The sequence below is a fragment of the Bos mutus genome, chromosome 17, assembly GCF_027580195.1.
Source record: "Bos mutus isolate GX-2022 chromosome 17, NWIPB_WYAK_1.1, whole genome shotgun sequence".
Lineage (NCBI taxonomy): Eukaryota > Metazoa > Chordata > Mammalia > Artiodactyla > Bovidae > Bos > Bos mutus.
In genome coordinates, this window is record NC_091633.1 from 42,737,934 (window position 1) to 42,852,257 (window position 114,324).

Here is a 114,324-nt window from a genome sequence, read left to right on the forward strand (position 1 = left end):
AGAGGTAGCAGGAGACTAGCAGAAACATTATGCAAAATATATGTGCTTGACTGCACTGTACTCCCCTTCACCAAAATCACATATATATACTAAGCTTCCCCTCCTGCCTCTGTAGCAATTTTCTCAGAGCTATCTGAAATGCTGTCTCCCCGCCTATTAACCTCATTTTGCCTCAAGTAAAACTTTACTCGTAACTCATACCTTTTGCATTTAAGTCAACATACATTATCACACGTGTGTAAGATCTCTCAAACATGAGTTATTACACAAATAGCATTGTAATTAAAAGAAATTTACCAAAACAAATAAAGGAGTCCATGTTCTTAAAAGTACCGCGTCCACTCATTTCAGTTATGAAACACCGGAGTAAGCATTGAGCTATAAAGGACTGCTTAAGTTAATGAGTTTTAAGAGTCGGAAAAGACTGAACAACAAGCTGTTCCGTCAACTTTAAGTATTTGGAATTTAAAAATTGTTTTAAATTCTTTACGGAATTGGAAGCAGGACCTTTTCCCACCCTGAAGTAAGTAAATGTCCATATTCCAAGTTACCCTTTCTATCCTTCTGGAGCTGGTCTCCCAAAAGCCGAACTGCCAACACTTCCGGCCAAGACTGCAGGACTCCGAAACACTTCCGGTCCTCGTGCGGGGGCGGGAGGGCTAAGGCGCCTACCACGCATGCGCGGCCCGGCTCAACCTCTTCGGAGCGACCCGCCTCTTTACGTCACCTCCAACCTCTAAGGACAGCCACCGGCGGGAGTTTTTCAAAATGGGAGCGCGGAGGCGCCGCCCAGGCGTCAGAAGGTGCCCGGTAGACCTTTCTGTGGCTGTGCTGTCGTCGCAAAGAGCGGCGGCCTAGAGAGCCGAGCCTGATGGGCGCCAAGACCTGCTGGCTGCTTGGAGTGCTGCCTCGAAGGAACTGCGTGAAGGGAGCTGATCCGGGGAGCACGGGCCGCGGCCTGGAAATATGGCGACCTGCATCGGAGACAAGATCGAGGTGAAAAGACTCGGCAGTCCCCAGTAGGGCGGGCGGGAGTCGGAGTGCCGGGTCTCGAGACCCTGGCAGGAAGGGGATAAGACGAAACTAACTGCTGCTGGGCGGGCTCCGAAGTGCCTGGGGAGGGTCCCAACCACCCGGGCCCGGCTGTTTGGGGGCGGAGCGGCCCGCCCCTCGGAGATGCGGCGGCGGTGGGACAGGTGAGTCCCTTGCGGCCCCGCCCTTCTGTCCGTAGATACCGCGCCCCCTGGTCAGTGATCCCGCCGGAGCTGCCGCGCTAGAGCTGGGCTAGGGTGTCTCCCCCTTCTCCAAGGGGATGGCGGTTACCTCCGGCGGGACCTGCGGCGGGATTCCGTTCCAGCCCTTAGCTCTCAGGGGTTGGCTGGAGGTGGGAGGAGGGAAGAGGTTGCTGAGGCTAAGGAACCAGATCATTAGGGTGCTGTATCTAGAAACCAGCCTGGAAGCTCACAGACACACAAGCCGTCAACATGCTGTCTACCCCAGACACCAGCTGTATTGAGGTGTAATACCTGCTTGAATTTTAAATGCAAATTCTCCTTTCGATCCTTTTTATCCTCTTTCCAGTTCCTTCCTATTTCTCTTCCTTTCTACTTCTGGGAGTCATCACACATATTCTTTAATTTTAACTTTTAAGGATTTTAGAGTTGGAAATCTGCTTGGTAAAGGATCATTTGCTGGTGTTTATAGAGCTGAGTCCATTCACACTGGTTTGGAAGTTGCAATCAAAATGGTAAGAATATATTAATCAGTTTCTCACTTCTACTTTGCAAATAACTAGAGAGGTTTGCTACTTGAGATGTTAGAAACTCCTTACCTGCCAGCCTTTTCTTTATGGTGTAAAAAACGCATTGCTTAAGCAAAAGACGGTAATTCCAACAGGTGAATTTAAGGATATCTTAAATAAATGCCTTATCTTTACTAATGTTCATTAGATCTAGTATCTGTTCTAATTATGCATACTTGGAGTAATAGGTAGAAATCAAAGAACAAATAATAATTTGTTTATAAGAAGAAGAATACCCTTGTGCATAATTCTGTTTTGCACTGTAACAAGCTAAAATACTATTCTTGATTGTTAGGAGTCAGTCTAACTGGAGTAATATAAGCAGATTAATAAACACCTAAACCAGTAGGTGTTTTCTTTTAAAAGGGAAGTTTTCTTTTAAAACTTTGCTAAATTTGTGTTGTTGTTGTTATCATAGATACTATAGTTGAGCTATAAATTCTTTAAGTTGATAGAGTATATTGGAATGTATTGGAGAAACTTATTGAATGTTCATTCTGCCAAGCACTCTGCTGAGTGCATGGGGAAAACAGACAACAGAATAAATTGATCTAAAAAGTAGATAAAAGGACTAAATAATATTTCAAAGTATATTTTCTTTTTTCAAAGTTAACATGACAAATTCACATTTGAAAGTTTATCGTGAATGTTTGAAACTCTCATGTTATTTTAGATAGATAAGAAAGCCATGTACAAAGCTGGAATGGTACAGAGAGTCCAAAATGAGGTGAAAATACATTGCCAGTTGAAACATCCTTCTATCTTGGAGGTAAGATACACATTTTATAAAAGTGGCCAAGGACATTGAATTTTTCTCTATTATAATTTATTACACCCTTTTACATTTCAGCTGTATAACTATTTTGAAGATAACAATTATGTGTACCTAGTATTAGAAATGTGCCATAACGGAGAAATGAACAGGTATTTAAAAAACAGAAGAAAACCATTCTCAGAAAATGAAGGTAAGCCATACTTCTTTTTTTTCCTTTAAAAAAATTTTTTGGTAGATATGAGTTTTACTTTTTGTAGTTTTGACGAATGTACTATTTTGTAATATTTAGTAAAACTGTTTCAATTATTACTTTAGGCTACAAAAGGAGACTGTTCCCCCCCACCAAACTTTAAACAGCTGTTAATTCATGTGAATAATTTAGATGTTACAGAAATAAAGTAGAAGGAGAAATTTACTATCCTTTATTTTAAATCATTGGTCACAGTTTAATGTGTATCCTTTGACATCTAGAAAATTATAAAGTAGTTTCTGAAACCATTTGCTGTAGAAAATGTCAAACATTTAAACTGAGAGAGTAATATGAGCCCCTATGAACTTACCAATCATCTTTCAGAACTATCAACTCATGGTCAAATAGTTTCATCTTACTCTTCTTATTCCCCCAGTGCCCCAGAGTGTTTTGAAGCAAATCATAGACATCTTTTTATCTCTAAATGAGACAGACTTAAAAAAAAAAAAAAAAAGTAAGCACAAAGTCACTATCACACCTAATAATTCTTTACTATCAAACACATTGTCAGTTTCAGCTTCCACAGTTTCTTAGAAGTAACATTTTTATATTTCAGATCAGGATCAAGTAAGGTCCATGTATCATCATACAAATGATTGTTTTCTATCTGTCTATTTATTTATTTAGGCTGTGCTGCGTCTTAGTTGCAGCTCCCAGAATCTTCATTGAGGCTTGCAGACTCAGTTGTGGCATGCATGCAGGATCTAGTTGCCCAAGCAGGGATTGAACCCCGGGCCCCCTGATTTGGGAGTTTGGAGTCTTACCCACTGGACCACCAAGGAAGTTCCAGAAATGATGGTTTTCAAATTATCTTACCCTGCTAACTGAGATTGCAGGCTAGATTGAAATCTAAGAAAGATGGTTGTTGACAGGCTTTTTTGTCCATTTGATTCTATATTTAACCCATTTAGAAAACAATTTGGTCACACATATTAAGAGTCATGGAAACGTTTATATCCTTAGACTGAAAGTAAGTACATTATAGAAATTGAAAAATTCATATACATATTGATGATGAATACTGTATATTTTCATAATACTGTAGGGTCTTCTTATATAGTAGGGTCTTCTTATATAAGACATAACTTACAAAAAGTAGGAAGGAAATGAATTACCAATTTAATTAAAACCAAGAATGTATATCACAAAAGATACTGTCAACAAATTTCCTGGTAGCTCAGACGGTAAAGCATCTGCCTACAATGCAGGAGACCTGGGTTCGATCCCTGGGTCGGAAAGATCCCCTGGAGAAGGAAATGGCAACCCACTCCAGTATTCTTGCCTGGGAAATCCCATGGACCAAGGAGCCTGGTAGGCTACAGTCCATGGGGTAGCAAAGAGTTGGACACGACTGAGCAACTTCAACAAATTTCAAAGTTAAAGATAGGAAGAAAATATTTATAAAATAAATGGCTGGCCAATTAACATTTAAAATATAAGGCATGCCTGGACTTCCCTGGTGGTACAGTGGTTAAGAGTCCCCCTGCCAATGCAGGGGACATAGGTTCAATCCCTGACCCAGGAGATTCTACACGCCACAGAGAGACTAAGCTCTTGCTGTAGAACCAGCCATCGAAACCTGAGCCATGTGCCATAACTACGAGCCTATGCTCTGCACACACAGTGAGAAGCCCATGCACCATGCAATGAAGAGTAGCCCCTGCTCGCTGCAACTAGAGAAAGCCCGCACACAGCAGCAAAGACCCAGCGCAATCAAAAAAGAAAAATAAGGCATGCCTAAAAAGAAAAAGACAAATGAATAGGAAAATGGATGAGGGATATAAGGACACTGTTCACAGAAGAGAAAGTATAGCTGGCCAATTCCCAGGTGGTGAAGTGGTAAAGAATCCACTTGCTAATCCAGGAGATGTAGCTGATGCGGGTTCAATCCCTGGGTCAGGAAGATCTCCTGGAGAAGGAAGTGGCAACCAAATCCCATGGACAGAGAGCCTGATGGGCTACAGTTCATGAGGTCGCAAAGAGTCAGACACGACTGAGTATGCGTGCAGAACATAGGGACATCAAAGGAACTTTAGGTTGCTTTCCTCTTTTTTAAAATTTGAGCATGTTTATGAATTTTTTGTTTAATTATAAATATTTTCTCTTAATTTCTATGGACTTCTGGTTACCCTAGTTAACTCTAGTCATTCTCAATTCTTAATAAAAGTAAGTATCCCTTAACTGTATTAGAAAACTCATCAGTTGTAAAAGACAAAGATTACAAGGAGTGCCTCGATGTCTTAAAGGGAAATATTAAAGAATATTATAAAATTATCAGAGTGGTATTTTGGTTGGTGAAACTAAGCCACAAACCAGTTCATTAATTGTAATATTAGCTTATGTGCTTGGGTTTCGTAATGTATTCTAAATACTGAATCTTCAGATTTTATAAGTTGTAACTTTTGTTTTTTGCATTCTAACAGCTCGACACTTCATGCACCAAATCATCACAGGAATGTTATATCTCCATTCGCATGGTATATTACACCGGGACCTCACACTTTCTAACCTCTTACTTACACGTAATATGAACATCAAGATTGCTGATTTTGGGCTGGCAGCTCAGTTGAAAATGCCACATGAAAAGCACTATACGTTATGTGGAACTCCTAATTACATTTCTCCAGAAATTGCAACTCGAAGTGCACATGGACTTGAATCTGATATTTGGTCCTTGGGCTGTATGTTTTATACGTTACTTATTGGGAGACCGCCTTTTGACACTGACACAGTCAAGAACACATTAAATAAAGTAGTATTGGCAGATTATGAAATGCCAACTTTTTTGTCAAGAGAAGCCAAGGACCTTATTCACCAGTTACTTCGTAGAAATCCAGCAGATCGTTTAAGTCTGTCTTCAGTATTAGATCATCCTTTTATGTCCCGAAATTCTTCAAAAAAAAGCAAGGATTTAGGAACTGTAGAAGACTCGATTGATAGTGGACATGCCACAATTTCTACAGCAATTACAGCTTCTTCCAGTACCAGTATAAGTGGTAGTTTATTTGACAGAAGACGACTTTTGATTGAACAGCCACTCCCAAATAAAATGACTATATTTCCAAAGAATAAAAATCCAAGTGATTTTTCTTCTTCAGGAGATGGAAGCAGCTTTTATACTTCATGGGGCAATCAAGAACAAGAAACCAGTAATAGTGGAAGGGGAAGAGTAATCCAAGAGGCAGAAGAAAGACCACATTCTCGATACCTTCGTAGAGCCCATTCGTCTGATAGATCTGAGACTTCTCATGGTCAGTCTAGAGTGAAAACATACACAATGGAACGATGTTACTCAGCAGAAATGCTTTCAAAATCCAAACGATCAGGAGTGGAGGAAAATGAAAGATACTCACCCACAAACAACGATGCTAATATTTTTCACTTCTTTAAGGAAAAAACATCCAATAGTTCTGGATCTTTTGAAGGACCTGATAACAATCAAGCACTGTAAGAATAATTCTATCAAAAGCATTTTACTTTTAGATAAGCATTGTATTATCACAAACATGAAGCTGCTTATAACTTAGGTTGGGGGTACCTTTTTTCTAACCCTATCAGATATTCCTGGGGCACTTCTTAACTATGATTTCTATTTTTTAATAGGGAGAAAGTCAGAATGATAATTTTGAATTGTAGTTAAGAATTAAAATGAGTATATGTGCTCATGGATGTATCTGTAGTATGTGTTTAATACTTTGGAATTTTTAGTGTCATGTTTAATTTTATATGAAGCAGGTCTCAAGTGCAGTATATCATATTTTAAACATGTGTGATCCCTAAAGTACTCTTAACAGTAACCATACATAAACACACACACAGAGTAGCTGAGCTTAAGTGACGAGTAATCATACTGTTACCTGCTTCTCATGTGAAGACTAGGTTTTTAGTGACTAGTGTTTGGGTTTTTTTTTTCCCTCTAATTTTTATTCTTAAATTACAAGAGGATTGTAGCCATATAGAAATAGTGTCACAGTGCTTTGGGCATTTTGGCATGGGAATTTAGCTTTGTAGAGACAATTTAGTTATGTAAATATTGAGTTCTACTATTAATCTAAGTTTTTAGGTGTTCGTATTAAAAGAAATCTCTTTTAAAAGTATTTTTATCTTACAAAGTTATTATCAGATAATTTTTTATTAGTTTATGGAAAAATTTTTTTTCTTTCTTTAGCTCCAATCATCTTTGTCCAGGAAAAACTCCCTTTCCATTTCCTGACCAGACACCTCAGACTGAAATGGTGCAACAATGGTTTGGGAATCTGCAAATAAATGGTCAGTTTTTAATGGACTATTTAATAAAATATTAATAATTTGGCCACTTAGCAAGCATTGCAGTTTTCTCTTTGGATTTTCTTAAGGAAATAATGGCATTTTGAATAAACCTAGTTATAATAATAGTAATAACAATACATTTTGAGTATTTATCAACCACTGTCTTTAATGCTTAACATATATTATTAACTTTTTAAATTCTCACAAAAACTATAGGAGGAAGACACTATTATTATCCTGTCTTACAAATGAGGAAGTTACAGTGCACAAAGCTTAATTTGCCAAGCCACACTGTCCATAAATAGAAGAGACATGAGTCTAACACACACTCTGGCTCAGAGACTTCAGTCTCTAAACCCCTCTGCTCTCACAGTCTCTCTGTAATTAGTACCTGTATCAGTGCCTATAAAATAATCAAAAGATGGTTGATTTTATTTTTAACTATAAGGGGGTATGGATATCATAGTATACCAATGGGACCTCGCATACACTACACAGCTACTAAAACCTAAACACTGTTAAACAGCTGTCATTAAGTCATTATTTCATTTATAGACCCAGAGTTTGAAAGTTAAACATTTCTCCTTCATGAACATGCTAGATTCACAGAAGTGGGTTGGAAAATAATTATGGGCAAAAGTGAGAATAAAAAAGAAACATATGGAAGAAACATATGGAGAGGAGAGGATAATTTTTTACTAAGTATCATATTACTTCAGACAAAGTACATAATATATGGGTGTAATTTAAGTAGAGTTGTTTTGTCACCACAAATCTATTTTTTTGTATGTGTATTATTTTCAAGAGCCCAAAAGATAATTAATCTTCTCGTATGTACTTGTTAAAGCTGATAATTCAACCTTATGTGTTTTAAACTATAAAACTGCCCTGTGCTTAAATCTTGTACTTAACCTTCTACTGTGTTTATAGATACTTCTTGTTTGGTAACATGGACATGTCTGGGGTAACCTTGTTTATAATACTCTAGTAGTGCTGCTGCAATTTTAAAGTATATTACTTGATATAAGATATTTCCTATTATAATGGTGGTGAGGAGGGGAAGCATGTAAAAGTCACTTAAGGGGAAAACCGAGATACAGATTTTTAGATTTAGCATTAGAAAAATTGCCTTAAGAAGTTTTATATACTCTAATCATTTTAAGGGCTTTTAAAAAAATAATGTCTGTCTCCATGTGAACTCTAGAACTGTTGATATATAAAATTTAAATAGGTAAAGTTCAACAAGAGCTTTTTTAGCAATGTAGCTACAAATAACATTTGTAATATTAAGTATTAATCATATTAAAGCTATTAGTATATTTCAGTGTGTTTTAGCTTTAGTTGCATATTTTGTAAGTAAAAATGAAATAGTCCTTAGCTTACATGCTATGTAGAATGATTATTTGGGAACTCCTCTCAAATCTGTATTTATTGCAGCATTGGCAGTTGCTTGTTTAGCATTAGTAGGTGACCCATTTAGTAGGTGACTAGTTTTTGCTTTGATTGAAAAATTAATTTCATATTGGTATCTTTTCTTTCTTAGTCTTAGATTTAAAGGTATTCCTTTGCAGGCTAGCTTAAAATATCCTTTTAAAGTCACTATCTTTTTTTAAAGTCACTATTATGCCATATCTTTTTTTCTCTTTTTGTGGCCGCACTGCATGGCTTGTGGGATCTTAGTTCCCGGACCAGGGATTGAGCCTGGGCCCTTGGCTGTGAAAGCTCCAATTCCTAATGGCTGGACTGCCAGGAAGTCCCTTATGCCATATCTTAAACTGAAAAATTATGTTTTTTTTTTTTAAACTAGATTTCTTTTGTTCTTCATAAAAAATTATGTTGTTGTAACCAGCATGACATTGTTTTGTGTAGATTGACTTTAATTATTCACTAAGTTGCTTTATTTTATATATACTGTAGCTCATTTAAGAGAAGCTACTGAGCACCACAGTATTAGCCCAAACAGATTTCCAGGGCCATCCAGATTTGCAGGACACATCAGGAAATGCCTAGACTGATACAAGAGCCAAAAGAAGCCGCAATGCTTCTGACAATGCATGTTCTGTAAAACATTTGAATACCGTGAAATATATGACTGCATATCACACTAAACCTGAAATAATTCAACAAGAATCTGTTTTTGGCTTAGATCCTTCTTGTGAACAAAGCAAGACTAGGGGTGTGGAGCCACCGTTGGTCTATCAGAAGCGTACATTACGAAGCATTACATCTCCTTTGACTGCTCATAGGTTAAAACCAATCCGACAGAAAACCAAAAAGGCCGTGGTATGTCTGTTATTTTTCTAAATCACTGTATGATTTCCTTGAGTATATGGTTTCTGGTATCAAGCATGGTATCTTTTCGGTTCCCTATAATGTCCCTGCATTTTTTATATGTACTTGATAAACTCACGTAAGAGAAAAGAGATTGCATGTTTATGGAAAAATAGCTATTGTTTTCTTCTGGATACTTTAAGAATGGTGAACTGATATGAACTTTAAATTGTTGATAATGAAAAACATTTAGAAGTAATATTGGCCAAATGCTGTGTTAAATATTATTCACAATCCTAATCACTAAATTAATATTAGTATTTTATCTTTTGTTTTCATTTCTATATTTAATCCAGTCTCAAAAAGATAAACTAGAAAATATAACTTTTTAACATCTCGAACTATTGATGTTTTAACAGGAATATGAAAAATAAGTAGAGGATTTTTTTTTTTTAATGTTGTGTGTATTGGGAATAGTGATATTTACTTTTTAATTCCCTATTCATCCTGTTTGTCCCTTGTTTTCCATTTCACCCAGTCTTGCCTTTAATTGGAGGGCTATTCTTTCCAAAGCCCTTAAATTCTCCACCCTGCCTTCTGCTTCCTTTCTGCTCACTGGTTATTTCACGCCTCATTATACCATCTCACCTTTACTCCTTATGTTTCACAGTTGTGCTCACATACACCTGTGATCTAGACTATTGCAGTGAAGCAGCTATTTTATTTTTATGTTAATTTTTGGTTTTGCCATGGTTAAGTACTTTGCTTTTCACTAATATATATGTCAGAATGTTCTGATAAATAATTGTTACTGATTTTAGTTTTTGTTTTTTTTCGTAGGTGAGCATACTTGATTCAGAGGAGGTATGTGTGGAGCTTCTGAAGGATTATGCATCTCAAGAATATGTGAAAGAAGTTCTTCAGATATCTAGTGACGGGAGTATGGTAATGTAGATTCACTTTTATTATCTTGCAGCTTCATCACCTAAGTATTTACCATTCCATTCATTCTATTACAAAACAATTTTTTAAATTACTTTTCCTGATATGATAGTATATATAGAATTCAAAAACTAAAATAGCATACTAAAATAGTGTGGTTTAAAAATAATTATAACTAGTAACAAAATCTAAACTTTAGGCTTAAGTTTAAACAGTGAAAAAATTACTTTTAGAGTATTTAGTGTTTTCAATAAAAATAAAATTTAATATTCATGTGAGCTCTTTTTATAATTTTAGTGACAAAATATAGTTCTTTAACTTAATGGCATATAATTAGAATTCTTAAAATTTTTTGACAGATCACTATTTATTATCCAAATGATGGAAGAGGTTTTCTTCTTGCTGATAGACCACCCTCACCTACTGATAACATCAGTAGGTACAGTTTTGATAATTTACCAGGTATGTAAATTTACCAGGGAATAAATTTAGATAATGGATTTATATAAATCCATAGACATAAACTCTATACATGTGGATATCATAAATTGTAGGTATTTTGCCTTCATTTGGGCTGCAAGTTATGTTGTTATAACTTTGTATCTGGTGAGATGTGCTGTACCTTACTAATTCAGTGTTCAGGCATGTTCTGTGTTAAAATGGAATTTTACTTTATTTAAGGAAAAACTAACTCTGGAATATTAGTCATGTGTCCACAAATATACTTTGTACACTTGTTTAGTTACAATTTGTCTAGAATAGTGTTAAAAATTCAACGTGAAGTATCTGGTTTTTTACTTTTGAAATCTTTCTGTGCTACATAATGATGCCTTGTAATTGTGGTTAATCAAATTTGACTCCCAGTTCAGTTTCTGGATATTATGAATTAGAAAATTAAGTACTGAGCAGTAAGACTTCCCTAAGGTGACTTAAAAGAAAATGAGAGAACCTATCTAACCTAACCTTATTAGAATTAAAGCAGGTAGGCAAGACTATTAAATATTATAAATGACCACTGCTGCTTCTGCTGCTTAGTCACTTCAGTCATGTCCAACTCTGTGTGACCCCATGGACTACAGCCCGGTAGGCTTCTCTGTCCATGGGGATTCTCCAGGCAAGAGCCACTGGAGTGGGTTGCCATGCCCTCCTCCAGGGGATCTTCCTGATCCAGAAATTGAACCCAGGTCCTCCACATTGCAGGCAGATTCTTTACCATCTGAGCCACCAGCTGCTGCTGCTAAGTCGCTTTAGTCGTGTCTGACTCTGTGCGACCCCATAGATGGCAGCCCACAGGCTCCCCCGTCCCTGGGATTCTCCAGGCAAGAACACTGGAGTGGGTTGCCATTTCCTTCTCCAGTGCATAAAAGTGAAAAGTGAAAGTGAAGTCACTCAGTCGTGTCCGACTCTTAGCGACCCCATGGACTGCAGCCTACCAGGCTCCTCCGTCCATGGGATTTTCCAAGCAAGAGTACTGGAGTGGGGTACCATAGCCTTCTCCGTGAGCCACCAGGGAAACCCATAAATGACCACGGTTATAGGGAACTACAAAAATTTAGCATGCTGTACTTTACTAATATAAAAAGTGCTACATTTCTTTTTCTCAAAGTCATTTGGTTCTGATATCTTAGATAGAACTCTTTTCATTTATTAAAACTTCCCTAGAGTCATTATCTTACTTTTAATAAGGAGTCAGTGATTCAAAGAGAGATTTTTTTTTTAATAGTCATGATACTAATCCATCAGATTTTGTTACATACATCTTGGGAATTTTATTATACTGTCTGTAGTTTTCATTAAAATAGTAGACTTCCATCTCTAAAATATTTTATTTTTAATAGGATTATTAACCATGGGTAATGGAATTATTAACTTTTGACTTAAATTTTTGAGAAAGAGTAGAAATAAATATTAAGACCATTACTGAATTTATGTCAACATTTTCATTCCCTAAGATTAGGTAACTTCTTTCTTTTGTCTGCCTAGAAAAGTACTGGCGAAAATATCAATATGCTTCCAGATTTGTACAGCTTGTAAGATCTAAATCTCCTAAAATTACTTATTTTACAAGATATGCTAAATGTGTTTTGATGGAGAATTCCCCTGGTGCTGATTTTGAGGTTTGGTTTTATGATGGTAAGTGCCATTTAGAAATGGTTATTTTTTTCCCCTTTAGCTTGTAACTTTGTAATTGTGGGTTTGTTTTTTTAATTCAGCACAGTTTGGTTCTTTTTTTGCCCACACCATGTGCTTGTGGGATCTCAGTTCCCAGACCAGGGACTAAAACCCAGGCCACAGGAAGGAAAGCTCAAAATCCTAACCACTAGAGAACCAGGGAATTCCCTAGCACAGCATGCGTGCGTGCGTGCGTGCGTGTGTGTTTAACAACATTGATTGATATGCTACTTCTTATTAGAACTTAAATGGACATATAACAAATGTTTAGAATAATAAATATTGCAAAAGGATAAGGTTGAACCAGAGAATCTTATTTTCTAAATCTATAAAGATGTTTACTTTTTAATCTGTAAAGTTTCCTCCTTTATGTGTCCTAAGGGACACAGAATATATACTCACACAGTACACATAATTATAGCTGTCCTTCACTTACGTATTTGTATGAGTAGTGGTTTTTGAAAAATATAAAAGTATCAAATTTAAGCCAGATGTATGCAGAAAAGAAAAATGGCATATATTTATTGGAATACTACTTTGAGAGCCTCATTTTATTAATGGCCAGTGAGTAAATGTAAATGATACCTTGATCTAGGAGCTATTGTATACTGGAGTATGATAATGAATATAATATCATATATATTCACATATATATTTATATACATATAATGAATATTTATAGAAATGATAAAACATTTTCTGCTTAATTTTTAAGGAGCAAAGATACACAAAACAGAAGATTTAATTCAGGTGATCGAAAAGACTGGCAGATCTTACACCTTAAAAGGTGAAAGTGAAGTTAATAGCTTAAAAGAGGAGGTAAAAATGTATATGAACCATGCTAATGAGGTATGTACCTACTTTTAGTAGGTGTTTTCTTAACCAGTTAATAACATTACAAATGACATAGGTGAAGTAATGACAGAAAGCACTCTTTTGAAACAGGGCCACCGTATTTGTTTAGCACTGGAATCCATAATTTCAGAAGAGGAAAAGAAAAGTGGAAGTGCTCCCTTTTTCCCCATAATCGTAGGAAGGTAAATGTTTGAAATGTATTAAATATGACTAAAATGTGTAAATTTTTTAAGTTTAGTGTTTACATTATGAGCATCTTCTGTTTTCTGTAAATTGAAAGCTTTAAGGGAATGTATTTGACATGTCTTTCTCCTTCAGAAGACCTAGTAGTACTAGTTCACCTAAGGCCTTAACACCTCCTCCTCCTGTGGATCCAAACTACCCAATGAGAGAGACACCATCTCTGAATAGAATGATCATAAATAGTGCTGCTTCTCCAAAACAGGCACCAGTACTTAATCCTCCTGTAAGTAAATATATGTCACTTCTGTACTTTTAAACTCTTTGATGATTGCCTAATGTCCTTGATATAAAATTAAAACCACCTGTGGTCTTACCATCACCTAGCTACTTTTCCAGCCTCATCCTGAACTACTTTACCCCAGCACTGTCTGTGCTTAATTATGTCAAACTCTCAGGGCCTTTTCACATGTTGTTCACTTGACCTGCTTTTCTTTTCCTGAACCCTTTAATGGCTTGCTTTTTCCTCCTCCAGCTCTCAGTTTAAGCATTACCTCAGCAAGGCCTAACCTGACTCCTCAGGGAAAACACCAAATATACTAATGTATATATAGTTTTATTTTTGCTAGTAAAATATCATTAACTTCCTTAATATCCATGATAGGGTCATGGTTAAATAAACTTATATTTTTACCAAATGAACTATCATGCCAATGAAGATGATATAGCAATATAGTAAAATACAAGATTAAAGAAATAGATCTGTGTGTGTGTGTGTGTGTTCACAAACATTTATAATTGTAGCTATGAAAAATTATATCTTTGGGGAAATGAATAAAAGAAGTCTACCAAAATGAAAATGTTTTTTTCCTGTCCTGTGCATTTATTTTCTATAACGTGATAATATTTTTTTACCTTTTTTTTTTTTATAAATTAAGATAATGAAAATCTGGTCATTATCTACTTTTGCTAAGGTTCATTTACTGGAATGCTTAGAAATGATATCTTCCTTTCTTTTACTGTTTGTAGGTGGTTACAAATGAAGGACTTGGCCTTACGGGTGCAGCTTCTGAAACAAACAGCTCTCCTAGAAGTCTTAAAGATTGTCTCCCTAAATCAGCACAACTTTTGAAGTCTGTTTTTGTGAAAAATGTTGGTTGGGCTACACAGGTGAGAAGCTTTTAAGCAAGTGAATTTTAATTTTCTAAGTATGTAGTAATTTGGTTTCCACAGTGATTGGCAGTGACCAAAAAATATAAATTAAAGATTTCTCTTTGCAAGAAAGTTTTTACACCTTTTTTGCATTGGGTGTGTCATTAATAATTTTCAAAATTTTTTATTTGTATACACTTGGAAAACTCTAGATAACTAGTTGATACCAAGTAGAGGTCATAATAATGGCTAAACATTAGGACTTGAGAACGTCCAGGCATTTTAAGTTTTAGAAAGTATTTGTAATCTATATTAGAGTAACTTTGATTTGGCTGAAAAGATTTTTTGAATTTTAAAGTTGGGTCTACACTGAATTGCAAACTTAAAGAATTTTATGTAGGTGTAAACCTATATGTGTATGTTATCTGAAAACTTGAATTTTGGAGACTTTTGAGTATAGCACATGGAATTTTTACTTACCAGTGAAGTAAAATACAGCTTAGTCCTTTATGGAGGTAGGAAATGAAGGGAACGCAGCATTTGTGAGTACCTCCTATGTAGTACCATGTTTTTCACATACATTGTCACATTATTTCCCAAAATAAAACCTAGTAAAGTTGATGCCATCTCCTTTCAGATAGTAAAATTATGGCTTATGATGGATAGGTTGACTTGCACATTGCTACTAGTTAGTTGACAGAATCTGGATGTAAACCCCAGTGTTGGATTCCTGTACAGTTTGGAGTGGCAGGCACTTGTAAGTATTAGTGACTAAAGGAACAAGTTTCAAAAGCACAGATGTAACGTTCTCAGGCAGAACAAAAATTCTTGTGGCCTAAGAACAAAGAATGGATGAAAATTGTAATCTAATGAAGTGTTGATTGGTAATTTTCTAAATCTGTTCTTAGCTAGAAACACTATGGGAAAGGAAAAACACTTGTTCAGACATCCTAGTAGAAATTAATGGAAAACAGGATTTACGTAGAATAAATTTAATTTCTGATGTCCTATCTATTAAAGGAATCACCTGAAAAAAATACGGGTATTCTCAAATGTTGCTGCCATCACAGCCCCAAATTTGTAGTTACCTAAAGGGTTGTTTTTTTGTTATTTTTTAACTATGTGAAAAACCTGTTAAACACAAGTGCCTTTTAAAAATGTATGCTCTGCTATATAGTAATTTTGTATGCTTACTATTTTTCTAGTTAACTAGTGGAGCTGTGTGGGTTCAGTTTAATGATGGGTCCCAGTTGGTCGTGCAGGCAGGAGTGTCTTCTATTAGTTATACATCACCAGATGGTCAAACAACTAGGTAAGTTTTAAAATACTGGTTGAGATTCAGCCCTTTGCTATAATTTTTTTTCTCTATATGTTGAAATAAATGACATAAGTTACTCTTTTCATGTTGACAAAGTTCATCTTATTATTTAAACTGTTACATATTCAAAGCAGCTTATGGTCTTTTGAAATCCATATTTTATGATTATCTACAGGAGTGCAAGGTAGCTGGTATGTATTATCCACACCAGTTGGTTAGATTGCTTTAGCCTTACTGTTCCTTTAGTCTAACTAAGTTGACTCTTTTCAGAAGTAATGGACTTCTGAGTTCTAAGTAATGTATTAATAATTTATATAAAAGAACACAGAAACAAAGAATCTTTATCTTAATAGATAACCAGACTATTTTTCCCAAATGAAAGGCTGTACCCCCTGATCTAATGTAAAGGGATTAATGATTAAAAGAAGTTTTTGAATGTATATATTCATTCTGAATGAGGGTATATGCCAGGCTAATACAATACGTATGCTAACAAAGAAAAATCTGTCAACAACAACAAAAGCAGTGGTTTGGTTTCCACATTTCAAACCATAACTTCCTAAAAAGAGGGAGGGTGCCAATGATGCCAATACAAACATGCTACTTTATGAAAAGTGCTTATTGTGGAGGAAATACTTGGGATACACATAGTTTGTGGGTGTCTACCAACTGCTTTTGTGTGTATATATGCAGTACCATCATTTAAAGAACTCACAGGTTGAGGGGTCTTGTTAAAACAACATCTTCCAAATGTTCTAGAAAGTGGAAAGATACAGGTATAAAATGTTCAAGATAAAAGTTCAGATTTTTACTTGATATGGTAGTTTGGAAAATCTTGATATTTAATGGAAATGTTATTATAATGTGTTTAGCTTGTATTTTCTTTAGGGTCTTCAACTTAATGAGGAATCTAGATTTTCAGCTTGTATAAAATCTGTTCAAGTTTTTTGATCTATTTTATTATTTAAATACATTTAGAAATTGATCTATTTTAAAAGGATACAAATGAGTATGATTTAGTGTCTTAATAATTTTGTATAATCTTTCTGCACTGCCTTTTGCCATTGAAAAATTACTGTGCCTTTTGGTATTCGTACAAACCAAGTGATTAAGTTATGATTTTATCTTTTTCTTTTCTGCTTCACTTAGGTATGGAGAAAATGAAAAATTACCAGAATACATCAAACAGAAATTACAGTGTCTTTCTTCCATCCTTTTGATGTTTTCTAATCCAACTCCTAGTTTTCATTGATTAAAGCTCCTTTTAGATATATGTTTAATAAATAACTTCTTTGTTGGCTTTCAAGTGACATTTTTATTTTAAAAAACTTCTTCAGAAAGCCTTTCTGTAAAAGAGAATTTTAATCTGTACCATAAAGGATGTCTGTCTTCCAATGAGAGAACAAAGCAGAATGGAACTTCAGTCACAAAATGTAGTGGTCATAGACTAAAATAGAACACCTAACTTTGCTCTTAGAACATATACCCTTGAAATTACTGTGTTTATATGTTTGTATTGAACAGTCTTTTGAAGCCAAAATATAGATGGTGTGTGGTATATTTGTGCTTTTTTATTGTTATCCCTACTTTAGACATGTTAAGAATCATGGACAAAACATGCTGGAGTTTCTGAATTTTAAACATGTAAATAATGTATATGTTATAAGTAACATATGTAAACATGTATATTTGTTTTATATTTATTTTTGTAGCACTAGTTTGTGATGAAACATTTCTGCAAATGCATTTTTATTAAAAAAATAAATAGTGATAAGTTACTTTATTGATTTATTTACTTAATTTAAAATAACTTAGTAAACTTATTGCCTATTTAAGAGGAGGCAAATGAATTTTAAAAATTAACTTTTTAAATGGTAAGTACATTGTTTCTCTACCTTTATCTGAAAATATCTATATATTAATGATAAACATTTTAACAATGAAGAATTCAACAGTGCAGTTAACATGAGGAATGGTGGCTCGGACAGTAGAGAATCCACCTGTAATCTGCGAGACCTGGGTTCGATCCCTAGGTTGGGAAGATCCCCTGGAGAAGGGCATGGCAACCCACTGTAGTATTCTCCCCTGGAGAGTCCCCATGGACAGAGGAGTCTGGCAGGCTACTGTCCATGGAGTCACAGAGATATGACTGAGCGACATAAGGAAAAAGAATATTCGATGGTGAGACAGCCATTCTTAATGAAATACTCAAGGTAAAGTAGGAATAAAATGAAACTACTTAAATATAATAAACTGTTACACAGTGTTTTTTTTCCTGCTGATTTTTATAATCAGAGAATATTGGAGCCATTCCATTGAATACCTGTTGTCACAGTTATTCAACACTGATTTGGAGGTTGCGGTCTAAAGCAATGAGAAGATAATAGTTTGTGGCATAAATTGCACAGTTAATAAGAAAGACAACCCAATTTTAAAAAAAAGGACAAAAGATATGAACAGATAATTCACAAAGGAGAAAATCCATAAATGAGTCAGAACATACCACATCTGAAGTTGGAGAAATATAAGACTAAAAAATAATTTCCTTTTATCAAAGAGATTGGTTAAAAAAAAAAGTCCTAGTGCTACCATGAGGAGGGCGTTCTCAGGTGTTGTTGATTAGAGTATAAATGAAAAAGCAATCTGACAATATTAGAATTAACATATTTTAATACACTGGCAATCCAACTTTGGGGAAGAAAATTATATAAACCATTCTCTTAGGGAGAAAAATATGATTAAATGTAAGAATTTCCTCTTAAAAATAGAAATAAAGGAGTTCTTAGCTTAATTTTGAAGCTAAAGACTCAAATATATTTTGCTTTGACTGAATTTAAGTATTTTTTTAAATTATCTCTTTCAGTCTTAACGTGTCTTTATGTTTCAGGCATTTCTCTTATATATACTATATAGCTAAATTTTTTCAATCCAATGTAATATGCTCTGTAGTCTACTTTGTTTACATTTATTATCATTTCTGATTTCACTGTCATTACAGTTCTGTTGTATTTATTTTCCAACTTTTTAAAAAATTTTATTTTCCAGCTTATTCTGTGTTTTCTACTTGTTTGCTTTTCTTTTCCTTTACTCCCTTCTTTCAGGTTGAATTTCCTTTTCGTATGCATATTATCTCTAGTATTTTAATTTTCCTCCATCTTTAATTTCCATTATAAAATTATCTGTGGCATCTTATTACTCTTGTGTTCCTTCTAATTTGTTCATGTCTGAAATTATTTTTTTAAGTTTCTTATTTCCTGAGCTCTGCCAGCAATATTTTCATACCTTATTATCTTATTTTCCTAGTTCATTGGGAAATATTCCCATTTCTCAGTTTTTCAAAATACAGTTTTGTCATTTTTTTTTGTCTTTCGTTCACAGTTTCTTTCAGCTCATTTTATAATACATTCTGTTTTTATCTGTTTATGGGCATATCTATCTGGCATGCTGTTGTTATCTATCAGAACATTTGGTCAACTGCACACTTTCCCTGTTTCTCCTCAGTAATTCCGGTAAATGGCATCTGCATCACTAGTTTTTCATTTCAAATCCTGGCACTCATTCTTAACACCTTATTTTACCTTTAATCTAGTCACAAATTAATCCTGCTAACTCTACCTCTAAACTGCATTCAACATGCTTTTAATTCCCAGTTCCACTGTCAGTTCCGTAACTGAAGTCACCAGCATCACACATCTTTACTATGACAATAGCTTCCTTCACATCTTCAAACATCTACTCTGGCCTCCTATATCAGCCAGGGGTTTTAGTTACAAACTAAAACACAATCTAACCTAAGGAGAAAGTATTTATTAGAGGATATTAGCTCAGACCCTCTAGGAGGGACAGAGATTCAGGCTCTGCAGCTAGGAACAACGGCTGTTATCACAATGCATGAGCTGTCCCAGAAGACACCCTGCCACCCATGCTCAGCACAGACCCCACACCCACCCTGATGAAGCTAGGGGACTAGGTTCTGGGAACCCTGACACTACTTGCTCCAAAACTGAGCCACTGACCTCACTCCCTCCAGTGAGGTAATTTCTCCAATTACCTCAACAATATCATCTTACATTTGACTTAAAACAAGATCCAAAATGAGATCTACATAATGCTCTATAGCCGGCGTGCCACAACTACTGAAGCCTGTGCACCTAGAGCCTGTGCTCCACGAGAGAAACCACTGCAGTGAGAAGACCGCACCACAGTGAAGGGGAACTCCCGCTCACAACTAGTGAAAGCCTGTTCACAGCAGTGGACACCAAGGGCAGCCTAAATAATTTTTAAAATCCACAGTGAAATATATCCTCTTGTTAAAAATGGCTATCATCAAAAAGATAAATATAAAAACTAAGTGTGTACAGAAAGGGAACATTCATGTACTGCTGATGGGAATGTAAATTGGTATAGCCTCTGCAAGAGTGTGGAAATTCCTCAAAAAATTAAGAACTACCATGTGATCTAACAATTCCACCAGGTATATATCCAAAGAAGATGAAGGCAGGATATCAGGAGACATGTGCCTTCTCATGTTACTACAGCATTATTTACAACAGCAATGAGATGATAGACAACCTAGGTGTCCATCAGCAGACGAATGGATAAGGAACCAGTGAGCCAGTAAAGTTGCTCAGTTGTGCCCAACTCTGTGATCCCATGGACTGTAGCCTACTAGTCTCATCCATTCATGGAATTTTCCAGGCAAGAATACTGGAGTGGGTTGCCATTTCCTTTTCCAGGGGATCTTCCCGATACAGGGATGGAACCCAGGTCTCCCACATTATAGGCAGATGCCTTACCGTCTGAGCCACCAGGGAGGTTTTCAGTTAAGTGTGTGTGTGTGTGTGTGAATATTACTCAGCCATAAGAAAGGAGATTCTGCCATTTGTGACAACATGGATGGAACCTGAGGGCATTATGCTAAGTGAATAATGATAGAGAGGGACAAATACTGTATGACACCATTTGTATGTGGAATCTAAAAGAGCCAGACTATTAGAGGCAGAGTGGAATGATAACTGCCAGGGGCAAGGGAGTGAAGGGAATGGGGAGATGTTGGTCTAAGAGTACAAACTTCCTGGTGATTATAGTTAGTAACACTACTGTATACTTAAAAATTGCTAAGAGTTGATTTTAAGGTTCTCACCATAAAAAAAGAAACTAATTATGTGATATGATGGAGGTGATAGCTAATGCTATTGTAATCATTTTGCATTATTCAAGGATCAAATCAACATGTTGTATACCTTAAACGTTATATGTCCATTATATCTCAATAAAGCCAGAAAAAACAAAAAGACACAGGAAAAAGATAACCCTCTACATACCAAGATGGCTTCCCAGGTAGCTCAGTGGTAAAGAATCCACTTGCCAATGCAGGAGACACAGGACATGTGGTTCCAATCCCTCAGTCAGGAAGATCCCCCTGGAGGAGGAAATGGCAACCCACTCCAGTATTGCCTGGGAAATTCCATGGACAGAGGAGCCTGGCAAGCTACAATGATGGGGGTCGCAAAGAGTCAGACATGACAGAGTATGCACGCACTACTTACCAAGGAGAAAAGCCTCAGAAGAAACCAACCCTGCTAGCACTTTGATCTTAGACTTCTAGACCAGAACTGTGAGAAATAAATTTGTTATTCAAGCCACCCCACCACTACCACCAAAGAAAGGACAGCAAACAATATAAAGTGCAGATTATAATGTTTACTCTCGGTTTTGAAAATTTTTATAACAGTAGGAAACATTTGGGAAAGTATTTAGAAACATTTTTGCATTTTGGGGTAATACAGATCATCCATCTATATAGCTCTGTACTAGTCCCGTTTAGCAGCATTCAGATTCGTGTGAGGTAGTGATGTGTACATAGTGTAATTTAGCCAACTTCTAGTAAACTCGGTAAACTGTTAAAGGCATTTTACCTAGATATTCATTAAATAACTATATTGGGGCTACCATAGCCTATCCAAATTTTAAATCCTGTGGTTCTGAGTAGCTATGCAGACAAGATTGAAAACTGCTGGGTCTTCCCTACCACTACTGAGACAAGAGAAAAAGTAAATAAAATAATAGTTTTTCTCTAGAACTTAAGGGAGTTGGAAAATGCCAATAATTTTAACATTTTGGTGTTCAGTATATGTATATAATAACACATTATCTGGCTTATGTTTCTAAAGTTGATTTAATTATTAGGCCTTGAAAGAAAAAAGTAGTCATCCCTACTACAGGTAGTGAAATCCATTTTGATCTATTGATGATCTTTCTTTATTGCTCAAATATGAGCATTATTCATACACATTTATTAACTTAGGGGTTACTTAGTAAGAACCAAAACTAAAGTAAGATGCAAAGTATAGTATTAAAAATCATGACTTATAGAAGCTAAGGCAGGATGACAGGCATGGTAAGTGGAAATTTTAAGTCATGATTTTATTTTATAAGGAAAACTTGATAATAACAAAATATATTTTTTAGTAAATAAAAAGGAGCTGTCTTTCAATAAAAATCCCCCTATTTAGGTAAATAATTTCTGTGATTTCATTCTATCACAGGTAATTCATACAGAACTCTCCCTATGATTTCACTGCATAGATCTTCTCATTATTTTAATGACACTTCTGCAGTTTGACTTAAGGATATAACTTCACATTTATAGAGCACCATCTATTCATTCATGACTTCATGCCATCCCCCAAAAAAGGTCTTATGGAAACTGTTTCTTTTTTTGAGATAAGGAAAACTATAATCTAGAATTTTCATATTACCTTGCTAGTCACAATTACACATAGAATTCCCTATTTTATTCAATATACGTTCTTGTTTTGTAGGTAATACACTATTACCTACAACCTGACTTTAGGAAACTGACTCGTAGCAGTTGTCAAGAAGAGTCTTAAAAAAGAGAAAGTTCCACACAAGTGTACTTTCCACACAGTCTTAGCTAGGTTACTCTTGAATCCTTCCATGCCTTACAGAAAAAGCAATGAGTCTTCTGTAAACCACACCCAGGAGTGTGATGGTGAGCACCACCATCCCACACACTAGGCTGAAAGCCCACCGTGGACCCCAGGCAGTGTACACTTGGCTGATGAACACAGGTCCAAGAATCCGTGCTGCACTTCCAGACGCTGTTAACCAGCCCATGTACACACCCTGTGGAGGGAGAAGCACACTCGTAATCAGGTGTAGTCATTTTCTCTATCTGTTGTTTTTAAATTAATTACAAAGTGCCTCTCTATAAATACCACAAATAATGAATGATAAACTTATTTGATATACTATTTAGGAAAAATAAAAGTGTATAAAAGAACAAATACTGTCTACTGAAATGATTTATAAACTTACCTTTTAAGGCTAACATTTGTTTTGTACTTGCTATTTTCCAGACACTACATTAGGTGCTTTACATATATTATTTCCAATGTTGACAAATTTCTATGATTGGTATTATCCCAAATTAGCAAGCAAGGAAGCTAAAGCTCAGAAAATTCAAGTAACTTATCCAAGAGATTCGAAGCCCTATTTGGCTGACTCCACTGTATTAATTTCCATGTCACCACAATGTCACTGCTCCAACTACAATGTCCAAAATGCAGCATTACTTTTAATATCCCCCCAATTGTAAATAACCTGTCAAATGTGGATTAAGTAAATAATTTATGGCACATTTAATAAATGGAATGCTACACAGTTGCTTAAAAGGCCATCCATATACAGAATAAGATCTTATAATGAGAATAACATCTATTCACATTGACATAGAAAGTCATGGTATATTAAAGGGAAAAAAATCCAAAATGTAGAAAAAACTTTATATACTTGAGATATAATTCATATTTTTTTAAAAGGCATGAGGGTGGATATACTTGAAAAGGCATAACAAAAGTCATGAAGGGTACAAATGAAGTACACTATGAAGTGGTTAACTAAAGTATGATGGGCTAAGGGGATCCTTCCTTTTCTGCTATATACATTTCAAATTATTTGACTTTTCCTGCAACTACCATGTATTGTTTTTGTAACTAATATGCATTTATTCCTGATTTTGAAAATGTGAAAATATAACTTTATAGATTAAAAAATCCAGAAATTACTAAAATGTTTATGATTTTAGTTTAAAAACAGTGATAATGAACTTTTTTTAATCTTTGCTTTATTTAAAGAAAAACACTAATTTCTACCTTGAAAATGTAAAACCATCAGTTTAATTTTTATAAAAAGGAAGATACTGTTTTTCATTTTGTTGCCATTTAAATAACTGCTTCCCAGGTGGTGCTTGTGGTAAAAAACCTGCCTGCCAATGCAGGAGACATAAGAGATGCAGGTTTGGTCCCTGGACCAGAAAGATCCCCTGGAGGAGGACTTGGCAACCCACTCCAGTATTCTTGCCTGGAGAATCCTATGGACAGAGGAGACTGACGGGCTACACTCTACACAATCGCAGTCAGACTTACTGAAGCGACTTAAGCATGCATGAAGGAAAGTCAGAAGTAAAATCTGAAATAACCTAAATGTACAATAACAGGAAAATGACTGAGTAAATGATGATACATACATAAGATGGAATATGTCTCCATTAAAAAATAATTCCTTAATATAAAATGTTATGGGAGAATATTTGCAGCATAATTTAAAAAAACAGTTTAAAAAATAGTATCAAAGATATAGTCCTATTTTTGTGTTAGGCCCACACACCCATGCACACACACACGGATAAAGACTCTAAGTGGAAGTATATTTCACCAAACTGTAGTACTTGTCTCTTTGATACTTTTCTCCATTTTGCTTCTATACTTTTTCTAAGTTTTAAATAATGAATATGGAAATTCTTATAAGAACAAATTTAAAATAACAAAACTGCTGCATACTTTTCCAACTACTGTGTTTTCATCTCTTAATAACTGTCCCTAGGACCACATGAAATTAAGTCTAGATCCAAATCTGGCTATCAATTTTGGTTGGCTAACTGTTGCCTAGTTTAACAATGAGTTTCTGAAAAGTATGCTTCAGATAATTTTTTCTATGAAAATAACTTAGAGCTCATAATCTGAGTTCAAAACATCCTTAGTTCTAACTTAAAGTACTTTCTGTTAAATTTCAGCTTACAATCTTGTAAGTACTTTATGAAAGTGGTGGGGTTTTAAATTTAAAATGCTGAGTATGATAAAAATCCCCTAAATCAGCTTATGTAAAAATGGAGAATGGATGGAAAAAAAAAATGTGAGTGCTTACAAGTATACATATACCCCACATAACTGCAACGTCAGAATAACGGACTCACCTGAGGGTTTGGTCCCAGAATTTTCGAATATAATGTATAGGACATAACATTGCAGGATGGATAGCCTATTCCAATTAGCACAGCTGATATGAGGAACTGGGCCAGATGGATCATGGGGGTATACAGGCACCACGCTTGTTCAACTGGGCAACCAGTTGGTTCTTCACTGTGATCTTCTCTTGGAGACTTCCAAAGAGTAATAATTATTTCTCCAAATGTGGTATTAGGGATTGAGTTATTATGTAAATCTATGAAAACAAAATTAGTACAGTGTGTTACTTGTTAATTTTAGATGAATAACAGGGGCTAACATTATAGAATTATGAATGGCTATACCTTCCCACTGTATTTTGGGAAACTGATTTCCCCAAGGTAACAAGACAAAGAAGCCAACCCATATAATGATGAGTCCTCCCAGTAGAAGAGCACGCTCACCAATCCTGTTAAAGAACAGAAACTCTGTAATTTAAACATGAAACAGTATATTATAACATATAGTTCTATTACCTTTATAATTTTTAAAACTATAAACAAATAATATCTTGATACTTAAAGTGATATATTAATTAAAACAAATACAAACTATAATTTCCCACTAAGAGGAACTAGGACTCCTCTGAACACTGGCTGATTTCAAGTCTGGGACAAGAAGCATTAAGATGAGCCTTGACATCTTACCATACCAGAAACAATAGAAATTATCAGTGACTACTGGTCATAAAAGAATTCCCTGGCTGTCCAGTGGGTAGAGCTCTGCCTTTCTACCACAGGGGCACAGGTTTGAACCCTGGCTGGGGAACTACAATCCCATATGCTGTGCAGTGCAGCCAAAAATAAGTGCTCAGAGTCAGTTTGAGGAAGCTGGCCAAAAACACGACGTGAATACCAAAGAGAATAGTAGTGACAATGACTTGAAACACATAAAAATGTTATAATCTATAAATACATACTATATTAAAATAAAATATTCTTGGTAACTTAAGAGGATGTTACAGAATCCACTAGTTATTTTAAAAATCAGTTAATAAAAGGAAAGAATCTCTATCTCTCTTCTAAAAGCTATACTAAGAGATTTAAGAAACACAAGGGCCTGAGTCAAGTGAGTAAGCTATAAAATAATGTAAGACAAAACGAATTTTAAAAAAAATTAAGAGTGTAGAAAATCTGAATACACACTGGATATTTGATGATATTTAGAAATCACTGTTAATTTTTTTAGATGTGATAATGTTGTCATCTTCAACTTTTAGAGATACATACTGAAATATTTATGGAAGACATGAAATGATGTCTAACATTAGCTTCAAAATCATCCAGGTGTAGAGGATAGGGAGTGGTATAGATGAATCAAGATTATCCAAGGTTATAACTGTTGAAGCTGGATAATAGATGTTAGACATTCAGGACATGATTCTCTCTACACCTTTGCATATGTTAGAAATTTTCCATAATAAAATGTGAAATACACAAACAAGATCAAAGGTTCCTAAAACAAAAGAAACCCAACACTTCCCATCACCTTCAGAATGCCTACAAGGTTTCATATCTTTCCAACCTGATCTCCTCTCATTTGCCATTTCTCTCATTCTGCTCTAGCAAAAATGGCCTTCCTGCTTGTTCCTTAATCATATGAAGGTCAGTCTTCTGAGGCAAGAGTTCCAGGCCCCTGAAATGGCTATTCTGATTTCACTGAAGTCTCAACCCAGATATAACTTCAAACTGAGCTGCTTTCCTTGAGAAGCCAATCAGAACACTACCCATGCCACTTTTCATTCTCTTCCTGTGCTCTATTCTTTATACTACTTATTATGACCTGATTCCATACTTGTGTTTACTGGCTTTCCATAGAATACAAGCTCTTGGAAGGTATGAAATTGGATAACCTGTAAGAATATCAGCAGGACACTCTATCTTTGTAGCAAGATGTAATACATCTACTATTACTTTAACTGAATATGAATCGATGTCTATGTCCATATCTGTATATTGGCCTTTTTCAGTTCAGTCACTCAGTCGTGTCCAACTCTTTGCGAACCCATGGACTGCAGCACGCCAGGCCTCCCTGTCCATCACCAACTCCCGGAGTTTACTCAGACTTATGTGCACTGAGTCAGTGATGCCATCCAACCATCTCATCCTCTGTCATCCCCTTCTTCTCCTGCCCTCAATCTTTCCCAGCATCAGGGTCTTTTCAAATGAGTCAGCTCTTCACATCAGGCGGCCAAAGTACTGGAGTTTCAGCTTCAGCATCAGTCCTTCCAATGAACACTCAGGACTGAGCTCCTTTAGGATGGACTGGTTGGATCTCCTTGCAGTCCAAGGGACTCTCAAGAGTCTTCTCCAACACCACAGTTTAAAAGTATCAATTCTTTGGCTCTCAGCTTTCTTTATAGGCCAACTCTCACATCCACACATGACTACTGGAAAAACCATAGCCTTGACTAGACGGACTTTTGTTGGCAAAGTAATATCTCTGCTTTTTAATATGCTGTCATAACTTTTCTTCCAAGGAGTCAGCATCTTTTAATTTCATGGCTGCAGCCACCATTCTATCAGATCTAGTCCCTTAAATCTATTTCTCACTTCCACTGTATAATTTGGCCTCTTTCTTGGCTCTATAAAGACATGAATCTTCGTAGTATTCCCCATAGCACCCAACCCTATGCACTGACTCAGTATTTGTCAAATGATCTTAGAACTTTATTAAAGTTACATTGTTAAAGTATTCAGGAATAATTAAATTGTTAAAGCTGAATTCATCAACTAACATGCCACCACAGACTATATGAATGAACTAAATTTTATACAAGAATTTCCTTACAGTTTACTTTTGCAAAATGCTTCTTTAAAAAAGTGTTCTATGATCCACAGAGAACAGACTTATGGACATAGTGGGGGAAGGAGAGGGTGGAATGGCGAATTGAGAGAGTGGCAGGGAAACATATACATTACTATATGTAAAACAGATAGCTAATGGGCAGTTGCTTTATAACACAGAGAGTTCAACCTGGTGCTCTGTGACAACCTAGAGAGGTGGGATGGGGTGGGAGGTGAGAGGGAGGTTCAAGAGGGAGGAGACATACGTAAACCTGTGCCTATTATTTTCTGTTGATATATGGCAGAAACCAACACAACACTGTGACACAATTATCCTTCAATTAAAAATAAATTTTAAAAATAAAAAAACTAAAAAAGTGTTCTATGATCAAAGTTGCAATTAACTTTGAGAAATGCTACATTCTCTATTTGTCATGATGATATAGTATATATACTGAAGATTTAGAAGTTTTAGAGTAAAGGAGTTTGATTATTTTAACCAGAATTTTCCAGACTTAACTATTAATCTTTCTTGTTGTATAACATATATTACCACATAGAAGAACAATATTTTATGAAATACACTTACAGAGATACTTTAAATAAAATATACAAAAGATACATTAGAAGACAATTATTCACTTTGTAAGATATTCTTGCTTTACCAAAAAATCTTCTACATGGTATAGAAATATGCTCCTTTAATAAATTTTAAATGTTTGCAAACGTTCAAGGACTAAAACTCATACAATAATAAGAAAAAAGATTCACATTATTTTACTAATACATTCACTTACATCATTAGCTCTGTTTCATGCCTTATTTTAAAAAAAAACAGGTGTGAAATAAAAACAAAGACACATAACTTACTTTTTGGAAAGTAATTTTATCCCCATGAAAATAATAACTGCCTCAACTCCAAGAGCAGCAAGTATTATTCCATCATATAATACAGCTTGTTCTCTGGTCCAGGCATACATATCCATTGTTAATGGAGTCACAATGCTAATAGAAACAAAAAATAAATAATTCTCATTTTATTTAAACCTTAGTCATTGTTAAAGTTGAAACAGTAAGCTTCATTAGATACCAACACATTTAAGAATTTGTATCCCTTTTATCAATGACATCAGATCTACATAAACAAAAATAGAAACACATTTTAAGGACATTTTATTGTAACATAATATCACAGTAACACAGGCTACTAAGTTTGGCTGTTTGCATTTTTATTTTTTAATAGTTATTATAATTATATAAGTAACATACCACACTGCAAAAAGTTTGAAAAACAGGAAAAGAAAACAAACCATAATTCCTACCATTCTATTATAAGAAGTCATGGTTGCATTTTGGTTTAAATTGGTCTCTTTTCAATGAAATAATATTACTATGATTAAGTTATGAGAAACTTATGGGATTGCTTTTTCTCTTCCTCAATTTCTTTTATAACTTTGAATGCACATATTTTTCTCCCTATATCTAAGGCTACTCTTTCTTTATATGACTATCTGTCTCCTTCCTTGACAATCTTCTTTTCTGACTTTCTATCTCCTTCTGTTAATTGCTACAAAAAGAATTTAAAAATATTTAAAATAGTCATTCTTTAAAAAAAAAAAAAGTCACTTTTTTTTTTTCAAAAAAAGAAAGTTTATTTGAGAACAAGAGTGAAAGCTTCTGCAGACATCTGACAAGGTAGACGTGTCTTGATAATAGCAGCCATCCATATTTCAGCCTACCAAAATTACCACAAATGGGACATATTTTTTCTAACAAAGATATGGATGTACATAAAGGGCTATGGCTAAACAGAGTCAAAGGAAAGTTGAGGCCCCATAGCTTATCCCTTAGACTGATAGGTGATGTAGGACTTAAATCAAACAATCCAGTCTCCTAATGCAGTGGCTCTCAACTTGGCTTCTTATCAGAATGCCAGGGACTTTGGAAAGAATATCTCCACTATTAGACTATACCCAAGTAAGAGTCTGGGTGGGGTGGGTAGGACCCAGGCATTGGTGTTTATTTAAGCATCCCAGGTGATTCCAATATGCAGCCAAGGTGAGTGGCCACTGCTCCAGAGGGAAGTAATGACCATCAGCAGATTCCTCAGCCCATCCACTCCGTTAGGAAGGGGCATCTGTTGGTGTCGTGGCCTCTCGGTGAACCTTTATTTACTCTGCTCTAGAACTCCAGGCGTTACCTGTTTTGGGCAGATTTAGAGCATTTCCATTTGCCTTAGTGATTTTTACAGCAACATTTAACCAGGCAAATAACATCAAAGAGAGAAAAGTTGGAAAAAGAGAAATTTCCATAAGGCATGATATGAATAAATAAGTGGAAAAAAAATCTCAGAAAAAAATCACTTTTTTTGGCCACATGGTATGTGGGATTTTAGTTCCCTGACCAGGGTTTGAACCAGCACCCTCTGCATTGGAAGCATTGCATCTTAATCACTGGACCACCAGTCAAGTGCCAGAACATCACCATTTTTTTAACATCATTTTTTATTTTAAAATCAGATGAGCTGCTTTAGAAAACAGTTCAGTGGTTTTTCAATAAGCTAAACACAAAATTATCATATTATCTAGCCTTTCCACTTCTGGGTATATACCCAAAAGAACTGAAAGCAGGGACTCAGATACTTATATACTAATGTTCATAGTAGCATTATCTACAATAGGCAAAAGGTGGAAATGACCCAAATTTCCACTGACAGATGAATGGATAAACAAAACTGGTATATACATACAATGGAATAATTCAGTTATTAAAAGCATAAAATTCTGGCACATGGTACAACATGGAAGGACCTTGAAAACATCATGCCAAGTGAAACATGCAAGACACAAAACGATAAAGATTGCATGATTTCACTTATATGAAGTATCTGGAATAGGCAAATTCATAGAGAAACAAAGTAGAATAGAGGCAACCAGGGGCTGGGTGAGAAGGAATGGGGACTTACTGATTAATGGGTGTAGTCATGCTTCTGTCTGGGATGATAAAAAGGTTCCAGGGATGGGTGGTGGTGATGGTTGCACAACACTGTGAATGTATTTAATGTCACTGAATTGTACAATTAAAGATAATTAAAACAGGGACACGCCTGGTGGTAAAGAATTCACCTGCCAATGCAGGGTTTGGGTTTGACTGCCCTGGTTCAGAAAGATTCCACATGCTGTGTGGCAACTAAGCCTGGGCACCATAGCTACTGAAGGGCTGGCACCTTAGAGCCTGTGCTCCACAACAAGACAAGTCACCACAATGAGAAGCCTACGAACCACAACCAGGGAGTGGCTCTTGCTCACTGTGACTAGAGACAGCCAGCACAGGGACAAAGACCCATTGCAGCCAAAACAAAAAGTAAAGTGGTATACCTTAATCAACAAGTACATTATTATATACAAATTTGATCTCAATTAAAAAAAAAAAAGAAAATATGGCAGAAAAGTTCTAAGAATCATAGCAGACTAAAAGTTTAATACATGTCCAGTAACACGTGGCTTCCCTGGTAGCTCAGTGGTAAAGAATCTGCCTGCCAGTGCAGGAGATGCAAGTTCAATCCCTGGGTTGGGAAAATCCCCCAGAGAAGGAAATGGCAACCCATTTCAATATTCATACCTGGGAAATCCCATGGACAGAGGAGCCTGGAGGGCTACAGTACATAGGGATGCAAGAGAGTTGAACATAACCAAGCGACCAAACAACCACCACCACCATTAACATGGCTCAACATGGATTAATGGGAAATAAATATACAAGAGAATAAATTAAATTCTTAAAATTGAAAAAAAAAGTTTTACTGATACTTTCAAACTGTGGTACTGGAGAAGACTCTTGAGAGTCCCTTGGACAGCAAGTAGATCAAACCAGTCAATCCTAAAGGAAATCAACCCGGAATATGCATTGGAAGGACTGATGTTGAAGCTGAAGCTCTAATACTTTGGCCACCTGATGCAAAAAGCCGACTCACTGGAAAAGACCCTGATGCTGGGAAAGATTGAGGGCAGGAGAAGAGAGAAACAGTATGAAATGGTTGGATGGCATCACTGACTCAATGGACATGAGTCTGAGCAAACTCCGAGAGATAGTGAAGGACAGGGAAGCCTGGCGTGCCATAGTCCATGCAGCCACAGAGAGATGACTGAGTGACTGAACAACAATATTCACCATAATAAAATAAATGCCCACAAAAGGAGATGAGGTAAAACTTTCATATATCTCAATAATTTTTTAAAAATTAAGTAGATCTGGCATAAAATATACCAGCATAAAAATGTTACAATATATTGGTAAGTGAATACACCAAGCCGTCAAATGATACTATCACATATTCTATGTTGGCTTAATGGACACACACATACACACAAACCTCAATACTTACAGCTGTATAGAAAAAATTGTTAGGAAAATAAAACACACACTGATGTATTAGCAGTGGCTACCTCCAGGGAAAGTAGTGGATATGGAAATACAGTTGCAGTGTTTGGAATATTTTTAACAAGAATATATTATTTTAATAATATAATGGAAAAGTATTTTAAAAATAAAGCCATATGATAACTTTTATAGGTCAATAAAGCCTACACAAGGCAGACATACTAGTTTTTTTCAGGATTAGGGCTGAAATAGAGTTAAAATTTCTAGACTGAATCCAATATACATAAGTCGGGAACTACATAGCTTAAAGTAAATTAATACACAGTTTTATAACTATATTTATCATAAAACTCAAAAGGAAAGGAAGAATAGTGAAACAGACTCATGATAAGGCAGTAAGTTTATCGACAGAGAATTAACTACATTCAAGTTAAAAGGCAAATAATTTATACTTGCCTTTTTACATCATAAGAAAAATATGCCTCACATAAGGTTTTTGAGAATATCTATAAGCCTGATTAATATTGCATAAAGAAATACAGATTATTTATACAATCTGATTTAGATGAAAACAGAAAAAAACTTACGTTTCAAAAAGGGCAAAGATAAATAGAATCACAAAAAACAGAATATTGGTGGCCACAACAGCAACTTGATCAATATTTTCTTGGGGGACTTGAACTTCATCTGTACTTGCTACAGTAAACAAAAGAAAAATTATATTATTTACATATTTAATTTTCTCATGACACTAAAATAATGTAAAAATTATACGTAGAAAATTCAATGACTAAACATTTAAAATGGTTTTTAGGCTTCAAAATAGTTTAAAAGTAACAGAATTTACATGATAGAAATAATTTTTAAATGGCATTGAAAATTAAAGTGAATTTTCTTTCCAAGACATACATTTCAATTCTGTTATCTATAGGAAATACTCAGATTTTCTATTTGGCATCTCTCAAAAAGAGAACTGTATGTCCATAGAATTCTATAAAATCATCTCATGCGAGTACATTTCAGTTGCAATTTTTTTTCTACCTTACTGAAATTTTAAATTTACAAGGATTTCATGAAGACCTCGAATAGTTTACTAAATCAGTTCTCAGTTCTATGATTCACTTCAATGGATACATATTCTAAATTTCAGTGAATTAGTATTACTAAATATTGTTGCATTTTTTACCAGAATTTTTGAAAGTCCTCACATTACCATTTATATTTTTTGCAAAGAACTACCAAGATTTGATGGCAGTTTCGTAAATTAGGAAGGCAAATGAGTTCAGATATTCACTGATCTTGAACTATGAAGTTAAGCAACAAACTCAATATAAGCTGTATCTGATGTAATTGAGAAATATGAAGTTACATACATGTATTTATATACATTCATCATGTTTTTTAAATAATTTACCTACTTACTCAGAGTAAACGAGGTAAATAATACAAGAATATATTTACTTATGCTATCTTTAAGTGTATGCACAGCCGAAGTAGGAGCAGGGGGTAACTTTCCTAAGATGTAGCAAATTTCTATATTTTTTTTCATAGTAGTGCCTGCCTTTATATCTCAAGATTCCTGAGAATGAGTTTCTTTTCCAATATCAGTCTGTTATACTTGTGGGCAATTAGGCACCTTGAACACTCAACACAGGGTTATAACCTCCCTTTTACACAAAGAAAACCAGTCATCTTTGCCCAGTTCCTTTTCTGGGGTAGATTCTGGTCCCTGTGGGCCTTAAATTATTTGGATAGACCTCCCTGATTCTCAATTACCACCTAAGCCAGTCTTTAATCCTTTGAATCAAATACCAACATTGCCCCAAATTAGACTATAGTTTATAAATGGGTGGTTAGTTTTCCACAGCCTCCAACCAGCGCTAGCTTTAGTGGGGAGACTCAGAAATGATGCATCCTAAACTGCGGGAATTAACTAGGTATCATAAGAATTTTAAGAAAACACTACATTAACGTATTGATTGAAAAACTGTGTAACTGGAAATCAAACCTGATCCCATGATAACACCTTTAATAAGAGGAACAAACCTGATATATTTCATCTAAACATTTACTGAAATTTAAAAATCATCTGTTTTATAAAAATTATTTTGAAGGTCCTAGAAATCTTATGAAACATAATAGATTACTCCTTTTAAAACTCTCATTTGTGTTTCAGAGCAGTGCTGTCCAACAGAACCCTGACATGATGGAAATGTCCTTTCTCTGTGCTGTCCAATACAGTCGGCCACTAGTCACATATACCCATCAACTGAGCACTTGAAATGTGCTAGTGTGGGATTTCCCTGGCAGGCCAGTGGTCAGTACTCAGTGCTTTCATGGTTGTGGCCTGGGTTCAACCCCTGGTTTACTATCCTGCAAGCCACAGAGAACTGCAAGCAAATACACACAAACAAAACAAAACAAAAATCCGAAATGTAGCTAGTGAGATGGTGAAAATAAGGAATTTCTTTTTCTTTAAGATTACTCTTCATTATTTTGGCCTCACTGTGCAGCTTGAGGAATCTTAGTTCCCTGACAAGAAGGACCCTGGCAGTGACAGTGTCAAGTCCCAACCACCGGAATGCCAGGGAATTTCCAGGAATTTCTTAAATGTAACTAAGTTTAAGCAGTCAAATTTGACCAGTGACTACCACGCTGGACAGTGTAGCTGTAGGTCTTTGCTACTCAAAGTGTGGTTCAAAGATCAGCAGCATCAGCTCACATGGTAGCTTATTATGAATGTAGATTCTCCCTACTTAGACCTCACCCTAGGCCTACTGAAACAGTCTGCGTTTTCACACGGTTCCCAGGTGCTTTCTAAGGATCTATATATGGTTATCTCCTTCAACTTGTGAAAGATTTTGCTTCTTGTGTATCTTCCCTTTCTTGGCCCCCAACTACATCCTCTTTAACTTGCTCCTTCTCTTTATCTGATAGGTCCTTTAAGTTAGCATCCAATTTTACACCTGTTCCCAAAAGTAGCTTATTTCCACTGTCGGTACTCCTTCACCATGCATTCTTTCTTTTGAAAAATTCCAAACATATTCTTATCCATCTATGCCCTACATTCAACAATATTTTGCCACACTTGATCCATCTATCCCTTCCTTTCCTCCTTTCTCTTTTTTTGCTACAGTGTTTTTCATTGGATGTCTCCCAAATTTCTATCTCTAGGTTTGGTTTCTACCATCAAAATTACAAATGCCTCTGGAATTTTTTAGTTGTTCCTAGAGTAGCATTGTATTTGGCTTGATCTAAACTGAAATCGTTTTGTCTTTTCAGCCAATATCCCTTCTTAAATTCTTTTTCTCTCATTCTTTCAACTATCTGGAATCAAACCCTAGCAGACATCTTCAACAACCTCCTCCATTGTTTAGCATTACCTATCCAGCCTGTCAAGAATCTTGATTTTCTTTTTTCTTTGAGAGCTCATATCTATCATTTCTCCATTCTCAGTTACTGCTGTAGTTCAGGTCTTCACGTACCTGGATTAGCCTCACTTGGAATGTGACTAACATCATACTTTCCTTTGTTCAAAATTTGCTATAGCTTCTCATCACTCTGCTTTCCTCCGAACTACTTTTAACTTTACCTTCCAGTAGTTTGCTGTGAAAATTAAATAAAATGCCTATCAAAGAACTCAGCAAAATAATACTGTTTTTTCCAAAGCTTTATAAACTCCTTGAGGGCAAGGACTAAACTGCATTCTTTTTCACGAAGGGACACTCCCCAAAGAGGGTATAACTAGAAGTACTTAAATAATGGTTTATTTAGTAAACTATACATACTTACCAGACTGGGAACCTATTTATGGGCCAGAGAAAGAGCTATAGGATGAAAATGTGCATTTGTGGAGTATACCGAAAGAATAAAAATGCAAAAGAGAAACCATACTTATACTGATGATTAAGTGAACAAAGAAATACTTGAATCAGAAAGATACATTTGATAGCAAAACTACTGAATTCACTTCAAAGATCTCAAGGATTTTAGGATATTGCTCTTGGAAAACAAGATGAAGTAATTTTTAGCAATGGTTTTACCCTGCCAGCTGTGCACACCAAATCACTGATACAGGTATGCCTTTGTAAAAATAATAAATTAGGTAAATTTCAACTCTGGAGACCTTCCCCAATTACCCATTGTGTTGTCCTCAGAAATAAGATTCAAGTAAATATCAAACAGATAGAATCATTAGAAATACTCTGTAATATTATAGTAATTTAATCAAACAGGTTAATAGTACCTTCTTCAAAATTAATATTTTTACACTGTCGTCCTGAGTCATCCACACGATGTTCTCTTAAAAGAAAAACATAAATATTGTATCCATGAAAGGTTTAGTATAATAGATGAATGGTTTAAATTTATTATTAGCTTTCTATTTTTTCACATTCTGATAGTTTCTTTTACTGCCTTCTGAGTAATGAAATTATTATGATATAACCAATAAAATTAAAATGATATGTTACAACTATTACTGTATTACTTTATCATATAAAATGGAAAAAATAATTAATCTAAGAGCACACATGAGCTACCTTAATCAGTATTTGAAGTTTTCCAATGGTTTTCAACATGAGTTATAAACATCTGTGGACTCTTGGATAAAACACTCCAAAGTAATATATAGTAACAAAACTTCTGTAGTTTTATAAAATTTCTTCTGATATATAAAAGATAAGAAATACATATTATGAGGAATTTTTGTATCTAAGGTTGATACTAATCATTAATCTACTTAAAATGTTGCTTTCATGCTATTACCTTACTTAGAAACCTATAATTAGTAAATCAAGACCAAACTTTGAATCTTCAAAGAATTTATAATCTGTTCTTACTCATCATCCACTATTTTAGTTAAGAGTACCACATGCATTTGCTTATTAAAAAATATAAGTACAAGAGACATCAAAAACCAAATAAAGACATCACAGAAATAATTCTTCAATAGTGATAATGCTTATTTATTTTCACAATTTACAAGAGTAGTTTTATCATTTCTATCTAATTACCTTAATATAGTAAGGATCAGAATAATATTTAAAATTCCCAGGAAGGCGCCCAGTAAAACTGGTGCTGTGTACATGTTTATCTGCAGCTTAATGACATCCCACGTCACGCCCTTTTCTCCAATGAGTGCAAAACAAGTCTGAAAAACTTATTAAAACAAAATATGTATATGTGAATTATTACATGGGAGGTACAGGATAAAACAAATATGAAAAACATTTACCACAAAATTGGAAATACTGTATGGAATCTCAACACGGATTTCAAGAAGCAAGAAAATTGGTTCTTGGGGGGGAAGAGACAAAAAATTTACTTTTTCTGTACAAAACACAGATATAACAGTACAAAAAATATATGTGATACAGATGTGTGATATTATAATTTCATTGGATGGAATAATTAGGAGAAAAAAGTCTAAAAAGCCTCCTTTGGGAGACAATGATGTAAAAAATGGGTGAGAAGCACTGATGTACAGACATTCACAAAGGATTACTCCTCACATAACATGTATCTTCTTTTTTAAAAAAAAGATCTCTGTGATGGACAGGGAAGCCTGGAGTGGTGCAGTCCAAGGGGTTGCAAAGAGTAGGGCACGACTGAGCTACTGAACTGAGAATATTTAAGTTATACAATTTATTCCATAAAAAATTATTAAACTTTAACCAATCTCCTTATAAGAAAATGCCACATTTTAACTTAATATTATTAAATATTACCGTGGATAAAGTATTTAAACTATATATTTAATATCATTTTCGACTTGGATCTGTGGCAAAAATTGGATTGGAAAAGTATCTAATCTCCCGATTTAGATTCTGCATCTGGTTCTGCCATTACTTTACGCATAGCCTTAGAATGAAAATTAAGTAAAATATTGCACCTAAAGCACTTGGAACAATATCTAGCACATAGTAAGCAGTCAATGGGCTTCCCTGATGGCTCAGTAGTAAAGAATCTGTCTGCTAATGTCTAAAGAGTCGGACATGACTGAGCAACTGAACTGAACTAAACTGAATGTGCAAAAGAATCGGACATGACTTAGCAACTAAACAGCAACAACCACAAGCAGTGAATAAATGTTTGTACTTAGTGGTGTGGTTATTACTGGAAAAGTCGTCTCATCTTTTTAGGCTTACAGCTGCTCATCTTTAATACAAAATTTTTTACTGAATAATCTTTAAAATGCTTTTTAGATGGTCAAAATATTTACTGAGAGCCTGAGCCTATATACCAGGTACTATGCTAGACACTGAGGGGAAATGGCAAATTTAAAAAGACCCAGACTACGCCCTCTTGTATTTTATAATATATTTTAAAATAAGATCTCTTCTTATATTTTATTTCAGAACACCAAACTGAAATATTAGATTTTGGTGAATGATGAATTAGATTCTCTATTGTTAAAGAGAAGAAATGATGGAAACCAGAGCGGCCTGGGGTGATGATGAAGTAAACTGAGTTACATTCAAATTTATGCCATTTATAACTGCAATATTAAAAGCATGGGCAAATTATATGTCTTTTCAATGTTGTTATAGGCATAAAAATTAATTTCTCTACTCATTTAGCAGAAAATTAACTGGTCTTACAGAAATATTAAATCTTATTAACATACTTTTATATTCAGCTAAAGTATGAATGCTTGGAAAGAACAGACTAGTAAATTTTCTTTAAAGGTAAGGACAAAAGGCAAAAGGGTAAAGAACTTGCTATAACTTTCCTCAAATCCTTCAGTTAAAAGAACTCTGTTTCTCATAAACAGGGAAAAAAAAAAAAAAGGAAACTCTTGCTGAGATACCAAGCTAAATGATAACCTGACAAAACATACACTTTGGATTCAAAGAGTTAGGACTGAATTTCACGCCTCCCATTTATCCAGAGTGACCCTGGATAATTTACTTATATTCTCTATGCCTTGGTGTTCTAATCTGTACAATGGGGACTAATAACACTTAATCTAGTGGAACATGAGTTAACACATACAAAGAGCTTAGCCTCACAGCTGGATTAAAAAATATCATTTCCCTTCCTTTTCCATCTGCTATGGGGTTTTATGGGCTTCCCTGGCAGCTCAGATGGTCAAGAATCTGCCTACAACCTGGGTTTGATCCCTGGCTCGGGAAGATCCCCTAGAGAAGGGAATGGCTATCCACTCCAGCATTCTTGCCTGGAGAATCCCATGGAGAGAGGACCCTGGTGGGCTACAGTCCATGGGGTTGCAAAGAGTCGGACACAACTGAGTGACTAACACACACACACACAGGGGTTTTATTCTTGGATTTCACCTAACATTTGAACTTCAAAAGTTTACCCAATTCAAATCTAAGTAATGACAACTGAAGAACACCTACCTGGACCTAGAATAAAGCCTAATGCTTGACATGCACTTGTGTTTGCCATGGAACTTGTTCTTTCCTGAAGAGAGGTAGCACCAGCAATATATGACCTAATAACAGCTACATTTCCTAAGAAAAGACACAACAATCCAAAAGAAAGTAAAGTAAAAATAAAGAAAATATTTTATAGTTTATAAAATTCAATTTAATTTGGCTCTATACGGAAGAAATATTAATCTGCAGCATAGTCACTGCTTCTTCTTTATGATATACAAAGCATTTAGAGTCAATAAATCCATCAGTTAATAGAAACCATTACTTTTACTAATATGAAAAAACGGTTAAAGATTTGAATGAATTAAAAAAAAAAAACAGCATTACAGGAAACTTAAAATTTTTTTCATCATTAAATACTGAGAAAGAATTGAGTGAGTGGAGTACTACTAATTGCTACACACTCGGCATACTTATACTATGACATAAGAAACAGAAAAAGAAATCCTAACAATTTAACTCAAAAAAACTTGTTGAGCACTTATGTTGAAGAGACACTGCTAGGGGCTACAGAGTATTTTTAAGAGTGGTCATTTGTCTCTAGTTACACCAAGTTTACTATCTAGTTGGTGATAAAGGATGAAAACAGTACAAAAAGGTACATAAGCAAATGCCAGAGACATGTTAAAGGGAAAGATCTGTTAAGGTGTAGGGTAGCCTAAGAAAGCTTCACGGAAGATGCAGAACTTGAACTGAATCTTGAAGGATGAAGAACCATGGAACAGAAAAGAGAAAATATAAGTAACGGCAACATCATTAGAAAAGGCAAAATGATAGCAAAGATATTTGTAATGAGACATCTGTATGATGAATGAGGTATAGGAGACTGAAAAGAGGTGACCCTAGATGAGAAAAGGCCATGAATGTGAGGATGAATGTAAGTTCAAAACAATCAAAAATATATATGCATACATATTACCTGCCCCAAATCCTACCAATCCACGAGCAGCCAACATGTAGTATTTATTATGAGAAGCTGGAACGTGGACATACGCATAGAGGCAGTTGGCTGCCACCGAAATAAAAATGGAAACAATAAGAGGTTCTTTTCTTGGTCTGTAATTAGACCACAAACCAAATATAGGTGAAGCTACCATCTGGCCAAGGCTATATGAAGCAATAACCCAGCCCAAAAAACTTGCATCAGCAGTCTGATCAATCTGTAGAAAAAAGAAATATGCTTTAAGAATTGTTAACCAAGAAAAGTAAAGTTAAAAAGCTGCATACATTTTTTCTGACCATTTAACATTTCTTATTAAAACAAATAAAATCAATAATTCTAACGCATAAGTCTTATAACACTACTACTTATAATAAGGAATTCAAGCTTCTGACATTAACTATATTAACAATTCAGTACACAAGGAAAAGTGCTTAAGAAGCTTCATTTTTTAGAATAACTATAAAAATTCTACATCATAAAACTTGTTAAAAAAATATTCACATTATATACCTAACAATAGCATCATAAAATTTATATGCCATTCTTTAATTCTTATAAATACAATTATTTACCCTTATGCAACTCAATAAGCTACAGTTTATTAGCTTTTTTATTATTATTTGTTGGGACTAACTGCACACAATAATCAAATTCCAAATAAAATTTATCTCATTAAACCTACTACTAATTCTTCCTTTCAGCATCGACAATCCAGAGTTCTACCAAAGAGGATTATATATCATGAATGTTGAGGGAAGAACTAAATGATTAAAACTCAGAAAATACTTTCAGAAAACAGAGAATTCTAGCTTACAAAGGGACTATGGAATAAATCAGAAGATTGTTTTTATATACAGTAGATTATATAATAATTTAGAAAAGTAAGAACCATTATGTATTGGGACATAAGGTTAAACCTATGCAGGTTAAATGGTAGAATAATTTAACAAGAAAAACCATGGGCTTTTTTTTCCAAAGGTATTTTTAAATAGCTGAAAATGACTATATTTAGGTATATTTTTTGTTTGTACAGATGAGAAATAAGAGTGAACAAGTATAACAACTTCATGTCCTACATGTAACAATTTAAAAAGCAATGAAAACTAAACTTTAATATTAGATGTCCAGTAATTTGAAAGCAAAGGATAAAAGTGTCTTCTCGGGATATTAATTGATCATAGTCAAGTGTCCATTGCATGGACAGAAGTGAACTGATTCTTGAAGGTGCCTGTAACACTTTGAACAGTATCTGCTATTTTAGTTGGATACTATTTACAATGACTGGGAAACTGCAATCTGTTAGAATTCTGCTAGAATTGTAACAGGAAAGTAAAATGGTTTGGAAGATACAGGTTCTATACTACAACAGAAAGTTCAATTTAGTAACTGAACTGTTAGCTGTGCTCCTGTGTGCTTCTCCCTCATTGTAATAACAGCATCCTGTTTCCGGCCCTCTGGCCACCTCTAATGATCCCCCTCATATTGTTTTCAGGATAAAACCTAAACTCTTTCTTAAGAAAAACTAGCTCACTAGCTGGCCACTGTCTCTCCTCTCCAACCTCATCTCTCTGCATGCTTCCTCCCCAGCTACTAACTTCCAGCCACACAGAACTTTTTAAAGTTTCCAAAATGAGTCAAGCTCTTTGCTTCCAGGCTTTTGCACAGGTTTCTCTACTGCACCTTCCATCAGGAATGCCTTTCTAACCTCCTACTTCCTGGCCCTGATCATTCCTTCAGGTGGTCAATTTCTGGAGGGCCTTCCCAATTCAATTCTGATATAACTGATTTTGGAAAATCTTCCAGGATCTCTTTGGTCTAGATTAGCAACATCTCCTAACCCCCATGTCTGTCTGTCTGTGTATGTCTATCACCCCTCCTGCTCACTCCTTCTCTCTCTCTGCCTGCCTCTCTCCCCATCTCTAGTTCTCTCTGCCCTGTGCATGAGCACACAAAGGCATGCATGCACACACACTTTTTATCTGTAAACTTGTTTGATTTTGCACACTTCAGCGAAAGTCAGATCTGTTAGCTTCCCTTTAAAACAAAAGACAAAGCATATATTGAATTTCAAAATATTCTTCTCTAAACATGTTAATAATAATGACAAAGTTCTAGAAATCTTAAAGCTTTGCCATGGGAGCTGAGATGTGTTCCAAGCCTTCTCAACTATTTGCTGGGCTGCGCTGTGTGTGCTTAGTTGTGTCGGACTCTTTGCGACCCCATTGACTGTAGCACACCGGGCTCCTCTGTCCATGGAACTGTCCAGAAGAATACTGGAGTGGGTTACTATTTCCTACAGGGGATCTTCCCGCCTCAGGGAGCAAACCTGCACCTCTTATGTCTCCTGCATTCGCGGGTGGATTCTTTACCACTATGCCACCTAGAAGCCCCCTCAATTATTTACTTATAGATTATTGCTTATTCATCCAATTACAGCTATTAAGGCCTTCACTGTGACAAAACCTGTGTGAGGCAATACGAATACAAATTGAGTAAACAGTTCCCTGCCACCAAGCAGATTCCAAATCAAGTTCTACTCATCTGATTTAGAAAAATCCTGCATTTTTGACCGAGGGGAAAAAACCAGCATGCTTAACTCTTTTTCTGTCAAATAAGGATAACTTCACAGAGCTGTTATGAGAATTATTCAAGGCAATACATGTAGAGTACTTAGAGCCATATCTGCATATAGTATGCACTAAATGAATGTCACCTATGCAATAAAAACATTAATATTTCTTAGCATTTTATTTTTACTGATGTCAGCTTTATTATTATATTTTATTGTAATTCATGCATGGGTATCCCCACTATGTTCCTGGACCTATAGATAACCCATTATCCCAATTCAAAATCTAGGTTTAAGAATATGATTCTTCCTGGAAATTAAGCACAACTCTGGGCAACACTGGAGAAGGCAATAGCACCCCCACTCCAGTACTCTTGCCTGGAAAATCCCATGGACAGAGGAGCTTGGTAGGCTGCAGTCCATGGGGCCGCTGAGTCGGACACGACTGAGTGTCTTCACTTTCACTTTTCACTCTCATGCATTGGAGAAGGAAATGGCAACCCACTCCAGTGTTCTTGCCTGGAGAATCCCAGGGACGGGGGAGCCTGGTGGGCTGCCGTCTATGGGCTCGCACAGAGTCGGACACGACTGAAGCGACTTAGCAGCAGCAGTAGCAGCTGGGCAATACAGCCTAAGGAACCACCCAGCTGATAGCGGTCTATCAACCATGGCCAGAAGCACAAGCCAGAGATTCACAGTAGTAGCAAATTTCTTTCAGACAGATAATTTACTGTTTGGGTTTTCTGGGTTTTTTTCTGGCAGGGGGGAGAGGGGTGGCCCAGCTTTTTAGCTTTCTCAGAGATGACTTTTAAGCTAAGCAATATGTGGTAACATATTATCATAAGAGAGATAGTAACCTCAAATTAATAATGAAAATTTTGATAAACAATAAGAAATTGCTATATAGCACAGGGAACTATATTCAATAGTTTATAATAATCTATAATTAAAAAATATATATGTAGATATGTATGTCTGTGTGTGTAACTGAATTACTTTACTGAACATCTGAAACACTATAAATCAACTACACTTCAATAAATAAAATTAGAAAGAGAAAGAATGAAAAATTTTAAGGCAGTAGGTAACATAGTACTGTAGAGTCAGATTTTGGTTTCAGATAGGCTTGATTCTGCCATTTTCTAGCTGTGATCTTGGGCAAGCTACATAACTTCTCTGAGTTTCTTTATCTGTTAAACAGGAGTGATAATAACCACCTCACAGAGTTGTTAAGAAAATCAAAAGATAATTTACATGTTTGTGCCTGGCACACAGTAAGTTATTAATAATTATAATTATTATAATAATATTAATACTATTATGAAATAACTTGACAAAATTATTTCACAAGATTTTGAATGAAAATGTTATATTTGTATTGCTAAAGAACTAGTGATATGTTCATGTGACCTCAATAATTTTTCTTTTGAAGAGATTTCAAGTATTTGCTGAAAGCAGTGAATTTCAAAATTCAATGTATTATGCTGAGTAGACCTAATTGTGCAAATACCTTTTTTTTTGAAAATTTTGAGGTTAGACACAGAGACCACTGAAATCAAGAGTTTTGATATATGGAAATATATATTTTAGCACAGAAGATGTTGCTTCAGAATTGTGACATATACTACTCTAATAACTCTGTCGGTATGGAAAGAGTTTTTAAGTTCATGAGTAATGATTTCATGTAAAATAAAGCTTTAATTAGTTTAAATTAATTTTCAAAATGACAATGACACTGGGGCACTAAATCACTAAAAAGTAAAATTAGTATTTTCTTCCTATATTTCTTTTAAAGATAGCGTAAGAAGTAGAATTTTAAGTTAATAAAATCTAAAATGAATATAAGATGTCAATAAATTCCTTATATGTGTTTTTGCATGCTCAGTCACATCCGACTCTTTTCGACCCCATGTACTGTAGCCCGCCAGACTCCTTCCTGTCTATGGGATTTTCCCAGCAAGAATACTGGAATAGGTTGCCATTTCCTCCTCTAGGGGATCTTCTCAACCCAGGGATCAAACCCATGTCTCCTGCATCGCAGGTGCATTCTTTACCACTGAATAAGTATAATTTCTAAACCTTAAACATTCATCACATTATGTTTAGTATTTTTGTTGAAGCCATCCGGCCATTCTAACAACCTAGTAGAGAAGTTTGGTACATTCTCTGTAACACACAGTTACAACACTCAATGGTAAGTGTTAATGATAAAGGGATATCGAAGTACAAGGGAAAACCTTCTAATCCAAAGTGAGGTGAGGGACAGTAAGAAAAGGCTTTTCAGAAGGGACATTGGAGCAAAGGCCTGAAAATAGTGGAGAAGAAGGGAGGAAGGGAATGGCAGAAGAAAGGAGAGATGCAGGAGAAAAAATCATTCCAAAAAAAAAAAAGGAGGAAAATGTGCAAAGATCTGAAGCATCTTAGGCTCATCTAAGTACATGTATCTAATAAATTTTGCAAGTGAGCATGCAAAAAAACCAGGCATAAAAAATTTATTGACATCTTATATTTCATTTTGGATTTTTTAGTACAGTATAATTTTTAAACTCTAAACAGTCATCAAATATATCTAGTATTTTTGTTGAAGCCCTCCAGCCACTCTAACAACCTACCAGGGAAGTTAGGTAAACTCTCTGTAACACACAGTTACAACACTCAATGATAAGTGTTAACGGGAAAGGGACATAGAAGCACATAGGAAAACATTCTAACCCAAAGCGAGGTGAGGGACAGTAGTTTTTATGATTATTAACTTAAAATGTTATTTTCTTATGCTATTTTTAAAGGAAATATAGAAGGAAAATACTAATTTTACTTTTAGTGATTTAGTACCACATTTTCATTGCCATTTTGAAAATTAACTATAACTGATTAAAACATTATTTTACATGAAATCAATACTCATGAAACTAAAACTTATTATAGATATAATGTGGGCGAAGGCTCAGGATTTAGGCTGAAACACTCATACACATTGCTGGAGAAAACCAAAATACAAGGAGCAAGTTGATAAAGAACAATACACAAAATAATTTAAGAATAAAGAGTTAGGGTAATGGCATGGAAGCTAAAAGAAGGTTTCAAGAAGCAGAGAAAGGACAACAATGTCAAGCACTACCCAAATGTCACCTCAAGTAAGGACTGAAAAGTATCTAGTATTTATTCGGTGAGTAAGTCTTTGAAGAACTCATCAAGAGCAGTTTCAGGGTAGCAGAGGAGTTAATCACATTGTAGCAAGTTAAGGAGTGAACAGGAATTAGGAATTAAAGAATTCCTTCAGAAACCTTGACTGAAATATTATTATAGATTCATTATGCTTCCAACTTAAATACTGATTTTTTTAAATAAATTCATTACTGGAATTTTAAGATAAAACTGACAGTTACATGTCAAATATATTTTTGTAACAGGTAGACTTGACAGGACTTGATGATCAATTGATGTCAGGGTACCCACCAAATTTTCATCTTCTTTTCACTCTCTCCTTCCCATCTAGGACTCGCGTTAGGCATTACTGACAGTAACCACAGCATCAAAATATGTATATTGTCAATTCATTCCACAATGTCACCTGACAACCCAAATTAATTCTATCGGAAAGTATGAAATGTGTACATTTTAGGAATTCAGACTATGTCTAACCTAGTTTCCTTTTTATCAGGGAAGGGGTATGAAGAGGATGGGAAAATGGCTAATAAGGATGTGACCATATATCTAAGGGCTTCCCAGGTGGCTCAGGGGTAAAGAATCTGCCTGCAATTCAGGAGATGCAGGTGACAGGATTCAATCCCTGGGTCAGAAAGATCTCCCAGAGGAGGGCATGGCAACCCACTCCAGTATTATTGCCTGGAGAATCCCAAGGACAGAGAAGCCTGGTTGGCTATAGTTCATGGGGTTGCAAAAAGAGTTGGACATGACTGAAGTGACTGAACACAAGCACACACATACCATATATCTGTGTTTGCCTAGGACTGCTGGATATAATCCTATATTCTGCTATAATACTCTTCTCACTTCAAAAGTGTTCTGGTTTGCACAATAAAGCATATGGTCACCTTACTTATAACCCTCTTTAGAGGAATTATGCTCATGTTATTCTAGTAAAGATTAAATCAGAATACTACAGAAACCCCCTAGATAACTACATAACAGTTACTACTACAGCTACTTAAGAGAAGAATGAAGTGTACAAACCTTTTGGAGATATGGCCATATTGACATTATCACAATAGAAAATCCTGTGAAGAGGCGAATTCTGTTATTTATATTTACAATTTCATCACTACAGATACAATTTTTTGAACATGAATTTTAAAACATCATTCTGAATTTACAAATTTATTACCACAAATGTTTAATTTATCAAGCAATGGGATTTTATTTATCAGAAGAAAAATAAATACTTAAGACTTGAAAATATATATATAATTATAGTCCCTCACTATAATTATCATAATAAAAGCAGAGGACCTATATTTCTCCTTATTCACATGTCTTTATTGTAGCTGAAAATTACTGAAAGCTTTGTTAAGCATTTACAGCAAAAATAAATGGAGGAAAGGCCACTCTGTTATAGAGGAATGCTAAATTTGTAATATTTTATTTGAGAGAAATAATTGACTGTAGGGAGGACTAAGAAGGAAAATGACCTTTACAGGGGACAGTGGCTAAAAAGAACCAGGATTCCTCAAGATGGGCATACCGTAACAGAAAATTGTCTCTGCTAGCTTTTATTGCTTGATAACTGCGATGATTATCATTGGACTTCCCAGATGGTGCTACTGGTAAAGAACCTGCCTGTCAATGCAGGAGACATAAGAGACCCGGGTTTGATCCCTGTGTCAGGAAGATCCCCTGGAGGAGGGCATGGAAACCCACTCCAGTATTCTTGCCTGGAGAAGTCCATGGACAGAGGAGCCTGAAGGGCTACAATCCATGGGGTGGCAAAGAGTCGGACATGACTGAAAAGACTTAACACACACACAACTGTAATGATTAACTCCAATACTGTTTGTCAATTTTAAATATTAGGCATATCCAATCAAAATCATATCAAAGCTATTTTTTAAAAAGTTGTATTAAGATAGAATTCACATAGAATTCACCCATTTAAAGTGTATGATTCAATGAATTTTAGTATTCCAAATATATGCAACCATCACTGTAGTCAATTTTGGAATACCACAGTCATTTCAAAAAGAAACCCTGGACCCTTAGTTATCCTCTGTTACCCTCCATCCTCTCCCCTACAGCCATAAGCAACCCAGAAATCTACTTTCTGTCTCTATAGGTTTTCCTTTCCTGGATTTTCATATGAACAGAATCATACAGTATGTGTTTTTCTTGTCTGGCTTCTTTCTTTGATAATACTTTCAAGGTTCATCAATGTTGTAGCAGTGTCAATACTTCGTTCCTTTTTTAAAAGCCTGGTTTATTTTTTATTATTAATTGGAGGATAATTTCTTTACAATATTGCACTGGTTTCTGCCATATATCACTATGAATCAGCCATAGATATACATACGTCTCGTTCCTTGTGAACCTCCCTCCCACCTCCCATCTCATTCCCACCCCTCTAGGTTGTCACAGAGCACCAGATTTGAGAAAAGTCTGACTTAAAAAATAATTTAATTATTAGTTTCATTTTAGTGTATTTTGAATTAACACAATGACTTCGATGAAAACAGGGTTCAAAGAGTCAACAAATATTTGAAAACAAGACTACTATTGCACAATCAAGAAACTTGTAAACAGGTAAAATGTTTAACCAATTAAACCAATTAAAATCTGAAGTTAAATTTTTTTTTGCTGTTCAATTTGAAATTATTACTTATGTTTTAGATAATTGAGTACTAAAAAATTAGAAGTGTTTTAAATGAAAAACAATTGTTGCAGAGCTTGCTACCTAAACAACATTCATTTGCACCCCCACTTCCTGATAGAATCCTGGTTGTATTCAAGTATTTATCCTCGTTCACAAAGTCACATACTTTGGAGGACACTGTGTCCACCCCAAATTCCAGAGGGTCAATCCTTAGGTCCCAACATTCTAGCTGATGATGGGTTTAGAAGTTAACAGGTAACCCTGTTCTGATCATTGCGAAACGAGGGGAGGTCTACTTTGGGACCTCCAGGAAAGAACTCCTCATCTCTTTGGAGGTTTAAAAAATAAGCCCCTTTCAGTCAGTAAAAATTTCTGTGAAAGGACTGACACCTGGAAGTGCTGCTGCATCCTTGCCATAGCCTAAGGATGAAGGCCATACACAGAAGAGAGCGAAACCAAAATACTTATTGAGAAGCAGAGCCAGGGAGGGTCACCTGGAGTTGTTCCCCTGTGGACATCTTATAAGAAAACATCACTGTTCAAGACAATTTTTTGTTTGTTTGCTTTTCTTAAGGATTTTATTGACAGAAAAAATAAAGAAAAAATTACCAATATAAATTAAAGTGATCAGTTTTGATGTCCTACATTTACTGGTCATCATTGTCAGGTTGTTAACATACTTGTTCAAACCGATTTGAATCAACATTTTTTTTCCTGATATTTGTAGAGATCATAATAATATACAATCCAATAAAATATTAAAAATATCCTTTATTTTGTACTTTTCTTTAGTTTTAGCTTTATATAAAATCTGTTTTTATTCAATGCTGAATCATAAGGAAGATTGGCAAGTGACAGAAAACAAGAGAACGACCCAGGATTAATAGAAAGAATATGGAAAAAAATTTAGTCAAATGACCACTAAATCCATCTCAGGAAGAAAGCAGTTGCAAAATTAGTGCCTATTGACTTAGAGGATCCAAGCTTGGAAAAAAAAAATTAATCCCCTAAAACATTCCTTTAAAAACTATCACAGTATTAAGAAATACTATATATATAGTATTTGAGAAAAAATATGTATATTCCTTAGCATTCGAACACAATTACAGTTCTTAATTTTTTTTCCTGATAAAGATTAACTTTTTAGTAAATATATTTTCAAAAATAATGTTAATAGGTTAAAATGCATCAAGCTTTATAAATTAAGATTTTTGCACTTCACTCAGGCTTCCATTGTGGCTCAGCCAGTAAAGAATCCACCTGCAATGTAGAAGACCTGGGTTCATTCCCTGGATTGGGAAGATCCCCTGGAGAAGAGAAAGGCTACCCACTCCAGTATTCTGGTCTGGAGAATTCCATGGACTGTATAGTGCATGGGGTCGCAGAGCTGGACATGACTGAGCACTTTACTATTTGTATGTATCAATATAAAAGTTAAATGAGGTTCACAGGCAACAAAAGAAAAAAATAGATTTGCTGAACTACACCAAAATTTAAAACTTTTGTGAACAAAGGGCACAATCATCAGAGTGAAAGAAAAAAAAGTCCTGGAATGGTAGAAAATATTTGCAAATATATTCAGAATATACAAAGAACTCTGCTGCTGCTGCTGCTGCTGCTAAGTTGCTTCAGTCATGTCCGATTCTGTGCGACCCCATAGATGGCAGCCCACCAGGCTCCGCTCAAAAACAAAACAACAAAAACATTATTTTTTTTTTAAATGGGGAAAGGACTTAAACGACATTTCTTCAAAGATCATATATAGATGGCCAATACGCACGTGAAAAGATGCCCAGTGTAAATAATCATCAAGGAAATGCAAATCAAAATCACAATGAACTACCATCTCATGCCCATTAGAATGACTTGTTGCTATTTAGTTGTTAAGTTGTGCAGATTCTTTTGCGACTGCATGGACTGTAGTCCAGCAGGCTCCTCTGTCCACTGGATTTCCCAGGCAAGAATACTGGAGTGGGTTGCCGTTTCCTTTCCCAGGGGATCCTCCCTATCCAAAGATTGAACCTGAGTCTCCTACATTGGCAGGTGGGTTCTTTACCATTGAGCCACCTGGGAAGCCCCATTAGAATGACTACTATTAAATAAACATAAGAGTTGGTGAAGATGCAGAAAAATTTGGACCATGACTGTCAATGGTAATGTAAAATGCAGCAGCAGCTATGGGAAAAAGTATAGCAGTTCCTCAAAAAATTAAAAATAGAATTATCATATGATATAGCAATTTCACTTCTTATATACCCAAAAAAACTGAAAGCAGGATGTTAATGAGATATTTGCACACTCATGTTCACAGCAGCTATTTCTAAGAAACAAGACATTGAATTAACTCAAATGTTCATCAACAAATAAATGGATAAACAAGATGTGGTGTACACTGAAGGGGATCAAAACATGTTATTTCAAAATATGCTGCTTTGGCATATTGATTATTTTGAGCTGAAGGTAACTAACAGGAGACACAGTAGGGCTCTCTGCCCTCCCTATTTCTGCCCAAAAATAGGGCATAAATTTCCCCTGAGAAATGTACTCTTCCAGTACCAGGAAGAAGAAAACATTCTTATCACTGGAGATGAAGCACAGGTGCTGAGATAAGCCTGTTACAAACAAACCTTACAAAACCACCTGCATCCTCCATTAGCGTTGCCCATGTATTTCCAAGTCACTTTCCCACAGTTACCATCCCCAGAAGCCCAACCCCTTTCCTTTGTCTAGTCAGTTCTCCACAATCACAGCCCTTTATTAAAATAGTAAGTATATAACATCATGAATGTTTCTTTGGGGTTTTCACTTCTTTTCTATGAAGCCCCCTGTGAAACATAAAAAATATTAACATCAACTAAATTTTTATGATCTTCTCCTGTTGACCTGCCTTTTGTCAGTTTAATTCACAGGCCCCAGCTGTAAATACTAAGAAAATAGAGGAAAAATTATCCCTCTCTACAATTTACACAACAGACTATTAGCCTTAAAAAAGAAGGAAATACTGGCACATGCTATAACACGAATGAAACTTAAGGACGTAATACTAAATGAAATAAATCAAGTCACAAAATAAAAAATACTGTATGATTCCATTATGTGAATATCTAGAGTAGTCAAATTCATAGAAACAGAAAGCAAAATGATGATTAACAGGGGTTGATGAGGAAGGGGAAATGAGTCATTGTTTAATTGGTATAGAGTTTCCGTTTTTACAAGACACAAATGTTACTACCATTTGTGGAGACTGGTTACTACCATCTAGATACATTTAACATTCTGAACTTAGAAATGGTTAAGATGGTGCATTTGATGTTATATGGATTTTACCACAATAAAAATTTTTTTTAATTAAATGACATTCAAATATGTCAAATATGTCAAATTTTACCTAAATTTTTTAAATTACTTATAATTTAATACTTACCTACACTGCTAAGAAACATAGTAAGATACAGAATCCTAATAGATCTCCATCGGCTCTTATAATGCTCCTCAGTTTCTATAATATCCCATTCTCTAAGTGTAAAGAAGAAAAAAAGTAGTATCAAGTTAGCTCATTATATGCAAATCTTTCTGTGGCACAATTTTATTTTCTCTCTCCTAAAGTCATTAAAATTATATGACAGAGGTCTAATTTACCAATAATGGTTTCTACTGTATTAATTCATCTATAAATAAGTATTATATCTTTTAATTTCCATGGATTGTATTTATGCATCATTGTGCATAGAAACTAGGGAGACATGAGGTAGCTGAACAGGCAAAATATTTTGTGAACCAATTATTTTGCTATTGTTGGCATGCTACAAAACTTATAAACAAAAGTATTGAAATTTGCTAAACTGACAAAATGAATAAAGTATATAAAAATAAATAAAATAAACTAGTTACTTCAATCTCCTACAGGTAGGACAAATAACTAGTAACTATTAAAAGATAATAACAGGGGTTTCCTGGTGGCTCAGTGGTAAAGAATTCAGCTGCCAATGTAGGAGATATGGTTTCATTCCCTGGTTCCAGAAGATCCCACATTCTGTGGCGCAACTAAGCCCATGCTCCCTCCAGAGCTCGGGAGCAACAACCCTTGAGCCCAGGTGCCCCAACTACTGAAGCCTGCACACTCTACAGCCGGTAGAAGAGAAGTCACTAAAATGAGAAGCCGGTGCAGGGCAATTAGAGAGTAGATCTCACTCGCTGCAACTAGAGAAAAGCTCAAGCAGCAACAATGACCTAGTACAGCCAAAAACAAATTTTTAATTAAAAAAAAAAAAGATAATAACTGTCACCATGATGACATGCTCTACTTGATGACATCAAATTAACTTTGCTGTAGGAAACTACTTTGGCTGGATACTTGAAGCAAAATTAATATAAGTGACACCAAGAAGGTTTGATGTGACTTAAGACATTCCTAGCCCTGAGACTTCCTGAAACACTTGCCTTTGCTCCAACATGAGTTACCAGACAAGTTCTGTTAGTGGACCAAAGAGAGACCAAGCCCCTCCAGGCTGGGCTAAGTTTTCATATAAGCCTGTGACCTGGATTAAGGGTACGTATATTAATCATATAGACTACCTTTGTCAGGTGATACATTAGTGTGTGTACTCCTTACATTTTCACATATACATACAAAAAGAGCAAATTTACCTTAATATGAGCATTATGTTTTCAAAGAATTAAGACAAACATAACAGAAAATGACTTTTTACATTCCATATATCAGCAAAATATACACCATTCAATCCTCACACGGAATTCTGGCTTATATTTAAAGTACTGAGTTACTACTATAATTTTAATGAACTCATTTTTATTTTCTGAAGAACAAAAATCTAATTGATAACCATAAAGTATCACTAAAATAAGCCTAAACATTTTCAAATAATCAATTTTATCAGATCCTATCTAAGTCATAGAAACAACCAAGAGAAGAAAACTATTTGATTCTGAAAAAAATGTAATAAAATTTTTTGAGTAACTTTGACTTGGAAAGTCAGTCAAAAGTCTTTCTCTTTCAATGACAGCTATCAAATATTAAAAGGAGGATAGAAAATCACTATTACTCTCCATATAACGATGGATAAAAGCAAAGAGCATCAGGGATCCAAAAATAACTGGTTGGAAAGTCACATGACCTCCAAGTATCACTTGTCAGGTGACTTACTAGTCAGAAAATGGAAAATGAGCCTTTATAATTGAGAGATATACCAGTAACCCTCTTAACCAAGTAGTCAAGCTTGGCATTCCCAACAGTGGGATAGCCTGGCATCCACTGCACCCTGACATACTGGGATGTTCTCAACATAAGCCATGGGATGTTCTTGCCAGAAATGTTTGACCAGGATCTACTCAGAAATAGTCCACAAATCCAGAATGTGAGATGTTCCAAAGAAAACAGAAAACTAACCTAGACTTGCCAGAGGACTCAACGTTGGGAAGAACAGAAACAGAAAGTCAGGGGACAGTTTTAGGATGGTAGAGTCTAAAAAGACCTAAAGGATCAAAGTTTGAACACTACTTAGATATGATTTAAAAAATAATAGCTATAAAGTATATTTTTGGAACAAGTGGAAAAATATAAGTACAGTGTATATATTTTGAATTAATAGTGTATTTTAGCTGTGGTAACAGTGATAAACTGCCATGTAAAAGAATGAATATGTTTTGGGGAGATGTAGGCTGAAGAATACAATATTTCGGATAAAGTGACATAATGTTTGCAACCTACTTTGAGTTTGGCAAGAGGTGTGTGTGTGTGTGTGTGTGTGTAGAAAGAGAGATTTGAACAGTGTGGAAAAGGCTAACAGTGACAGGGTAATTTGATGTTTATTATACTGTATTGTCCATTTTTCTGAATTTAAAATGTTTCAAAACAAATATTTTACTTTTCCTTCTTTTCAATTCAAAAAATAAAACTTTGGTGAAGAAATGGATCTTTTTTCCTTGTTGGAAATAGTAGGAATATAGGAGAATATAACTGTCCTTCAATCAAGTTATCATTTTTACTACATTTTCTTAACCTTGATGATTCAACCAACCCTGTCACATGACTGAGAGTAATTTCCCGAAGGCTTCGTTCTTGTATCATTAATGGAAAAGAAAATATTCTGCACTGCCAAGGTGACTTAACATTTTGGTTCCTTTCTATTATCATTGCTGTATTCTGGTATTAGTTCTCCACTTGAGACTCTCCTTCAAGTAAAATTGCAGTGCTAAGGGTTTTACCATGTCTAATATTTTCATTTCAAACTATACCTCAAACAGCAGCATGCTTATCAAAGTTGTGACTTAAACAATGAGGAATATACAACCTATTGGAGTAAATGGATAACCAAACTTAGCTAGATAAAATTCAACAGGAATAAGTAAAAGGTACCATATTTAGGCTCAATAGATCAAGATCTAACAGAAGGATTCTTGGGTAAGCAGCCATACTTTACTTGCCAAAAAAAAGACTGGATTTCCTGAGGGAAAAAATAAAATCGTACCTTTACCAGAGAGCATCTGTTAACTCCTGAAGAGCAAAAAAGAACCCATACTGACAGAGGATAAGAGAAAGGAGTCTGTGGTCACTGGTAGAATAGTGTAATGATGTAAAGTTAGAGAAATTAAAAGACAGAAATAAACTGAGAGTGTTTCATAAAGGATCTTCTATACAACCATGAGTGCTAGTAATATCTGTTTTACAGAGATTAGGCTGAAGTTGCAAAGAAAAATTTTAAGCACCTGTAAGACTTTAGGATATTCAACTACTGTCTATATAAGCCAATCTGTCCTACCACCTGTTTCTGTGTGGTCTGTGACCTAAGAATAGTTTTTACAGATGAATACTTGTGATTAATTCCATGACAGAAAACATTAACTCTGAACTCCAATTAAACAAAATGCCACCCTCACAAGAATTCTATTCGTCTATTAGACCTGTATTATAAAAAACTGTACTTTTACTGTTAAATTTTAAATTTCATTACTGCAAAAATTTTATGGAAGCTTACTTTCTTACTTGTATACATTATACAAGTAATGTATAAGTATTATATACATACTTAGATGTATTATATACATCTAAGTATGTATATAATAACTTTGATTTTGCCTCCTGGCCTGCAAAGCCTAAAATATTTACCATACAGGCCTTTACAAGAAAAGTTTACCAACCCCTGTGCTCTTAAACTCTATGGATAGGGTCAGTGGGGATCACTAAGGACTCACCACATCAGTAAATCAGAATCAGCCTTCTTAGTGATGAACGGTTGGTGGTGAAATAGATTCATGTTTTTGCAATTTATTCAAAGAGAACAGGGCTTACTAATTAGTGTTACATCTGTTCCTTTTACTAGGGAAACTATGTTTTTAAAGACAGTAAACTTACTGAATTATTTTCAAAATACTCCCTTTTTATTCATAAAAATGCTAAATCTAAATTCAGATGGATAGAACATCTGAGTTTAAATGGAACCTAATGAGCATCAGACTGGTTGAAAATAGGGAAAAGAGTACGTCAAGGCTGTATTTTGTCACCCTGCTTATTTAACTTACATGCAGAATACATCTTGTGAAATGCCGGGCTGGATGAAACACAAGCTGGAATCAAGATTGCCAGGAGAAATATCAATAACCTCAGATATGAGGATGACACCACCCTTATGGCAGAAAGTGAAGAGGAACTAAAGAGTCTCTTGATGAAGGTTAAAGAGGAGAGTGAAAAAGCTGGCTTACAATTCAACATTCAAAAAACGAAGATCATGGCATAGAGTCCCACCACTTCATGGCAAACAGATGGGGTGACAATGGAAACAATGACAGAGACTTTTATTTTCTTGGGCTCCCAAATCACTGCAGATGGTGACTGCAGCCATGAAATTAAAAGACACTTGCTTCTTGGAAGAAAAGCTATGACCAACCTAGACACTTCATTTAAAAGAGAGACATTACTTTGCCAAAAAGGTCCATCTAGTCAAAGCTAACGTCTTACCAATAGTCATGTACAGATGTGAGAGTTGTACCATAAAAGCTGAGCACCAAAGAATTGATGCTTTCAAACTGTGGTGCTGGAGAAGACTCTTCAGAATCCCTTGGACTGCAAGTAGATCAAACCAATTAATCCTGAAGAAAACCAATCCTGAACATTCATTGAAAGGACTGATGCTGAAGCTGAAACTCCAATACTTGGCCACGTGAAGCGAAGAGCCAACTCATTGGAAAAGACATTGATGCTAGGAAAGACTGAAGGCAGGAGGAGAAAGGGACAACAGAGGATGAGATGGTTGGATGGCATCACTGACTTAACAGACATGAGTTTGAATAAGCGTCAGGAGATGGTGAAGGACAGGAAAGCCTCGAACACTGCAGTCCACTGTGTCGCAGAGACAGACATGACTGAGCGATGCAACAACCATAACAACATTATCATTTACTTGGACAAAATTGAAGCTAAGAATTAAGTGGAAAAAAAATTCCCTTCCTAAAGTAGATTTATTTGGTGGCTCAGACGGTAAGGAATCTGCCTGCAAGGCAGGAGACCCAGGTTTGATCCGTGGGTCAGGAAGATTCCCCTGGAGAAGGGAATGGCGACCCAATCCAGTATTCTTGCCTGGAGAATTCCATGGACAGAGGAGTCTGACTGGCTACAGTCCATGTGGTCACAAAGAGTCGGACACGACTGAGTAACCCTTATTTGGACAAAGTGACAGAATGTACCCTAAGACTACATCTAACCATAATTCAAGGATCCTTGAATCTACGTGGAAAACTCCCAAGGACTAGGAAGAAGCAAAACAATACTAAGAAATTTAAAAGTCCCATAGTCCATGCACTCAAGTTCATACACTTAACTAGTAGGAGAGATCTTTAGCTTTCATTCAGAGCTTCTGTGTTCTAACTACCCACAATTCTATTAAACTTACATATATGATTTTCAAAGCCACAGCAAATTAGAAATCCCCAAGTAAAGCTGGGGGAAGAGAGGTTTGCTGACACCAACAAAAGCAGAGGTTGCCAACAGGTAACAAAAATACGAGGAGAAATAGTTTGCTAGAAACAGAATAGGCAGGGAAAAAAAAAAAAAAAAACCGACGTGAAAAGTATGGCACTGTAGAACAAATCAGTATAGAAGCGCATAGTCACAAATGCTTCATTAAGCCCAGAGGACGTCACTCTATTACACTATACTTCCGAAGTAATATTCATTTTAATAATCTCAAAAAAAACTAAATAAAATTACATTTCATATATTCTGTTTAGTGGATCGGGGATTCGACGAACACATTTTCCACAGGCTTTCAGAAGAAGTGATTTTTAAAAAAGGTTTGGTACTTAAGAGGGACAAAAGAGCTAAAATTAACATGTTTGTAGACAGCTGAAGCTTACCTGTGAACTTATTGGTTAACTTACTGTGATAATGATGTATGTATAACATAAAATGATACTTAACTTCGTATTCCTAAATGTGAAAATACGTATTTGATTGCGTAGTAAGAAACAAACAATTCTGAATCACAGTCCATAAACTAGGGTCAAAATACACCTCATCACCTAAATGCTTAAAAATTAGTTATTACTTATGCATTTGGCATAGGACAAAGATGAGTTCATCTTAGGTTTACTTGCAAAAAAGTATCATTATCAGGCAATCAGTTAAGTGACTATTAAGGCCAAGTACCGATTAAAACAGCGTGAAACGTATACAGTGGTCGGTTATGTAACAGGCCAACTGGTTGCTGCATCACCAACGGAGTGAAAGTACAAGAAGCAGTTTGCATTTCTCTAACACCTTCACCAGAACCCGCCGGCTCAAAGGTGCTCCGCGACTCGATGCCCTTTGTAGACAGTGGCAGCGCATCTTGCAATCTCGCGCTACTTGCCGCCGGCTGCAGCCGCTCTGGCACCCCTTATTTTGCCCACTAAGCCTGACGCAGGGAAAGGCGCCAGTTCCAACCGCGCAGGAGAGTGAGGGGAGCCTTCCCCCAACATCCGCTCACCTGCTTCCGGGTGTCCTGTCCCCTAAGAGCGGCTCCTGCTCAGAATCGACCCCTAAACTCGCCATAGTTACAGCTCCCACAAGGCTTGGGGCCAACTCTCGCGACAACTCCTGCTCCCTCCCTTTCAGGACGTCCTGAAGCTGTCAAAACAGGCCGGCAAGTGCGCGGGCTCGCAAGGCGACCAGAAAGGGCGGAGCGCCCCCGGGTCAGAGGCGGGGTCACGCAGGCGGCGGGGCGGTGCCGAGCGGATGATGGGGGTTAAGGGCGGAGCTTTAAGTCCTCATCCTCCTCTCAAGTCCGATCCTCTCCGCCTCCAGGGAGGGTTGGGGGCGTGTCCAAACAGCCACTCTGCCCAGAGTTCATCCTCCTCCCTGCACGGCTCTGTCGTCTACCTCTCGCTTCTCAGTTTCTGGGGAGACTGTTGTCACTGCGTTTGGGGCTCAGAAGGACGGCGAGTCCCAGGAGCCTAGGGAGCCGTGGCGCTGGGAGTCTCGGCCAGCTGGACAGCAGGCGTCCGCCAAGCGGCCACTGAGTGAGTAGCTGTTCCAGGCCGCGCTTCCCAAGCCTCTTGCAGCGCTTGCCTACGTGCCAGGAGGCAAGTACCGAGAGCGCAAGGCTTGGCGGGAGACTCGGGGGGTCCCAGCCGGAGTGAGGTGGGCTGGCGGGCTGTCCCTCCTCTTGTGGAAGGTGGAAGTGTCTACGCGCCGTGGTTTTCTTTGCTCGGCTAACTTCAAAGGCACCTTATCCGTACTGCCTTATTAGGACCTGGAATGGAGATGAGGTCCAGCTGCTCCTCAGATTCGAACCCTTTGCAGCCTGCGTGGACTGGGGGCTTCAGCCTTGCAAGAGGTCACTCAGCAGAGTCTGCTGCTGTAACCTCGGGGTTAGAAAAGACACAGCACCAGTTTGACAATGACCAGCTCTTTTCATCACAAGGAATATGACAATTTTAAGAAGTATGTTATGGGTTGTTTTTGTTTGTTTCAGTAGATCATGGTGCTGTTTCTTTCCTGGCGCTTACATGTTAACATCTTACCCCTACAAGCAGGCCAGTAAGCTAATTGGTAGCAGCAGTCATGTGTGTCACAATTACCTTGTTATTAGCACTAGATACATTCTTATGTGATTTCATCTGATCACAACAGTCCTATGAGATAGGTAAAGCAGACACATTTCTACTTTACAGAGAACTAAGGCCTAGAGAAGTTAATAACTTACCCAGAATCACTCACTGAAAGTGGCAGAGTTGGGACCCAGATTCAATTCTTTTGATCAATATTTATGAGCACTTATCCTGTGCCAGGCCCTGTACTAGTTAATGTGTTGTATGGTAATATACCATCACTTCTGATCTTTGTCTTGTTTGTGACCTTGTGTGTATCCTGTTAGACACATTCCACTGGTAAACAACTAAACTTGAAATGTGTTTATTAGTTCAGGATTATCTTCTGAATCCAGACCTGACACTGTGTACTGGATTCAGTCTTGCAGATTTGTTTGTAACAATTTACAAAAACATACCGGATTTCTATGACTGGTTCCAAGAAAGTACATGGGTAAAATTAGTATTTTTTGTCATGATGTTGCTTTAATATATCTTTGACTTCTTTTTAAATCTCTGGAGTCTAGCACAGTGTATGGCATATATACATACATATATATATTTGACAAAGGAATTTTTAGCCAATATTGCACCTAGCAGAATGGTTACTAAATAATATATGTTGAATGAATACTTACTGAATTGCTTCATTTCATCCCTTCAACGATCCTCAAAAGTGGAATTGTCTCGAGCATACAAGGAAATTGAAAATATGGAGATTAAGTAATATGTGTAAGTAATTAGCAATAGAACTAGAATCTCATAAACACAGGACTCTTGACTATAAAGCCTGTGCTTTTCAGCACCAGTTTTCCTATGAAAAAAATGTAAAGAAGAATCTTTTCCCATATTTCTCAAAATATTTCAAAATAGATTATCAATTTTTATATAAATGAAATAATTTGCTATTATGTATTAGGCCAGCTGTTATTCCCCTTTTATAGTTTAAGGTGGCTTACTCAAGGTCACACTGCTAGTGGAGGAACCCAGGTCTTCTGACACGGCTGTTTTCCATTGTTGCCTCCAAGTGATGACTTTAGATGGCAGAAGTACATGGAATGAAACAACTGATGAAATGTAAATAAGCTCTGTGAATTGTACCAATTAAAAAAGAAGAAAAAGAACAAATCATTTCTTAGGAAACATACACAGTCAAAGTAAACATTTTTAAAAAATGTTTAAAAACCTAAATATTTCTTTTAAAGCCCGTGGAAAAGTAGAACTAAATTTGAAATTTGATTATTTGCTGAATGTTTCACATAAGCATATGAGACAGTCTGCCTGTTGAATTTCCGTAGGTGACTGCTTAGAATAGAATACATAGCAGATAGACAGCTAGACTAGATACCCCTCCAAACAAATAAATAAAGTTGTTTTTTTACTCTTCTCCAGTCGGAGGAGCCTGTTGGGCTGCCGTCTGTGGGGTCGCACAGAGTCGGACACGACTGACGTGACTTAGCAGCAGCAGCAGCAGCAGTGTAAGGTTAAAAGGAATTAAATTTGTCAAGGTAGGGTAGTAAATTTTAATAGAGGATATCAGGTGTATCTTAACTCCAGTATAAACTGCTACTTAAATTTGTGTTGAAAATAAGTTTTTTAAAAATGTAAAAATTAAGTCTAGATTTTTGTGGATTAAAGTTCTTATACATGGTGTTATAATTTCATGTATGCCTTTGAGGTATGTGTGTATCACATATCTCCATTATCAACCATTTGAGGATAAATGTCCAGAAACAATTAGGGTTGCATTTAAATGCTTACGTACAGAGTGATAAGAGATGAAAGTACTAGATGGCATAATAGATGTTGAGTGTGATTTAGCAATGGAGCACATTTCTAGGAAAGACTTTTCATTCTTTGGCACTGTGCTAGAACTTCTATTTTTGTTTCACTTTGTTTTTCTTTTTTGCTTTGGCTATGTAAAAGTATAGATGACAATTGTGTCAGTCTGGCTTGATACAAACTTTGAAAGTGGGTCCGGTTTCTGCAGAAGCTCACTAATGTCAGTCGAGGGCTTTAAAAAGTATCTGATGTGGCTCCAGATGGTACCTTCTCATGGCAAATGGGAGTTATCTTTACCCTGGGTTTGGATTAAAATCTGTTTATGGTGGCACTGGATAGCAGTTAGCCCTGCTTGGAAAAACCTACAAGTTTAGAGCATCCCAGAAAACTTGGTCTTTTATATTGTTCTTAGTGATGAAATGGGGTTTAAGATCTTGAAGAAGGAAATGGCAAATCACTCTATTTTTGCCAGAGAACTTTGCTGGCAGGCTACAGCCCACAGGGTTGCAAAGAGTCCGACACCACTTAACAACTGAGCTTTTAGTGTAACCCCAGAGTCCCAGAGGGCTTCTGGGAAGAACCCGCCTGCCTAATGCAGGCGATATAAGAGACGAGGGTTCGATCCCTGGGTCAAGAAGATCCTCTGGAGGAGGAAATGGCAACCCACTCCAATATTCTTGCCTGGAGAATTCCATGGACAGAGGAATCTGGCGGGCTACAGTCCATGGGATTGCAAAAGAGTTGGACACTTTGAACTTAGCTATTAAACGGCAACAACAATAAATATAGTACTTTACAAAATATTTGAAGAGTTCACTTTTCTCAGGTTCATTTCCATTCTTTGGGGGTCTCCCTGGTGGCTCAGATGGTAAAGAATCTGCCTGCAATGACAGAGACCCGAGTTAAATCTCTGGGTAGGGAAGATCCCCTGGAGAAGGGAGTGTCTACCCACTCCAGTGTTCTTACCTGAAGTGGATAAAGGAATCTGGCAGCCTATAGTCCATGGGGTCGCAAAGAGTTGGACACCACTGAGTGACTAACACTTTCACTTTCACTTTTTCCTGTTCTTTGGCAACTTTCTACCTTTTCTTTTTTTTTTTGGCCATGCTGTGTGGCATGCATTATCCTGATTCCCTGACCAGGGGTGGAACCCATGTCCCCTGCATTGGAATCACGGAATCTTAACCACTGGACCATCAGGGAAGTCCCTGCAACTTTCTACTTTTGTGTGTTTGTTTTAGTTTGTTTATCTGTTACCAACTCAGAAGAATATGATGTAGAAAAATGGGTTGTCTCACATACTTTTGTTACTGTAAAACACAAGTGTTGGGATTTTGTTCTTTTTTACACTAACTTGGAATATGCATATTGCTGTTGATGGTATGGATGTAACAGGAAGATAATGGACCATCCTCCCCCATTTTTTTCCTGCCACTGTAAAGAAAGTAAGTAGTCTAAAATACTTGCAGAAAATTATGAAGTCCTGTGTTGTAATGACATGCCATTGTTCTCCTACAGTGTGATAAATGTACACAAAAATGTATCAATACTATTTTTTTAACAATTCCAGAAAGATGAAAGAATAAAATAATTAAAATTATCATTTATCACTCAGTATTGTCTTTTCTTTATGCTAGAGTTGTATATCTTAATATACAGAGTTGGTCTCTTAAGCAACCCCATGGACTGTACAATCCATGGAATTCTCCAGGCCAGAATACTGGAGTGGGTAGCCTTTCCCTTCCCCAAGGGATCTTCCCAACCCAGGGATCGAACCCAGTTCTTTGCATTGCAGGTGAATTCTTTACCAGCTTAGCTACAAGGGAAGCCCTTATTTGAAATATGGAACACTAACTCAGAATTTTGCTATTTGGTTAAAGAATAAACTGTTCCATTTGCTTGACCAGCTTTTTTTTTTTTTTTTTTTTTTTACAGGGTAAATGTCAATATGTGTAGTCTTTGATCCCAGTTCCTGGGGTGGAGCTCCTAAAACTCTTGGAATTCCCTGAATGATAGGAGTGTCTTTATGCTAATGAGGTGACTCAAGGTGGGGCCCTAGATAGAGTCAGGATAATTTCTGCCTGGACACCAGAAAGACCAACTATTTGATTAGAGGGCTGACTTCGGGCCAGCCTGACCTCCAAGAGAAGTAAGGAGCCAGAGATGCACTGAATCACATTGCTAAGGATCCAATCAATCATGAAGACCCCGATGATGACTCTACAGACACTGAGGCATGGCAGAGCTTCTTGGTTAATGAACCTGTGTTGGAGAATGATGCACGCTGACTCTGGAATAAAAGAAAATGGAAACTTCACACTCCCTCTTATGACTTGCCTCAATTGTCTCTTCATGGGGCTATTGCTAAGTTGTATCCCTTATTAAGAAGCTAGAAGAAGAATAGTATAGTGGTTTAAGTAGTTCTTTTGAGTTGTTCCGGCAAATTATTAGCCCAAGTGGTCACAGGAACTCCCTATAGCCAAGTCAGTTAAAAATGTGGTTGGCATTGGAAGCAATGGCATCTGGAGGACTGAACCTTTAACTGGTGGGAACTGCACTAACTCCTGTGGTGTTAATCTGTGGGTGATTAATATCAGAGTTGAGCTGAGTATACCCAGCTGGGGTAGACCAAATAGTTGGTCTTTCTGGTGTCCAGGCAGAAATTATCCTGACTCTATCTAGGGCCTCACCTTGAGTCACCTCATTAGCATAAAGACACTCCTATCATTCAGGGAATTCTAAAAGTTTTAGGAGCTCCACCCCAGGAACTGGGATCAAAGACTACACATATTGACATTTACCCTGTAAAGAAAAAAAAAAAAAAAGCTGATCAAGCAATTTAAACATAAACTTTATATACTTACTTGATTTTAATAATTGCACTAAATTAGAAAATATATATGATGAGGACAACATTTTAGAAGCCAGTTTACCTTTTATAATTTGTTTAGTGAGTAAAAAACAAAATGTTATAAAAAGAAAATACTAAGATGCAATGGTCTTTATTTTGCTTTGAGGGATTTTGTTTGTTTCTCTGGGCAGGTGTTCTTGAGTGAATGGAAATATATAAATGTGATTTAGAAAAACTTTCAAGAGCTTACTTGCTTATAGACAGATGTTTATTCAGATCTATGCAATTTGTGTGTTTTCCTGTTGGTGGTACAGTGAGAAGATGGTGATTGTCACCTCTGGCATTGAGAGCCATAAGGGTGTCAGCCCAGTCGTTTTACTCAAAGCCTGAGATGTACAATTGGTTTCTCCCCGTGTGACCGTCTCTAAGGTAGCCCTCCTGTTTACTTCTTTGGGTAGTCCCCTCCCTTTGAGTGGGCAGGACTGTATAAGACTTTATCTTGTCAGCACACTCACTCTCACTGTCCTGTTGGCCTTAAAGAAGTAGACTTTTGTGAACTTGCTATGAAGAGAGCCATGTGGTAGGGAGCTGTGAGTAGTCCGTAGCAGCTGAGGCTGGCCTCTAGCTGAGCAAAATAATGAAGCTGAAATGAATTTTGTTAACAACCTGAGTGAACTTAAAACCGGTTCTTCTCCATTCAAGCTTCCAAATGAGAATGCAGCTCAGCCAACAACCTTCATAAGAGTTACATGATACCCTGAAGCAGAAACCCAAGTAGCCTGTGTTCTTGGAACTAATCCTCAAGACAGGGGAAGTGAGAAGACAGAGGGTGGGGGCAGAGGGAGGGGAGGGACCAACTTGATTCAGAAGATTTGTTTCTCAGATTCTTTTATTTAAAGGTCTTAGTGAAGTCTTCAAATATTTAAATTACACAGTAGTGTTTTTTAAAGAGAATAGTAAGAGCCTTGAGTTCTGTTCTAGGGTCAATAGAATTACTTACAAATGAATTATTTCTGCTTACTGAGAAAGTTGTTAAGAGGGAAATTGTCAGTTTACTTCCTCTGAAAAATTTTGAAGAGAAACTATCAAATCAAATCAACTCCAACTTCTAAAATGGTTTCATATTTTTATGGTAAAATACACATTACATAAAATTCACCTACATAGCCATTTTAATTGTATGCTTCAGTGGTATTAGGTGCAACTGTCACCACCATCCATCTGTAGAATTCTCAGTGTGCAAAACTGAAACTGTACACCCATCACCCTCCTCCATTTCCCCTTCCCCTCAGCCCTTGATAACCACCACTCTGCTTTCCATGTATGAATCTGGCTGCTCTAGGTATCTCATAAATGTAGCATCATATAGTGTAACATTTGTTAGAATTTTACTCCTTTTTTAAGGCTGAATAATACGTCATTGTGTGTATATTTCCGGCTTCCCTGGTAGCTCAGCTGACAGAGAATTTGCCTGCAACGCAGGACGCCCCCATTCGATTCCTGGGTCAGGAAGATCCCCTAGAGAAGGGATAGGCTACCCACTCCAGTATTTTGGGGCTTCCCTGCTGGCTCCATGATAAGGAATCTGCCTGCAATGTGGGAAACCTGAGTTCAATCCTTGGGTTGGGAAGATCCCCTGGAGGAGGGCATGGCAACCCTCTCCAGTATTCTTGACTGGAGAATCCCCGTGGAGAGAGGAGCCTGGCGAGCTACAGTCCATGGGGTCGCAAAGAGGTGGACACAACTAAGCAAGTAAGCACAGCACATGTATATATACATACAATGTATACATGACATTTTGCCTTGCTTCCACTTTTTACAGCTACCAAATTCTAAATTTTAAGACAGAATATGGCTAATTGAAATTATTTTAGATAGAATACAAATTTTAGGTCTACCTTCTGACATAATGCCTGGCAGCTCAGTAAAGAATCTGCCTGCAATGTGGGAGACCTGGGTTTGATCCCAGAGTCAGGAATATCCCTTGGAGTAGGGAATAGCTACCCACTCCAGTATACTTGCCTGGAGAATTCCATGGACAGAGGAGCCTGACAGGCTACAGTCCATGGGGTTGCTACAGTCCATACAACTGAGCAACTAACACTTTCAATTTTCTGACATAATGAATTCTCTTAAAATCAATATCTGTATTTTATTTATGCAATTTTAGTTCATCTTTGCATTTTTGACAGTGTTGTGATATTCATGACATACCTATGATTTATTTGATTTTCTAGCTCAAGAGTAAGCAAATTATGGCCTCTGGGCCAACCTGCCAGTTTTTGTATGGTCTACAAGCTAAGAATAATTTTTACAGATGTGTTAGTACTCAGTTTGATGATGGGGTACCAACTATGAACCCCCATTAAGCAAAATCCCAAGTGACTTCTGATAAGAAAAAGGAATTTAACATTAAAAAAATTGAATTTTATATTTACTGCAGTGTTTTAGGGAGTTCTTTTGGATATGGTGCAATGGGTTGGTTTGATTATATAAACATTTAAGAAAACATGTGGAATGCATAAAAAACTAATTTTTAAAATTAGTGGAATGGTGAAAGCTTTTTGCTATGAATCTGATAGGTAAAGACTTCAAATCCAATCTCTATAGAAAATTATTATGAATCTTTAAAGTCAACAATCAGTCTCCACTAGATAAATGTTAATAATAGCATGACGTATTTCCTGCTCATTTGAGATGCTATTCTTTGGACCCTCAGTGTTATTTCAGCAAGTCACACTTTTTCTCACATCTTCCCTTTTGTGTTGGCATATCTTCTATCTGCCTGACTAATCTCCCTGAAGACTCAGTTAAAACATTGATTTTTCTTTATAACCTTTCCTTCTTTTTTGTAACTGCTTTTAACTATAAGCATCTATATAAAATATAGGTTGTTCATTTTATGAAAATAAATCAATTATACTTAGGATTTCTACTTTTATACTTCAGTTTATTTAAAAAGTTACAGAAACAGCAACAACAAATTGAGTGAACTCCTAACTACTTGGGAAAGTCTCCAAGCTTTGCCTTTCTACACCATCTCTGCAGCCTCTGCGAATGTTCAAATGACGTTGCCTTTCATCACAGCTCTTTGCTAGTACATCACATCTGGTTATTCATACTTCATAGGACGATTCTTATCGTATGCAGACTTTGACTTCACTAGGTGACAGCAAAAGATTTTTCAGCAAACTATGTATTAATGTCAGAATACCACGTAGTTGTAAAACATGTAAAACATGTTCTACTTGTAAAACATGTAGAAATGGGTAATTGAGGAAAGCTTGAAAATAGTATATAATTTCGTTCAGTTCAGTTCAGTCGCTCAGTTGTGTCCGACTCTTTGCCACCCAGTGAATCGCAGCACGCCCAGGCCTCCCTGTCCGTCACCAACTCCCGGATCCACCCAAACTCATGTCCATCGAGTCAGTGATGCCATCAAGCCATCTCATCCTCTGTCGTCCCCTTCTCCTCATGCCCCCAATCCCTGCCAGCATCAGGGTCTTTTCCAATGAGTCAACTCTTCTCATAAGGTGGCTAAAGTATTGGAGTTTCAGCTTCACCATCAGTCCTTCCAATCAACACCCAGGACTGATCTCTTTAGGATGGACTGGTTGGATCTCCTTGCAGTCCAAGGGACTCTCAAGAGTCTTCTCCAACACCACAGTTTAAAAGCATCAATTCTTCGGCTCTCAGCTTTCTTCACAGTCCAACTCTCACATCCATCCGTGACCACTAGACAGACCTTTGTTGGCAAAGTAATGTCTCTGCTTTTGAATATGCTATCTAGGTTGGTCATAACTTTCCTTCCAAGGAGTAAGCGTCTTTTAATTTCATGGCTACAGTCACCATTTGTAGTGATTTTGGAGCCTCAAAAAATAAAGTCTGACGCTGTTTCCACTGTTTCCCCATCTATTTCCCATGAAGTGATGGGGCCAGATGCCATGATCTTCGTTTTCTGAATGTTGAGCTTTAAGCCAGCTTTTTCACTCTCCTCTTTCACTTTCATCAAGAGGCTTTTGAGTTCCTCTTCACTTTCTGCCATAAGGGTGGTGTCATCTGCATATCTGAGGTTATTGATATTTCTCCCGGCAATCTTGATTCCAGCTTGTGCTTCTTCCAGCCCAGCATTTCTCATGATATACTCTGCATATAAGTTAAATAAGCAGGGTAACAGTACACAGCCTTGACAGACTCCTTTTCCTACTTGGAACCAGTCTGTTGTTCCATGTCCAGTTCTAAAAATCTTTCAGTCAGAAAATGTTATTTAAGAAAAAAAAAAAGAGAGAAAATGTTATTTAAGAGGTTGGTGCATTAAGGTAAGGAAATTCTTAGGTTTTTTTGTCCCACAAGATTCAGCTGAAACTAAAGTTGTTAAGTTTAAGTAATAACACACAAAGGCTTTAGCCACTGCCACAAAAACTAGTAACAGGAGTTCCCCTCTCTGATTAACAATGCAAACCAGTTGAGTAGAAAATTATTAACAGATAATGTCAACATTATTGACATTTCTCCCTTGTTAACATTAAATTTTGACTGTATTTAAAATATTGACTATACTTTTGTAAAGTAGTAAAAGAAAGCCGAAAATGTATTTTATCATCATCTGTAGGTATTCTAGGAAGCTGATGTCATTCAGTTCTGGATTAACTTTTAAAGTGACTATTGAAAATTCTTAGAATGTTTTAGGAAATGTTTAAAAAAATCTTTTTCAGAGGAAGTGGCAAATAAATGAGTACATAAGGATTCTTCAAATTGATTTTTGCTTTCATCCTCTTCTTTAAATGGAATTGATCTTCCTCCTATAAACTATCATAAATTATAGAAGTCCTATACGATTAGTATTTGATAGATTTGCTCCTTCAATACATTGATATACTAACATGGCCACAATAATATGATAATATCTTAATACAATAATGGTGATAGAAGTTTTGAATGGAATTCTAGTGAAATTTCTTCACAATAATAAACGTTTTTGCTGGTCCAGTCATAAAAATAATAAAGTGCTAGTGCAGTTGATGGTGGATTAGATTGTACACTTAATGCAAAGAAGAGCACTAAAATGAACTTGTTTGTTAGAAATCAAAGAGTAAAAATATAAGATGTAAATGGTGGTTCCCCCAACATTCAGAGTAATAATAGGTAAGTACTTATGAAACCTCACTGATTGAACTTTTAGTTTCCATTATCCATTTTTCTAAGTAGAATAAACCCTGAACCTGAATCAGGTTTTGCCTGCAAATCAAAACTGCACCATTCGATTTGAAAAGACTGAGGCAGATATTTTTTTAAAAGCTTCAGAACTATTTGGGAAAGACAGGTAAGTGGTACAGAAGAGGTCACACTGATTAATTATGACTTTTCATGCACTGTAGTACAGAAGAGTAGTTAGATCTTTAGTCATGCGTTAGTCAGGTCTGTCTCCCACTTGTTGCGTGACCTTAATCACCTATCCTCTCCTTGTCTTGGGGTACTATATCTTTCTTCATAAAAATGTTGGAAGGTTTAAACAAGAACTTGTGTGTGTGTGTGTGTGTGTGTGTAGTTTTTAAATGGTGACTGGCAGATAAAACAGTATTACATATTAGCCACTCCTATTGTTATCAACAGATATTGAGTATTTGCTGTCAGTCACTGTGCTGAGAATGGGAAGGTGCTGCCTTAGAGAATTCAGTTTACTGATGCTCAGAGCTCTACTTCATCTTCTCTACTTTCGTCCTAGTTCTTTTTTCCTGTATCTTGTATCTTATTCCCAAGAGAATAAATTCAAGGTTCTAGTTTAATCTTATTATTTCATTGTCCCCCAGTCTTATTGGTATATAATGTTATATTTAAGTATACAACACAATGAGTTGATATATGTATATATTGTGATGCATTTACCACAAGTTTAGATAACATCCATCAGTCTGTAACCAGAGTAACAATTTTTTTTTTCCTATAAGATAAGTCACAGGGATGTAATGTACAGCATAGTAACTATTGTTAACAATACTGTGTTGTATATTGGAAAGTTGCTAAGAGTAGATCAATCTTTACTTTGTACCTAATATGTAAAGAGAGAGTTAGAAAATTGACCTGCTGAGTAAAATAAAATATTTCAAGGTCGTTTAAATGTTTGTTTTGTAGATGTTTGTTTGCTACTGATGGGTGTGAGCAAGTTAGATATTCTATACCGGAGACTACTCCTTACAAAACTTTTTATCAGAGGATGGGGAAGGCCAGAGGATCTCAAAAGGTAAGCAGTTTCTCTGCATGCCTGCTCCAAGTTCGTTGTTTTAGTAAACATTTAAAATTTCATTTCAGTTTTTAAAAAAGCCTTTTTCTGTAAATATAAAGTGATTGGTAAGTTAAGCATTAACTATTAAATAAAATAATTATTTTCTCTCTTGTCTAATTATTGCTGTTAAGTTTTAACTCACATAATCATAAATTGAACTATTTTTAAAGTAATTCAGACTTAAAGAGCTCTCAGACATAGATTTTTAACTTTGGTAATTATTGCTTACTTTTCATACTGTTCATGGGGTTCTCAAGGCAAGAATACTGAAGTGGTTTGCCATTCCCTTCTCCACTGGACCACATTCTGTCAGATCTCTCCACCATGACCCGCCCGTCTTGGGTTGCCCCACGGGCATGGCATAGTTTCATTGAGTTAGACAAGGCTGTGGTCCTAGTGTGATTAGACTGACTAGTTTTCTGTGAGTATGGTTTCAGTGTGTTTGCCCTCTGATGCCCTCTTGCAACACCTACCGTCTTACTTGGGTTTCTCTTACCTTGGGTGTTGGGTATCACTTCATGGCTATTCCAGCAAAGGGCAGCCATTGCTCCTTACTTTGGACGAGGGGTATCTCCTCACCGCCGCCCTTCCTGACCTTCAACGTAGGATAGCTCCTCTAGGCCCTCCTGCGCCCGCAAAGATATTAGAAGACTTCACCAAATTGCAACTGGTTTAGTTTTCCTGCGCACCCCGTCACCCTGTTTATTTAACTTATATGCAGAGTCCATCATGAGAAAAGCTGGACTGGAAGAAACACAAGCTGGAACCAAGATTGCCGGGAGAAATATCAATAACCTCAGATATGCAGATGACACCACCCTTATGGCAGAAAGTGAAGAGGAACTCAAAAGCCTCTTGATGAAAGTGAAAGAGGAGAGTGAAAAAGTTGGCTTAAAGCTAAACATTCAGAAAATGAAGATCATGGCATCCGGTCCCATCACTTCATGGGAACTAGATGGGGAAACAGTGGAAACAGTGTCAGACTTTATTTTTCTGGGCTCCAAAATCACTACAGATGGTGACTGCAGCCATGAAATTAAAAGACGCTTACTCCTTGGAAGGAAAGTTATGACCAATCTAGATAGCATATTCAAAAGCAGAGACATTACTTTGCCAATAAAGGTTCGTCTAGTCAAGGCTATGGTTTTTCCTGTGGTCATGTATGGATGTGAGAGTTGGACTGTGAAGACGGCTGAGCGCTGAAGAATTGATGCTTTTGAACTGTGGTGTTGGAGAAGACTCTTGAGAGTCCCTTGGACTGCAAGGAGATCCAACCAATCCATTCTGAAGGAGATCAGCCCTGGGATTTCTTTGGAAGGAATGATGCTAAAGCTGAAACTCCAGTACTTTGGCCACCTCATGCGAAGAGTTGACTCATTGGAAAAGACTCTGATGCTGGGAGGGATTGGGGGCAGGAGGAGAAGGGGACAACAGAGGATGAAATGGCTGGATGGCATCACTGACTCGATGGACGTGAGTCTCAGTGAACTCCGGGAGTTGGTGATGGACAGGGAGGCCTGGCGTGCCGCGATTCATGGGGTCACAAAGAGTCGGACGCGACTGATCTGATCTGATCTGAATTATTGCTTAGAGTTTTCAAGGACTGAACTTTCTTGAATAACTTGAATTTGTGATGACTATAAAACTGTGATATACTATATAGCTCATGGAAACATTTGGATTTCTGAAAATTCAGAATTTGCAACTTTAATTTTGAGGCTTGCATATGTTAATTACTTTCAGAACAATGATATTTCTCATGTTTTTTCTGAAACAAAATTTCAGTCTTGAAAAAAACCAAAGCCTAATTTTTTGTTAATTATTAAAATTAAATTTTAATACAGTTTGTAAACTGGACTTGCTAATTTTTAGTTACTTTTCAACAGTCTCAATATAATGGGAATAATGAATTTTTCCCTTTTCCTCCCTTCCCATAATAGACTCTTTGAATTCAGAAAGATTATTGGAAATCGAGAAAGATGTCAGAATCTGGTTTCAAGTGATTATCCAGTGTACATCGATAAGGTATTCAAATGAAAGAAATGCAATTATAGAAATTCAGGTTTTATATAACTGTGGCAAGAGTGGGCTGAATGTTGGAGTATAATAACAGTGAATTCTAAAACAATGAGTACAGTATAGATTTTTTTCATTTAATATTTTTTTAAATGTTATTATTGTATATATTCTAACTGAATGCTTACAATAACTATCTGCATGTTTATATATAGGAGCATATTTTTAACACTTAGATAAATACAAGAAAATATTTAGGGCTGGATCTTTTTGAACCTCATCTTTTATCTTTAGGCTCAAGAAAGTTAAAGTAAATTATTCAACATTTCAGAAGAATTACAAATAATACAGGGAAGTACTCTAGTTAGAATCAGCACATGAGAAGTTGTTAGCCAAACAATTGTTATATAACATCAGGGAATTCTTATGGGATACAGTTAATTGTTGAGAGAAGGGTAGAAAGAAAAATGCTATAAAATTAGAGAATATGAGAACATGTTTTTGAAATAGTTTTGTTTTTAAGCAGCCATGTTTTTTTGTAAAATATTTCTAGGTTTATGTAATTGGATATTTAGTGTTGTTGGGGAGGAGCTGCAAATGGTTAAACTTCATATCCCTCACTGCCATCAACCAAAATAACTCCACTTTCATCTCTTTTGTATATTGGATAAAAGACTTTCACTGCTAAACACAGAATCTTGTAAATTGGAAATCCCTCCTCTATACCATATAGCAGTTCCTTATATCTTCTGGATTTAGAACATTTCTCCCTCAAACGTGGCTAAATATTTCCATTTTCTCTATTTTCTTCTGCTAAAGACTCATGCTGCTGCTACTGCTAAGTCGCTTCAGTCGTATCCGACTCTGTGCGACCCCAGAGACGGCAGCCCACCAGGTTCCCCTGTCCCTGGGATTCTCCAGGCAAGAACACTGGAGTGGGTTGCCATTTCCTTCTCCAATGAGAAGAAAGACTCATAGGCTTAAACAAATTTAAAACATACCACATAAAGATCAGAACTCTAACTCCGGGCACTTTTTACTCCCTATTTCCATTTTCCTCCCTGGGAGGAATTACTGTTAGGATTTTAGAATGCTTTCTTGGAGATATCCTTCTTCTCCCCCAACCTTATCTCACTCTCACTCTCAGTGTTCAAACATTGAGAAATAATTCAAATACAGAAAAATCACCCTTTTAAAACGTACAATTCAGTGTAGTTTTTTATTATATTCCAAAATGTGCAGCTATCCCTGTCTAATTCCAGAACAGATAAATAGAACTTTTAAATAGAAAAATATCTATGATAGACTGAGATATCTTCATCCTTGTGTATACAACTTGGTTTTGCTTTTTCTTAGATTGAAGAGCAATCAGATTGTAAGATCCTAGATGGACACTTTGTTTCCCCCATGGCCCATTATGTGCCTGATATCATGCCAATTGAATCTGTTATTGCTAGGTAAGAATTTTTATTTAGAAAGTTACGGTAGTAGGTTGTTTATGTTGATGTATGCAATTAATATCAATGTCATTATTTCAAATTACTTTTTAATTACAATAATTATTCAGTATTTTTCCATTAAAATATGGAGAGAGAGTAAAAGTTTAAAGTTTAGTATACATTTGAACTTAAACTGTTACCAGCATAATCTTCAATATATCAAGAAGCAGTAGAGTGCTGGGAATACTAAAAGAAGCAGTCATTGTGCTTAGTCACTTAGTCATGTCCAACTCTTTTCAAACCCATGGAGGAGCCCACCAGGGGATGTCCTCCTCCAGGGGATCTTCCTAACCCAGGGATCAAACCCAGATCTCCCATACTGAAGGCAGACTCTTTACCAACTGAGCCACCAGGGAAGCCCAAAATGAAGCAGAACTGTTAACATTGGTAGTTTTGACTATGAGATAGAAAATTAAGAGTTAGTTTGCATGAGCATAGAATAGAAATAATCATTAAACCATCCTAAATTTACTTGTCTATATTCTATTTAACAATTTATTTACAGTAGGTGGGACTTCCCTGATCACTCAGCAGTTAAAGAATCTGCCTGGAGTACAAGAGACACAAGAGGCTCGGGTTTGATCCCTAGGTCAGGAAGATCACCTGGAGAAGGAAATGGCAACCCACTCCAGTATTCTTGCTTGAAAAATCCTGTGGACAGAGGACACAGTCCAAAGGGTTGCATAGAGTCAGACATGACTGAGTGACTAAGCACGTACAAGTAGTGGTGTTTTCCCTTGCCCAGGCAAAGTAAGCTCAGAATTCAGGTTTATATTGCCCAAGACTGCAGCCATCTGAGGTCAAACCTTGACTGACAGAATGCAGAATTCTACTATGATAATTATTCCAGAATGTCAACTGCTAAGAAAACTGAAGAGAAAAATAAATCAGTTTGGGAAGATAAAATTCTGAAAATGGATAGTGGTAGGGGTTGCTCAACAATGTAAATGTATTTAATGTCACTGAACTGTACAATTAAAAATGGTAAATTTTATCTGTATATATCTTACTACAATGGCTAAAGTCATATAGGAAAAAACATTATAGAGGAGACCAAATACTATAATAAGAAGACGACAAATAAATATTTTCTGCGGGGGCGTGGTTTGCTTTTACCGTCAAACATAAAAGTTTTAATAAATCCTGTCATACACTCCAAATTGAAAAAAAGATAACCATGAACTATTTTGTTGATACATCAACAGCTTGTACAGCCAAGCATTATTCCTGCAAGGAGAAAAAGTAGACCTGTCTAAAGAATTGTTTTTCTAGGACTTAATTATGTTTGTTGACGTCTTTACAAAATAAGAAAATTTCATTTTGCATATATAAAGTTGTGGTATTGAATAAGGTGAAAATGACTATGCTAAATTCTGTGCTTATAATTAAATATTTTAACACTGTAATACAAAGCAAATTTACAATATCTTTGTTGCCATTGGGCAAACAGTAGTTTAATCAGTCACTTAAAATATAAATGTCAAAATTCTAAATGATTTTTTCTCCCAAAAAATTTAATTATGGAACTTTAAAGAATTCAAAGTATGTATTTAAAACCTTTTAGTTTCACTGATGTGCCATCTTATTTTAAATAGGTTCCAATTTATTGTGCCTAAAGAGTGGAACAGCAAATACAGACCTGTATGCATTCATCTTGCTGGAACAGGAGATCATGTAAGACTTTATTATGACACCCACCTACTCTCCTTAATAGATGTGTTTATTATATTTTAAAATTTGATTTATTTATTTTATATTTGAATATAGTTTATTTACAATGTTGTCTTAGTTTCAGGTGTACAGCAAAGTCATTCAGTTATACATGTACATATATCCATTCTTTTTCAGATTCTTTTCCCTTATAGGTTATTACAAAATATTTAGTAGAGTTCCCTGTGCTACTTCTCCTTCTTAATTTTCTATTTTTATATGTAGTTGTATATGTTAATCTCAAACTTCTAATTTACTTACTGTATTCTTAAGTAAGTCATCTTTTCTTTCCTTAGCATTACTGGAGACGACGAACACTAATGGCTCGTCCTATGATTAAAGAAGCCCGAATGGCCTCTTTGCTGTTAGAAAACCCTTATTATATCCTTTTATAATACCTTGAAATCTTTTATTTATTTATTTATAGATTTAGTTATCAAAAGGCATGATAGATACTATCCAGCTTTTCTACGGCAGTGAAATTTGTCACTTCAGAAAATGCTTAAGAAGTAAGAAGCAAGAATGAAAAGAAGTGAAAAATTGTTTCATATCTTTTTTTTTGTTTGTTTCATACCTTTTTAAAAGGCAATTTATAGATTTTATTTCTATTGTATAATAAAGATAAATTGCCCTTCTGGTTCCTTTGAGTTTTATATGGGAAGTAAGTGTTTGACTTACTAAGGAAGCTCATATTTTATTTTATTTATTTATTTTTTTTTTTTTGGAAGCTCATATTTTAAATGCATTTACATTTAAATATCAGTTGAGGTTTAGAAATAGTTCTTAACTTAAATTTCAAGATGACATCAGACTATTCCCAGAAGAAGGAAGGAAACTGATGCACAGATATAAAGAAATGTTCAGCGTTGGTGGTAATAACAGAAATGTAAAGTTAAAGCAGCAATTACAAAAAATTTTTAAAAATAAAACACAGTAGCCATGAGGCTGTTGTGAAATGGGCACTTTCATTACTAATGACTGTTCAACCTTTTGAAAGCATTTTTACCATATGCATTGTGAGCCTTTAAAAATCTCACATCCCTTGACAGAGTCATATTAATTCTGGGACGTTTACTCTAAAGATAAAACCACTGGAAATAAATTAAATGTCTAATAGTAGAAAATGGTTAATTAAATTGTGGTTTATAACATTGGAATGTTGTATGATTGGTTATTTTATGTTTGTTACTTTTTGCCATTTACTACCTGTATAACCTTGAACCTTTTAGTGCCTCAACTTTTCCTTCATAAATGGGAATAATCTCTTAGGTTATTTAAAGTATTAAATGATTATTCCTTTCTAGAACAGTGCCTGGCAAATAACAGTCATTCAGTAGATTTTAGCAAGTTATTATTAAAAGTTTACAATAATGAATGAAAAGTATTTTTAATGCAAAAATAATGTATAAAACTATGATATGACATAGGTATAAAAAAACCTAGAACAGTAAGTTCATTTAAAAAACTGTGCAAAAAAAAAAAAAACTGTGCAGAAGTGAAAATGTTGGAAAGAAGTATACCAAAATATTATTATGGTTTTCTGTAGATAAAATAGTTTTTCTTCAAACATGCTTTTCTGTATTTTCAAGATTTTCTATAAAAATGTATACATGAAGAAAGAAACCAATAAACTTCATTTTTAAATCAAGTTGACAATTACACAACCTTGTTGAATATACTAAAAACATTGAGTTGTACACTTTAATGAGTGAATTGTCTGGTTGTGACTATATTTCAATTAAGCTTTTTTAAAAAAGAAAATTAAGTTGAAAAACTTGAGAACTTATAAACAGCTTATATGAGATAACTGAAAAATAGTTAATTTCAGCATTAAATTGTCTTCAAATTTAACTGTTTTGCTTAAGTTCATGTGTTTTGAGACACAGTACATTTAATTATTGTCAAACTTTCTCTTTGACCCACATCCTTAAATGGCTGCAGGAAACCCAAGGACCAAATGTAAGTATGTGTTACCTTCATTTTCCATTCTTTATACTAAATTTTCAGCAATTCTGAAATTTTTGATAGGCTAAACATTTTTAAGTTTAATATCCAAGTGTTATTGGGGAAGATTTTCTGTTATAAAACTGAAAATTTAATGCATATTATCTTAAATTGTTGTTTTAAGCTTTTTGCAATGTCTAATAAAAAGATAAATAAGAAATTTTAATAGGCTGACTAAAGATACATTGTATTTGTAAAACTGTAACCAAAGAAATTAAAAGACTTTCCCTTTTTAAGGTACATTTAGTTTGTGAAATGAAACACTACTCTTTTTATTCTTGCAATGTGTAGTATAGGTAATCTGAAGATAAGCTTTTTTTATTTTCTTGTCTTTTAAAATGATAAACTTTTAAATCAGTTTTCTTGTGTTTCCATAATTTATTAATATATTGTGTTTGATTTTGGTTCATTCAATAGATATTTGACCCTAACCACTGGTAAGATAGCAACAAAACGACAAGGTTCTTACCTTCATAGAGTTTATATTCTAGTATGGGAGCTAGATAAAAATAAAAGATAATTTTAGGTGCTTATCAATGCCATGAAGAAAATGAAGCAGATAAATGGGAGAAAGAATTATAGGGGGTGAGTGCATGGTTGAAGCAGTATTAGATATGAGGACATGATATAATGAAAAGGAACTTCCGGGGGACAGGGAAGCCTGGCGTGCTGCAGTGCATGAGGTCACAAAGAGTCGGACATGACATAAACAACAACCGTGCTTTGAATTTTACTGTATGTGCATTGGGAAACCTCTGGAGAATTTCAAGCAAAGGAGTGATCTGATCTATGTTTTTAAAGGCCTATCTGGCTTACTGGGGCAAGAGTAGCAATAAAGTAGCTTCACATAGGAGACTATTACAATTCAGTTCAGTTCAGTCGCTCAGTCGTATCCGACTCTTTGTGACCCCATGAACCGCAGCACACCAGGCCTCCCTGTCCATCACCAACTCCCAGAGTCCACCCAAATCCATGTCCATTGAGTCGGTGATGCCATCCAACCTTGTCATCCTTTGCCGTCCCCTTCTCCTCCTACCTTCAATCTTTCCCAGCATCAGGGTCTTTTCCAGTGAGACAGCTCTTTGCATCAGGTGGCCAAAGTACTGGAGTTACAGCTTCAACATCAGTCCTTCCAATGAACACCCAGGACTGATCTCCTTTAGAATGGACTGGTTGGATCTCCTTGCAGTCCAGGGAACTCTCAAGAGTCTTTTCCAACACCACAGTTCAAAAGCATCAATTCTTCTGTGCTTAGCTTTCTTTATAGTCCAACTTTCACATCCATACATGACCACTGGGATAACCATAGCCTTGATTAGACAGACCTTTGTTGGCAAAGTAATCTCTCTGCTTTTGAATATGCTGTCTAGGTTGGTCATAACTTTCCTTCCAAGGAGTAAGCATCTTTTAATTTCATGGCTGCAATCACCATCTGCAGTGATTTTGAAGCCCAGAAAAATAAAGTCTGACAGTTTCCACTGTTTCCCCATCTATTTCCCATGAAGTGATGGGACCAGATGCCATGATCTTAGTTTTCTGAATGTTGAGCTTAAGCCAACTTTTTCACTCTCCACTTTCACTTTCATCAAGAGGCTTTTGAGTTCCTCTTCACTTTCTGCCATAAGGGTGGTGTCATCTGCATATCTGAGGTTATTGATATTTCTCCCGGCAATCTTGATTCCAGCTTGTGCTTCTTCCAGCCCAGCGTTTCTCATGATGTACTCTGCATATAAGTTAATTTCAATAATGCAGGGGAAAATTTGACTAAAGTCAAGTGGTAGCAGAGGAAATGAAGTACTAATGTACTTTAGGTAAAATTTACAAGTTGAAATAAGACGACTTGTTAAAAAATTGAATATTGTAGGTAAGAGATCAAAAGTTCTTCCTTGGACATGTTAAACTTGTAATGACTGTTAGACCTTCAAGTGAAGAAGTAGGAAGATGGAAAGTGCTGGGGATAGAGAAGTCACGTGTTCAAAGTGGTCGTAACAGGCTTCCCAGGTGTCTCAGTGGTAAAGAATCCTCCTACCAAGCAGGAGACCTGGGTTCGATCCCTGGGCTGGGACAATCCCCTGGAGATGGAAATGGCAATCAACTCCAGTGTTCTTGCTTGAGAAGTCCTATGGAAGAAGAGCCTGGCAGACTACAGTACATGGGGTCACAAAGAGATGGACACAATTTAGCAAGTAAACCACCACCATAGGTCTTTATAAAGTGGTGAGAACGTGAAAGAGGTACAGACAAAAGCACAGTGCAGTGGAGGCAAACCTATATTCTGTGAAGGGTAGTTTAGAATCTCCTTTCAAAACCTTGTGAAAAGTTAAAATGCAAAACTAAATAGTCCAAGAATTCTTACTCAGGAGCCATGCCATAAATTCAGAACTAGGTGTGTCATATAAGTGGTTAAAAAGTACAAGAGGTTATTGAGTTCTAAGAATCAGCGTAAGTTTAATAGGAAGACTGTGACTTTGGAGTCATAAATATACTTTGGAATCATAACTTACCATTTGCTAATTGTATGGCCTTGGTCTCTCCAAGTATCAGTTAACTCATTTATGAAGTGGGAATACTAAATAATTTCTTCCATGAAGGATTGTTGAGAATTATGTTTATAAGTTATCCTATCAGATATTATATACCCAAGAAATATAATACTTTATTTTGTTTTTCTTGAACAATTCATCCTAAGTAAGAAATTGCCTATAATTTAAATTATAATAAACAGTTCTCTCTCACTTTCATCTCTCTCTCTTTCTCTCTCTCAAAGCCATCTATGCCTGCTTTCATCAAAAATGGTTAAACCATTTGAGACTCAGTCCATTGTTACAAAGAACCATTGTCCTAGAACCTACATTAGTAACTTCTATGTAAAAGAACCAACTGAAGTGGAACTAAGATTTCAAACTTCCATACCAGGCTAAAATAAGTAATCAGGAGAACTATGATCATAAATAGAAAATTGGAACAAGGATAGAAATCCAATGTAACGATAAATAGGCCTTTTTATGATGATGAATATAATTTATTTTGGCAAAAGATAGCATAGTTTCTATAAAGAGAAAGCTGCTTTGTGGACTTAACTCTAAGAGGATATGGTAGGACAGTGGAGATAAGGTCTTCTGGGAGCCAGAGTTCTGTTTTTCAAAGCTTTGCATTCCTATGGCACTTGGTTCTTTGCACATAATTATTCTACATAGGCACATAATATGTCTACATAATTATTCTACATATAATAACCATTGACAAAGTGAATTTTTATACATTCTGGCAATGTTTCCTATAGGAGTATGTCTTTATGTGAATTAAATTTGAAAAATAGATTATAACTTGGTCACTTTAGTAATAAAGTCATATTTTTTATCATTATATAAGAATGGTTCTGGATTCTAAAAATATGGCGTAAAATAATTCTTACAAGTAAATACTTGTATGTACAATCAATTTCTAAAACAAAGTTTCAGTTGAATTGGTATGTTTAAATTCATTAAAACATGTATTTTTATAAAAATCATTTTTCTAATAGTCGAGATTTCAGTAATCCAGGAGACTAGTATTAGGTTGAATTCTTTTACATTGCTATTTATTTTCCTTTTGTTATTGTTGCCTTGTTCCTTTTTTAATATTTTAATTTTATTGGAGTATAGTTGATTTACAGTGTTGTGTTAGTTTTAGGTGTACCAAAGTGATTCAGTTATACATCTAGTCATTCTTTTTTTGATTCTTCTCTTATATAGGTTATCACAGAATATTGAGTAGTGTTCCCCGTGCTATACAGTATGTCTTTGTTGGTTATCTATCTTATATATTGTACTGTGGGCATGTTTATTCCAAACTCCTGATTTATCCCTTCCCTTCACATTTCCCCTTTGGCAGCCATACGTTTATTTTCAATATCTGTAAGTCTGTTTCTGCTTTGTAAATAAGTTCGTTTGTATCCTTTTAAAACTAGATTCCTCATATGAGTGATAGCCTATGATATTTGTCTTTCTTTGTCTGACTTAGTACGGTAATCTTGAGATCCACCCATGTTGCTGCAAATGGCATTATTTCATTCTTTTTTATGGTTGAGTAATAGTCCATTGTATATATGTACCACATCTTTATCATTCTTCTGTCAGTGGGCATTTAGGTTGCTTCCATGTCTTGGAGAAGGAAATGGCAACCCACTCTAGTACTCTTACCTGGAAAATCCCATGGACGGAGAAGCCTGGTAGGCTACTGTCCATGGGGTCTCAAAGAGTCGGACACGACTGAGCGACTTCACTCACTCGTGTCTTGGCTATTGTAAATAGTGCTGCAGCAAACACTGGGATGAGTGTATCCTTTTGGATTTTGGTTTTCACCAGATATATACTCAGGAGTGGGATTGATGGATAATATGGTAGTTATTTATTTATTTTTTTATGGAACTTCCATACTGTTCTCCTTAGTGATTATACCAATTTACATTCCAACCAACAGTGTAGGAGGGTTTCCTATTCTCCTTACCCTCTCCAGCATTTACTGTTTGTGGACTTTTTTTTTTTTTTTTTTTGGTGGACTTTTTGTTAATGGCCATTCTGACTGTATGAGGTGTTACTTCATTGTGGTTTTGATTTGCATCTGATAATTAGTGATATTGAGTATCTTTTCGTGTGCTTTTTGGTCATCTGCCTGTCTTCTTTGGAGAAATGTCTTTTTAGATCTTCTGCCCATTTTTTGAGTGTGTGTTTTGTTTTTTTTTTTTACGTAGAGCTGCATGGGCTGTATGTCAGTCGCTTTGTTTACACATATTTTCTCCCAGCCTGTGGGTTGTCTTTTTGTTTTGTTTATGGTTTCCTTTGCTGTGCAAAAGGTTTTGAGTTTAGTTAGGCCTCATTTGTTTATTTTCATTACTCTGGGAGATAGATCAAAAATGATACTGCTGGACTTCCTGGCAGTCCATTGGTTAAGACTCTGTGTTTCCAATGCTTGGGGCACAGGTTCAATCCCTGGTCATGGAACTAAGATTCCACATGCTGTGTGGTACAGCCAAAAAAAAAAGATATTGCTGTGATTTATGTCAAAGAGTGTTCTGCCTGTGTTTTCCTCTAAGAGGTTTTTGTGTTTTTTAATCTTATGGCCACACCACGCAGCATGTAGGACCTTATTTTCCTGACCAGGGATCAAACTTGTACCCCCTGCCTTGGAAGTGCAGATTTTCAACAACTAGACTTCCAGGAAAGCCCACTAAGACTTCTTAGTTTCTGGTCTTACATTTAGGTCTTTAATCCATTTTGAGTTTATTTTTGTGTATGGTGTTAGCGAGTTTTTGAATTTCATTCTTTTACATGTATCTGTCCAGTTTTACCAACACCACTTATTGAAGAGACTGTCTTTTCTCCATGGTATATTCTTGCCTCTCTTGTCATAAATTAAATGACCATAGGTGCATGAGTTTATTTCTGGGCTTTCTATCCTATTCCATTGATCTAGATTTCTGTTTTTGTGCCATTACCATATTGTCTTGATTACTGTAGCTTTGTAGTACAGTCTGAAATCAGAGAGTCTGACTCCTCCAGACTCCATTTTTCTTTCTTGAGATTGCCTTAGCTTTTCGGGTCTTTTGTGTTTCCATACAAATTTAAGAGTTTTTTGCTCTGGTTCTATGAAAATTATTATTAGGTTTCAATTAAACCTAAACAAAATTACTATTAGGTTTCAATTCTTTTATATATATATATTTTTTTTTTTAATGTGAGCTTTAAGCTCTATTGTAATTTTTTTTCCTAAGAAGGGACAACTGTAAATTTGTTTTTCCTTTTATTGATGTGGTAATTTAACTAAAAATTGACAATATAGAAATATTATTTTCCCATACATATTTTAACACTTTTAAGTTCTGTCAAATAAATAATATGTTCTCCTCTGGATTTCGAAATAGCTCAGTAGTTGAAATTCAATGAAGGTTGTATGTTGTAGAGCAGATACAACTTTTTAAATTTTAGGTGATTAATATGTAGAACAATGTTAGCAGCAATTTAATTTTAATCAATTTATACCATTGTTTTATTAATACTTAGCTATCTGGTCCTTTAAAAGAAAAACATGCATTTTGGCTGCCTATTGTAAATTTGTGTGTATAAAAATGTAAAAACATAAATAATTTTCTCTTTTGTTTTGCGAGGCTAGAAGGTCCAGCTTAAAAAACGTGTCCGACCTTTTTGTGATGGGAGGAGCTCTCGTTTTAGAATCTGCAGCTCTCTTGCACTGGCTAGAGAGGGAGGGTTATGGACCTCTAGGAATGACCGGAATATCCATGGGAGGACACGTAAGCATTTTCATTTCAACTTATATTTAATTGTGGTTATGTTTATAAGATCTATGGAATCAAGCATGGTAATGGATTTATGGCTTGTCCTCTGTGGGCATCTAACAGTAGACCCATGCCAGAGAAAACTGCAGCTTCAAACTATTGCCCTGTCTCCTTACCTGTGGGCTATGAGCACTGAAGAGGGTTGTGAAGTGGGTGGAAGGTCTAGAGAATCTAATTATTTACAAATTCACTTTAGGGACTTCCCTGGAGGTCCTGTGGTTAAGACTCCATGCTTCCAGTGCAGGGGTGTGGGTTTGATCCCTGGTCAGGGAACTAATGCTGCATGGTATGGCCAAAAGAAAAGAAATCACTTTAGGTATAGAATTAATTTTACTTTTGGTGAAAGCAGAAACCAATTTTTTTTAATATTTCTTCTTATTTTTTTTACTTAGCTTCTCCAGGTCTTAATTGCAGCACACAGCATCTTGTAGTTGCAGCATATGGAATCTAGTTCCCTGAACAGGGATCCAACCCGGGCTCCTGCATTGAGAGTGCAGAGTCCCAGTCACTGGACCACCAGGGAAATCCTGCAGGAACAGATTCTAAACTTTTATTCCAATTATTAAATAATGATTTTTTTGTGATTTATGGAGATACTGATTTTACTACTTACTTCACAGCTATATTTCAGGTATTAGATTTAATATTTTATTAAAAGTTGATAATAAAAATTAGCTTTTCAAATCTCAACTATAAATGCCTTATTTTGCTATTAAATTCCTGAAGATAGCTGATTTGCAAAACACTTTTCAATTATCTCTTCCCTCCATCCCCTACCATCAACCTATTTTATCTTTGCTTTCTAGAGTGTACAGTCTCCTCATTGGTTTCTCCATTTAGTCTTTTCTCTCCTCAATCTTTTTCTTAAGAGCTTTTTCCCACACTATAACTAGTGTGGTCTTCCTAAATCTGTTCTCTGCTCTCTCCTGCTTAAAACCTGCCAAAGGTTTTACTATGGAACTGGCACTAGCTGTGCATCCCTCTAGTGCCCCCTCACTCCTTATCACCTAGCCAGGTAGCAGCTTGCCCTTCCGCTTCAAGGTTAGAGCTGGAAGAAGCTCTTCCTGATTCCCAGACCACACTTCATTTTTCAGTAACATGTACTTATTTCTTTGCACTGTGGCTGTTTGTCTAGCAGTCCATTTTCTCTGTAAAGCAGTTGATTCAGTGAGGGCCAGGAACATGACCCTCTGGCTCATTTCTTGGACATAACAAGCATTCAGTACATTTATATCTATATCTATAGATACATATTTTTTATAATTCATTTGAGTTATAAGATTAAGTTTAAAAACTTACTCAAATTCAAAGCAATTACCAAAGGCTGAAACTGATAAAATTAGCTTCAAAAACTCAAATTTGAAACAACTAAAGACACTGAAACTGAAAGGTGGCAAAAGATTTATTTTCCTATCTAGTACTGTTTCCATTTTTATGACCTAAGTCAGAGTGTTGTAACTTATAAGCTGGACTGCTACCTATTAACTGGTTTCCCTACCTCAAATCTCACCCTCTCTAATCAATCTTATAAAATACTTTTTAGCTTCATTGAATCAATTCTTTGACAATAACGCTACTTTGTTCCAGTTTCTTTATTAATTCCCCATTATCTATGGAACAAAGGAACCTCTGATCTGATCCTGATCAAGCTTTCTGGCCCTACCTGTCTCCCTACTCCTCTGGATACATGTGCCCTATTGACCAGCCTAACTGAAGTATATTGGCTGTTTCCCCACCAGACCCTGTATTTCTCACCATCTGCCTTTGATCATACCGTCTTCTTTATATAGAAGACAAGATCCCGTCTATCTTTTCCCCTAAAAGATCGCTATTTCATGAAGCCTTCTGTAATTCCTCTAGCCAAAAGTAACATTTCACTTCTCTAAACATACTGCATCATTTTATATCAGCTATATAATCTGCTTTGTAGTTCACCAAATTCTTGACACCTTTCAGTCAACCTCAAAAGTCTGAGATTTTTAGTTACAATCTTGCTCAGCCTGAGCAGGTCACTTAAGTAATGAGTGTGCTTAGCCTACTGCCCAGGATCTACATCCCAGCATGTTTGCTCTATATTTACCCAGTAGAAGGTAGGTTTCTGTGAAGGGTCTTAAAATTTAAAGATACTTAAAATTTCCTAATATACTTTATTGGTTTTTTAGGAGGCAATTATATGTCATTGTTGAGTTTATGATCTGGGGAATTTGGAGAGGTTGCTAGACATTCTCATGAGTGTTTAAGAGACTTTGTGTTCATGTTTTATTTCACCAACTACTATACAAAAATTTTTTTTAACTGGAAGATAATTACTTTACAATATTGTGATTGCTTCCACCATACATCTAACATGAATAAGCCATAGGTATATATTTGTCCCCTCTCTCTTAAACCTCCCTCCTACCTCCCTCCCCATCCCAGTCCCAAAGTGCTTCTTAATATTAAATATTTTTCATTTAATGACTGTGAACTTTAAACTGAATCTCTCTGTGTTATCTTACAGATGGCTTCCTTAGCAGTATCCAACTGGCCTAAGCCCATGCCATTGATTCCATGTCTGTCGTGGTCCACAGCATCTGGGGTCTTCACTACGGTAATTTAATTGCAGTTAATATTTAGATAGCTATATATAATTAAACATAATAATTTTCAGGGTTCCCAAAATCACCCCCAGGTTTGGTGATTCACTGGAAGGAATCACAGGACTCCATATATAGTCATATTCACAACTAAAACATATTGCAGCAAAAGGATTCACTATAAAATCAGCCAAGGAAAAAGGCACACAGGGTACAGTCCAGAAGAAACCAAGCATAAGCTTCCAAAGGAGTCTTTCAGAATGTGTTTAATTTCTTCAGCAGTGAGTTATGACAATAGGTGCAAATTGTTGTCCCTCAATGAAACTCACCTGAGCCTTGAAGTCCGGGGTTTATATCAGAGGTCAGAGTTCTTAGGTATTCTCAGCCTCACATACTAAAATTCCAGAAGGAAATCCAATGTTTAGTAGAAACAGCATTGTTTGTATCAGCAGTTTAGGCTTAGAGACCCACATCATTTTGGAAGTTTTATATCAGGGTAAAGAATTATTGTTTACTAGTTAAATAGGTCCAACCTTATAAGTAGGCTTGTCCAGAGATAGGAAATCTCAAGCCTGCTTTGTTAATTTTTTTTCTGCACAGTAAGAATAATCAAACTATTGGACAACATGCTTTACAGATGTGATCTGATCTTAATTTAGTTTGTTATTTCAGGGCGTGCTAAGTAAATCAATTAATTGGAGGGAACTAGAAAAGCAGTATTACACACAGACAGTTTATGAAGAAGAAATTATTCACATGCTTGAATACTGTGGAGTAAGTATTTTTAACTTTTGCATAACATGGGGGGGTGGATTTTGACCATGGTTAATGATTCAGATTTTTTAAAAGAATTGCAGATTTTTAAAAAATATATATATATTTGTTCTTTCTTTTTTTTTTTTGACCATGCTGCATGACTTGTGAGACTTTGGTTCCCTGATCAGGGATTGAACCCAGGCCCTCGGCAGTGAGAGCACAGAGTCCTAACCACAATCATGCAAAGCTAATGTATAGCTTACTACGTTTATTAAATAGCTAATGCATTTGTAATAGGTCAAGAATAGAACTTGACCACCCAGCTCAGCACTTTAGCACCCAAACCAAAAACGTCTTTCATGTGTCCTAATCAAAAGGCCCTCCTCCCTCTACTGTTTAGTTATCATCATCCTGATTTTTATAGTAATTACTTCCTTCTGTCTTTAAGATAATTTTATTGTCCAGATATGCATTCCTAGATACACATCTTTTATTTGATGTGTCTTTTAAGTATCTTTAATCTATAAATTCTTCTTCATTCCTTTCTTTTCATTATAATTTATCTGTTGAAGAACATAGGCTATTTACTTGTAGAGTTTCTCACAGTGGAGATTTTTGTTTGTATTCTCATGTATATTCCTCCATGTTCTTTGTCGAGAGTATAGGGAGCAGGTAATGTCTGGCTGCTCTTTCCTGTGGTGTAAGCAGCCATTGATGCTTAATGCCTATGTCTATTACATTGAGAGTTGCAAAATGCTGATACTCTAATTCTGTCCTTTTTTTTTTTCATTTATTAATTTAAATACTTTTATTTTAAAAAGTCACTTCCTTTGCTAATTATTTGGTTGTCTCATAGTTCAATTCATATTGTTGTTATTTAGTCACCAAGTCTCATCTGACTCTTTTGCAACCCCTGCCAGGCTCCTCTGTCCATGAGCTTTCCCAAGCAAGAATACTGGAGTGGGTTGCCATTTCCTTCTCTAAGGGATTTTCCTGACCCTGGGATGGAACCCAAGTCTCCTGCATTGGCACACAGATTCTTTGCCCCTGAGCCTCAGTTCATATAGGAAAGGGTTAATTCTTTCCCTTAATTTACCAATTTACCAATTCAGGGAAATGAATTGCTTCCTGATTACTCTCCTAAAGTAACCATTCTTTTCATAAATTTTAAAGTTTTGCACATTCAGTTTGAAAGTTACTGATAATCTGGGTGAGTTGGGAGTCGGGGAGGCTGGTGGCACCCACTGCACAGGTTTTGCCCCAGTGTTAGCTGAGGCAGCCATGGTACTTTGCAAGGAGTGGCGGGAACCACCCCTGATTCTCACACACCCCCACCATGTGAGCCCCAGGCGGAGGGAGGGTCAGCTGAGTGTGGCCCCAGGGGCCGGATGCAGGTGGGATGGCGGTGGGGGCTGAGGAGGGGGTTGGTGAGGAAGGGTGAGTGAGTGAAGGGGAAACACCAGTATGAAGGAAAAGTGCAGATGGTTTCAGGTGCCATGCTGGTCCGGTCTGGAGATCAAACCCAGTTTCAGTCCCTTTTGGATGGAAGAATATTCCTTAAAGAAATAATATTTATTCCTCCAAGCATGAGCTTGGAATCTGTAATTGAGGTACATGAGAACATAACAGAATTTAAGCCTTATCTCAGAAGTGTATGGTAGAGCTAAAGGAGACAACCAACCAAGGGTCACCTGAAAATGTGACTGGCTAATAATCCCAGGACAAAATCAGAGACTACTCAAGTTTCCCTCCTGGCCCAGACAGTAAAGAACATGCCTGAAATGTGGGAGACCCAGGTTCGATCCCTGGGTGGGAACAGTCCCTTGGAGAAGGAAGTGGCAACCCACTCCAATATTCTTGCCCAGAGAATTCCATGGACAGAGGACCCTGGTGGGCTACTGTGCATGGGGTTGCAAAGAATCAGACACAATTGAGCAACTAACATTTTCACTTTCACTCAAGCATAAGGCCTCTGCAAAGATGTTTGATGTACAGGCCTGGGCTGAGTATGTTGTGGTATAGGCTTGCAAAAGATCCACATGGCTTCCTTACAACAGTTATTTTAGTCCTTACTCCATTGTTTCTGGCAAGTGCTGCACTGGTTTAGAAATTGGCAAGGCTGATTGAGGCCAAGGAAAAATGTCAAGAAAACATTTCGAAAGTTAAAGGACTGAAAAAGGATTGATGGATAGAAAGGGAGTTTGGGGAAGAATGGATACATATACATATATAGTTGAGTCCCTTCACTGTTCACCTTGAAGCTATTACAACATTGTTAATAGGCTATACGGCAACCCACTCCAGTGTTCTTGGCTGGAGAATCCCAGGGACGGGGAAGCCTGGTGGGCTGCTGCCTATGGGGTCGCACAGAGTCGGACACGACTGAAGTGACTTAGCAGCAGCAGTGCAAAATAAAAAATTTAGAAAAACGAAAAAGGAGTGAAGGGATGAACAGGCTCTGTAATCAAAGGAAAATTGTTTGGAAAATTATGCAGCTTTAGGAAGACCCATTAAAGTTTATTTTCAGATCTTATGACAGTATTATTTAGTAAACAAAGTCTGAGAACATGGAAGAATCATGTTCTCACCTGTACTGTATCAACTTTTAGGCTTCATGTAGAAGTTTGTTGACAGTTAATGTAAATTTATATTTATTATGCTATGGATTCTTTTTAACTGACTTAGTCATTTGCCATTTTGCAGCTTCTGTATTAAAATGAATACATCCTATGGAGAAAAATGGCTTTAGATTATGAACTCTGTTCCAATAATGGCTTAAAATGGGGTCCTGTTCTAGACAAAGGAGATTAAGAATGTCAAAATCAGAATTGTCCTGAGGTGAAATGCATGCTAAGGCTTAAAAGAGATATAGTGTATTAATTACATCTTTTATCATTATTACTTATTTCTTGGAAGGGAATCTTTTCTGGCTCCCTCAAAGCAAAATAATATTTATTCAATGAGTACTTACTTTCTGTATTTTTCTCATTTTAGCTTTTGAGATACTTGTAATTACCAGACATTCTGCATTCTTAAAATTTTTCAGGATGGGGAACACATCTACACCCACGGCTGATTCATGTCAATGTATGGCAAAAACCACTACAATATTGTAAAGGCAGTTAGCTCTTTGTCATATAAGTTGCAAATATATTTTTCCCAGGCTGTTGTTCTTTTCTTTGACTGCTTTTAGTATCTGACAAACTTTATTTTTACTTAAATTGTAAGTTCTTAAACTTAGTGTGTGTTATACTTTGGGAATTTTAATAATTAATATTTTTTCTTGATAATTTTTAATTTGTCTTAGTTCAGCCTAAGAAAAGAATTTGGGGTGACTAAAGTATTACTGCTAGGATGCACTCCTAAGAATTTTAGAAGTTCTAAGGTTAAAACAAATCATGGATTTCAAAACTGTGACAATAAAAACATGACACAAGCAAGATTTCCCTGGCTGTCCGGTGGTTAGGACTCTGCACTTGCACTGCTGGGGGCCCAGACTCAATCCTAGTCTGGGAACCTAAGGTCCTGCGAGCCTAGTGGTGCAGCCAAAACAAACAAAACAAAATGTGTCACAGCCTAAATGATAATCTTTATCATTTAGTAGGAAACATTTAGCAATAAAATACAATTTGTCTTAGTCCTCAGTTAAATTTGGATGCCTTTTTTTCTGTTTTTTTTTTTATTATGGTAAAATATATATCACATAAAATTTACCATTTAAACCATTTTTAAATGTACAGTTCATTAGTATTAACCATTTTAACCATTTTTAAGTGTACAGTTCAGTAGTAGTAAGTACATTTACAATGTTGTATAACCATCACCTCCATCCATCACCACCATTCATCTCCAGAACTTTTTCCTCTTCCAGGAGTTGGTGATGGACAGGGAGGCCTGGCGTGCTGCAATTCATGGGGTCGCAAAGAGTCGGACATGACTGAGCGACTGATCTGATCTGATCTGAAACTGAAACTCTGTACCCATTACACTAAACTCTGTTCATCCCTCTTCCTAGCCCCAGGCAGCCACCATTCTACTTTCTGTCTCTATGAATTTGACTGCTCTAGATTCCTCATAAAACTGGAATCATACAATATGGTCCTTTTGTGTGTGGCTTATTCATTTAGCAGAATGTCTTCAGAGTTCATCTATGGCGTAGCCTGTGTCCGAATTTCATTCCCTTTTAAGATTGAGTAATAATCTATTATATGTATATATTATATTTCATTTGTCCATTTATTCCTTGATGGATATATGTGTTTTCTCTTTGTTTTGACAGGGTTGTTACATAAAACCCTATTTTATATTAAATGACATTTTCTTCTCTTTCATATGTTCAGACAGATTCTTTCAAAATGGGACAAGAGTTCGTGAAACGCTTCCCTAGCAGTGCAGACAAGCTAACTAACCTTAATCTGGTTTCTAGAACTTTAAATTTAGATACGACGGACCAAGTTGTGTCCCAAAAACCTGTTGAGTGCCATAAATCTAGTAAAACATCTATCAGTGCCACATCAGGACTCTTGTTACAAGATACCTCTAAGATGGACTGCTTCAATCACACACTTTCAACCAACAAAAGTAGTTATACAAGTTGCAGTCCTCAGTCATGCCACCTACTCAGTAAAGAACAAAGAAGAAACAATCTTCAGAAAGAATCTTTAATATTTATGAAAGGAGTTATGGACGAATGTACTCACGTAGCAAATTTCTCAGGTATTAATTTTCATATGAAATTGAGAATATATGCTGATGATAGGTAAAATGTGTGAAATATTTTTAAAGTATGCTATAAGATAATTTCATTTATCGTTGGCTCCACAATGTGTTTTCTAAGATAAGTGAGTTATTTAAATGTATATTTAAATTTTATCCATGAAAATCCAAGACCATTTTATTCGTTAAAAACATTGGGGTTTGTATCTTCTTTAGAATACTCATCTTACTGTATTAGAGATGAATATTATAATGTTATGGTTTAGTATGGTTGATTTTTTTAAAACTTATTTTGTTTATTTATTTTTCACTCTGTTGGGTCTTCATTGCTATGTGGGCTTTTCTCTAGCCACAGGTAGTGGGGGCTACTCTCCTGGTTGCATGGGCTTCTCATTGCGGTGGCTTCTCATGCTCAGCTCTGGGGTGCTCGGGCTTCAGTCGTTGCGGCTCCTGGGCTCTAGCGCACAGGCTCAGTAGTTGTGGCACACAGGCTTAGTTTGCTCCACAGCATGTGGGATCTTCTCGGACCAGGGATAGAACCCATGTCTCCTGCATTGGCAGGTGGATTCTTTACCACTGAGCCACCAGGAAAATCCAGTATAGTTGATTTTTAATTTAATGATCAAAAGTTTTAGTTTGGCAAGTATTTTTTGCATACTTACTGCATTGTATGGCGTATTTTACTTTTCAATATGGTTACCAGTATTTATATATAAAATTCTTAGAGCTTCTTCAAAGTATATATGTTGCATCTTAAAAAATCCTGTGCCTAGTTCCAGTTGACCCAAGCCTCATCATAGTGGTTCAAGCCAAAGAAGATGCCTATATTCCACGAACAGGAGTTCGAAGTCTGCAAGAAATTTGGCCTGGTTGTGAAATCCGATATCTAGAAGGGGGTCATATTAGTGCTTATCTTTTTAAACAAGGACTCTTCAGGTAAGATGATTGGTCTAACTGGTGTATGGTGTCTGTTACTTGTTTTGGGGATTGTTTTTTTCTCAATAAATATGAAAAAATTGATATTTGTCTTATAGATTTTAGTCCTCTTATTTCCTTCCTGCTTGTCTCAATTCTCACATTGTGATGCTCTTTCCTATCTTGTCTTATTTTCTTTTCCTTCTAGAGAACTAGGAAATAGCATGTGATAGGCGTGTTTTATTGTGTGGTTTTACCCTCCTCAAATATTAATAACCAGGTATTTTAGAGTGTAGGGAGGAACACTAGGGTTTGTAAAACTTGCTTTGACTCATGATGAATTTTTCACTCCACTCTGATGTTCTGTCAGAATGACCTGAGCATCCCATGGAATAATCTAGCAGTGTGTTCCAGCAGCCAGTAAATATTGAACCTTAAATGAGAAGTGAAATACTGATTTTATTGTTAATAATCTTGTATGACTCCATATTTGTTAGAACTTATAAATAAAAGCTTTCCTGCAATGCGGGAGACCTGGGTTCAATCCCTAGGTTGGGAAGATCCCCTGGAGAAGGGAAAGGCTACCCGCTTCAGTATTCTGGCTTGGAGAATTCCATGGACTGTATAGTCCATGGGGTCGCAAAGAGTTGGACACGACTGAGCAACTTTCACTCACTCACTTATAAAAACTTTTATGCTATTATTCTAGTTTTTTGATATGCCAGTTTTTTTCTACTTCTGTTCGTTTGATTGTAACAGTTATTATTAGAATATTTATCATTAATCAGTTCACATCAAGAGGTTAGACCAGTGCCCTGTGCAGTGTTCCAAAAATGCCAACTGGACAGTCATATCATAGAAGAATTGTGTGTGTGGTATGTTTGACATGTTTTTAGCTCTTTTTTAATCTAAGAAATAATTATCTGTATGTTGTTGCTTATGTAGTTCAGTGTAGAGATGTCACCTTCTTGAGGTACAGATTAATTCTTCAAGTCTGTAATGTCCTCAAGAATGTAAGACTTTCTTTTTATATAGTATGATCTTTAAAAAAAAAATACTCATTTGTAAAGCAGTGAGTTAGTCAGTGAGCAGACTATTTACCCAACACTCAAGTGACCCTCTGGCACAGCAAAACTAAAACAAAAGCAAACAAAAATTGTGCGTAGGGAGGGTTGCTAGGGTTGCCCAAGAAGAGTCTAAAGTTCTGTTACATGTGAATGCAGAGAACCCACATGCTTGCTTTAGTAAATTGTTATCAAATTTATTTTATTACTCTTTTATGTATAAATGTGGGAGTATGGCTGAGAGGCATTAAGAAGAATAGATGTAATCAAAGTCAGCTATAAAAACTCCTCAGTGCTCACTTGAAGGCTTCATTTGAGAAAGAAATAAATGTTAGCTATCAGTATGTGCCAGGTACTAGAGCGATTTCTTCTGGTGTTACTTTTAATATCCCCTTTTATACAGAAACACAGAGAACAAAAAAGATTAAATAACTTGCTCAGGAGGAATAAATACTAAGCTATTTGACTTATACTCCCCACTAGTCACTTTAAAACCTAACGAAGTTTAGATGACATTGGAATAGCAGAACTTTACAAATTCATCCTTATCACTCATCAGATTTAAAAGTAAAACAAGCCAATCCTTTGTGTGCTCTAAGAATTTGGGTTAAGCTGTTTGGATTGATAGTACAAGTGAGTAAGAGACTATTCAAGTGATTTAAAATGCATATGTATACCTTTACTAACCCTTCTCATACCATGTACAGTAGCCCAGATTGCAACCTTGGGTCTCATTTTATATATTTTTGAGCCACACAAGAATGATACAAAACTTTTTCTTTCCAACAAATTGGAAATCACAGTACATAGCAGGTGCCAGTTTTAAAGTTAATCTTAGTATCTTTTTAAGGATGTAGGGAAATGCTTAGTCAAACAAGTACAATATAGGATTAATATTAATATGATCTCAATTATTATTTATTTATTAAAATTTTTATTTATTTATTTGGCTATGCCAGGTCTTAGTTGTGGCATGTGGAATCTAGTTCCCTGACCAGGGATCAGACCCTGTCCCACTTCATTGGGAGCGTGGACACTTAACCACCGGATCACCAGGGAAGTTCCTCAGTTATTATTTAAACTGAGGAAAAAATACAGACATGAGCATTAAAAAAAAAAAAAAGCCTGTAGGAAAAGATTAAACATACATACCTTAGAGTGATGGGATTATGACTTTTTTCTCTTTTTCTGAATTTTATACAATGAAAATGTATTTGACAATAGGAAAAAAAGCCAAAATAAGCCTGACAAATAATATCTTATGAACTTGGGCCAGGTCAATTTGACTATTTCTTTCCAATTAAAATATTAAAATACCTAGAGAAGTTAATGTAGGAAACTAAGGCTTTTGAGTTCATTTGCTATATCATAATCTATGAAACAGATTGAATATGACATTTGAAAAGTTATATAACCAGTTAATTTTCAACAAGTAGAAAGAATAGAAAGAACCAGTTCCTTTTCATTTTATCGTATTTTAAAATAACATAAATTTCAAGGCACAAAAAAAGTGCTTCTCAGGAAAAGATGGCTTTTATCAACCTTGAGTTTATAAACCATCAGTTTCTGAACCATAAGTTGGAAGCACATTTGAAGTTTTCCAATAGTGGTGAATTACATGGATCCAGACACCCTCACGTACCTGTCCGTTTGGAGACAAGGCCAGGTTGCAAGCCACAGGGTATTTGGAAATAACTTATAGTAAAAGCATTGTCTGTCCCCCTTTTTTGCCAAATACTTGAAGTTTTTCTTTCATGTTTAATTTTAGGCGAGCCATCTATGATGCATTTGAACGCTTCCTCCGTAAATACGCCAACTAATGGGATCACTCTGTGCAGCCAGTGGAGCCATCATGTTTCTCACAAAAGGAGCTCCACCCTTTGATGATGTGAAGAACAAGCGCAGACAGCACTATATACTCTACCTGCTGTCAGTTGAGCCTGGAATTTATATTACAAATCAGTCAACTGTTATCTTTAAATACATTTGAATAATTCTAAACCAACATTTGGTGAAATAATGTTAAATATTTTGTTAGTTTGTGGGAGTCCCATAAAAATCAATTATCTAGTCTCTTGTTATTTATGAAAACTTTACATTTTTATTATGAATAATTTATTGATTTAAAATAAAGGCATTCATAGAAACCCTTTTGGTTTTTAAAGAACTGCTAAATCAAACTTGGTTTGTAATATGTCAGCCTGCTGTTGTACATATTCCCTTACATGGTATTTCTATTATTGACTTGATTTGAGAAACATGTTTCTTCTATGGATCCATAGTGAATTTATAATCCTATTTTCAATACTAATTTTCTGCCATGGATAATTCTGTGTAAAATCAGTGTTAATGTTAACTTTGAATTCTAAGAAATCCTGATTGCTTTGTATTTAAGTGCTTTTAATAATTGAATGTGAGAATGAAGATAAGATGCATAAGACTTTAAAACTTTGCCAAATATTAGGTTAGAAAAAAAAAATGCCAAACATATTTCCCCTACTTGAAAAGTTTCAATTCATGAAAAATGAAAATGGACACAGACGTATTGCATTACTTGAAAACAATTTCTTAACATTTTCTTGTATACATACTTAGAGTTTGCTAAACATCTAACTTTAAGCCAGATACTTAAACAGCTTTGACTTTTTAATTTCAGAAATTAATGGCCACTTATAAAATTGATTTGTCCCATATACACTTCACTTTATAGAAAAGATATAATAACTAGTAACTTTTAAACCTTTTTAAAAAGAAGTATTATATGGTTACACTTGGTGCTTTCTTTTTATGTTAAACTTCTGAAGCCAAGAGCTAAAATGTTTTTTAAAAGTAGAAGATATTTTGGTAGGAATAAATGTATTTGAGTTGCATTTGTTTGAAGTATGTGTTGTCTGTGGGTTACTTTATTATAAGTAGTCGTACTCTAGTAAGGATATTTGAATTATAAGGTGCTTTTGCAGCCTTTTTTTAAGGAGATTTTATTTGTCCTTATAATGCCTCCATCACCTTAATTTTTAAAAACTATTTTTAAATGATTAACGTGAAGTCACCAATGGCATACAATGTTGTAAATTCTGTAAAACTGCTTTGACATAATGAACAAACATGGTTTGAGCTGTAAAATTTTACTTGTTTAGATTAGAACCTTTATACTGACAGTATGAAATTACTAAAGTTCTCCAACAAAATACTCTTTAAAGATAAACTTGTTGGTTAACTGAAATACAAGTATTTTCTTATGTATTTAGTGAGGTGATTGAATGCTTTCTGAGCAATGGCTTGAGCAAACCCAGTACTTTATTTTTCACATAAATATTTCCTATAAGCAATAATGTACATAATAATGTATGTAACTTTCTATTTGTAAAAGAATAAAATTCATTTAATTTTAATAAACTCTTAGGCATAACTAATTTCTCCTAAATAAATGTGAAAAAAGGTATTTTTAAAAATTTCTTCTCTTAGTCAGATGTTTTAAGAACATATCCACACAACTACCTAAAGAAATGTTCTCATTTTTAAGATTGGGTACGTAACTTGCTAGAAATTCATTTAGCCCAGAGCTGCAAACTGACAGTCAATTCAGGCCAGCTTGGCCCACAATTGTTTTATTCAGTGTGCATAACTCCAAAACTTCTGAATTCAGAAAGTCTTTGTATTGGGTATGCAGTCCCCCGTTTGCCATAGCTCACCAGACTCCAGGCTCTTACATGAGACTACTTCACTGCTTTGTGTTTCCCACTTGGCCCTGAAGACATCTGAGCTTGAGACCTCAGTTTAGATCTGTGGTTTAAAAAAATTCCAAGATAAAACTGTAAGTACTGTTGAATCATTTTAGCATATGCATTTTTAGATTGTGTCTTATGAATGTAAATTTTAATGTGGTGCTTTCTTTTGTAAAGATCATTGAATTATTAACTCTGTAACTGAAATTTTAAAATCATTTCCAGATATTTTATATTCACAATAAAAGTCTATTTAAAAAAATACTTGTTATGTTCAAGAGGTTTTATTCTAAATACAGAACACCCATGTCACATTTGATTAACATGGCCTAATTTGGGACTTCCTGGCCGTCCAGTGGTTTAAGACTCTGCACTTCCACTGCAGGAGTCATAGGTCCCATCCCTGCCTGGGGAACTAAGATCCCACAAGCTGTGGGGCACAGCCAAAAAAAAAAAAATCTTTAAAGAACATTCACAATGTAAAATTAAAAGGGACAAGAATTGACACACACCCCCATAATTATTTTAGTTAAAAAACAGTATAAAAATAAAACTAGCTTAACTGCTGCTCTAAGGAAATGGCAATCTACTCCAGTATTCTTGCCTGGAGAACCCCCATGTACAGAGGAGCCTGTCAAGCTGCAGTCCATGGGGTCACAAAGAGTTGGACACAACTGAGTGACTAAGCATAGAAGAACTGATCAAAGAGTTAAGTCTGTTTAACGGAATCTGCTCCTAAAAATATTTTAGAAGTGTTATGACTAGATCATGCATTGTCCTGTAGATTAGGTTAAGGATTTTGGTATTCATGCAAAGCTACAGAAAGCCATGAAGGGTTTTCTTCAGGTGGGGATGAAGTGGGGGAGACATGAAGTTGGTGGAGATTAAATATATGATTTCATGTGTTTTAAGAAATTAACTCTGGCTTCAATGAAAAGAACAAGTTGTAGGGGGCCGGCAGTCCTTGCAGAGATAAGCTAGAAGGCTATTAAAGTGGCCCAGGTGAAGAATGATTATAGCTAAGATTATGATAGCAGTGGGTGGATACAGAGAGAGCTGGATGGATTTCAGATGATGGATTGGTGATGAGTTGGAATGAGGTATAAGCAAGTGGTATAAGGTATAAGCCTTTCGAAGAGAACCCTGGAAGAAGACCAGTGTGAGGGAAAGCATCTAGAACCCAGTCTGGCATATACAGATTTTTGATGTCTAAAAAATAGACAGTAGGATATGTAAATCAGAGACTCAGAGCAGAGAACTGGACAGAAGGGGGAAAAAAAAAGACTTGGAACCACCAGTGTTTATAGGGTGACTGATATTATAGGTATGGTTAAGATTTTGAGGCATCTAGGGAAGAAAAAGGACAACGGTTCTCTTTTTGATCTTAGGAACCCTTTATACATTTAACACGTGAAGGCCCTAGGGAGCTTTCAGTTATGTGGATTACATTTATCAATATTACCACTTTACAAATTGAAACTAAGAAATATTTTAAAATATTGATTAATTTTAAAATAATAAACCAATACATGTTGTATTAGATTTCTAGGGTCACTGTGAAAAATGTAACACAAAATGGCCTTAACCAAAAGAAGGAGAAGGCAATAGCAACCCATTCCAGTACTCTTGCCTAGAAAATCCCATGGACAGAGGAGCCTGGTAGGCTGCAGTCCATGGGGTCGCTAAGAGTCGGACATGACTGAGCACCTTCACTTTCACTTTTCACTTTCCTGCATTGGAGAAGGACATGGCAATCCACTCCAGTATTCTTGCCTGGAGAATCCCAGGGACAGAGGAGCCTAGTGGGCTGCTGTCTATGGGGTTGCACAGAGTCAGACATGACTGAAGCGACTTAGCAGTAGCAGCAGCAGCCACAAACAACAGAAATTTTCTCGCAGTTCTGGAGGTTAGAAGGCCAAACTCAAGGTGTCCATAGGTCCTTGCTCCCTCTGAAGTTTACAGTGAAAGATCTGCTACATGCCCTGCTCCTAGCTCCTGATGGTTGAAGACAATTTGTAGCATTCCTTGGCCTGTAGATGCATGATTCCAATCTTTGCCTCCTTCCTCACATGGCATTCTCATTTCTGTATCCAAATTACTCTCTTCTTATAAGGACATCAGTCATTGGATTAGGACCCACTCTAATCCAGTACGATCTAATTTTAACTAGATTACATCTGCAAAAATCCATTTCCTAAGATCATATTCAAGGTACTGGAGGTTAAGACTTGAACTTATCTTGGGACTTCCTCAGTGACCTAATGGTTAAGAATCTGCCTTGTAATGCGAGAGGACACAGGATTGATCCCTGGTTGGGAAAGTAATACCCCACATGTCACAGAGCAGCTGAGCCTGTGTGTCACAAGTAGACAGTCCATGAAAGTGAAGGTCGCTCAGTTGCGTCTCTTTGGACGCCATGGACTATACATATATATATAGTCCACGAAATTCTCTAGGCCAGAATACTAGAATGGGTACCCTTTCCCTTCTCCAGGGAATCTTTCCAACCCAGGGACTCAACCCAGGTGTCCCACATTGCAGGCACATTCTTTACCAGCTGAGCCACAAAGGAAGCTATGAGAGAGTCCGTGCACCCCAACAAAAGATCTCACATGACATAATGAAGAGCCCACAAGCTGCAACTAAGGCCAGATGCAGTCAAACATTAATAAATACTTTTAAAGACTGGAACACTCACAAATGTTAACAGTTTTAATAAAAAGTAACTTGTTTTCCAATACCCCAAAAAAATATTTTTAGTAGTGTAGCATTATTTTAGTCTTGTGAAACTTAAATATCTAACTTTAGAGAAGACAGCTGGACTGCCATATCCGCTTCTGCATTTGATCTGTTCTGAAAGGTTAAAAGGATGTGAATAAAATCTGGCTGGAAGAAGGAAAAGTGTTTTCCTTTTTAGATAATTGAGGATATTCCTCCTTGATACTACACCCAAATACCATAAGTGATAGTTTCTTAAACAATGCAATGTGGTATCTCAAACCATATTAACTTTTCACTCTCTGATTCATTAAAAACCATTGTTTTCTATCCTGGAACAGAAAAAGGACATTAGTGGGAAACTTTCTTAGTTTTGACAAATGAACCATAGTTACGTTAAGATTTTAGGTGTAGATCAATGAAAGTCATTTGGGAAATCTTGCTACTTCCTTTCAGTTCAGTTCAGTTCAGTCCCTTAGTTGTGTCAGGCTCTTTGCGACCCCATGGACTTCAGCACACCAGGCCTCCCTGTCCCATCACCAACTCCCAAAGTTTACCCAAACTCATGTCCATTGAGTCAGTGATGCCATCCAACCATGTCATCTCCTTCTCCTCCTGCCCTCAATCTTTCCCAGCATCAGGGTCTTTTCAAATGAGTCAGCTCTTCACAGCAGGTGGCCAAAGTATTGGAGTTTCAGCTTCAACATCAGTCCTTCCAATGAACACTCAGGACTGATCTCCTTTAAGATGGACTGGTTGGATCTCCTTGCAATCCAAGGGACTCTGAAGAGTCTTCTCTAACACCACAGTTCAAAAGCATCAATTCTTCGGTGCTCAGCTTTCTCACATCTATACATGACTACTGGAAAAACCATAGCCTTGACTAGACGGACCTTTGTTGGCAAAGTAATGTCTCTGCTTTTGAATATGCTATCTAGGTTGGTCATAACTTTCCGTCCAAGCAGTAAACATCTTAATTTCATGGCTACAGTCACCATCTGCAGAGATTTTGGAGCCCCAAAAAGTAAAGTCAGCCACTGTTTCCACTGTTTCCCCATCTATTTGCCATGAAGTGATGGGACCGGATGCCATGATCTCAGTTTTGTGAATGTTGAGCTTTAAGCCAACTTTTTCACTCTCCACTTCCACTTTAATCAAGAGGGTTTTTAGTTCCTCTTCACTTTCTGTCATTCTCCCGGCAATCTTGATTCCAGCTTGTGCTTCCTCCAGCCCAGCATTTCTCATGATGTACTCTGCATAGAAGTTAAATAAGGAGAGTGACAATATACAGCCTTGACGAACTCCTTTTCCTATTTGGAACCAGTCTTTTGTTCCATGTCCAGTTCTAACTGTTGCTTCCTGACCTGCATACAAGTTTCTCAAGAGGCAGGTCAGGTGGTCTGGTATTCCCATCTCTTGAAGAATTTTCCACAGTTTATTGTGATCCACACAGTCAAAGGCTTTGGTATAGCACTTCTATAAATTTCAAGTTGTTTTACACTAAAAACGTTTCTTTAAAATGGATGCTCATATTAACACATTTATTAATGTTTTGCAATTTTAAAGATATTTTCACTTATCTTGCTATATCGTAACAAATGAGTTCACAATAATGGCTAGAATTACTATGTCCACTTTAGTGTGTTAGTCTCTCAGTCATGTCTGACTCTTTGTGATCTCATGGACTGTAGCCCACCAGGCTCCTCTGTCTATGGGGATTCTCCAGGCAAGAATACAGGAGTGGGTTGCCATTTCCTTCTCCAGGGAATCTTCCTGATTGAGGAGACTCCATGGGCTCCCAAATAGCTTTACACAACTGAGCAACTGAACAACAACAATAAAGTTTCTAATCTTTTCTTTCTATAACCCCCAGAGCTTACATTTATCTTACCCTTATCTCATTATATTTAAGTACTCAACTGTTTGTGCCCCACCCTCTCCAAACCCAGTCTGTAAAACAAGCAGGTCTGATTCATTTTTTATGCTGGAATAGTTCAAGGACTACCAGCTGGTCCATTCCGAGTGTAGTGCTCTTTTCCGTGTACCAGATTATAATTTTAAACCACAGTTGACCCTTGAAACTCAGGGGTTAAGTTAGGAGCTTTGACCCTCTGCAAAGCAAGAAATCCTTCTATAATTTATAGCCAGCCCCACATTAGGTGTACTTGGTTCCAAAGTATTCCCTGCTCAGCATTCCTATATTCTACCAACACTGCTTTGGTCCTGCAGTGCTGTGGTGTTTATTACTTTTTTAAAAGTCCAGGTATTTTGGACGGACCCAAGCAGTTCAACCGCCTGTTGTTCAAGGATCAACTGTACATTAGATTCAGCAGCTGAGGAGAGAGGGAAGCGATAGCCTTGGTGGAAGATCCTATTCTTTGGTGAGAACTGCCATCTTTTAGGGAGAAGGCAATGGAACCCTACTCCAGTACTCTTGCCTGGAAAATCCCATGGAAGGAGGAGCCTGGAAGGCTGCAGTCCATGGGGTCGCTGAGGGTTGGACACAACTGAGTGACTTCTCTTTCACTTTTCACTTTCATGCATTGGAGAAGGACATGGCAACCCACTCCAGTGTTCTTGCCTGGAGAATCCCAGAGACGGGGAAGCCTGGTGGGCTGCCGTCTATGGGGTCACACAGAGACGGACACGACTGAAGTGACTTAGCAGCAGCAGCAGCCATCTTTTAGGGATACTTTCCCAGGTTCAAGTTAGAAGTGAGACATCTAAGGATCGCTCTAAAGATAAAGGAGCACCAAGGAGTAAAGTGAGAAGCATTGAGACAGGGGTAAAACAATAGACACAGTGCTTCCAAGGGTAGCAGCAGATCTTCATCCTGCTCCACCTCCAGCTGTGACCCCAACACTAGCAGCAGCTCAAGGGCCAGGGAAAGTTTCAGCAAGTCAGTCCATCTAGCACCTCCAGCTCCCAGCAGCTCCTGTGCCACTTAAGTCTCTCTCGACGCACATGTGCCAAAAGGTGGTGTTCCTGCTTCCCATGCAAACCACCTAAAAGAGATGAAAAAGGAAAAAAAGCAGAGACCTTTCCTGAAACCCCACAAAGTGCGTATCAGGAAGCTGATGAAGCATGTGATGAAGGATCTTGTCATGGAGATATTCTCCACCTGTGGGGAAATTTAAATGAATGACACAAAGAAAATGCCTGTACGAAGAAAGCATCTAGATCTATCTGCAGGCCACATAGTAGAGTTTGAAAATCCCTTTGGAGGTACAAAGGCCCTGAAGCACGCGGACAGAGGATACACTGGTGACCAGGGGATCGCCGTCACTGCTGTGCGGGCCCCCTGAGCAGGCTGCCCCCACCTTCTCCACCCCAGGCGGTGGGGATGCCGCCACTGGCCCCCTGGTGGCTCAGTCTCCGCTTCCCCGGCCACGCCACAGAAGCTGCCCCAGCTCCAATTCCTCTGGGTAAGCAGGGCCACCCAAGTCCTGCTTCGTGTGACTTATACCCCATGCAACTGGTTTTGTCACTTTTCTAGTGAAGGAGGAGAGATCGGAAAGAAACGCTCGCAGAGGCAGGCTTCTAAGGCAGCAGTTGAGACTTTTCTGTGAAGCCTGAGTTCTGGCTGCAGGAATGCTGCTGATTTGGGATTAGACCTCCAGTTTCCTGGCTAGAAAACTCACACCTTTGAAGATCCTGTGACACGGTTCAGTGGCAAAGCCAGCGGAGACAAACAGAGCTCCAGGTGACAGTGTGGCCCCTGCCTGTGTGTGCATGCTAAGTCGTCTCAGTTGTGTCTGACTCTTTGCAACCCCATGGACTGTAGGCCACCAGGTTTCTCTGTCCATGGGATTCTCCAGGCAAGACTACTGGAGTGGGTTACCATGCCCTCCTCCAGTTGCCATGCCCTCCTCCAGTCTGGGGGCACATTTTTCCTTTCCATAGATGATCTGGGGCCAGACTGGGGGCCTGGTCATCCTTTTGCTTGTTACCCTGAGAGATCCTTCAGGAAAAGGAGGGGAGCTTTAGTGCAGCTCCCTTTTCTGTTCAGCCTGGCCCCTGCTGCCCTAGGGTCAAACATCCAAAGAAGAGCCTCCCTCCCTCTGTTACCCCATTAGTTGGTTCTGTTTTTACCTGTATTCATGCAGTTATTTGCACATCTTATAATTCCCTTTCTCTCTATGAAATTAGTGAACAGGTCGCGAGCCAGCTCTGTAGAGTTCTTATGGACACCTCTGCGGCTGATATACATGGTTGGCCTGCAGGTTACCTTGGCAGCATGTACATTCTTTTGGCTTTTATTGTACAGTCAGTACAATGGGAGAGAGGGACTGGAGGCTGAATTAATTACCAATGGCCAATGATTTAATCAACATGGCTAAGTGATGAAACTTTTGGTGAACACATCAAGGTGCTGTGAAGGGGAGGATGGGTGTGACATGCTGGGAGAGAGGAGGGAAACTCAGTCCCTCCTCCCCCATACTTTGCCCTGTGCATCTCTTTCATCTGGCTGTTCCAGAGTTGTATCCTTCATGATAAATTAAAAAATGTAAACAAAGTGTTTCCCTGAGTTGTATGAGCCTTTCGAATGAATTATCAAACCTAAAGAGGAGGTTGTGGGAACCTCTGATTTGTAATTGGCTGGGCAAAAGTGTGGGGGGCCTGAGTACTCTGTTTGTTGCTGATGCCTAAAGTGAGGGCAGGGGAGTTTGGGGGAGAATGAATACATGTATGTGTATGGTTGAGTCCCTTTGCTGTCCACCTGAAACTATCACAACATTGTTAATTGACCATGCGCCAATGCAAAATAAAAAGTTTAAAAAAAAAAGAAAAAAATGATAAAAACTAAAGTGAGGGCAGACTTATGGGACTGGGTGTTTTAACTTCTGAAGTAGTTCATGTCAGAACTGAACTGAACTGTTGGACACCCAGGTGGTGTAGGAGAGTCAGGAAATAGAATTGATGGATGGTGTCAGAAAACACTCCAGATCTACATCAAAATCTGTTCCAAATAGTCATCTGTAAATGCTGTTCCATAACGAAATTTCACATATTTCAACTTTAAAAGCAACTTTTCATGCAGATATGTGCTGCCAAACGATTGATATCCATTTAAGGCAAATGCTTTTAATTAAACATATTCACCATCCTTTGGAAGCCATTTACAGCATTTGATTAGACTCTATTCTCTGGATATCTGCCTTTTAGCAATAGTACAAAGTGGTTAAAGCACCACATATGGTCTCTGTCACAAGTACTCAACTCTACCATTGTAGTGCAAAGGTAGCCATAGGCAGTACATAAATGTATGAGCATGCTGCATCCCAATAAAACTTATTTATACAACTGGAATTTAAATTTCATATAGTTTTTATGTACCACAAAAACTTCCTTTTACTTTTTAATACTAAAAGATATAATAACAAGTTAAGAGGAAAATTAAGATTCAGGCCTTTAGGCTGAAAGATCTGGTTAGAAAAGGTGTTGCGGTCAGAAGGAGCTAGATTTTTATTTTGAAAAGCTGCTCAATTATACAACTGACCTTATGGCTTTGGTTTCCTTGGAGGGGGAACCTCAACAAGATGTCTAAGGTCCAACATTTTTAAAGTTTGCATCAAATATATTCTAGACTTTAAAATTTTATGCAATATACAATTATTACATTGATGGAGGTCAAATTCCAAGCTAATAGCTATTGACCCCAGCCATTATCATATTTAAAAGTGAATTTATGGCTTCTCAGCCTTCTGGCTAAGATCAAGTGTAGTATCTGTTCTTATCAGTTTAATATCTGATACATCCTCTATCCGAGAACAATATATTAAATGGATTTTTGAAGCAGAGAGTTGGAATAGGAACTTGCTCTGTTCACGACCTGATACTGCAGTACTTCCAGGAACGGTGCACCCCCTCGGGGACAATTTTTGAAGTACCGAAAGGCAGAAACTGCCCTTTCCTGTCCTGGAGTGGGGTTTTCATTGTAAGCTGTCTGCAAGCTAGCTCAGGAAGTTGATTTTCTCAGGTTTTCCTGCATTACTTGTAAGAGTTCCTGACAGATGCTGAAAGACAAGCAAATAACTGAGTCTGGTGGGGTGGGGGGAGGGGGAGTAAAGTGAATGGAGAAAAGTCGTTTAAAAGTTAGGCTTATTAAGTCTAGAGATCTAATATACAACATGATGACTACAGTTCTTAATGTTGTATCAGGGACTTCCCTGGTGATCTGGTGGCTAAGACTCTGCTCTCAAAGCAGGGGGCCCAGGTTCAATCCCTGGTCAGGGAACTACATCCCATATGCCACAACTTAGAGTCCCCATGCTGCAACTGAAATTCCTGCATGGACAGTCTTCGTGGAGAGTCGCCCGGGTTTTCTGCGCCAACAGTGCTCGAAGGGAACCCGGTAGCTCCTCCCCCGCCTGCTCGTCCCCGCCCCAGCCGGACTCCTCACCACCTGACCGTGCCCTCCAACAGGCCCAAGGTCCCCGCCGCTGCTCCAGTGCCGCACAGCGGCCACCACCACCGCCTCTTCTCAGCCGCCTGCGATGACGACCGCATCCCAGTCGCAGGTGCGCTGGAACTACCACCAGGACTCAGAGGCCACCATCAACCGCCAGATCAACCTGGAGCTCTAATGCCTCCTATGTCTACCTGTCCATGTCATACTATCTTGACCGTGATGATGGGACTTTGAAGAACTTTGCCAAATACTTTCTTCACCAATCTCATGAGGAGAGGGAATATGCTGAGAAACGGATGAAGCTGCACAACCGACAAGGTGGCCAAATCTTCCTTCAGGATATCAAGAAACCAGACCGCGATGACTGGGAGAATGGGCTGAATGCAATGGAATGTGCACCATGCTTGGAAAGAAGTGTGAATCAGTCACTACTGGAACTACACAAACTGGCCACTGAAAAAAATGACCCCCATCTGTGTGATTTTATGGAGACGCATTACCTGAACAAGCAGGTGGAAGCCATCAAAGAATTGGGTGACCACAAAACCAGTCTGCACAAGATCCGGGCCCCTGGATCTGGCATGGCAGAGTACCTCTTTGACAAGCACACCCTGGGACACAGTGAGAGCTAAGCCTCAAGCTGGCTTCCCGTAGCCACAGGGGTGACTTCCCTAGTCACCAAGGCAGTACATGTATATTTGGGTTATAATCATCTTTTCTATTCACTTTCACTTTCATGCATTGGAGAAGGCAATGGCAACCCACTCCAGAGTTCTTGCCTGGAGAATCCCAGGGACGGGGGAGCCTGGTGGGCTGCCGTCTATGGGGTCGCACAGAGTCAGACACGACTGAAGCGACTTAGCAGCAGTAGTAGCAGCATCTTTTCTATAAGTTGTACCAAAACATCTACTTAAGTTCTTTCTTTAGTACCATTCCTTCAAATAAACTAATTTGGTACCAAAACAAACAAACAAAAAATCCTGCTTGCCACAACTAAGACCTGGCACAGCCAAAAAAATAAATGGATATTAAAAAAAAAAACAAAAACACTATCAAATACTGGAAATTTGCTAAGAGCATAAATTTTAACTGCTATCATCATAAAAAAATATATGGTAAAACTATGCCAAAGCCTTTGACTGTATGGATCACAATAAACTGTGGAAAATTCTTCAAGAGATGGGAATACCAGACCACCTGACCTGCCTCTTGAGAAACCTGTATGCAGGTCAGGAAGCAACAGTTAGAACTGGACATGGAACAAAAGACTGGTTCCAAACAGGAAAAGGAGTTCATCAAGGCTGTATATTGTCACCCTGCTTATTTAACTTCTATGCAGAGTACATCATGAGAAATGCTGGGCTGGAGGAAGCACAAGCTGGAATCAAGATTGCCGGGAGAAATATCAATAACCTCAGATATGCAGATGACACCACCCTTATGGCAGAAAGTGAAGAGGAACTAAAAAGCCTCTTGATGAGAGTGAAAGAGGAGAGTGAAAAAGTTGGCTTAAAGCTCAACATTCAGAAAACGAAGATCATGGCATCTGGTCCCATCACTTCATGGGAAATAGATGGGGAAACAGTGGAAACAGTGTCAGACTTTATCTTTTTGGGCTCCAAAGTCACTGCAGATGGTGACTGCAGCCATGAAATTAAAAGACGCTTACTCCTTGGAAGAAAAGTTATGACCAACCTAGATAGCATATTGAAAAGCAGAGACATTACTTTGCCAACAAAGGTCTGTCTAGTCAAGGCTATGGTTTTTCCAGGGTCATGTATGGATGTGAGAGTTGGACTGTGAAGAAAGCTGAGCGCTGAAGAATTGATGCTTTTGAACTGTGGTGTTGGAGAAGACTCTCGAGAGTCCCTTGGACTGCAAGGAGATCCAACCAGTCCATTCTAAAGGAGATCAGCCCTGGGTGTTCTTTGGAAGGAATGATGCTAAAGCTGTAACTCCAGTACTTTGGCCACCTCATGTGAAGAGTTGACTCATTGGAAAAGACTCTGATGCTGGGAGCGATTGGGGGCAGGAGAAGAAGGGGAGAGAGGATGAGATGGCTGAATGGCATCACTGACTCGATGGACGTGAGTCTCAGTGAACTCCGGGAGATGGTGATAGACAGCAACGCCTGGCGTGCTGCGATTCATGGGGTTGCAGAGTCGGACACGATTGAGCGACTGAACTGAACTGAACTGAAAGTGTCATTTTGCTATTCTTATGTATATCAAACCATCATACTGTATACCTTAAATATGTAGTATTTTATTTTTAAAAAATATCCAAAGATACAAAAAAAAAAAAGGAACAAAAAAGAGGGAAAAAATGTAAAAGCCAGTCAGTATTCTGTAATAACCCATCTAAGAATATGTGTAACTGAATCACTTTCCTGTAGACCTGAAACTAACACAACATTGTAAATCAACTATGAAGTGAAGTGAAATGAAGTGGTTCAGTCGTGTCCAACTCTTTGCAACCCCATGGACTATAGCCTACCAAGCTCCTTGGTCCAAGGGATTTTCCAGGCAAGAATACTGGAGTGGGTTGCCATTTCCTTCTCCAGGGGAACTTCCTGACCCAGGGATCGAACCTGGGTTTCCTGCATTGTAGGCAGATGCTTTACCATCTGAGCCACAACTATACTTCAATATAAAATAAAAATCAAATTAAAATTTTAAAATGTAAAGCTACTCTTACACTGCACCTGTATAAAATAAGTGGTGGACAGGGTTTGATCCAGAGGTTACAGTTAGCCAAGTCCTGATCAAGATAATCCATAAATCCCTTCTGTATAGGCAAATCTTTTTTTTTTTTTTTAATTTATTTTTGGTTTGCACTGAGTCGTCTTTGCTTTGTGCGGGCTTTCTCTAGTTGCAGTGAGAGCTTCTCACTTCGGTGGCTTTTCTTGTTACAGAGCACAGATTCTAAACACATGGGCTTCAGTAGTCACAGCATGCAGGCTCAGTAGTTGTGGACACACAGGCTTAGTTGCTCCACAGCATGTGGAATCTTCCCAGACTAGGAATTGAACCCATGTCCCCTGCATTGGCAGGTGGATTCTTATTCATTGTACTACCACGGAAGTCCTCAATAGGCAAATTTTTGATGAAAAGACAGGTTTGGTCATCATAGACTCAAGAGCAATGGAGAGTAAGAGTTAGGAGGTATCTTCATGCCTATGTACTTTATGGTGGACAAATATGTCTATCACAACTTTGAGATGTTCAAATTTAAAAATACTCTCATTGTAAGAAATACTAGTAGGAATTCCCTGGTTGGTGGTTAGGACTCTGCACTGCCACTGCAGGAGACACAGGTTCTATCCTTCACCTGCCTCATGGCACATCCTCCCCTGCCCCCCCACACACAAACCAAACTAATTCTGCTATGAACATTTGGTTCATGTCTTTTGGTGCGCCAGTTACTGTTGGGTATATACATAGGAGTAAAATGCCTGGGTCAGAGATATGTTCATGTTCAACCACACTACATACTGGCAAACAGATTTCCAAAATGGTTGTGCTAATTTATATTACTACTGTATAAAAGTTCTCATTAATCCCCATCCTCATCAATAATTTTGAAAGTGTCAGACCTTTTTGTAGCCACACTGATGGGTTATAGTGGTTTTAACCTGTATTTTCCTGACTTCTTTCTTTCTTTTTCTGCCATGCCACAAAGCTCTTGAGATCTTAGTTCCCCAACCAGGGATCAACCAGTGACCCCTGCAGTGGAAACCTGGAGTCCTAAGCACTAAATTGCCTGGGAATTCCCATGCTTTCCCCTAATTTCGAATGAGGTTGAACCTGATTTTCATGTTTAGTCCTCACATTTTGATTCCGATTTTACTCTCAGTCAATTCTTAAAAATTTCTCTGACTTAATTACATGCTAAGGATACTAAGAAGATGAGGCAAAGTGTCTATACCCACACTCCTATCTCAACCCGTTATTCTAGGGAGAAATTTAGAACTTGATTCTTTTCTTTATCTTACTTTGAACAGCTATTAGATCAGCAAGTCCTATTTCCAAAATGAATCTTAAGTCACTCTACTGCCATATGTACTGCCACAACTTGAATCCAGACCAATGTTTCATTCCTGGACTGCTACAATCACTTATTTTTATCACATTTTGGCTTTTGTCACTGCCCATCTCCCTTTATTTTCCATTTTGCAGCAATTGTTTTCAATGATAGAAACCTTTTTGTGGTTTCCTATTACTCTGAGAATAAAATTCAAGCCCTACCACTTATAGCTTCCCTGGTGGTTCAGATGGAAAAGAATCTGCCTGCAATGCAGGAGACTTAGGTTCAATTCCTGGGTCAGGAAGAGCCCCTGGAAAAGGGAATGGCAATTCATTCTAGTATTCTTGCCTGGAGAATTCCATGGACAGAGGAGCCTGGAAGGCTACAGTCCATGGGGTCACAAAGAGTCAGACCTGACTGAACAACTAACACATTCACTTTCACCACCTCTGCAAGCTGCAGGTTTGCCTTAGGCTATCTCTCCAATCTCTCCAACCCATGCTTTGTTTATTGTGTCCTAGCTACAGTCCTCTTATCAGGCCTCAGTAAAAACACTCCCTCTTCACTCATCTTCTTTCAGTCCTTAACACCAAACTTCTTTCATTTTAACTTTAAATACTTTCATTTTAACTTTAAATACTTGTCCCAGAGCCTGGTTCTTCTCATCCTTTAATTCTCAGTTAAATTTTACCTTATTTGTTTCCTTCATAACATTTATCAATAATCTGTAAGTAATGAGTTTGTTTGCTCTTTGTTAGTTTCCTTTAATAATTATTATAATAGTAATAAAACAGGAGGGAAGGAGGGCAGGGCATAACATTTAAAAGAATGATATAGCCCAAGGACATGACATAAACTGATTAGAACGAAATGGGTTCAAGAGGGCAGATGAGTCATCTTCCACTAAACCTTGAGCTGCAGTATAGGCTCATTGTAACACATAGCAACAAATTAATAGTTCCTGGTGGCTCAGGCTGTAAAGCGTCTGCCTGCAATGCGGGAGACCCGGGTTTGATTCTGCCCGCAATGCGGGAGATCTGAGTTTGATTCCTGGGTCGGGAAGATCCCCTGGAGAAGGAAATGGCAATCCACTCCAGCACTTTTGCCTGGAAAATCCCATGGATGGAGGATTTACTTCTTTTTATGGGATCGCAAAGAGTCGGACACGACTGAGCGACTTCACTTTCAACACACAGCAAACTAAATGAAACATCCACAGGCACTATGACAGTTCCAAGGTGGACCATAAATGAAACAGGAGGGAAGGGGGCAGGGCTCAACTTTTGAAAAACTGATGCAGCCTGAGAACACAACATAAACCAATTAAAATTAAATGATGCTGAAGCTAAAGCTCCAATACTTTGGCCACCTAATGCAAGGAAGTAACTCATTGGAAAAGACTCTGGTGCTGGGAAAGATTGAAGGCAGGAGGAGAAGGGGATGACAGAGGATGACATGGCTGGATGGCATCACCAACTCGATGGACAGGAGTTTGAGTAAGCTCTGGGAGATGGTGAAGGACAGGGGCGCCTGGTGTGTTGCAGTCCATGAGGTTGCAAAGAGTCAGACACAACTGAGTGATTGAACAACAACTGTTAGGAAGTGGCAGAGCTGCTATTTGAACCCAGATGACTGAACAACAACAGTCTAGTTATGGGCTCCCCAGGGGTGCTAGTTGTAAAGAAACCGCCTGCCAATACAGGAGTTGGAGGAGACACAGGTTCAATTTCTGGGTTGAGAAGATCCCCTGGAAGAGGGCATGGCAACCCACTGCAGAATTCTTGCCTGGAGAATCCCATGGACAGAGGAGCCTGGAGGGGTTCACGGGGCCACAAAGAGTCAGACATGACTGAAGCGACTGGGCAGGCAGTGTAGTTTCATTTTAACCAGTGCCACTGTCATTTTTATTTTCTAACTGTAGGTTACAATCTATATGTACCTGTATCAAGAAATTTAGGGCTTCTTGAAAAAAATTAAAATGGAAAAGAATAAATCCTTACTCATTTAGTAAGGATGAGTACTGGTTTTGAAGCTTTTGACTCAATTATATATATAGAGAGAGAGTCACGAGGTGTGAAAGCTACTGTACTATGCATTCTGCCTTTCTGTATAAGTTTCAGAACTAACCAGTGACCAGGTTCACCAGTGTATTCCAAGGGTCTAGCCCAGCCACTGGATCACAGTAAGCACCCAGTGCATATTTATTAATTTACCAATAATAAACTATGATAAATACTAAAGTGAAAGTGAAGTGAAGTGAAGTCGCTCAGTCGTATCCGACTCTTAGCGACCCCATGGACTGCAGCCTACCAGGCTCCTCCGTCCATGGGATTTTCCAGGCAAGAGTACTGGAGTGGGGTGCCATTGCCTTCTCCAGTTAAATACTAAGAAGGTGATAAAAACTTTTCCTTAATTTCTCTACAAAGTTTACTTCTTCTTATGTCAACCACTGATTTGAACTTGAATTTGTGCCAGTATTCATAAAGCTATACTAATATTAAATCTAACTGGTTGAAGAATTCAGAAGGGTTATTAATTTGTTGTATACCCTACTGTTTGAAAATCTGTTCTTTGAAAACTGAAAGAGAAAAAGATATGCTTCCTTGAGCTTATACTTTTAAGACATTTTTTTAAAGATTAAATATTACTTAACTATT

The 114,324-nt window shown here is 36.9% G+C and overlaps 3 protein-coding genes, 1 non-coding gene and 3 pseudogenes across 10 annotated transcripts; 6 read left to right on the forward strand and 1 right to left on the reverse strand.

Annotated features, from left to right (window-relative positions):
• The first annotated feature begins 728 nt into the window (after positions 1-728).
• On the forward strand, positions 729-17,782 carry PLK4 (polo like kinase 4). 2 transcript variants are annotated; one of them, XM_070386502.1, is made up of 16 exons: positions 729-996; positions 1,652-1,747; positions 2,475-2,570; positions 2,652-2,766; positions 5,250-6,273; positions 6,995-7,095; positions 9,242-9,378; positions 10,207-10,311; positions 10,668-10,770; positions 12,292-12,441; positions 13,196-13,329; positions 13,426-13,517; positions 13,657-13,801; positions 14,545-14,685; positions 15,873-15,979; positions 17,135-17,782. In XM_070386502.1, exons 1-16 carry the CDS (start codon positions 967-969, stop codon positions 17,235-17,237), a joined length of 2,679 nt encoding a protein of 892 aa, XP_070242603.1. In that variant the 5' UTR covers positions 729-966; the 3' UTR covers positions 17,238-17,782. The 2 variants fall into 2 exon arrangements, with proteins under 2 accessions (XP_070242603.1, XP_014336634.2); XM_014481148.2 differs by having other exon boundaries at positions 730-996; positions 13,654-13,801; positions 17,135-17,781.
• A 3,891-nt stretch (positions 17,783-21,673) lies between these two features.
• MFSD8 (major facilitator superfamily domain containing 8) lies at positions 21,674-59,340 on the reverse strand. 3 transcript variants are annotated; one of them, XM_070386504.1, is made up of 13 exons: positions 59,179-59,282; positions 57,174-57,278; positions 52,623-52,714; positions 47,569-47,612; positions 40,782-41,022; positions 39,824-39,937; positions 37,475-37,619; positions 36,706-36,761; positions 33,047-33,155; positions 28,950-29,084; positions 25,599-25,702; positions 25,263-25,510; positions 21,674-23,134 (listed from the first exon to the last, which is right to left on the reverse strand). In XM_070386504.1, the coding sequence occupies exons 3-13, from the start codon at positions 52,639-52,641 to the stop codon at positions 22,928-22,930; spliced, it is 1,422 nt and encodes a 473-aa protein (XP_070242605.1). In that variant the 5' UTR covers positions 52,642-52,714; positions 57,174-57,278; positions 59,179-59,282; the 3' UTR covers positions 21,674-22,927. The 3 variants fall into 3 exon arrangements, with proteins under 3 accessions (XP_070242605.1, XP_005904879.2, XP_070242606.1); XM_005904817.2 differs by lacking the exon at positions 57,174-57,278 and having other exon boundaries at positions 59,179-59,338; XM_070386505.1 differs by lacking the exons at positions 36,706-36,761; positions 37,475-37,619; positions 57,174-57,278 and having other exon boundaries at positions 59,179-59,340.
• A 163-nt stretch (positions 59,341-59,503) lies between these two features.
• On the forward strand, positions 59,504-98,775 carry ABHD18 (abhydrolase domain containing 18). Of its 4 annotated transcripts, XM_005904818.3 has the most exons (13): positions 59,504-59,773; positions 71,046-71,154; positions 73,137-73,221; positions 74,569-74,669; positions 76,307-76,385; positions 76,718-76,802; positions 78,353-78,380; positions 84,576-84,714; positions 87,260-87,349; positions 88,008-88,109; positions 92,432-92,807; positions 93,581-93,743; positions 96,555-98,775. In XM_005904818.3, the coding sequence occupies exons 2-13, from the start codon at positions 71,063-71,065 to the stop codon at positions 96,604-96,606; spliced, it is 1,392 nt and encodes a 463-aa protein (XP_005904880.2). In that variant the 5' UTR covers positions 59,504-59,773; positions 71,046-71,062; the 3' UTR covers positions 96,607-98,775. The 4 variants fall into 4 exon arrangements, with proteins under 4 accessions (XP_005904880.2, XP_070242608.1, XP_070242607.1 ...); XM_070386507.1 differs by lacking the exons at positions 59,504-59,773; positions 71,046-71,154; positions 73,137-73,221; ... (1 more) ...; positions 76,307-76,385; positions 76,718-76,802 and adding an exon at positions 77,230-77,293 and having other exon boundaries at positions 78,363-78,380; XM_070386506.1 differs by lacking the exons at positions 59,504-59,773; positions 71,046-71,154; positions 73,137-73,221; ... (1 more) ...; positions 76,307-76,385; positions 76,718-76,802 and adding an exon at positions 77,290-77,307 and having other exon boundaries at positions 78,363-78,380.
• LOC138991517 (small nucleolar RNA SNORA42/SNORA80 family) lies at positions 84,778-84,911 on the forward strand. Its single transcript, XR_011467497.1, has one exon. It is a non-coding gene; the product is annotated as a small nucleolar RNA SNORA42/SNORA80 family (small nucleolar RNA).
• LOC138991496 (small integral membrane protein 15-like) lies at positions 88,116-92,422 on the forward strand (annotated as a pseudogene).
• Positions 98,776-106,918: 8,143 nt separating the features above from the next.
• On the forward strand, positions 106,919-107,099 carry LOC138991528 (U2 spliceosomal RNA; annotated as a pseudogene).
• Positions 107,100-107,660: 561 nt separating this feature from the next.
• Positions 107,661-108,381, forward strand: LOC102264983 (ferritin heavy chain pseudogene; annotated as a pseudogene).
• The last annotated feature ends 5,943 nt before the right edge of the window (positions 108,382-114,324 follow it).

Excerpts from the sequence above, each read along its gene's own strand:
- PLK4 (XM_014481148.2), top strand. The coding sequence starts at position 967 with ATGGCGACCTGCATCGGAGACAAGATCGAG. Across the intron at positions 1,748-2,474 it reads TGGAAGTTGCAATCAAAATG|ATAGATAAGAAAGCCATGTA; the intron begins GTAAGAATATAT and ends ATGTTATTTTAG. Across the intron at positions 13,518-13,653 it reads TTCCCCATAATCGTAGGAAG|AAGACCTAGTAGTACTAGTT; the intron begins GTAAATGTTTGA and ends TTTCTCCTTCAG.
- MFSD8 (XM_005904817.2), bottom strand. The coding sequence starts at position 59,243 with ATGGCGAGTTTAGGGGTCGATTCTGAGCAGGAGCCGCTCTTAGGGGAC. Across the intron at positions 39,938-40,781 it reads ATTGGTAGGATTTGGGGCAG|GAAATGTAGCTGTTATTAGG; the intron begins GTAATATGTATG and ends GTCTTTTCTTAG. Across the intron at positions 37,620-39,823 it reads AGGCTTTATTCTAGGTCCAG|TTTTTCAGACTTGTTTTGCA; the intron begins GTAGGTGTTCTT and ends TGTTTTAATAAG.
- ABHD18 (XM_005904818.3), top strand. The coding sequence starts at position 71,063 with ATGGGTGTGAGCAAGTTAGATATTCTATACCGGAGACTACTCCTTACA. Across the intron at positions 88,110-92,431 it reads ACATGCTTGAATACTGTGGA|ACAGATTCTTTCAAAATGGG; the intron begins GTAAGTATTTTT and ends TCATATGTTCAG. Across the intron at positions 92,808-93,580 it reads TCACGTAGCAAATTTCTCAG|TTCCAGTTGACCCAAGCCTC; the intron begins GTATTAATTTTC and ends TCCTGTGCCTAG.